This window comes from Lycium barbarum, chromosome 9 (genome assembly GCF_019175385.1).
Source record: "Lycium barbarum isolate Lr01 chromosome 9, ASM1917538v2, whole genome shotgun sequence".
Classification (NCBI taxonomy): domain Eukaryota; kingdom Viridiplantae; phylum Streptophyta; class Magnoliopsida; order Solanales; family Solanaceae; genus Lycium; species Lycium barbarum.
Window position 1 is genome coordinate 117,449,248 of NC_083345.1, and position 144,179 is coordinate 117,593,426.

At 37.5% G+C, this 144,179-nt stretch overlaps 2 protein-coding genes and 2 pseudogenes across 2 annotated transcripts; 2 read left to right on the plus strand and 2 right to left on the minus strand.

Annotated features, from left to right (window-relative positions):
* Window positions 1-12,995: 12,995 nt before the first annotated feature.
* On the minus strand, window positions 12,996-47,380 carry LOC132612239 (methanol O-anthraniloyltransferase-like; annotated as a pseudogene).
* On the plus strand, window positions 17,598-19,702 carry LOC132610276 (methanol O-anthraniloyltransferase-like; annotated as a pseudogene).
* Window positions 47,381-69,298: 21,918 nt separating the features above from the next.
* On the plus strand, window positions 69,299-69,775 carry LOC132612240 (uncharacterized). The gene has a single exon (XM_060326547.1). The coding sequence runs from the start codon at window positions 69,299-69,301 to the stop codon at window positions 69,773-69,775; it is 477 nt and encodes a 158-aa protein (XP_060182530.1).
* A 30,048-nt stretch (window positions 69,776-99,823) lies between these two features.
* On the minus strand, window positions 99,824-104,159 carry LOC132609605 (methanol O-anthraniloyltransferase-like). The gene is given in 3 exon segments (XM_060323668.1): window positions 99,824-99,997; window positions 100,000-100,881; window positions 103,553-104,159. Coding segments are annotated over 3 exon segments (1,512 nt in total). The 5' UTR covers window position 104,159; the 3' UTR covers window positions 99,824-99,973.
* Window positions 104,160-144,179: the final 40,020 nt, after the last annotated feature.

The window sequence follows — 144,179 nt, forward strand, 5'->3', positions numbered from 1 at the left end:
AGAGTTATCTCTAGAGAGAGAAACTTGTGAGAGAGGTCATGGATGGCTCTTGTTGATTTGATTGTTGAGAGGTTGGTTGCTTGGGAATTCAATTCCCTTGAGGTCAACTTAAGAGTTAGGTGCTAATTAGTTGTGTAATTAGGAGGTCAAGACTTTAATATAGTTTTGGTTGCTTAATTCTCTCTAATCTTGTGTCTATCTTTCTATCTTTTCTTTCCCTTTTGTTTATCTTCTTAATTTCTCGTTTTCGCGTATCCGTTATTGTATCATATAGCCTCATTACTTGAGAATGTTATATTGCTACAGTGATAGCCATATGGGCTCACGTGGCAACATCATCATAACTTTGTGACCAAGTATTCTCCTCTCCAAGTTCCAAATGGACAAACATATTACTATTTACAACACTCACCCTTGGATGTCCATTAATAGATGATGTGCCTCGTTAAAACCTTATTAGAAAAAAACCCTGTGGGAAAAAGTCCTAATTAAGGAAAAAGAGTACACATATCTAGTAATACGCTTTGAGAGCTGATCCATTAAAAACCTTACCATGAAAACCCAATGGGACAAAACCTTGGTTAAGGAAAAAAGAGTACAACACGTATTTCACTCCCCCCTGACGAAGACCACAATTCAGATGTCGGAGTCTTCACATTCCAATCTTGAATATCATCTTCTCAAGAGTTGAAGTTGGTAAAGATTTGGTGAACAAATCTGCAGGATTATCACTTGAATGGATTTGTTGCACATCAATATCACCATTTTTCTGGAGATCATGTGTGAAGAATAACTTTGGTGAAATGTGCTTTGTTCTATCTCCTTTTATGAAGCCTTCATTTAATTGAGCTATGCATGCAACATTATCTTCATATAATACTGTGGGTATTTTTGTATCACACTTCAAGCCACATCTTTCTCTGATTAAATGTATCACTGATCTCAACCACACACATTCTCGACTTGCTTCATGAATAGCTATTATCTCAGCATGATTCGAAGAAGTAGCAACAATGGACTGCTTTGTGGATCGCCATGATATAGCAGTACCTTCGCATGTAAACAGATAGCCTGTTTGAGATCGAACTTTATGTGGATCAGATAAATAACCTGCATCTGCATAACCAACAAGATCTGTACTACCTTTGTTAGTATAAAATAGACCCATATCGCTAGTTCCCTTTAGATATCGCAATATATGCTTAACTCCGTTCCAATGTCTTCGTGTAGGAGAAGAGCTATATCTTGCTAGTAAATTAACAGAAAACGCTATGTCAGGTCTTGTAGCATTAGCAAGATACATAAGTGCACCTATTGCATTAAGATACGGTACTTCAGGACCAAGTAGCTCTTCGTTTTCTTCCTGAGGTCGGAACGGATCTTTGCTCACTTCAAGTGAGCGAACAACCATAGGAGTACTTAAAGGATGCGCATTGTCCATGAAAAACCGTTTTAAAACTTTCTTAGTATAGGCAGATTGATGGATAAAGATCCCTTTTGCGAAATGTTCAATTTGCAGACCAAGACAGAGTTTTGTCTTTCCAAGATCTTTCATCTCAAATTCTTCCTTCAAATATTCAATCACCTTTTGGAGCTCTTCTGGAGTTCCAATGAGATTTATGTCATCAACATAAACATCAAGTATAACAAACTCTGAGTTTGTTTTCTTAATAAAAACACATGGACAGATGGCATCATTTATATAACCTTTATTTATCAATACTCACTGAGGCGATTGTACCATATACGCCCTGATTGTTTTAGACCATATAATGATCTTTGTAATCTGATTGAATACATTTCCCGAGACTTTGAACCAAATGCTTCAGGCCTTTTATATCCTTCAGGAATTTTCATATAAATTTCATTATCAAGTGAGCCATAAAGATAAGTTGTAACCACATCCATCAGATGTATTTCAAGGGTTTCATATACAGCTAAACCGATGAGATATCGAAATGTTATAGCATCCATAACTCGTGAATACGTTTCTTCATAGTCGACGTCAGATCTTTGAGAGAATCCTTATGCAACAAGGCGTGCTTTGTATCGCACAATTTCATTTCTCTCATTTCTTTTCCGTACAAAGACCCATTTGTGGCCAATTGGTTTTACACCATTAGGCGTTTGGACTACAGGTCCAAAAACCTCACGTTTAGCAAGTGAATTCAATTTTGATTGAACTGCTTCTTGCTATTTTGTCCAATCATATCTTCGTTGACATTCTTCGACAGATTGAGGTTCCTGATCTTCACTGCCTTTCATAATATTTAGTGTAACATTATATGCAAAAACACTATTCACCATAATTTTTGAACGATTCAAATTGACCTCATCACCAGTAGAACTTACTGATAGTTCTTTACTTACTGGAGTCTCGAGTGTACTGATTTCTTCAGGAATATCAGGATTAATCAGATCTTGAATCTCTTTATGAGATCCTTTCATAGTGTCATTCTGATCATTGTTTGTATTTCTTTTTCTATGATTTTTATCCTTGGAGCCTAATGGCCTACCACGCTTCAGGCGTGGATGAGATTCAGAGGCTATGACACTAGTAGATTGTCCCTTCGGAACATCAATTCGAATAGGCACATTCTCTGCAGCGATATGCTGTTACACCTCGGAATTTTCCCCGTGAACGTACAATGAATAGACTAACGAAGAATACGAGTATATGGTGTTTTAATCAGAAGGGAATGACGTTTGACGACCCTAAGTAAGATTTCAAAGGCAATGGGAATAAGGGATAAGGTTATGCTCCACAATGACTAATTATAGATTCTGAAGACGTGAAAGTTGCAGATTTGGACTTTGGCCCAGTTGATCGTAAAGTGAAATACGGACCGTAAAGTAGTATACGGCCCGTAAACCACCATGTCGTATTTCAACTCACAAAACCTTAACTTTCTGCCAAATGATTAAATGGTTAAATACGACCTGGAATACGAACCGTAAACTGAAATACGGTCCGTAAATTGCGATCGCAAATCACCATGATCCCCAACATACCTTTCTGGTTTTGATATGCTTAAATCCGACCACGAAATACGGCCCGTAAACTGGAATACGGACCGTAAACTGGGTTTACGACCACTGTGCACTTCAGCCACTGTTCATTCCGGATTAGATTTTAAGTCATTAAAAGGAGACCCAAGCTCATTCAATTCATTTCATTTCCATGATATTTCTCTCTAGAAACCTCTAGAATGCTCTCTACTCTTCATCACAAGAAAATCAAAGGAAATCCATGATCAATAACACCAAATCCATGAAATAAAGTGTATGAAACCTAACTAAAGTTCATCTCTATCAAGAAAACCCAAAGGAAGTGAAGTAGGGTTTTGATGCTAGAGGAGTGATTCCATTCAAAGCTTGTTCAACCATCATCTAAGGTAAGTTTCATGACTAAAACATGTTGTTTAAGGTATTGGAAGGTTAAGATACTTGAATTGTAGAAAGACATAGGAAATGGGTCATTAATGAGTGAATAGTGTCATGGTTGGATGGTAATTAGGTTGAATCATGAATGTTGGTGTGTTGTGATTATGAATGCGTTATAAATGACATTTAGACCATGAAATAAGTATTATATACGAGGAAACGCGATAGTAAGCTATAACCATAAAGGTGGAGAAATGGAAGAGAAATGGTGGATTGTGGTCAATGTATACAAATGACGATTGTTGATTTCAATATTGTGAATGTTGTTGTGAGCGTGTGGGAGTTGATATAGAATATGGGAAAGTAGTATAAACGAAGGAAGTGTTGTCCAGTTTTCCCTAGAATTAGTAACGCGTTCTTATAGTCGAATTAACTAACGATAGTGCGAATTCTCTCTTGAAGGTAGAAAGTGGTATCGAAGGAGAACAAGCAAGCGATAGCTTAGTTAAACGTCAAAGGTATGTGAGGCTAGTCCTTTCTTTCTAATGGCATGAATCTTCTAGCATGATTTTCTTTCCTCCTCACGAGTTCCTATATTCCAGAAAGCTAAAAGCCTATGTCTATGAATAGCTATGTAAGATAAAAGATATGACATGATGTTATTTATTGCTTACACTCACCTTATGTGTTAATTACTTCAAGGTGAGGCAGAATGTCAATGTTTACTCCATAATGAAATCGGGGGAATCACGACCTTACGTCACCCCGATAAAGTAAAGTTGTTCATAAGCATTATGTATGTATTATGATAAGTATATTATGATGAGCATGTATGATGATGATATAACACCGCGCCTATTTGGCCGGGTTGTCACCGCTAAGGCGGGCAGCTATACGATACACCATGGCCAAATGGCATGGGCAGACACCACTAGTGGGCGACATGAGAAGATACCCGGGACGCGGGAGGCCTGGACGCAGGCTAATGTTATGATTATCACACCGATCCGATATGGACGGGCAGCTTGTATATTACTACACCGTACCTACATGGGCGGGCAGCTTATACATTATGTATATATGACATGATGATGATTATGAGTAAGCCAACATGCATTATTTCTTTTACCCTTGACAGTCAAATACAGTTATTCCATATTGATACTTTTTTTATATCATTTCCTTATTTCCTTGTTTATGCCTCTCATACTCAGTACAATGTTCGTACTGACGTCCGTTTTCTTTGAACGCTGTGTTCATGCCCACAGGTAGACAGGGAGAAGAGCTTGACCCAGATCCGTAGTAGCTGTCAGCTGATTGAAAGCACTCCTCTGTCCCGGAGGTGCTTGATTATTCTTTTGTGTATAGTCATATATATGTATTTTTGGGCATGACGGGGTCTTGTCCCGTCCTTATAAGTAGCACTCCAGTAGAGGCTCGTAGATGCGCAGTGTGGGTTAGATGGTCTCACGAGATGCTATTATATGTATATATACTTTGATAGCCGAGAGGCATATGTATACAAAAGTATTTTTATGTTCTCAAATGAAAGATGATTTTTCCTACGTTTTGAGTATAAAAGTTGATAAAAGAGCATTAAATGAGTAAGATGAGTAGTAGAACGAGTGGTGCTCGGTGGCTAGCCCTGGGTACCCGTCGCGGCCCCTAGCTGAGTCGTGACATATGCAACTTAGTTATTCTTTTCAAATCAGTAAATGCGTCTGACATTTGATTTGCTATTTTCTACAAGTGGATGATCTTCTAGATCTCCTGCTCACATATAGGGGCACGTAGATCAAAATGAGATAGTGATGAAACTTTCCATGCAATTTCTCTTTTGGTTTCTTCTTTTCTCTCTCCCCCTAATTGTGGGAAATTTGTTTAATCAAATCGACAATCTACAAATCGTGAGTGAATAAATCTCCCATTAATGGTTCAAGGTAGCAAATAATAGAGGGTGATTCAAACCCAACATATATTCCTAACCTTCTTTGGGGGCCCATCTTAGTGCGTTGTGGTGGTGCTACTGGCACATACACAGCACCACCAAAGATTCGGAGATGAGCAATATTTGGTTCATGACTAAATACTAATTGTGAAGGGGAGTATTTATTATAATGAGTCGGTCTGAGACGAATAAGGGATGCTGCATGTAAGATAGCATGACCCGAAACGGTAGTAGGCAACCATGTTTTCATAAGTAATGGTCTTTCTATCAATTGCAAATGCTTAATAAATGACTCAGCAAGGCCATTTTGGGTGTGAACATGAGCTACAGGATGTTCAACTTTTATCCCAACTGATAAACAATAATCATCAAAAGCTTGGGATGTAAATTCTCCAGCATTATCAAGACGTATAGCCTTAATATGATAATTTGGGAACTGTGCCCTTAAACATAATATTTGTGCTAATAATTTCGCAAACTCCAGGTTGCGAGACGATATGAGGCACACATGAGACCATCTCGAAGACGCATCTATTAGAACCATAAAATATCTGAATGACCCACAAGATGGGTGAATAGGTCCACATATATCCCCATGTATGCGCTCTAGAAAAGCAGGAGATTCAACGTCAACTTTCATTGGTGATGGCCTGATATCAATTTGCCCTGATGACAAACGGCACATGAAAATTCACTACTTTCAAGAATCTTCAGGTTCTTAAGTGGATGCCCATTTGAATTTTCAATAATTCATCTCATCATTATTGATCCAGGATGACCCATTCGGTCATGCCAAAGCACAAAAGTTCTTGAATCGTTAAACTTCTGGATTACGATTGAGTGTGCTTCAATTGTACTAATTTCTGCATAGTACAGGCCAGAAGACGAAGTTGGTAATTTCTCCAAAACATATTTCTGGCCAGAGACATTCTTTGTAACAATAAGATATTCATCATTTGTTTCATTTAATGCCTCGACGTGATTCCCATTACGGCGGATATCTTTGAAACTCAACAAGTTTCTTGGGGATCTAGAAGAGAATAATGCATCTCCTATAATAAGTTTCGTCCCCTTAGGTAGAAATATAGTAGCTCTTCCAGAGCCTTCAATTAATTTCGAATTTCCAGAAATTGTACTAACATTTCCCTTTTTCTTAAGCAAGTGAGAAAAGTATTTCTCATCTTTGAATATGGCATGCGTTGTTCCACTACCAATCACACAAATATCTTCATGATTGGTCATTGATCCAAATAATATTTGAGGATTTTTCATATATTCTTCAAAACGAAAGAATAGACAAAGTAAACATCGAAGTAGATATTATGATTAGACAAAGCATTACACACGCTTTATTACATATATTACTATTAAACAAAGCATTACACACACTTCATTTACATAACTATGGAAACATAACTACATTAGCTAATACAAACGACATGTATGAAATATCTAAGTTATTACAGATCCATCACCGATCAGATGATCTATTTTCCCTTTAGGGTGTTCAAAGAAATCTGCCACATCTAGATGCATGAGTTCAACATTATCTTCAGAAATGAAATTTGCTTCGGCATTCTTTTTGGCCTTTTGAGGGAGGCTTGATACAACTCAACTAGGTGCTTTGGCGTACGACAGGTACGTGAGCAATGCCCCTTCCGTCTACATCGGAAGCATTTATTTTCTGAATTTTTCTTATGCACAGCTTCATGCTTTTCCTCCTTCTTTTTACACTGCTAGTGATGAAGGGTACTATTTGGTGCAATACGAGAATCATGATTAAAATTCCTTCCTCGACCACAGCCATGACCACGACTAGGGCCACGACCTCTTTCACGCCTAAAATTGTGAAAGTTTGCCTCATTCACTTCAGGGAATGGAGCAGTACCAGACTTTCATGATTTTTCATTAATAATTTGTTATGTTGTTCAGCAACTAAAAGATATGCAATGAGTTCACAATATTTCTTGAACCTCATTTCTCAGTACTGCTGCTGCAGGAGCATACTCGAGGCAGGAAAAATGGAGAATGTTTTCTCCAGCATATCATGCTTAGTAACATTTTGACCACATAATTTTAACTGAGAAATAATTTTAAACATTGCAGAATTATATGCCTTAATAGATTTAAAATCTTGTAGCCTTAAATGGAGCCAATCATAATTTGCTTGTGGTAGTATGTCCATCTTCAGGTGATCATATCTATCTCTCAGATCATTCCACAGTGTAAGAGGATCTTTAACCGTGAGATATTCCATTTTCAAATTCTCATCAAGATGATGGCGGAGGAATATCATTGCCTTGGCACTGTCTTGGTCTGATGCCTCATTTTAATCTTTGATGGTGTCTGCTAGACCCATCGTATTAAGGTGAATCTCGGCATCAAGAATCCAAGACATATAGCTATTGCCGGATATATCTAAGGCTACAAATTCACGTTTAGTAAGATTTGCCATTAGTTAAGAAAAAAAGTAAGTCAATACCTTCGAGACTTTTAAAGTATTTGCTCGAGATGGCAGAGTCTTGTGCTGATAATGTGTTATAAAATGGAACTAAGTACTAAAATAAGTAAGTAGTAAAAGTCACACAGAGAGAGAGAAACGAGCAATATTATACTTTGTTTTACTAATTTTCCGTTATCCTCTCCATCAACAGAATGAATGGCTATATATAGCCTCATTACTTGAGAATGTTATATTGCTACAGTGATAGCCATATGGGCTCACGTGGCAACATCATCATAACTTTGTGACCAAGTATTCTCCTCTCCAAGTCCCAAATGGACAAACATATTACTATTTACAACATATGTGTGATTAAATTGTAATGGCACCCACACATATAACACCACGTGAAAGTTTCGATTTTGACAACGTACATACGAATAATAAACCAATAACACAAAAGTGATAAAAAAGATTTCGGAGATAAAAAGAACAATAACTGAATACGAGATTCACTAAGATAATAGTGCTATATAGTACTCCCTCCGGATCAAGAAAAGAGTTCACTTAGCCTTTTGTTCTTGGATCAAAAAAAGAATCCACTTAGCAAATTAAGAAAGAATTAACCTTGTTTATCTATACTTGCCCTTATTAAGTGTTATATGATCAAATCTCAATGCCTATTTAATTAGGGGTAGTTTAGTCAAATTACCTATTTTTGTCTAGGAGTTAGTATTTTTTTAAAGGGTGTGCAAATGGCTAAGTGGACTCTTTTTTTGAGCCAGAGGGAATATTATTTAAAAAAATTGGCACTATAAATTATCGGCATCCCGAATAATTATGCGTAGAGACTAACCAGCATAGGTGAACGGATCAAAACTTGCGGCAACAAAAAAGAGATACTATACCCTAGAGGTGGCAAATGGATGGCTTGGGCTGAAATTGGGCGGGTCAGAATTGGCTGAGCAATTAATGGGTCAATGCCCAACCCAGTCCAAAATTTACTTGGGCTAAGATTGGCGGATCAAGATGGGCTAAATAATAGGTGATAACCCAACCCGTCCAACTTGACCCAACTTTTCATCTTTCTTTTAGAAGATCTTCTCATTACAATTTCTCAAACTATTTATTATTCTCAGGAAATTGCAGCAGCAAAACTATGCATTGCAGCTTTTTCAGAAACTTTTTTTGTTCTTTTCTGAAAAATTAAACTTGCAATTAGCCATAAACATACAGATCATCAAGTAATTTTTTCAACCAAATTGCAGAGTCAGTTGCATTGTCATTTCAAATAGGAGAGCACTAAATTAATTTTTAACTAAGTGTTTTAATTATCAAGATCTGAATGCATTGAATGAATGTTTTCTTTTCTTCTTGCAATTGAAAGAAGACTAAGTATTTTATCCAGAACATTTACAGCCTTTAGAAATTTTTGTGCTCTCATTCTCTTGCGTTGGAAAATTTTACCTTGAATTTCAATTTTAGGAAAAGAAAAATAAGTATTTCTGGGTTTAATTTATTTTAAAATATTTAAGTTAAAAGGATGTAATAAAATATCTGCAAAATTGTACAGTTCTTATACAAATATAAAGGATACAAGGTTGACACGTGAACAAACTCTAAATCTCTATTTCTACAAATAATATATTAATTTATTAAAAAGATTCATTCAGATAAAATACACAACAATGACTCCCTTTTCGGTGGCTTGTTCTCATTCTAATCAAGCAATATTGTTGATGGCACAGTAACTGTTAAAATTCTCAACGGGTTACATTTGGGCTCCTTCACGGGTTGTACTTGGGCGATCGCGAGTTCAATTCACGGGTCAATATGGGCTATGGCCCAAATCAGCCCATCAGAAAATTAAGTCATGCCCAACCCATGAAATGTTGGGCGGGTTAAATGGGCTTGGGTCATTTTTGCCACCTCTAGTACTATACCCGTTAAACATAGTTACCTAATTGTTGATAAAGGAATATGGAGTATTGGCTTTTAGTGTTGTTCCTAGATTGGTAATTTCCCCGCAGACAAACGTTCTTTCAAAAAAAAAAAAAAAAAAAAAGTGCATATGATGCGTTGTTTTGTTTCTTTCTTCGGAAAAGGCTCAAATATGTCATCGAACTATCAGAAATGGCTCATTTATGCCACTCATTGAAAGTTTGGCTCAAATATGCCACTGCCGTTACCTTTTTGGCTCATCCATGCCATTATTCACTAACGGTGGTTTTAAAATACCAGATATGCCACGTGGCAAAAATTTATTGGTCCACGTCACTTAAATGAAAACCAGCCAAAATAAATCCTAATTAAACCAACGGAAAAGGCTCAAATATGCCATTGAACTATCAGAAATGACTCATTTATGCCACTCGTTGAAAGTTTGGCTCAAATATGCCACTGCCACTGCCGTTACCTGCTCAAATAATGATGGATTCATTGTCAAATGCGTATCAATCCATTAGTGGGAGCAAATGAAATTATTATACAGCAACATACTTAAAATACTTATATATTAAAATAAGGTAGAATTTAATTACTTTTTTATTTTTCCCTTACTCTAATAAATGTGAAAAGAGATTAATGTCATAAAAGAAAAATATTATTAAATGGAGATCAAATAATTAAAAGGTAAATTAGTGAAATTATAATTCTAATTGACGTTTCCTTAAAAAATCGTGCAAAAGACAACGTGACAAGTAAAATGAGTTAAACCAAAAATATTTACCAAAAATTAAAAAATATTAGTTCTTCATTTAAATAGAAAATCAAATTTCTACTTTGTTTCATTTTAAACATGTAAAATTAATATAATAATTTGAATTAGAATTATCCAAATCAAAATTTGATAAAAAATAATAGGTATTGTTTAGGCTCAATCTACATACATTAACAATAGAATATTTTACACCTTTAAATTAATCGAATTAAAATTCAAAGTATCAACTGATGCTTAAATATTGCTATTGTTTTATCTCAAAGAGAGGAAAATAGTTTCCTTTTAAATAAGTCTTCGCTTTTAAAAAGCATTAATAAATTTTTGCCAACTTTGTATTCGTAGCAAACACTAATATAATAAAGAATGAGGCCACCAACTGGTGGTAAAAGGATTCAATTCACTGGAGATCCAAGCGGAGTGTCAAAAAGGTAACGGCAGTGGCATATTTGAGCCAAACTTTCAACGAGTGGCATAAATGAGTCATTTCTGATAGTTCGATGGCATATTTGAGCCTTTTCCGTTGGTTTAATTAGGATTTATTTTGGCTGGTTTTCATTTAAGTGACGTGGACCAATAAATTTTTGCCATGTGACATATCTGGTATTTTAAAACCACCGTTAGTGAATAATGGCATGGATGAGCCAAAAAGGTAACGGCAGTGGCATATTTGAGCCAAACTTTCAACGAGTGGCATAAATGAGCCATTTCTAATAGTTCCGTTCTTTCTTTGATTCGTTGCCCTTTTTTTCCCCTTCCCTTTGAAGCGTTGCCTTTCTTGTCTTTCTCTAAAGCGTTGGCTTCTCTAGGTTAGTTATGGCTATTAATTTTAGAAGTTTATTTAAGTAATACTAATTAGGTTTTTAAGAAGGGTAAATATGTAATTTAACTTTTAAGTTTTGGAGTTCCTTCTTTTAATATAATATAGATAGATATAGATAGATTAGACACTATGGTAAGTACAATTTTACTCATCCCTCACTAAGGCCTCATTTGTTTTCGTTAAGATTAAGACGTCTGAATCTGAATGCACATTTGAATGATTAAGATGTTGTCTCTAGATCTGAACACTGAATGATTAAGACCGTTTGTTTTTTAACATCAGAATGTGCATAACATATTTATTTAAACATAATAGTTATACAATTCAAATAAAAAAGTAACTAACTATTTGAAAATAATATCAAATTTAATGAAATAAAAATAATATTTGACAAAAAAATAAAACATTTATGTTCTCTAGTAACGTTGGAGATGCTTTGTAGTGGTGGTGAGTGGTTTGGGGGGGGGGGGGGGGGGGGGGCAGGATTGGTGTTGGTGGTGTGGTGGGTCTAGGGGTAGGGTGGGGGTGGTGCTGTGGGTGGGTTGTTAGGGTGGTGTTGGTGGTGAGTGGGAGGGAGGGGGTAGGGGCTAGGGTGGGGGTTGGGTGGTGGCGGTGGGTGGGTTTTTGGGGTGGGGGTGGGTATTGGTGGTGGTGGGTACGTAGTGGTGATAGGTGGTGGTGGGTAGGGGGAGGGTGGGGTTAGGGTGGTGGTGGGTAGGTAGAGTGTGGGTTTAGGGTGGTGTTGGTGGTGAGGACGGGTAGGGTGGCGGCGGTGGGTGGGTTGTTGGGGGTGGGTAGTGGTGGGGGGTTGGGGTGGTGTTGGTGGTGAGTGCAGGGTAGTGTAGGGGTTGGGTGGTGGTGATGGGGTGAGGGGTGAGTAGTGGTGGTGGGTAGGTGGGGGTGGGTAGCGGTGGCGGGTGGCGGGGTGTTGGTATTGGGGGTGGAGGGTTGGGTTGGTGGTGGGGGTGGGGTGGAGCTAGTGATAAAAATTATTTATACAAAATACCTCTTAATGATATTCAGACTTTGTTCAAGATTTTAATGATTAAGACCTATTCAGACCAAATAAGTGGTTAGATCTTAATGTAAACAAATGAACTTAATGGCTTAAGGTCTGAACCATTCAGATTCAGACCTCCATTAAGTGCAAACAAATGAGGCCTAAGTGACCACTTCTACAATAGTTGTCTGCAAGTTTAAGAGAAACAAGCAGTTCTTTTTTTAGTTTTTTCAAAATCAAGCATCATCATTGCGTTGATCAATGCAAGTAGACATTGTGGTTCAATGCAATCTCCTAAGATCTCAACATAGTGATGTACCTTTATATTACATTATTTTTTTTTGTATGTTCCAAAAAGAAAAAAAGATGAGATCTCTCTATATTTTAAAATAATTTAACTTTGAATTTTCAATTAAACCCTTAAAGACATTCTTTTTATAGCCATGGTAATTTTTAAGATCACAAGTTTTAAAAGTAGTTCTTACTTTCTTAAATTTTGTACTCAGTTAAACACTACGACATAAATTTATACATATACTTGATTTATAAATATCATACACGATGGACAAATACTTTCTAATAGGAAAAGGATGGAACATACATATATTACAAGCTCCATAATTCTAATTTAATCACTCCCAAAGATGCATTGATGAGATTGAAATGACAAGTGATGGTTGCTCAGTTGGTAAAACACCTCCACTCATGACCAGTAGGTTCAGGATTCGAGTCACGTCGGAGGGAAGTGTGGAAACACCATAGACCCTCCAAAATAGGGGGTAAAAAAAATGAGGTTGAAATGGAGAAAACACCTTGCATCTTTGAAATTATGTTGACTCCTTCCACATTTTTAAAAGTCGTCTGGTAGACGACCTCTTGAAATTTTTTCATGGCCCGTGGAGGCAAACTTATCGCTACTAAAATACCCTTTTTTCCCTTGTTGTTTTTAACTGGTACACAAATTAAAACTAATGATAGAGCTTTTTGGAACCCCTCCAAAAATGGGCTTTCCCCATGCAAAATCAAATTCATCAAATCCAGCAGATCTATTATCTGAAACAATAAAATTCCAAGAGTTTGTTTACTCTAGTCTTCGTTTAATCACCATTAAATCTGACTGATCTAATTTACTCTTCATTCATATGATCTTTAACTTTTTTGACCAATTCAACTATATATATTAGTGGATTTGAACATAATAATCCCGCTTTGATACTACGGCTGGAATAACGAATGCATTCCTGTAATATTTAGGTGGCAATTCAAATTTTAGTGACTTTCCATGTACGTTAACAAGGTATTTCAAACAAACAGTTTCTTTGGGATGCAAATCAAGAGAAATTGTACGACATTTCCATAAAAACGCCGCTAACAACTCGAATTTTATGCTTTCACAATTTGGAGAAACTTGATTCTTAATAGCTTCCATCTCCTCCATCTCCTTATTTCCAAAGAAAAATAATTACTATGTCACATTGTCTTCTATAGATTCCCATGCAATTCTTGATTCAATTTGCTCATCAAACTCAGGGTGAATACATGTAGTAAATACATGGTGATGATCTAGCACTTATGAGGCCACTTTGCCATTCAGGTAATATAGAAGGTGCAGAAGCTCCTTGAATTAATTCGCTTAATGCATTTAAAATCATTTTCAAGCCATATGCATTCATCACAGTGTGATCAAGTCTGAATCCAACAACAAATTCACCACTGCTAAAATGGGTCACCTATACATAGAGGTATACTAGTTTAAGAATTTAACTTTCATGAAATGGCAGTGTAAAACAATATTTTAATACATAAAAATAAAAATAAAAATAAAAAGTTGCCTACTTTGGAAAATTCTTATGCAAACTGTCAGTGTATAAGTTAATTAAATAATACATAAATATCCCCTAAACTTGTTTTGAATTTTCAACTACTTAGACTTCGTGAGTACTTATTACCCCTAAGACACTTGTTCGGAGTGGAATATAAGACTTTATATTCGAGGCACATGTCGTGCATTTATTTGTCTTTCAAGTGCAGGTAAATATTTTCCTTTCGTATTGGCTAGAGCAGTGGTAGATATAAATTCAATCAAGGGGTTCAATAGAATTTCCGTCGTCCCATAATTTCATTATATAAATAGGATAAAAACATTTTCTTGTATATATGTTTCTTAATACTCTCGACACAAGGAAAGCTTAAAATGTAGTGGTACGAGAGCTTCCAAAATTGCTTTAGGTCATATGTCGGAATCTTAAGTGTAACCTTCTTGCATTTATTTGTTTGATCCTTTATTAGGATTCCTGACTCTTCTAGTATTGCTTTAGGTCATAAGTCGGAATCGTCACTAATTGTTTATATTATTGGTGACGAAAATTAAGGTTACAAATAAATAAAAAAAATTTGGCTAAAACTTATAACATTACTACAAACTCTAATTTGTCGCTATTGCAACAACATATTTTTTGTGACGAAATTTTTTTCGTGTCCAACAACGTAACTAAATTTTAAGACAAATAATAGTTTTTTATAAATCGGGTACATTATTAGAGACAAAATAATGTGTCACCGATAACTTAAAATTCGTCGCTAATGCTACTTAATGAATGGCGCCAAATCATTTTTTGGTGGGAAACTTTAGTGGCAAAAAATTATTAGGTATGACATAAAATTCGTCACTAATTGTTCACTTTCTGTGACAAAAGTTAGTGTTTAAATACACGAGCCACATACTTTTAGTGACGAAACATATATTTCGTAGCAAAAGTTTTGCCACTAAATTTTCCCACCAAAAAATGATTTCGCACCATTCATTAAGTAGCATTAGCGACGAATTTTAAGTTATCGGTGACACATTATTTTTTCACTAATAATGTACCCGAATTATGATAAACTATTATTTGGCATAAGATTTAGTTGCATTTTGGACACGAATTTTTTTTTGTCACAAAAATATTTTAGTTTGTAGTAATGTTATAAGTTTTAGCCACGAAACTTTTATTTATTTGTGACCTCAATTTTCGTCACCAATAATATAAACAATTAGTGACCATTCCGACTTATGACCTAAAGAAATACTAGAAGAGTCAGGAATCCTAATAAAGGATCAAACAAATAAATGCAAGAAGGTTACACTTAGGGGTCGTTTGGTTGGAAACAAGTTATCCCAGGATTACTTATCCTGGGACTAGTTATCCGGAGATTAGTGTTAGGAAATATTCTGCAAATATTCTGCAATCATTTAGCAGATTCATAGGATATTTAGTATTTACTATGATTGATTGTATTACCATATATGTAGCCTTGTATTTATTACATTTCCATTCTGTGTATTGTAATTGTACTATAAATACAAGATACCCACTTTGTTGGGTCATTACACCAAAATATATTCAACTTGGTAGCCTGTTAATAATATAAGTAGCATAAAGTAGAGCGTCAGGCCAAAACGACGCAGGGACATTAGCTTGAAAAAGTAGGCAACGAATGACATCATTGAGGTGGCGGTGTTTGCGCTCGGCATGACCATTTTGTTGGGGAGTATATGGACAAGAAAATTGGTGAATAATACCCTTATCACGGAAAAAGGATTTAAATTGAGTATTATCGTATTCTTTACCCCCATCATATTGGAAATATGAAATTGATGAATCAAAGACATTAGATATCATATTATAAAATTCAAGAAATTTACTATAAGTTTCAGATTTTTGCCGCATGAGATAGGTCCAAGAGAATTTGGTATAATCATCCATAAAAAGCACATAATAACGATAACCAGAGTTGGACACAGTAGGGGAAGTCCAAACATCATAGTGAACTAGAAAGAATGCTTTATTGGTTGTACTTGTAGAACTTGAAAATGGGAGCCTAGATTGTTTGCCCAAATGACAAACATTACACATAGAAGGATTAAAACATGAAGAACTAGAAATAACTTTATTTCGCGATAATACATCAAGCACAAGTTTTCCAGGATGCCCAAGGCGCTTGTGCCACAATGAACATTGCGAAGCGGATCCAAAGAAAGCAGTGGGACTTGTTGACGGAATGAATCTTGAAGAAGATGAAAACGGATAGAGAGATCCTAAGTTCCTACATTGGAGCAGTGTGTGGTTGGTCCTCGGATCCTTAACGGAAAAATAAGAGTCAGTGAATTTAGCATAACAATTATTGTCGACACAAAGGCGATGAATAGATAATAAATCTTTCTTGAGTTGAGGAACAAGAAGAATATTTTTAAGAAGCAAAGGCTGTTTAGAAGTAGGAAGAAAAGAATGACCAACATGAGAGATAGGAAGTAGATTACCGTTACCAACCATCACTTGCGCATTACCCTGATATGGAATGGGATCAGAAAGAACATTCGGATTTCCAGTCATGTGTGAGGAAGCCCCTGTATCAGGATACCAGATTGTTGAAGGTACTTCTTTGAGGCTCATCGCTGCCAAACCTTTGGGAAAATTTTGTGGAACAAAAGAATGGTTAAAGCGATTGTGACATTCCAAAGCTGTATGATTGTAGTGAAAACAAATCTGACATTGTGTCATCGATTTAGTCGCATTTGGAGTCAGCGGAGGGCCAAGTATGCTTGGAGCAACACGAGTAGAATTATTAAAATTTGTATGATAATTGTTCTGGCCAGATCTACGACCACGATTCTTATTATGAAATCTCCCACGACCACGATTTTGATTAGAGCCACGACCTTGATTTTGTTGAATAAAGCGGCAGTAAAGAACGCCACTGATTATTGAGAATCATCAGATGAAATGGCTTTGATGTGTTCCTCTTCAGTAATAAGACGAGGACGTAGAGCAAAAAATGAGGGAAATGGCCTATTTGCATTTAGTCCAGAAACAAATGTTCTGTATGACGGGGGTAAGCCTTGCAAAGTTTGAGCAACAAGGTCCTCGTCTGATATTGGTTTACCGATGGCAGATAGTGCACTTGATAAAGAATGCAACTGTTGTAAATATTCTTCCATTGAAAGAGATCCTTTCTTGAAATTCTGAAATTTATTTTTAAGATGGATCATAGAGGAAGAAACATGGTCAAGAAAAAGTTTCTCTAGCATGCTCCAAGCTTGATGAGAAGTCTCACAATTGTAATTTAGAAGTGTGTCGAGGACAGATGGCGAGAACGTCGCATTGATCCAACTATGAGCAGTTGTGTCCAAAATGCAACTAAATCTTATGACAAATAATAGTTTATCATAATTCGGGTACATTATTAGTGAAAAAATAATGTGTCACCGATAACTTAAAATTCGTCGCTAATGCTACTTAATGAATGGTGCGAAATCATTTTTTGGTGGGAAAATTTAGTGGCAAAACTTTTGCTACGAAATATATGTTTCGTCACTAAAAGTATGTGGCTCGTGTATTTAAACACTAACTTTTGTCACAGAAAGTGAACAATTAGTGATGAATTTTATGTCATACCTAATAACTTTTTGCCACTAAAGTTTCCCACCAAAAAATGATTTGGCGCCATTCATTAAGTAGCATTAGCGACGAATTTTAAGTTATCGGTGACACATTATTTTGTCTCTAATAATGTACCCGATTTATAACAAACTATTATTTGTCTTAAAATTTAGTTACGTTGTTGGACACGAAAAAAATTTCGTCACAAAAAATATGTTGTTGCAATAGCGACAAATTACAGTTTGTAGTAATGTTATAAGTTTTAGCCACAAAATTTTTATTTATTTGTAACCTTAATTTTCGTCACCAATAATATAAACAATTAGTGACGATTCCGACTTATGACCTAAAGCAATACTAGAAGAGTCAGGAATCCTAATAAAGGATCAAACAAATAAATGCAAGAAGGTTACACTTAAGATTCCGACTTATGACCTAAAGCAATTTTGGAAGCTCTCGTACCACTACATTTTAAGCTTTCCTTGTGTCGAGAGTATTAAGAAACATATATACAAGAAAATGTTTTTATCCTATTTATATAATGAAATTATGGGATGACGGAAATTCCATTGAACCCCCTTGATTGAATTTATATCTACCACTGCTCTAGCCGATACGAAAGGAAAATATTTACCTGCACTTGAAAGACAAATAAATGCACGACATGTGCCTCGAATATAAAGTCTTATATTCCACTCCGAACAAGTGTCTTAGGGGTAATAAGTACTCACGAAGTCTAAGTAGTTGAAAATTCAAAACAAGTTTAGGGGATATTTATGTATTATTTAATTAACTTATACACTGACAGTTTGCATAAGAATTTTCCAAAGTAGGCAACTTTTTATTTTTATTTTTATAGTATTAAAATACTGTTTTACACTGCCATTTCATGAAAGTTAAATTCTTAAACTAGTATACCTCTATGTATAGGTGACCCATTTTAGCAGTGGTGAATTTGTTGTTGGATTCAGATTTGATCACACTGTGATGAATGCATATGGCTTGAAAATGATTTTAAATGCATTAAGCGAATTAATTCAAGGAGCTTCTGCACCTTCTATATTACCTGAATGACAAAGTGGCCTCATAAGTGCTAGATCATCACCATGTATTTATTACATGTATTCACCCTGAGTTTGATGAGCAAGTTGAATCAAGAATTGCATGGGAATCTATGGAAGACAATTTGATAGAATAATCACTATTCTTTGGAAATAAGGAGATGGAAGATATTAAAATCAAGTTTCTCCAAATTGTGAAAGCGTAAAATTCGAGTTGTTAGCGGCGTTTTTATGAAATGTCATACGATTTCTCTTGATTTGCATCCCAAAGAAACTGTTTGTTTGACATACCCTGCTAACGTAGGTGGAAAGTTACTAAAATTTGAATTGCCACCTGGATATTACAGGAATGCATTCGTTACTCCAGCCGTAGTATCAAAAGTAGGATTGTTATGCTCAAATCCACTAACATATAAAGTTGAATTGGTCAAAAAAGTTAAAGATCATACAAATGAAGAGTACATTAGATCAGTCAGATTTAATGGCGATTAAAGGAAGACCAGAGTTAACAAAATCTTGCAATTTTATTGTTTCAGATAATAGATTTGGTCGATTTGATGAATTTGATTTTGGATGGGGAAAGCCCATTTTTGGAGGGGTCTAAAAAGCTCCATCTTTCATTAGTTTTTGTGTACTAGTTAAAAACAACAAGGGAGAAAAGGGTATTTTAGTCACGATAAGTTTGCCTCCACGGGCCATGGACAAATTTTAAGAGGTTGTCTACTAGACGACTTTCAAAAATGTGGAAGGAGTCAACATAATTTCAAAGATGCAAGGTGTTTTCTCCATTTCAACCTCATTTTTTTTACCCCCTATTTTGAAGGATCTATGGCGTTTCCACACTTCCCTCCGGCGTGACTCGAATCCCGAACCTTCTAATCATGGGTGGAGGCGTTTTACCAATTGAGCAACCATCACTTGTCATTTCAATCTCATCAATGTATCTTTGGGAGTGATTAAATTAGAACTATGGAGGTTGTATGTGTATGTGTGTGTGTATATATATATATATATATATATATATACACACACACACACACATTCCATCCTTTTCCTATTAGAAAGTACTCGTCCATCGTGTATGATATTTATAAATCAAGTATATGTATAAATTTATGTCGTAGTGTTTAATTGAGTTCAAAATTTATGAAAGAAAGAACTACTCAAAATTTATGAAAGAAAGAACTACTTTTAAAACTTGTGATCTTAAAAATTACTAAAAAAAATTCGTGGCTATAAAAATATTGTCTTTTAAGTGTTTAATTGAAAATTCAAAGTTAAATTGTTTTAGAATATAGAGAGATCTCATCTTTTTTTCTTTTTGGAACAAACTAAAAAATGATGTAATATAAGGTATGTAGCTATGTTGAGATCAGACAAGAGGGGGTTTTTCAGATGGTAAGCACCCTCCACTTTCAACCCGAAGGTTGCGAGTTCGAGTCACTAAGGGAGCAAAGGGGAGCTCCTGGGAGGAGGGGTTTAAAAATAAAAAAAAAAAAAAAAAACTATGTTGAGATCTTAGGAGATTGCATTAAACCACAATGTCTAATTGCATTGATCCACGCAATGATAATGTCTGATCACTGACACCAAGCATGATTTTGAAAAAACTAAAAAAGAACTGTTTGTATTTTTTTTTTTTTTTTTTGGGTTAGTAATATGTTTATATTAATCACCAAGTGCATCATTTACAGCTCCATAGCATAGCCAAAACACAACTAGCTATCTGGTAAGTAATCTCTACAGATGAAACTCAAGCCTATTGCTAAGTACTGCTACTCAATCAAAATTTATAGTTTTGGATAAGGTCTCGAATGTCGGGGTAGCTCGAACAGTACAAGTGTAGGCTATTTCACGAGCAACGGTTTCAACTTCGCGACTTCTCTGTTCAAAGATCCTCGCATTCCTTTCAGCCCATATCTAGTTTGTAACCTCAACACACACCATGGGAAAGACTCTAGCTTGCTGTGATTTCCCTTTCCCGCGATTGATCATCCATTCCAGTTGGTGTATCCATGATTGTGAGTTGTGTAGAGGCTGTTGCACGCAAGCCAATATTCGTCTCCAGAGTTGCTGCGCATAAGAACAGCGGACAAACAAATGCTCCCTATCTTCATTATAATTTTTGCACATCACACAAACTGGATCAAAGCTCATTCCCCAGCTGATAAGCCTTCAGTTGTCAATAATCTCCCATGGAGACAGAGCCATAGGATAAAAATAGATTTGGGTCGAGCAACAATATGAAACATTAAGCATTTCCAATTTACTCTCTCAAGGTTACTTAGTAGTTGTAGATAAATGCTTCTGATCATGCTCTTGCCAGTTTGTGTCATAATATTCACTTGTTCAAGAGTATTCCATGCTCCAATAAGTTGCCTCACCATCCAACATACTTGGCCATGTCCTGATTTTTGATGTAAAACACATGAATCCACTTGATCCAGAGTCTGTCTTGTTTACTCGCCAGGTCCCAACACAATTTAGCTATAGCAGCTTGATTCCACACCTGAAGGTTTATGAGATTGAGTCCCCCAGAAGCTTTAGGACAACAAACTCTATCCCATGCAACCAGAGCTTTTTTAGTAATTGTATTGACCCCAGACCATACATAGCTCCTACAATAAGCTTCAATGGCTTTGATCACTTTAACAGGCAAGACAAAGAGTTGAGCCCAGTAGGATTGTATGCCAAATAACACACTTTGTACTAATTGAACCCTCCCTGCGTAGGACAGCTTCTTAGCAGTCCATGAGGACACTCTTTTAACAATCTTCTCAATTAGTGGTTGCCTTTGAATTGGTAAGCTTCTTTGTAGATAAAGGGATACCAAGATATTTGAAAGGAATATCCCCCTATGAATATCCCAGATGGTGTAAAATTCTGTCCCTCTCACTTTGTACAACCCCGCCAAAATAAACAGAACTCTTGCTCAAAATTCTGTCCATGTGAACTGCTTGTTTCTCTTAAACTTGCAGACAACTATTGTAGAAGTGGTGACTTAGTGAGGGGTGAGTAAAATTGTACTTACCATAGTGTCTAATTTAGATCTAAATCAGCTGAATTCCATTTACATTTACATAAATTAACACATATATTTGGATAGTACAGAGGACAAAAGTTTTGAAATCAATAAATATCCTTCTGCATATCATAAGAAAACTTCTTCGCGAAATAAATATAACAATCAAATTTGAATAAATTTAGTGATGAAGAGTATGTATATGTCCAATTAAAACATTGTGTGTCTAAACGATTTGAGCCGACGGAAATTTTGCAAAATATTTTACTTGAAATAATTTTACATTTCTATATTATGGGTTAACCCATTTCCTACACGCTCATTTAACACTCAACCTGTTTTTTGACCCGCATGAAATATGGGCAGGTGAAATCCGACCCGTTTTGCTGAATCCACTTCCAACCCGCTCAAAATTGGAATTAGTTATGAGTTTCGTCGCTAATCGATCGCTAAAATGCTCATAGCTAACCAAAATTTTTGACAATTCATCGCTGAATGGGATTAGCGATGGATTTTGCTATTTAACTACAAAATTTGAGTTAATGAATATGGTTAAGTATAGTTCAAGCCTGCAAGGGTATTTCTGTCTTTTCAGCTTAGTTCCAGTAATTAGTTATTAGCAGTTAGGCTACAATTAGTTAGTTGATTAGTCTTAACTAATTCTTCTATATATCGATGTATCTGTATGTCTCGTTAGCCTTATTCAAGCGTATGAGATTACACTTCAATGATATATGAAAGTACTCTCTCTTCCTTCTCTCTCTCAAGATCTGAACATCTTGAATTTGTCCGTCGTTAATTCCATTTTTTTAGTAATGGACACAACCCGCCAATTTTCCATCAGTGATCAGTACTTGATCTTGTGCATCATTATGATGCTCATTGGACTTTACCATGTTATGCATTCGAAATCCCAATTATTTAATTTGTTAAAGTTTCAAACCAGTTGATTATGGTGATGGTTGTGCAATTATGGAGAAAAGGGAGGTCGCTAATAGAAGTGGTGATGGTGAGATTCAAAGCGGTGATAGTAATTTATATTGTGGTTGGGTGAGATGGCATGTCAAATGACATTCACCTTGACCAATAGTCCGGCCACGTCGGATGGTGTTGTGCCATGGTGGAGGACCTAACGATGGAGGAGTATGTTCGCACCAGCTCTATAATGTCTAGGGGCGGAGCTAGAGTTTTCAATTGCGGGATTCAGCCAAACCTTATAACATTGATTCACACCATGTATTTAACTTTAAAGGTGCATTGAATATGTGCAAATTATAAATTTAGAATGCAGCAACTTAAAAAAGATTAGAATTCAAAACTCATAAAATTTAAATTCCGAGCTCTGCCTCCGATAACATCGGGATAGTAATGGACGGATAGTATAACGGAGGGTATAAATAATCATTGTCGCATGATATAGAGATATTTTTTAACTTTATGTTTATTAAAACAGGAGCAATGTTTATAAAAAAAATCACTTGTACTTTCTTATATTTTGATTTGACAACACCAGCCCACATAGCTTTAACAAACATTTGACGTTGAAGGGTCAAGAACAGAACAAATTAAGGTGCCGTTTGGCCATAAATATCAAAAACAAATTTATTTTTTTTTTGGAATTTTTAAAGTTAGAGTTGGAGTTGGAGTTGTGTTTGATCATAATTTTTGAAATTGTAATTTTTGGTGAAATGTAGTTGTAAAAAAGTGAAAAAGGTGTTTTTGTTTTTTTTTAAAAACAAGTTTTTTGAGTTTTTGGTATTCCGGAATACCACTTCAAGTTGTATTCGGAATATTTATGGCCAAACGTCCAAAAGTGAAAAAAGTGAAAAAAAAAATCAGAAAAAAGTGAATAATTTTTATGGCCAAACGGCACCTAAACCGCCAAATCATTGATTTTCATTTAATGTTGTTGACGAAGAAAGAAAGAAAGAAAAACGTCTTACGTTAGAATCTGTTGAAAACAACATAATGAAAATTAAAAATGTGGAGTTCAGACTTGTACCGACAATTCTTGTACCGACCATTCTTGGATATTTGGAGCCACGATAATGAAAATTAAAAATGTGGTGTTCAGAGCCATACGTATCTACTTCCTCCTTCAATTCCGTTATGTGACGTATTTGACTAAGCACCAAGTTTAAAAAAAAATGAATTGCTTTAAAATTTATAATTATAAATAAATCATAAACATTTTTGTGAGTTATAAATCATTTTTACTAAATATAAAATTAGAAGTTTAAACTTAAACTATTTTTTAAATAAGGATGTATAACTTTTCTCTTAGATTAATTAAAAAGAAAAGTACGACACATAGTTTGGGACACAAAAAATAATAATATAGGCTAAACTCAAGTTGAACCGAACCAAATTTTGCTACAATTAATAGAACCGAGTCTTGATCAACCTTAAACTCTCTTTAATGTTGTTTTCGCTTGTCAAGCTACATCTTTAGGATAACTATCAATGATATATATATATATATATAAGCAAGACAAAGACCTGCTGACGTGACACTCTCCTAATTAAACCAGAAATTCTATTTATCTTTATTCTCAAATTTTACTTTTCCCCCCTATTATTCTGCCTCTTTCCCCTTAGTATGTGCTTTTTTGGTTATAGAATCAAAAGATACGTCCCTTCAGTGCTTCCGTTAAAATTTCAAAAATTACACCGATTCATTAATCCTCTTACCGGCAAGACCCCATTCTTTCTATTAATTATCTTATTCATTACTCTTTTACTCTTCTTCTTCTTCTTCTTCTTTGCTTTCTTTTTAAAACAAAACTTAACCATGAACGATCCTATGCAAAACCGGGATTTATTTCTTTCACTTACAAAGTATCCTCTATGAAGAATCTGCTTAGGCATCAAGATAAGCATGTTTAAATCTCAAAATTATGTTTACATATTTTAGTTTCTTTCTTTACTGCACTTAGAAGATAAGGGGAATTTCTTGATTTATTTATTTATTCCTTTTGATTAAAAATAAGATTCTCTCTTCGAAGTTCTAATACGTGTTTAATTCTATTTTTATCTGCTGCACATGGACCAAATGAATGACACTCATGCGAGACTCACCCATACCCGAGTATGGAGTAATGACAGCGTCTTGGGCTACATTGTGCAGAGAGAAAAAAAGTGGAACTCGCTTGGACTCGCCTATGACTGACTTTTTTCTTTTATGTAGCATTCGTGTTATATCCCGTACATTTATACGACGAATTATCCGCAAGCAAATCGACTCAAGTTAAAGGCGGAATTATTTTCAAATACGAAATAGAAATCGTTAATTTTCAATTTTAATTAAAACATAAATTGTGTATAAATTTTATTGGTATAAAGATATTATTGGAGATTAGGGGTAAATTAACTATGATTAGATTATTAAGTGGGATTAAAATTTAAATCACTTCATTAATTAATTAAGCTTAAAGGGGCCATGTGGGCCCCACCCGAATTAGTAAAAAAAAAAGGGGGTTCATGCAGGCTGTGTCATATAGTTAGATCACAAAACCCACACAGATAAAGACACAAAACCGTTTTGGATTCCTTCAGATGATGGGCTTTTCAAAGATCATGGCTTGGTATATACTATATATCATTAATTAATTCCTTAACATGTCTTTACTTGCTGTGCACCACCTTTGGTTATTTAATTGTGAGTCATGACATATTAACTTACTTTTAGGTGGTCCTGGTTGATTAAATTTAGGGACACAACTTTTGTAAAGTATTATCTTTAGGGCAATTTAATATTTCAATTTAACAATGTTGGTGCAAAGCTTTTCCAGGAACTCAAGCTAGGTGACAAACTTTATGCGCATGAGGTTAAGAAAATGAATAAAATGAAATCATCCAATACAATCCACCTTAGAAGGGCACGTGTAGGATGATTGGAGCTCATACATATGTGACTAAGTAAACAGTGGAATGAACATTTTCATTTCATATTTATCAAAGTGAGCTTAAAAGCAAGAAAAACATGGTCATGGCTGTTTCGGCCAGCATGGTTGTTTGAGGGAGAAAAATTATTTTTGTAACTTGATCAAAGTCCTAAGGTGAAAGAAAGAAGTAAGTTGGAGAAGGAAGGAGGTCCTCGGCCAGAACTGCTTAGCCGAACAGTGGAGGAAAATTTTGTTGAAGTTCCAAGTGTGATTAATGTCTCAATGTGTTGTGGATATTCAAGTGAATAGCAAGGTTAAGGGACCAACTTGTTAAGGTAAGAATTGATCATCTTCTATATGTTTTGGGATGAAGTTGAATGTGTTGTGAATGTACAAATATGAATTTGATGCATGAAATTGTGTATGTTGGTGTTGAAATGTTATTGTTGAAATTTAAAGTTAGCCGTGTGAAAGGCTTATATGAAGTAATGTTCAATCTTATTTTGCATATATTGTGGATGGTTTGAACGTGTGGTAATGTGTGGAAATGAATAAAAATCATGGAATTTTGTATGTTGATATTGAAGCCGTGTAGGGGCTGGTGTAAGGGAAATTAATGGACTGATTTATTTGATGCTATAGTTGTTGTTGTCCCGAACTATATGGCGAAAAGATTGGAAAGTTAAAGTTGGAATTGTGTTGATACGATCATATTGTTGTTTTTTTTTATTGGATTGAAGGGATTGAAAGTATAAGTGTGCCCATGTATTGTTGCTGGTATTTCTGTGTCTACAGGAACACAATTGGAAATTTGGATAGGTGAACCTATAAGGGGAAGTGCTGCCGAATTTTCGCCAAAATGCTAGATAATAGAATACTTAAGTGAGAACATATATATAGACTGGAATGTAGGTCCTATAGAAGAATGAACTATAGAGTGGCGAACTAGAAAATATAGTTACTAACGATAACGTCACTTTTATATAAATAGGCGAAAAGAGCAACGAGGCAAAAGGGATTCACGGATAGTCGTCGACAGGTATGTAAAGCTATCCTTTTCTTTCTCTTGGCATGTCCTAGATGTACTAGGTTTGAAATTGAACCTCGGGGGATATTCTGTTTATAGCAAACTAAATCTGAAAATGTCCCTTTTTCATTCAATAGAATTGAATCCTATAAGTACGTTTTGTTGAAAGAATTTGGTAAGTTTACACAAATTGCTTGGAAAGTTAGGAGATTGTTCGAAGATCTCCAGGGATGACTCTATAGACTTAATGTACGTAAATTGAGCCTATCACTTTAGTTGACCTGAGGTGGGCCCACTATGCTCGATTTCACTCTTATTGCATTTTAACCTATTTTGAGAAGTTTTAAAGGAAACGTCTTAACTACTCTTCTGACTACTAAATGACACTTGTTAAGTTATTCTATTGAGTCTTATAAATTATTTTGGAATATGGAAATGAACCCAAGAAGACTATTATCACATAATCTATTTTTGTTATCCGAAATATACGCACCGTGACTATCGTGCGGTTTCAATAATACGGTTGTTGTTCGGAATACTCCATCGAGTCCTTGTAAAATGTATTATGTCTCATGTTGCATTAGTTTCTCACTACTCCACTCGTGGATGTCTCAATGTTTCCTTCACTGAGCCCGGGCCAGGATATGTTGTCAAGCGTATTCCTCTGCATTGTTCGCCGTGCCTCGATGGTGAGGGGGCAGGTATACGTGTACATGGGTTGTGGAGTATGCTGGCAATGTACACTATTTTGATATGATATGATATGATCCGATATGGCCATTTGACATGACATGCTATGTTATGGGGTTATCCCCTATTCTGATCCTTATGTGTTGTGGCACCAGCGTCGGGAGGGTGACCACGTTCTGTCTACCGAGTCCCTTGGCGGGGGCCGGACATGATATGGCATATGTTTCTGTACACATTCCTTATGTTTTGAAATATGCATTTGGTATTCTGGATTTTTGCATTCCTTTCTGTTCGTTCTGTTTCCGGTTATGATTTTGGTTTCTCTACTTCAGGCTTTACATATTCAGTACATATTTCGTACTGACCCCCTTTCTTCGGGGGCTGCGTTTTCATGCCGCGCAGGTACATACAACAGGTTCGCTGATCCGCCCGCTTAGGATCTTATTCTGCTATTCTGAGGCGCTCTCTTATCCGGAGCCTATATTTTTGGTACAGTCTCCTGCTATTGTATAAATGTACGTCACTCAGGGGTACGACGGGGCCCTGTCCCGTCATATGATTCTGTCGGTCTGTTTAGAGGTCTGAGGACATGTTTGTGGGTTGGGGGTCTTTCTGTATGAAGGCGTGTATATGTTGTGTTTGGGCGATCCCATTCGCCGCGGCGGCCGGTCCGCATATGTTTAAATGTTGCTTTGTTGGTCCTGTGTGGCCTTTGTTGGTATTTTCTGTGCGCAGGGTATATTGGATAGTCCGTAAAACAAAGGAAACTCTGCCGAAATTTTTCTGGAAATTATCTAAATTTAAAATATAGTCTTGTCGGCTTATGCTATATACTGGAATGCGGTTAATAAAATCTGAGATAGCATTTGATAGATGTGTCTGGGTGCCCAGATCGGGCACTAGTCACGGCCTACGGGGTTGGGTCGTGACAATTCGTTCGGTTTGTCTTTCTTTTCTCATTTTTGTGAAGGATTTCCGGACGGGGATGACTCTCATGAGGTGTAATAGTAGGGGTGCTCTCTATCCATTGCCCACCTTCAAATATTCCACCAATTCACCGTCGACTTTTGCTGCCTTGTCTTCAACCCGTTGGCATGATCGTTTGGGCCACTCGGGAGCTTCTATTTTGGATTTTATTAGGCGTAATAAAAGCATTGAATGTAATAGTTCTAGTTCATCTAGTATGTGTCATTCTTGCGTTCTTGGTAAACATGTCAAGTTGCCATTTGCTAGTTCTATGTCCGAAACTTTGTTTTCGTTTGACATTATTCATAGTGATTTGTGGACTTCTACGATTTTGAGTTCTATGGGCCATCGTTATTATGTTCTGTTTTGGATGATTTTACCAACTATTTGTGGACTTTCCCTTTGGCTAGAAAATCTGATGTTTACTCAAAATTCTTGGATTTTAGGACCCATATTCTTACTCAATTTGAACGTCCTATCAAGAATGTCCAATGTGATAATGGGAGGGAATATACTAATAGCCAATTCGGAAAGTTTTGTGCGTCCAATGGGATGTCTTTCCGTCTTTCGTGTCCTTATACATCCTCTCAAAATGGGAAAGCAGAAAGAAAAATTCGTTCACTAAATAATGTCATCCGGACTCTTCTTGCTCATGCTTCCATTCCTCCGTCTTTTTGGCATCATGCATTGCAAATGACGACGTATCTCCTTAATATTTTACCAAGTAAGCTATTGGGTCACAAATCACCTTTAGAGGTCCTTTACCAACGGAAACCATCTTATTCTCATCTCCGAGTCTTTGGGTGTTTATGTTATCCCCTTTTTCCGTCTACTACTATTCACAAGTTGCACCCTCGGTCAACTCCATGTGTCTTTTTGGGATATCCACCAAACCATCGTGGCTACAAATGTTTTGATTTATCTTCAAATAAAATCATTATCTGTCGTCACGTTTTATTTGATGAGACTCAATTTCCGTTTTCCAAAATTCATACTCCGGCTCCCATCGCTTATAACTTCTTTGATGATGGCCTCTCTCCTTACTTGATCCATCATATAGCCGCCAGCCCTCCATCGCTGCCCGCGACACAGCACCACGGCGACACCTCCCAAACTGGGCAGCAGCCTCCGTCATCCTCTATGCCGGACCAGTCTGCCTCTCTCCCCCACCAGCTTGCCACCAGCCCGCCAGCTTCGTCCATTCCTACTCCTGTCCATCCCAATACCCGCAATCACATGGTCACTCGTAGTCAACGCAGGATTTTCAAACCCAAGCACCCATTTAATCTACATGCGACGGTTACCAAGTCCCCCATACCTCGTAACCCGTTGGATGCGCTACGTGACCCGAATTGGAAATTGGCCATGGATGATGAATATGATGCTCTTATTAAAAATAAGACGTGGGATTTGGTACCCCATCCACCTAATGTGAATGTTATTCTGTCTATGTGGATTTTTACTCATAAAGAAAAGTCTAATGGTGATTTTGAGAGGCATAAAGCCCGTCTTGTAGGTGATGGCAAAACACAACAGGTTGGTATTGATTGTGGTGAGACGTTCAGTCCGGTCGTAAAGCCAGCAACGATCCGCACTGTCTTAAGCCTAGCTCTATCTAAGCATTGGCCCATTCATCAGTTGGATGTCAAAAATGCATTTCTTCATGGCGAGCTCAAGGAGACGGTTTATATGTATCAGCCTATGGGTTTTAGAGACCATCTCGTCCCGATTATGTGTGTTTGTTGCGCAAGTCCTTATATGGGCTTAAACAGGCACCGAGAGCTTGGTATAAAAGATTTGCTGACTTTGTTTCTTCCATTGGTTTTGCTAATAGCAGGTCTGACCACTCATTGTTCATCTATCGCAAAGTCCACCACTTGGCTTACATTTTACTATATGTGGATGATATTATTCTTACTGCTTCGTCAGATGCTCTCCGCTGTTCTATTATGGACCTTCTTGGCTCAGAATTTGCTATGAAGGACTTAGGTCCTTTGAACTATTTTCTTGGCATTGCGGTGACCCGTCACAAGGGTGGTATGTTTCTATCACAATGTAGTTATGCGGCGGACATTATTGAACGTGCAGGAATGTCCTCGTGCAATCCTTCTTCCACTCCCGTTGACACTAAACCTAAGGTCAGTGCCTCTTCTAGCGATCTGTGTGACGATCCCACTCATATCCGGAGCCTTGCAGGTGCTCTTCAGTATCTTACCTTCACCAGACCGGATATTTCTTATGCTGTACAGCAGATTTGTCTTCATATGCATGCTCCACGAGATACGCATATGCTTGCTCTTAAGCGGATTATTCGGTATATTCAGGGTACACTTGATCATGGTTTGCATCTCTACTCATCGTCAGTTACTGATTTGGTTTCATACACTGATGCTGATTGGGGGGGATGTCCAGACACCAGACACTCCACGTCGGGTTATTGCGTGTTTTGGGAGATAATTTGATATCTTGGTCATCTAAGCGCCAACCTACTCTTTCCCGCTCTAGTGCGGAAGCAGAATATAGGGGGGTCGCTAATGTTGTTTCTGAATCATGCTGGATACGTAATCTTCTCTTGGAACTACATTGTCCGATCCCTAAGGCTACTTTAGTTTATTGTGATAATGTCAGTGCCATTTACCTGTCTGGAAATACAGTCCAACATCAGCGCACCAAGCACATAGAGATGAATATACATTTTGTTCGTGAAAAGGTGGCGCGCGGCCACGTCCGTGTCCTTCATGTTCCATCCCGTTATCAGCTCACTGATATTTTCACTAAAGGACTGCCACAGGTCTTATTTGAGTATTTTCGGGACAGTCTCAGCGTTCGTAAACCTCCCGTTTCGACTGCGGGGGTGTGATAAATAATGTAAATATGTAGTCATAGAATATTTTGTAAATCTTCTAATTTAGGTTAGTATATTTTGTATCCTAATAGGACATTGTAACTATGATATATTTACCAATTCCATCAATGAGAATAAGGACGAAATTAATCTCTTTCAGTTCTTACTTTTGTGACTTTGGTTTTCATCTCGATCGGTTTGGACCTATGTTTAAACATTAGATTGTTAACTAGGTCTTAACTTAATCACTTAGAATGACTACTCTAATTTTGTCAGTAAAAACATTTTGTCACGTAGTTATGTGTTGATTAAGGACTTTAAAAATAATAGATCCAACTTTTTAACGGACGATATTTGTTCGAGAATCAAAGAAGAATTGTTATTCTCTTATAATATCATAGTAAGTGCACAATTTGGATTTCTTTTGTTAAAATGCGACTCTTGAATAGCAACTTGGCAGATTCTATGTTACTATAAAAAATAAAAAATAAAAACTGAGATGCGACTCTCTTCCTTAGTGTATATATATATATATATATATGTCAAATATAAGACTTCTTCTGGGATTAATGAGTGTGTTTATGTATTCTTCATAGCTATATTTCTTCGTAAGATACTATAGTATGTTATTATTGTTTAATCATTTCTTTTCTTTTCTTGATTTGTTGCCGTTTGTGAATGAAAATATTGAGATTAGAGTATTTTTCTTTCACTCTTTCCTCTTGAGTCATTTTTATTGCATTTCTGTGTCCTTATTATATCAACTAATTAATAAAAGAAATTAATTAAATTGTGTCATTCATAACCGCGCTTCGTATGCTATTATTGTTTAATCATTTCTTTCTTTTCTTGATTTGTTGCCGTTAGTAAATTGAAATATTGAGATTAGAATATTTTTCTTTCACTCTTTCCTCTTGAGTCATTTTTATTGCATTTCTGTGTCCTTATTATAGCAGCTAATTATTAAAGAAATTAACTTAATTGTGTCATTTATAACCGTGTGAAGTGCGGGTGAATTTACTAGTTCCGTGATAAATATGCATATATATGTTTTTTTCCTTCAAAATTGATCATTAACTCTACCCTACCCAACGTTTTTCGTAGGTTTATCTTTCAAATCGCTGATGTGTGACATTATGTAAAGACGGAAAGCGATAAAATCTATCCAAATGTTGTATTCATTAAAATAATATAGTATGATATAATTCAACACAATAGTGCTATACATTATGAAACAACCATCCAAACAATAAACAACCATAGCTAACAACTAGGAGTGTATGTGGACCGGGTTAGTGCTGGGTTTTTTTAAAAATCAAACCAAATCAATGGTGTCGGATTTTTAAATCTATAAACCAAACCAAACCAAACCAATAAAAGTCAGGTTTGTCAACCTCGGCTTTTTTCGATTTTTTATTTTTCTCGGGTTTTTCGGGTTTTTTTTCTGGAAAGGTCTTCATACAAAACATATAACTTTTAATTCAAATATTTCTCAAGTCCTGGTAAAACACAACTAGATAATTAAGGTGTTTCTTAAGAAAATAACAAAAAAATTGAGATGGGTGATAACATTGTATTAAAATATTCAATAAAAAAGATAATAAAATCGGTTAAAATAAGTATTGCTAATTAATAAACCATAAAGAAAATGATCATTATGTAAAAATACTAAGTCATGCTAAAATAAGTACGGCTAATAAGTATTTATTACATGATCACAAAGGAAAAAATAAAATTAAGAGCAAAAAATAAAAATTAAATTATGTATTTTCACTCTCTAAACCAATTATATAAAACTAAAGAATAGATATCCAACATTATTGTCATTCCTAGTGTTAGAATTGAATTTATTTTGTTAAAATTAGTGTTGAGTTGATTTTGGTTTGGACTTTATTTGAGTTACTAACATCTATGAACTATAAAACTTATTGACATTCAAATTTTAAGTTCAAGCTTCAAATAATATGTTAAAAGACAAAAACTATGAAGACATTTAAGAAATTTTTATAAATTACACTACAAATTAATATTCTTAAGTATAAAATGTTTTTAAACATTGATAACGGGTTGGGGGTTTGACTTTTTTAACCAAACCAAATCAATTATGATCGAATTTGTTTTAATTTCAATATCAAACCAAGTCAAACCAAACAACTAATCGAATTTTTTCTCGGTTTGACTCGAAGTATCGACTTGGCGTAGTTTGTCGGTTTTCTTTATACACCCCTATTGACAATCATCCAAACAATGAGTCTCATCTACAGAATAATAAGGAGTTATCTCGACAAGATAGGGTTGCTCGGATGGTAAGCACCCTCCACCCCAAATTCGACTATGGATTCGAGTCACCAAAAGAGCAAAAAGGAGGACCTTCCGGGATTAGGGTAAAACGGAGTTCTAAAATGGGAGCCACCTAATAATGGTCTCAAAATGCATATTGATTGATCCTTCAATCACAATACTAAAAAGGGAGGCACCGGGCCGGGGGGGGGGGGGGGGGCTGTAATTCGTGATGTTAACAAAACTAGATAGCAACTTAAGGTTGATTAAGGGTGTGTTCGGTACGGAGGAAAATGTTTTCCTGGAAAATGTATTTTTGAAAAATAAGTGAATTTCTACTTATTTTCTCAAGTTCGGTTGGGTAGTGGAAAATAAGTGAATTTCTTACTTATTTTCTCATGTTCGGTTGGTTTAAAAACATTTTTCGAAATACCCACCCAAGCCTTACCAACCACACCTCCCCACACCCACCAAAAGCACCCACTCTCCACCACCCACCCCACTCCCACCCCCACCCAACCACACCCTCGGACGCACTTTATCTTTACCCACTCTACCCTACACTACCACCCACCCCAACCCCACACCACCGCTCCACCCAACTCCCTCCCCCCTCCTCAAATTTTCTATTTCATATATTTTATTTTACCTTTTATAATTTTTTTATAAAAAATAATTTTTTTTCTTACCCACCCCACCCCCACCAACCACAACCCACTATCTCCCACCCACAATCTACCCCCAACCAACCACCGCCCACTAACCCCCACCCACTAACCCCCACCCACTAACCCCTCACCACCACCCACCCCTACACCAAATTTAACCACAAAAACTTTTCATTTTTTAGATTTTTTTTGTAAAAGTAAAAGTAAAATATATGAATTCGAATGTTACTTGTGGGACTTGTTGGGTGGTTAGGGGTTGTGGTGGTGGGGTTGGGGAGTGGGGTTGGGTGGTTTGTTGATGTCACTTGTAGGACTTGTTTTCCCTACTTTCATTAGGGAAGTCATTTTCCTCATTTTAAGGAACTTGTTTTCCTAAAGAAAATATTTTTCAATTTTATTTACCAAATGAACATGCAAAATTTGAAAAATAAGTGATTTCCGTAACATCCTGGTGGCAGTTCAAATTTTAGTGATACGCTCAAATTACACCTAAATTATGGCGTAAGGAGGTCCGTGTCAAATATAGTAATCCAACGAGGTTGGGGTCGAATCCCACAAGGAATAAAATGTGAAATAAATACTAATCATATATTTTACTAATCTCTAAAGACTTTAGTTCTATTCCGACTAGTGTAGAAAAAGGGTTTTGATTTGTATTCGCTACTTTGAGGTATTTGGAATATGTTTGGATTAAAAGAACCAAAGTTGTATCCCCGCTGTGATTAGATGTTATGCTATGGGTATCAATATGATATATTTCTAATGGGTCGAGGTATCGTATGCACTTAATCTCTAATGCACTTCCTAATATTTTCCAATAGTTAGAAAGTATTTCTTTTCATGATTTTCCAAATATAGAAAAGTTGCAAGTGAAACCGATTAAATATGCCAAGTAGAACTCATCTTATCCCTAAGTGAGTTCATTAAACGAGGGTTAGCGCACCGAGTCCTTGTTATATTATTTCAACTCAAACCCTAGTTCATCTTTCCAAACAAAACTAGGGTTTGTGCATAAGTAAGTGTTTGCAACCACTAACTAACAATGAATATGAGAAATAATAAAACACGTCACAACCCATTATATATATATATACAATATTAGACACTCATTACATAACACCCATCATTTGGGTCCACAACTTTGATTGAAGAAACTACTCATACATATTGGTCACAAAAGTAATAAGCAATAATAGAGACATAAAACTTACAAAGTGTAATAAAGATGGTGGGAATGAAATCTTTTTTGTCTTCACTAAACTCCAAAGGTGGTGTATTCAATGCTCACCCACCAATGGAAAAAGTGTTAAATGTTAGAGAAAAATATGATGTGTACAAAAACCTAAAATATTCTTTAAATAGGCTCAAAAAACGTACATCAGCAATTGGCAAAACTGCCCCTGGTAGCATGATCGACAGACCGTCGATCAGTTCGACGGTCCGTTGATGCCTTCGTCTTTTGTTTCTTTAGTTCTATGGTCCATTCGACGTCCCGTTGATTCTTCCGTCTTTCTCTCTTCTGGTAGACAAATCTGTTTGACGATACAAACGACGAAACGTCAATCAGGTCGACGCTTCGTCGATGGCTCCGTCCTTTGTCCGCTTCAACTTAGGACATCACTGGAACTTATCGACGCTTCAAAGGACGGCCCGTCGATTGATCAACGGACCGTTGAATCTTCATTTCTGGAAATTTTTCTTTTTTTCTTTGTTTTTGCTTTTGGGCCATCGACTTCCTAAAACACAACAAAAACACATTAAAATGACCCAGACTTACTTGAAAACAACCAAAATTAATAGTAAAAAGGCATCGAATGTGCCACAAATCCGTGACACATCAACACCCGCAACTTAGGATCTTTGCTTGTCCTCAAGCAAGTCAGACAAAACAGCTACAAAATAAAAACTACAACTATACTAAAAATAAAGTAAAAGTAACTACGATGGCGTTTGTTCATCGCTACCGGCATGTACATTTTCACATCAACTCCCTCTTTCCTCATTTCAAAACAAAGTTCTTTCATAATAACTTATTAGAATTGACTATGACGCTTCAATCAATGACATCACATTATCAGAAGCATTTATGTGTGCGAGTATTCACCATTATGCCCTCACTTAGATCAGAGAATGTCCCACCCACAATTTTAAGATAAGAATCGGGACAAAGATAAATGAGAATAGAAAGCACTCACGCTCACAAAGAAGTTCATGATATACAAGTGCAGATACCATATGCTTGCCCTTAATTTCAATGCCTAACACTTTTTAATGGTTCAGTTGTGATCACTGTAGGACTTGTTCTTGGGTTGTAATGTAGGATCGAGGACGGGTGGGATACTTATTTGGGAATCAGTGACTCACCCTCCTCGACACTACACATTCTCAATTTTTGCACGCCCATTAGATTCATGATTGATTTTTCAACTTATGACTATGATGTGATTTGATTCCTACTAGAATTTACAATCTTTCTATGAGACAATTATTAGTTTTTTTTTGCTATCACATCTAGCTCTCGACTGTGTAACTCACACACCTCCACCTTTAGGCTCTTAGTCTCTACTTCACACATATGCCATTCCCAACTTAGGCGATTTGCCTCTTTTCTCTTGTAGCATCAAGGAGGGAGCGGGTGCAAAGATGGAATTAATTCATGAAGAGGGGAAAAAGTTTGGTACGCCTAATCAAGAAAAATGGGTCAAAGGCTTTGGGATTTTTAAGGCTAAAGTGACTATTTACAAGGAAAGCCTATGATCACTTCACAACCAACTATCCTAAGCAATATAGCACGACTTACCAGACAAGTTCTAGATCCACATATGCCAACAATGGACACAAGAAGTTCTCACACGCACACTGGCATAAGGATTTGAAAACTCAACCCATACACAATCTAATATCTATGATGTCACAAAAAGAACCATACATGTCAGTTCATTACAACTTCTGATAATAAAATTTTGGAGGGGTCAATTTCAAATCAATTCATTTCCAAGTTAAAAAAAAAAAAATCCTTTTCATTCCAATTTATTCTTCAAAATTCATGCCATAAGTTCAAAATGCAACAACCACTAAAGTCACAATTACTCTAAGAAAGATTTAACACATATATACACTACAAGATACATCAGGTTACCCCAACCCCAGCAAAAAGAGGATGCATGGTCCCCAATGCTTCAAAATCATACCATCATCCCTTGGTGGAGGGGCTGGGCTGAGATGCTCTAATCCCGCTGTTGCTGCTGAGGTGTCTCCTCCGTATCAGTGCGGATGGAAACTCTTTCTACTGCTGGCTTAGTGGACCCAGGAGGTGGAGCTGACTGGCCCTGCGGCTGCAGGTCCTGAGGAGCTATCGTAATCGGCTTGACTGGTGCTGGGATAGCACTGGTGCTGGAAGATGCTTCGGTGAACCTCGTGTCTAGGCCCGACCGACGAATACTCTCCTGAAACTCGGAGTCCTCATCCTCATTATCATCCTCCTCCTCCTCATCATCAGCCAATGTCTCAGTCCTCTTTCTCTTGAGACTTTCCCTAGTCTCTTCATCAGTCACCAAGTTAACTACTTTGATTAAATCTAAAATGCTAGCGACTGGCACAGGGGGTGTCGGGTCATCTACAATAACTTGATCTCGCGCATGAAGGGCCTTGACCTCAGCTCTGAGCTGTGCAAGCTCGATTTTCCCATCTCCAGAAGTACCATTCTCACTCTTCTTCTCAATAGTGAGTATCCGCATCTCTAAACAGTCAAGTCTCGCATTCACCCTAGCGTGATGCCTCTCCATAGCCTTATGAAGAGGCTCTAACTCTGGTGCAATTTCTTTGCGAACAAACCTATCCAACTGCTGTAATATTCGGGTCACATGCTGATCAGCTCGCTCTACCTTGATGGCAAACTCTCTGAAGTTTGCCTTGTTGAGGACAAAGATATCCTCGGAGGCTGATGCTGCAGCTGAAGGAGGAATAGGAGCTGAAGATGGGACAGCAGGTCGAGGTAGTGCCTCTGAAGAAGTGGTAGCATCAGCTACAGATGGTGTGGAGGTAGCTGCTGTGGAAGGGCCCTCAGTGCCAGATCAACTGTGCCCTGTGGCACTGAATCTATAACATGCTCAGTCTGCTTATCTGGAAAGTCTAGCAGTGAAGTACTGGTAGTCTTAGATGTCCGGAGTGTCTCATCCCTACTCCCTGTGATGTCACACACCTTCGTTGCTGGGAGAGTGGCTGCGAATGTATCAATGTGTCTCACCTGGGCCATCTTACACAACTGTGTGATAAGGCACGAGAATATCAAAGCTGTCGCTTCCTGTGGTACGCGTTCCCGAATGGCTCTACTGATCAACTCACCCAAGTTCATCGGGTACCTGGATAGCATTGCAGCCACAACCACTGCTCTATCTGGTGTGACTATGTTATCCGCCGTCGTAGGTAGAATGCGATATATGACAAAATTCCACAAGAATTTAACTTCCAAGCTGATATCAGCCTTATGTATCTTGGCAGACAAGTTACTCACCCATGGTGCCTTGTCCGCCGGACCTCGAGCCATCATTGTCGCAAACCATTCTTTCACAGATTGCTCCGCTCTTCTTTCAAACTTATCATCATATTCCACTGTGGCTGGCTCAACGAAGTCATCCCTAAAATAAAACCTGTTGATTGTGCGGGCTGAGATATCTACCTGTACACCCCGAACATACACTGTATCTAATGGAGGGGCGGCTTTTAAAGCTCTCTTATTCCTGTGCCACTGCTCTAGCAGAACTGTGTAGGTAGCATAGAATTCTCGAACCATGGTCGGGCAATAATCCCATGGAGGCTGTGTGAATGCCTCTAGATGATAGTGCTGGATGAGATCAATAATCCCAGGCTAACTCTCTAATCCGCTTATACTTATTTGTTCCTCTTCTTGAACATTCCTCCTCGGGTTACCCCCGACGACTGTAGGTGCCCCCTTATGTATTACTTTCTGCACCACTCATAAGGAAATCGGATTGCAGCTATCTCTCTTTTCTGCAGCAGTATCCGCTCTTGTTCCTCATCTGAATTCAGTTCAAGAGCGGCTTGTTGCTCTGTTGCTGCCTCGCTAGCATTAGCGGATGTGGAGGATGACTCCCCCTCTTCAGACTGGGAAGAGTTTGGGGCAGGTGATGTTGCACGAGGAGTGGTGGTCCGTTCTCTCTTTCTAGTCGTTGGCACCACCTCTTGACGTTCAGAGTTGGAGGGTTCATCTCTAAGAGTAAGGGGTCGATTGTCCCTGAGCTCGGCCTTTTTTAGGACCACCACCCCATTTGACTGGATTCTTTGGAGGCATATCAGCAAAAAGAACACCCTTCATCGTTAAGACAACCATAAAAATATAGCAAAACCAGAAAAAAATGCAAAATATGTGAAAATGTTAAAGTTGCCAGTGGATCCGTCGAACGGCTCGAAGAAAGGTTGAACAGATCGACGGAGCATCGAAGTGTTTGTCGAACAGATCGACAAGTCGTTGATCTCATCGCCGATCCCTCTTTGGTCACTGGAAATTTCAACTTAAAGACGGTGGAAAGGACGCCCCGTCGATTCCACCGTCAAGCTTTATTTGCTTCAACCTCTGTGAGGAATCATTCAACATTAAGGAGGACAGTTCGTCAAATGAATCGACGGACCGTCGAACTTAGCATCGAATGATCTGCAGGTCTTTTTCTTACATATTCAATACGATCCTCGGGTCGTGGTGCAAACCCTCTCGTAATTGGGGTTACTCAGACTTCACCCCATGTTGGCTTGGGTTAGAATATGGAAAACAATTGGCGGGCAAAACAACTCCTTGGTCGTAATGCCCTCCAAGCTAAAGTTTCAAACAACACCACACTTGGGCATTTTATCAAGTAGGTGGTGGGCAAAACAACAACAATCTCATGAAAGAGGTAACGATTGTTGTAATGCCCTCCAACTCGGTGGAATACGATGCACTCTCTCCACGAGTCTCAATTTTCAGCAATCAGTTATACCCAATGAAGCACACATCCAAACAAACAACTAGCAAAAATAAACTAATAACAACAACACAGGGAAGACGAGCAAACAACTAGTATGAACGCTTGAACAAGCAATACATGGTCTAACATACCTTGAAATTGAAAGAAGACTTGATTTTCGCACTTAAGGAATGATGAACATACAAAGAGCCACTATTAGGGTTGCAAAACTACAGAATGAAAGAGCAAACTAGGAAGAGAGTAATGGTTAATGAGAGGAATGTTGGTTAATGGGTGAATTTAAGAGAAGGGGAGGTGGGTAACTGTTGGGTGATAGTTACAGAAGTGGGAAAGGTAGAGGAGGAGGGAGAATTTGAAAAGAGGAAGTGGGAAGAGAAAGGGAGGCGTCGGGTTATATAACTGATAACCCTACCCGACGCGTAAAAAGGACGGAACGTCGAATGGTTCGACATTCCATCGAATGCAACATTTTTTTAAATATATTTATATGCAAGGGAGAAAAACGCCTGTCGAATTGACCGTCGTTCAATTCGATGGAGCGTCAAACCTGTCGTCGAAAGGCCATCATTTCTAATGATAAATCTTTCAGACAGTCCATTTCGATGGAGCATTCTACGACTCGTCGAACTAATCAACGGTCTGTCGAATGCGCACCGTTCATCTGCTTCCTTGGTAATTTCTGCATTCAACACTTAGGTTCCTAGACACATCAACAAACATCAAAACAACACAAAAACAAAAACCAACGAAACAAAAAACATAATGCGAAAATGAACATGCGTTGCCTCCCAGGAAGCGCACAATTTAACGTCATGGCACGACATAATACCACTCTTGGTGTCAAGGTCCGATGCCATGTTTCAACCGGTGAGCATCGACAATCTTATCCCCATCAACCATCCAATGGTAGTGCTTTACCAGATAACCATTTACCCTGAAAGCACGAGTCCTATCTTCGGACTTCAATTCCATCGAACCATTGGGTGAAACACTCACCAAAGTAAAAAGACTGGACCACTTGGATTTCAATTTGTTCGGAAAGAGCTTCAACCTTGAATTGAATAGCAACACCGAATCACCCGGTTGAAAATCTCTCTTCAAACGTTTGACATCATGATAATGCTTCATCTTTTCTTTATACAAGGCCACACTCTCATAGGCATGATACCGAAACTCATCCATTTCATTCATTTGAAACAACTGCAACTTGCTTGCTTTGTCCCAATCCATGTTCAATTTTTTTAATGCCTACAAAGCTGTGTGTTCAAGTTCAACCGGTAGATGACAAGCTTTGCCAAAAACCAACCGATAAGGAGAAGTACCAATGGACGTCTTGAATGCCGTTCTATAAGCCCAAGGAGCATCATCAAGCTTTAATGACCAATCGGTTTTATTTACATTAACCGTTTTGGCTAAGATACTTTTTATCTCCCGATTGAAGACTTCAACTTGCCCACTAGTTTGGGGATGGTAAGGAGTTTCCACCCTATGCTTCACTCCATATTTCTCCATGAGATTAGTCAATTGTTTGTTGCTAAAGTGAGTGCCAACATAAATAATGATTGACCTAGGAGTGCCAAACCTTGTGAATATGTTCTTTTTGAGAAAATTTGTGACACTCTTGCCATCATTGTTGGGCAATGCTACAACTTCGGCCCACTTGGACACATAGTCTACCGCAACAAGGATGTACCGCATACCACGAGAACTCACAAATGGGCCTATAAAGTTGATGCCCCACACATCAACGAGTTCAACCTCCATGACAAAATTTATCGACATTTCATTCTTCCTCCCAATTGACCCTTGGCGTTGACATTGATCACAAGATTTCACCAAAACATTTGCATCATGATAAAGGGCGGGCCAATATTATCCACATTCAAGAACTTTTGCCGCGGTGCGGTTCCCACTATGATGACCCCCCACAGGAGAGTCATGGCAAGCTTTCAAGATTTCCATAGCCTTGAATTCGGCCACACATCGCCGAATGATGTTGTCGGCACAAGTGCGGAACAAATAAGACTCATCTCAATAGTATTGATGACTATCTCTAAAAAATTTCTTCTTTTGATAAGCTTTGATGTCGTCGGGAATAAGACCCGTCACCAAGAATTTGGTGATATCCGCATACCAAGGAGCAACTTCACAAGATATGGCTAAAAGTCGTTCATCGGGAAAAGCATCATTTAATTCAAGATCTCCACTTGGTCTTCCGGCTTCCTGAAGCCTAGATAGATGATCCGCAACTTGGTTTTCACAACCTTTTCGATCTTTGACTTCAAAGTCAAACTCTTGCAACAATAAAACCCAACGAATCAACCGCAGTTTTGCATCTTTCGTTGGCATCAAATATCTCAATGCCGCATGATCCGTGTGAACAACCACTTTGGATCCCAAAAGATAGGCCTGAAACTTCTCAAAAGCATAAACAATGGCTAGAAGTTCTTGCTCAGTGACGGTATAATTCATTTGAGCACCATTGAGGGTTTTTCTCGCATAATAAATTAGGTGTATGATTTTGTTCTGCCTTTGCCCAAGCACTGCACCAATAGCAAATTCCCTCGCGTCACACATGAGCTCAAATGGAAATCACCAATCCGAACAGACAATAATTGGAATAGAAGTGAACATTTCCTTCAATTTATTAAATGCCTTAAGGCACTTTTCATCAAACGCAAACTTAGCCTCCTTTTCAAGAAGCTTACACATGGGATTGGCGATTTTTGAGAAATCTTTGATAAATCGCCGATAGAAGCCGGCATGTCCCAAGAAGCTACGTACTCCTTTGACAGAGATAGGTGGAGGAAGCTTGGCAATAACATCAATCTTTGTTTGGTCTACCTCAATACCCTTCTCGGAAATCTTATAGCCAAGGACAATCCCTTCCTTCACCATGAAATGACATTTCTCCCAATTAAGTACAAGGTTAGTTTCATCACACAGCTTCAATACCTTACCGAGATTGGTAAGGCATTCATCAAATGAGTCACCAACAACCGAAAAGTCATCCATAAAGACTTTCAAGAAATCTTCCACCATATTCGAGAAAATAGACATCATACACCACTGGAATGTAGCCGGGGCATTGCATAAGCCAAAAGGCATTCGGCTAAAAGCAAAAGTGCCATAAGGACAAGTGAAAGTGGTTTTCTCTTGGTCCTCTAAGGCAATATTAATTTGGTTGTACCCCGAATAGCCATCCAAAAAGCAATAATAAGATCTTTCGGCTAGCCGATTAAGCATTTGATCAATACAAGGCATAGGGAAGTGGTCTTTACAAGTAGCGGTGTTGAGCTTTCGATAGTCCGTACACACTCACCATTCGGTGACTGTCCTTGTAGGAATCAACTAATTCTTAGAATTAGGGAAAACGGTGATGCCCCCCTTCTTTGGCACACATTGCACCGGACGCACCCATAGACTATTTGCAATTGGGAATACAACACCCGCATCCAACCATTTGATTATTTCCTTCTTGACCACTTCTTGCATAGGAGGGTTTAGCCTTCTTTGGTGCTCTAAACTTGGTGAACTATCTTCCTCAAGCTCGATTCTATGTTCACAAATACCGGAGGGAGTCCCCCTAATATCCGCAATAGTCCACCCAATAGATCTTCGATAAGCCCGCAACACTTCAAGCACCCTTTGAGTTTGTTCCTCATTTAACAAAGATGAAAGAATAACCGATAGATTATTATCCGAGCCAAGAAAGGCATACTTCAAATGAGATGAAAGTAGCTTGAGCTCAAGTTTTGGTGGCTCAATAATCGAAGGCTTAGCCGGAGGAGTGGTTCTTTTGTCAAGGTCAAGAGATAATTTCTTTGGCTCATAAGAATACAAACCCCGGCCAATAAGAGAATTTACCGTTTCAACATACCCCTCCATGTCATCCGCCTTAAAATTCACCAAAATAGCCGAAAGTGCTTCGTCAAAGTGCTCCTCCTCTAACTTATGCTTCACCACTTCATTATCACATCAAAAGAATCAATGACCGAAATTCTCTCATAAGCACTTGGCAATTTTAACCTCTTGCTAGCTTGGAAGGTGACCTCTTCATCATTTACCCGGAATTTTATTTCATTCTTTTCCGAGTCCATTAAAGCTCTCCCGGTGGCAAGAAATGGCCTTCCCAAGATAATTGGGACTTCTTTGTTAACCGCACAACCAAGGATGACAAAATTCGCCGGTAATAAGAATTCCCCCACTTTAACAATGACGTCATCAATAGCCCTACTGGTCTCTTGATGGTTTTATCGGCCATTTGGAGACGCATGCTCGTTGGTCTAGGTGTCCCCAAACCGGATTATTTATAGATGGCTAGTGACATCAAATTAATACTAGCCCCATTATCACACACGACATGAGAAATATCATAGTGACCAATGGTGCAAGTAATAGTGAAAGCCCCGGGATCTCCCTTCTTCTCAACCGTTGAGGACGAAATAATAGAGCTCACACTGTGGGTGACTCCCACCGTATCATGCTTGATTGGTCTTTTCTTCGTCAACAAGTCCTTCAAGTATTTAGCAAATCCCGACATTTCTTGGAATGCATCAAGAAATGGGATATATTGGTAATAGAAGCATTGGCACTTGGCATCCTCCGTTCTTTTCATCAATCTTTATGGGAACGGGAGAGGAGATTTATATGTTTGAGTCAAGGGTTTAATTGCCCCTGTGACCTTGCTCTTTTGAGTGCTACCCTCAGTAGCTTTTTCAACACTTGGCACCTCATCACCCTCAAGAACAATAGGGTGTGCCACCTCCCCCTTCTCAATAATAATAGGCACTTCAATTGGTGCCTCAAGATCTTCTTCAATTTCTTCTTCAATAACCTCATCAACAACCGGCTCAACAAAAATAGGTTCAACCACCCTCTCATCCACCGCATTAAGGATCTTCCCATTTCTAGTGGAAATAGCTTGGCATGAGGCAATGTGATCACCTCCACTACCCCTTGGGTTCGAAATTGTGTCGCTAGGAAGTCCTCCTCTTTGTGGAGGATGTTGCTCACGAGAAAGATCTCGCATTTGAGACTCAAGTTTTTGAATCGAAGCAGTGTGAAAGCCTACCACTTCGGTCAAATTTTCCATCTTTTTGTCACTCTTGTTTTGGTTGTCCAAGATCTTCTCAAGCATAGATTCCATTCGAGAGGTCCCTTGATCATTGGAAGGAGCCTCTCGCCAATTTTGAGAGTTGGAAGAACGGCCTTTCGGTGGAACATAGGCATTAGAATTCTAATTAACGAACGCATTCCCGTAAAAAAATCCTGGTGGCAGTTCAAATTTTAGTGATTTCCCCTTATATTAACGTTATACATCAAACGAACAATTTCTTCGGGCCGCAAATCAAGAGCAATTGTACGACATTTCCATAAAAATGCCAATAATAACTCGAATTTTGTAATTCCGCAGTTGGGAGAAACTTGATTTTTGATGGCTTCCATCTCTTTATTTCCAAAGAAAAATGTTTGTTGTATCAACTTGTCTTCCATAGATTCCCATGCAATTGCTGATTCAATTTGCTCATCAAACTCATCGTGAGTAAATGTAATGCGGGGTGATGATCTAGCACTTAAGAGATCCCTTTGCCATACAGGTAATATGGAAGGTGCATAAGCTCCTTGAATTAGTTTATTTAATTGCATTTAGAAACAATTTCATGCCATAGCCATCCATCATAGTGTGATTAAATCTGATTCCAACAACAAATCCCCCACAACTAAAACGGGTCACCTACACACAAAGGTGTACTAGATTAAGAATTTAACTTTTATGAAAGATAAGTATTGATAATCGTTTATAAAAAGTTGGATAATTAACATGAAAAATAAGAAAGATACATGCATGCTCCGTAAAATTTACACTATCAGTATATATAAATTAAATGGAATGCTACATAAAATACCCCTCAACTTATTTTGAATTTCAACCACACTTCTATTAACCTATTACCCCCTTTTACCTATGCAACGTGGAATAAAACTGTATATACATGACACATATTTTGCATCCATTTGTCTTGTTTATAGATCAAGTTCAAGTAAAAGCATTTCCATTGTAATTAGTGGAAGTAGTGGAAAGCCAAGTCCAATTAGGGTTTTCAATTGAATCTCGTTCTTCTGAAAATCTCATCGTGCAAATAGGGTGAATTGTTTTTAGTTTTGTATGCGTGTATAGTTTTCACTACTAATAGTCCACTATTTTCCCATTGAAATTTCCACTGAAAAATGTTCCGTGATTATTACCACAGATATTTTGATCGCATGAGTGAGAAAAAGAAAATATAGTAGTGTTTTCACACGAAAATATTAGGAAGTATTTTACCGGCGTTTCAATGGGAACCTGTTTCCCGGTATACGGTTTTCCAGTGAGTTGGTAAGGTGGGAATGAGGTGGAAAAATTATGTTTTATAACACAAATTTTCCACCGATTTGCAGCGCGACAAACCTTTGTTTTATAAAAGGCTTAAAGTTGTGGTAAAGGGGATTCAAAAATTGCTTTTTCAGATCACAAGTTGGGATCCTAGGTGAACCGTTCTTGCTTTATTTTTTTAATCCTTTTAGTAGGATTCCCGGATCCGCCATTAGAAGAAGTATCCTATACGATACATAAGTGTGGATTTGACTCCAACAGTCTTATTTCCTCTTCGTTTTCCTTATCCCCTATCTAATGGATTTTTTTAAGAAAGAAAACATAAAGGAGATTTATATAAAATATTATTTACCTGAACTAACAAAAGAGGGCAGCCAATGATCCCATCAGAACCAGGAACATTGTGCAGTAGTAAATCCAAGTATGGACATGGTGGTTTACTTGACTCTCCTAATTTCTCAAGCTCCACATTGGCATCAGCTTAAAAAACAAGATTTCTTCACCATTGCAATTCACCATAAGCTTCTTATTAGGCCCTTAAATGAGCCTACCAGCTAATGGATAGTAAAACACTAGTGCTTTGGACAATCCATCATTGATAAATTTTGCTGGATCTTTACCTTTCATTGAAGAATTATATTTGTAAAACATTAATGCAGGAGCTTGGAAACGTACACTCCCTTGATCATCTATGTCAGAAAGACGTTTTGTCACACGAGGTGTTACTTTTGCTGGTACTACTAATTTTTGCTTGTGATGTGTTATTGAAATTGGCATAGTGTGTGCCAAGCGCCGTGCAATTTGTGAAAAGAAAGAGTAGCGCATGATGAGAGTGGTTTCTGAAATATTTAAATGTATATATATATCGTAATAAAAGTATGTATTTTTGGCAAACATTTGGAATTAGATTTATAGAGTTCGAACTGCAGCAAGAAGGAAACGAGGGCATGATGATTATTCATCACAAAAATGTGGTGGTCGGCAAGTTAGACCCGGCAACGAGGGCATGAAAGTTAGACCCTACAGTAATTAATATGTAACTTGTTCCATTCTTCAAATGTACAAATATCGAAACCCTGCAAAGTTCCAGTGGTTATGTGGCCAAAAATTTGGTATTAATTACTCTTTAAGAACGTCTTTTCTGCTCGAGTGTTCGAGAGATTCTAACAGAAAACGTTGTTCATGTTTTCTTTGTGAACAACACTAAATGAAAATCAATAGCTGTTGTTTTTTAATTTTGGTCCGCTGAACATTTTGTTTCCATGTTATTGTTTTGGCTTTTACTTATTATTAACAAAATATCCCTCCACTAAGTATTACTCCCTCCGTCTCAATTTAAGTGACACTATTTGACTTAGCACGGAGTTTAAGAAAGAAAGAAAGACTTTTGAAATTTCTGGTCCAAAACAATCCTTAGATATTTGTGTGGTTATAAATCATCTAATAAAGTTTAATTGTTTCTAAATGTAGAAAGGTGACACTCTTTTAAGGACAGACTAAAAAGAAAAATGTGTTACATAAATTAAGACAGGAGGAGTACTTAATGGTTTCTCAAAACGTGTCCTTAACCCTTTAGCGCTCTAACCGTTGGTTAAAGCTATGTGAGCTGGTTTTTAAACTAAAAAGATCAGAAAGTAGAAGTGATTTTAGTAAATATTACTCCCTCTATTTCAATTTATATGTCATAGTTCTGATTTTGAGGATCAAACTCTTAATTTGGATAATTAACTTAGAATAGAATCTTTAAGTTTTTTAAATAAAATTAATATATTTGGAAACTACGTAAAAAGTATGTAAGTCACAACAATTAACAATTTAAAATATCTAAAAGACATAAGAAAAAATCATAATAAGAAAAAACTCGTTTCGCTCACGAAATTCGTACATCAGCACATAAATTGGTACGAAGGAAGTAACTTTTAGGTTATTTGAAATATTAATTAGTGTTTGCAGAGAAATTTAAAAATAATCACAACTTAATAGAGTAATTAAGGGCCCCTCTTTTTCTTGTTTGCACGGACAAAAAACAACAGGAGAACCAAAAAAAGGTTTTGAAACTTTAAAGACTATGCAAATCCATGATTTATATATCATCACTAGTTAATTTTCCCGTGCTTCACGCGATCATAAAAGACATCTTTAAATCTACAAAATGTATCAATTTGCCAAGTAGTCAAGATATAAGAGCTAAAAGTTTTTGCAGATTCTTACTTTTATAATTTAACTAAGTTACTATGGTACCAAGATCAAATAGAGGAAGTAGACACATAAACATCCTGTGTAGGCATAGATGATATTTAGTGTTGTAGCCGGTCTGTTGGAAGGTATGATCCCTGAACTTCTTTTAAATAAATGTGTGACCAATTAGAGCTACTTCATTGCAGTGAATATACGAACAACAAAAACAATTTCCCTTGGCCCAATGAGTTCAATGTTTACTGTAAATAGAAATTATGAAAATTGCATACTCTTTTGAAAGTTTTAACTAAAGAATCATAGATACATTAACTGATCAAACAATATTTAATGATACACATTTGTTTGGATTATGTGATGCGTATAAGCTTTTCCCACTACGCCTTCCTCACTTTAGTACCAAATGAGTTTGTTTCAATGATAATAAATGAGATTTTATTTCAACAACCCTTTCTGCAAGACTGTTACCCATTTCAATGGTGTCTCACATTGGCAACATTTTGTAGTTGTTGGAGGGTTAATTATTACTTCAATGTACAATTGTAGACCTGCACCAGAACCATACTTGGATTATTACTAAGCTGCAGTAACATATATGTAAGACTGCTATATAACAAGCAAAAAGATTCGACATCATGATTAATAAGGCGTAGATAAGATAAGAAGAAAGATTCTCGATCACCAATACCATATCCAATACGGGAAAAACCTTATCAAAGTATAAAAAGTGCGTTGAACCAAACACAATTTACAGATGCAATAAAAGTATATGCAACATACTGTTCAAAAAATTAGTCTTCAATTCCAAAGAATAAAATCAATTAGAGAGTATTGCACAATCATTGAACTACTTAAGAAAATGCAAATACCGGCCTGGTGTATATTGTACCTGAAAGTAAAAGAGGGAAAATGGGCCCACAAGGGTAAAACGGGTATTTTAAAGATGGAATAGGTAACCAACATTCTAGAAGTTCAGTTCTACTCTCCAATAGCCAATTTAGCCCAAGTATTGTTCAATTTCATCATTCAAAGCAAAACCCCAAATTTGGGTATAAACCATAACTTTTAATCTTTCAATTTCTCAACTAGAAAAGAAGATTCAAGCCTATTGGGTACTAATTCATGATATTCCATGCTTAGATTAGTCAAATCTATCAATCAATCTAGTATTGGAAGAATTTTTTTTTAATAATAAAGTAAAGGTCAAAACCCATCTTCTTCCTTCGGTTCTCTAGATTTTCTACCATCGATTCAAGCTTAGGAAAGGTAAATAAAGGAAATTAAGGTTAGAAAGACTTACCCCAAGAGGAATCCACCTAAAACCTCTTCAAATCGCCTTAGAGAAAGTTAGGAGAAATAATATTTGGAATGGGAAATGAAAAGGTTTCACTAAGCATTGAATAGAATCTGTTTTCAAGTTTTTTGTCATAGTGGTAAGGGGTCTGCTACAGCAGGACCGCTCCCATGACACGCTCATCGCTACAGCGAGTCCGCTCCAGCGGAGCTCTGTTCGCTGAATCGGATTCCCAAGAATCCCTCTGACCCACACCAACGAACCAGGCCTCACCGAGGCAGGACCGTTGTGGCGCAAAACGTCTCGCCACAGTGATAAGTCAAACACTAGCAATTTTGCTAGTTTTTCACTAACTTCTTTCTATAACCCGACAATCATCGAGACCTTCCAGATGCAAGACAGACCTGCAAACATACATAAAAACACGCTACGGACTAACTCGTGGTCTCGAAATTCCCAACAGAGGTCTATTTGACTGGGCAACACCCAATGACCAATGATCAACTTTCCAACCAATAACCCAAAATGCTTCCGAGGGCCTTGGGAATCAAACTTAACATCCACCAAGTCATAGTCGATCCTCCGGACCTCTCAAAATCAATGAATTTCCGAAAAAGGTTTGTTTACCCCAAAGTCAACTATCGGTCAACCGTTTTTCACTTTAAGGCTCTATTTCTCATAAGTCATCATAAATATCATCCGATTACTCGAGAACTGTGTCACCCATCTTCGCAGGTCAAAATACTACTAATAGGGCTCGGGAAAGGGTCAACGGGGGTAAATGGGTCAAAAGCACTATAACGACCAAATGGATTGTTGCACCCGACCTAATCTCCCTATATCTACAACATATACACCAAACGACCTCTTTATTCTTTGTTTGATTTGAAGATGAGGGTTTTCTATTTAAAACCCTAAGCGAGCTGCTTCAGTCGTCTTGATCGATGGCCAGAAATGACAAAATTTCAGGCGAAGACCACCTTTTCTCAGTCAATGTTTGGCTATTTAGGGAAAGAGCATTAATTGCTCTCACCCTCTCTCCTCCATGGCACCGTATCTCAACCTAGAAGAGGTAAACCCCCTTTCTCTGGTTGTATTTCTGTCCAAAACAAGGATAGACATTAATGAATTCCTTTTGGTTGCTAATTTAAATACCCGATTCTCATTGCTGGTTGGAGTTTAGGCTGGATTCAAGATGAATCCCTTTCAAATTCCACTTATCCCACAACGCAAATTAGGGCAAATATTTTTAGATTTGGAGTTCTATAGAAAGAGCCCTATATCTCACATTGGCACATCCATTCATAAACACATTTACACACGTCTCATTAAGAGCAAAAAGACTTGATTTACTTAGGGATTTAGCCTTAAATTGCTGAAGCATTTACTTAATCAAGTTGTTTTAGTCTAAAATTTTCTTTCTGTTTTGTGGCTAAATTTCGGAGTGGAGAAATTGAAGTTTCCAAGTCAATTCTTGACCAAAGGCTGCACAAAAACGAGGTGAATTGTAATGACCTGTTTGGTCGTTACAGTGCTTTCGACCATTTACCCCTGTTAACCCTTCCCGGAGCCCTATTAGTATGATTTTGACTTGCAGGTAAGGGTGGCATAGTTCCCAAGGTAGTTGAGCGAGATTTATGATGACTTTTGTGAAATAGAGCCTTAAAGTGAAAAATAGTTGACCGATTGTTGACTTTTGGGTAAACGGGCCTTTTCAGAAATTCATCGATTCTGAGAGGTCTGGATGGTCGATTATGATTTGGTGGGATGTTCAGTTTGGTTCTCGGGGCACTCGAGAGATTTTTGGGTTATTGGTGGGAAAGTTGGTCTTTGGCCATTGGGTGGTGACCCAGTCAAATAGACCTCCGTTAGGAATTTTGAGACCATGAATAAGTCTATAGCGCGTTTTTATGTATGGTCGCATGTCTGGTTTGTATCTGTAGGTCTCGGGTGATTGTTAGGTTTTGGGTTTGAGTTGGTGAAAAACCAGTAAAATTTCTGGTGTCTGGTGCCCCCTGTAGCGGCGCCCTCTTTGCTGTAGTAGACCCACCTCGGCAAGGCCTAGTCCGCTATAGAGAGGTTGTGTGAATCGTAGTGAGGCACTGTAGTGGAAAGGGATTAGCTATAGCGGACTCGCGATAGCAGGAGCAGAGTCGCTGGCGAGGTTCCACTGTAGCGGTCACTCGACCGCTGTAGTGAACGACATGGATCAGAATCCTATTTAATGCCTAGTTAAAACCCTTCATTTCCTATCCTATATTTATTGTTCCTAAGAATCTTTGAGGCCACTTGAGGAGGTTTCAACCAGATTTCTTTTGAGGGTAAGTTCTCCAACCTAGATTTCATTCATTTACCTTCCTTAAGCATGAATCCATGATAGGAAATCTATAGAACTTAAGAAAGAAGATGGGCTTTGATGTATACTTCATTAATTGAGTTTTAATCTTTCAAAATGAGATTTGTTGATAGATTTGACTAATCTATGCATGGAATTTGACGAATTAGTAACCCATAAGCTTGAATATTCCATTATAGTTGAAGAATTGAATGATTGAAATTTAGGGTTTATACCCAAATTTGGGGTTTTTGACTTGATGATTAAATTGACCTATCCTTGGGTTAGTGCAGCAATTGGGAAGTATAGCAATTGGGGAGTAGAATTGAACTTCTAGAACATTGAGCTACCCATTCCATCTTTAAAATACCTGTTTTATCCACAACTAAAAAACTGCCAAAAATCGACGGACAAAATACCGACGCACTGCGTCGATTCAAAAAACCGACGGACAACCGACTCCCTGCGTCGGGTTTTTACATTTTGATTTTTTTTAATTATTTTAATTAGAAAACCGACGGACGACGTCGGTTTTTTTGGCAGAATTTTGAAAATATATATCCGCGCAAAAAAACCGACGTCCCACGTCGGTTTTATTAAAAAAAAAAAAATTAATATAAAACCGACGGACAATGTCGGTTTTATTTTTAAAAATATTTTAAATAATATGCAATTCAATTTGTTTTTTTAAAAAATAATAAACAATTTTTTTTAGGAAACCGACGGACAGGGTCGGTTTCCAATATTTTTTTTAAAATATTTGAGTCAAATATGGTCAAACGTGCGGGAAAAACCGACGGACAGGGTCGGTTTTGTCCGTCGGTTTTTCTTTAAAAACATGGTAGACGGGTTTTATACCCATTTCTTCTCCTCTTCCAAATTAAAACTCTCATTCCCCTCAAACCCTACCCGCCGCCCCCCTCCCCTCCGCCCAGCCCCGCCGTACAGCGCCGCTGCCTGCGCAGCCCATCCCCACCAACCCAGACCCGTTTTGAAGTTAATTAATTGAGGTTAGTTTCTCTTAAAGTAGGGCTTTTAAAATTCTTTCAATTTTAGTTTTATTTGTAGATTTTAGGCCTAATTCTAATCTATTTATCTTTGTTAAACATCATTTGCAATGTTATCAATGTTGAATTTGTGAAAAGAAAATGTAAACTTTATTTGACTAGTTTAGTTGTCATTTTCTTTGGCTTGAGATTGTGCTATATTTCATGTTCTTTGTCAATGTATTTGTGTTAGCTTAGTTATCATTCGTTGTAATATTTTTAATGTTGAATATGTGCAAAAATGTATACTTTAATTATTTGACTAGTTTTATTTTTGTTGGATTGTGCTTTTTTTTTAGAATTCCATAAGTTATTAGAATTGTTATTGATCATTCCATATTAGAATTGGTTGAGATTGTGTTTTTAAAAGTTAGAATTGTTAAGTTATAGTATTTCTATAACCTCAATACTAAAATGTAAATTTTATTTCTCTAGATTTACTTTTCAATTTTTAGAATTGGTTGGAATTGTGCTTTTCAAAGTTAGAATTATTAAGTTATAATATTTCTATAACCTCAAAACTAAAATGTAGACTTTATTTGACTATATTTGCTTTTCAATTTTTAGAATTAAAGTTAGAATCCATAAGTTATTAAAGTTAGAATTGTTATTGAGAATTCAAAGTTAGAGGTGGTTGGGATTGTGTTTTCTTAAATTATATTTTAAGTTAGAATTTAAGTTATAATATATTTCTATAACCTCAATAATTTGTGCGTATATTTTTGTAGATGGATCGTATGTGGATGTATAATATGAATAATAGTAATCGTGTGGGTGTACATGATGAATTTGTTGAAGGTGTTGATGGGTTTATCACGCATGCAATGACACTTCACCCTTTTTAAAATGAAGGGGTAATTAGGTATCCTTATTCTCATTGTCGATGTATGAAGTATTTGAAACCGGAAGCTGTTAGGGTTCATTTATATAGTCGTGGGTTTAAGCAGAAATATTATGTTTGGACTAATCATGGAGAGACTGATGGGGTCAATGGTATATTTTACAATTTGGTTGTCGGTGAAAGTAGTGTGTCGCAGGAATATAGTCATGTCCAATATGATAGAGTTAATGATATGGTTAATGATGCTTTTGGCGTACAGTCTGGGTTTGAACCTGAGCAAAATTTTGAGGAACCTCCTAATGAAGAAGCAATGTGCTTCTATCAAGAATTAGAAGAGGCTAGTCGTCCACTTTGGGTAGGGAGTCAGCATTCTAAGTTGTCTGTTGCAGTTAGAATGATTAACATCAAATCAGATTTAATGTAACTATCCTCAACACATATTAGAAGAAGTTGATGAAGATGATGTAACTATCATAGAAAATGTCGAGGAAGAATCGACCGATGGACCTGAAATAAGCGATGAGGAAGAATCATCTGATGAAAATGAAACAAGTGAGGATGAGTGGGAGGATAACTAGTTGCATGTTAGTTATTCTATACTTGATAATAACACAATTCTATACTTGTTAAATTTTTACCTACGATCAATATATCATTATTGAGTTATTAATTTTATGTATGCAGATGTCATCAGGTGATTACGTAAGAGAAAAGATAAGAGATGATGACGGTGATGATGATGACGGTGATTACGTAGCCCGGACACCGGATGATCAGTTGTAGTAGTTTGGATTTAATAATGGACTTATATATGTTAAAACTAGTTAATGGTACTTTTGGTTGGACATTTAAATATTTCTGAACTTTGAAGGTCTATTTAGATCATATTTGATATGTTTAGATAGTGTTTGATGTGTTTTATTATTACTTAGGGTAATTTTATGTGTTGTAGCTCTTTTAGAATTGATTGAGAGCATTTTAATGCTAGTTTTGAGCAGCTTTTGGTACTGGTTTCTGTGCAGGTGTGGCTGCAGAAAATGCATGAATTGTATGCAAGAAATTTTTTCAGAAAACCGACGCAATCCGTCGGTTTTCTGGAAATTAATTTTGGAATTTTCCAGAAAACCGACGGAAAACCGACTCAGTCCGTTGGTTTTCTGGAAATTAATTCTTAAATTTTATGAAAAAACCGACGCACTGTGTCGGTTTTTTATTTAAAATAAAAAAAATTAAATAAAAAACCGACGCACTGCGTCGGTTTTTTCATAAAATATATGTATTTTTTTAAATAAGATAAAAAATCAGAAATTAAAAAAACCGACTCAGTCCGTCAGTTTTTTTAATTTTTTAAAATTATTGAATAAAACCCGACGAACCGCGTAACCGACGCAGTCTGTCGGAAAAAACTGACGTGGTCCGTCGGTTTCCAAAAAGCGAGGCTATGTAAACCGACGGACCGTAATGGGTCGATTTCCCATCGGTTTCGTTATGTTATATCCCGTATTTTTGGACTAGAAAAATTTAATCGTCCAATACGAGCAAAATTTACACGAGCACGGAGGATTTGATCACATTCAAGTATGCAAATTAAGAACTCGGTGTATAAGAGGATGAAGTCCCGAAATGATTTAAGACGGTAAAACGTGACATCGATGGTTGGAAATAATATTTTATGTGTGGCAAAAAGAGGTCATGAACTAGTGACATATCATAGGAGCATAAAATGTGTATATAAGGTGTGCTAAAAAAATGATTACTATTTAAGTGAACTGAGAGCAAGAACTAGTTATGTGGATAAATTAAAAGTGGCTGAAGGTAGCGTGAAACAAAAATAATTAGTCAAAATATTTGGATGATGCTAAGAGAACAACATTTATATGCGGGTCCCACAAAGGGATAATCATCATTATAGGTAATATTGGACAAGGACATATGTTAAGTGATAGTAGTGAGTGTCATGTGTCCTTGTCATGTGAATTAGACAAAAGTGGCATTAAGTGTTATGAGTGAGTCATAAAGCACATAAAGTGCATGGGGATACATTCAAGGCCAAGGAAGTGAATGCCTTTTTGCATTTACAATTGCTGCACATTACTTTCTACTTGGAGAATTCCCATTTTTACATTACTTCCATTTTTGCTTCTTAAGAAACGTACCAGCACCCTAAATTAAACCATTCTCTCTTAGCTAATCATTTGTTTCTTAAGAAAATTAGCACTAACCATGGCTGCCAAGCTCACGGCCATGGCAGTCCACAATAAGGCTCAAGATTTTGATAGCAAAAAAATAAAATATAATAAATAATAAATAAATAAATAATCTTCGAGGTGTTCTAAGTGTTTGAGGGAGCAGCAAGATCAGAAGTTAAAGTTGAAGAAGATGATATGGGCAAATTGTGCAAGTTATTGGAAGAACTGTCCTAATTATATTTGAGGTAAGGCTTCTTCTTTTGTCATGAAATTGGAGTTAATGATGTTTTAGTGGAAAGATTAAATTGTATTAAGTGGAATTGGAAGTAAGAAAATTGCATGATTAAGTGTTGGTGTTGAAATGGACAGAATTGAAGTTGTTTAAATTAGAAATGGGTTTGATTGTGGTTGTTGTTATTATTGTTATGAATTATGTATTAAAAGTAAAGGAATTATGTATGTTGATGTTGAGGTGTTGTTTGAGCCGTGTAGAGGGCTGCTCTAATTAGAAATGGTGAATTAATTTTAGTTAGTATTGTGGTTGTTGTTGACGTGGATTATATGATGAGAATGAAGGAATTAAATGGTTAAAGTCGAAGTTGTATTTGTTTTATGGGCTGTTGCAAGGACTTATTGTGATATCAATGTAATTTTCTTGCATATGAATGAACGATGTTGTTGTCGTGTATTTGCTGGTATAATGCACTAATTTAGATGAAAGAAGTGTATACAAGCATTGGCATCCGAACGTACATTGGGCTGTTTTGGGAGTAATTTAAGAATGGATTTAATTCTAGTTTGATATGAAATTGTTGGTATTGTTGTTGTTGGTATTTTTTATTGATGTTTGGCTAAGTTGGAATTCGAGGATTGTTAAGTTTACAGGGGAAATGCTGCCCAAATTTTGTTAAGTTTCATTCGTACTTGGATTGGTTAGTAAGTGATGTGGATAATCTAACTGTGGCCTATGTTATCTTAATTTTAGACCTGCGAGCTCGGGAAGTAGACGTTGGACATTAGATAGAGTTCAAGGTATGTGAGGCTAGTCCTTTCTTTCTATGGCATGAATCTTATAGCTTGACTCTCTTTTTATCCATGAGTTTCCTTAAGTTCTGGAAAATATGAGTCTATGTCCATAATTAGCCACACAAGGTAATGAGTAAAGTATAGAAATTCCAATACTCATGTTGTGATGATCCTATGATGTTAATGATGCTATTTATTGCTTACACTCACCTTATATGCTAATTCCTTCAAGGTGAGGCAGGATATCAATGAATGTTCCATAATGACGTCGGAAGCCACCGACCTTACGTCGCTCCGATATAGTTATGATTTTTGATTGGGATCTTATGCATGCTTTATATATATACGTATGTATTTTCTCACACCGCGCCGCGCTATAGTCGGCCGGGCAGGCACGTAGATGTGCACACCACTATAGTGGGCAGCTTATACCCCGGACGCGGGAGGCCTGGACGCAGGCTATGATTATCACACCGCTCCTACATGGACGGGCAGCTTATACATTATCACACCGTACCTATATGGACGGGCAGCTTATATATGTATACATACATGACATGATAATGATTATGAGTAAGTCAACATGCATTATTTCATTTATATTTGACAGCCAGTACAAATTTCTCTTTCTTGATGCTTCCTTATTTCATTGATGCCTTCCTATTTCATTGATATATTGTTATTGTTTATGCCTCTCATACTCAGTACAATATTCGTACTGACGTCCGTTTTCTTCGGACGCTGTGTTCATGCCCACAGGTAGACAGGGAGGTGAGCTTGATCCATATTCTTAGTAGTTGTCAGCTGATTGAGAGCACTCCATTGTTCGGAGGTGCTTATGTTTATTCTTTTGGTTCATATATGTATTTCGCGCACAACGGAGTCTGGTTCCGTTTATATGTATAATATGTCAGTAGAGGCTCGTAGACGTGCAGTGTGGGTTAGATGGTCTCACAAGATTACTATGTTATATTTGTATATGATATTTTGATAGCCTAAGGGGCACATGTATATAAAATCATTGGTGTTTTTTTAAATGAAAAATGGTTGTCTTATGATTATGATATTATGAATGATAAAGAAATGTAAAATGGGTATGACGAGTGAGGAAAGGAGCGGTGCTCGGTGGTTAGCCCCGGGTACCCGTCGCGGCCCTATTCGGGTCGTGACACGTTAAAACCCGTCAGTTTTCGTCATCGGTTTTTCCCTTTTTTTAGTAGTGATCCTTGTAGGCATGTTTCCCCTCTTTTACTTAGTTGATTTTTATTCGAACAAATGTATAGCAATATGGGTATCGTTATTTCTCGTTTCTAACTTAAAATTCGATAATGGATAGACTTTGAGTATTTGGAGGCTCTCCGGAAAGATAAGGCAAGGGTTTGATTGTTTATGGCTCTAGCTTCACAGCCAGGTAGGTTACGACTTACCTTTTGGTTAGATTCTAGTTAGCAAAGGATATGTAGAATTTAGTTATTAACGGAGAAAGAATGTTAAGCCTTCGTATATGAAGTTGGGATGGATATTCTTAGGATTGGTATTGTTGACGAATTTGTGGGCTTGTTGCCTCTTTGTGGTTTATTGACTTGTTGCCATGTGTGTGATATTGGACTTGTACTTAGTTGCCATATTGTGATTATGATACGATTGTCACTCACTTATCGTGACATTAACATACATAGAGGAAATGACTTGACTTGATATTGATATTGTGATGTGTGTCCATGTATGGCACGATTGAGATTTGATTATGATTTACACTTGAGATTCATACATGCATATCATTCATACACATTCTACATGATTCATTGACATGAGCCCTGATTTGATATTAATAATGATAAGAGGGAAAGTGAAACATCTGAGGCTTCTTAATATGTTGTTTGCAATGGGCATATTTTGTATGGCCTCTCTTGCATATATATATATATATATATTTGGTGTTACCTATGTGGTCCGAAGGGAAATTGTTCCGGAAGTGGGATTGTACAGATTTGGGAATAAGTTCACATTGGTAATTGATTTACGGATGTTGTTATGCTTATTCATCCTCATGATTATTTTGAAATTAGCATTCATACATGAATTTCATCTTGCATTAGTTTAGCATTACTACATTCATTCGCTTATACATGATGGAAATGGTTCATAAATGATTGATGAAAGATTTATGGCAACTATGAAAGATTTTGTCTGTAGCACGTGTGTACGCTATCACATTGCACAGGCATTCATATTGCATCCATTCACATCTCTGATTCTGGTTTATGTATCGATTGTATTGCATGGTGCGTTTTAACCTTGATTCCTTGGTTGTTGATTTATTAGAGATGTTGTGTGCCAGTTAATCACTTACCTAGACACTTGATGGATTCGAGGGCTAGAGGTTCCGCCTAGGCTATGACTGTAGACTACTGAGATCTAGTGTGGTTCACATTATTGCAAGACTTACGTGGATGTGCTCAGTGACTGCATTTGGACGGCTTATCTACCTATCTTTCAGTATCTTTCTTTTATGTATGTTAGCTAATTGTTATCGGCCTATGATGCCTACTAATACGTGTTGTTTGTACTGATACTGCTCTTACTACATCTTTTCGGGATGTGGAGCTGTTCCAGGTACTTGAGCGATATTTAGTTAGCCTTTGAGGATCTCATGGAGTTCATCTAAACTTTTCTATTAAATTCTCATTCTAAACCAAAGTTGTATTCAGGTTGGGGTTATAACTTTTATTCAAGTTGTATACTTAGAAGCCCTTGTGCTGTTCAGACCAGATTCCTTGGGTAATTTAAGTATTTCGCAATTATTCATTTTGTATGATATTTGAGACTTATTAGCATTAATATTATTCTTCCGCATTGATAAATTGTATGTTGGGTAAGGGAATGGTTTACCCACCAGGGCGGAGTGTGTAGGTGCCCGCTCGACTCTCGTTTTGGGTCGTGAAAAGTTGGTATTAGAGCCCTAGGTTACACAGTCTATAAGTACAAGAGCATGTCCAGTAGAATCTTGCGGATCGGTACGTATGAGCTTCGTACATATCTGCGAGAGGCTATAGGACTTCAATCAATTGTGCTACTTCATTCGAATTGGTATCTAGTCAATTCTAATTGGTATCTGAATATCCTTATCTTATTCTACCGTGAATGGGGAAAACTCATCTTTAAATTTTTATGTGAACAATTTTTGTTATGTCATGTTGTGGTATGGTACCAGATGTGTCATCCTGATTTGGACGCGTGACCAAGTTTAGTTTCTAGCTTTGGCTTGAGAATTTATCTGTGTGGGATTGTGGTTAAGACTCATTTATTGTGGGGGTTTTCTTGAGAAATGGGAGAGATGGTTTAGAGGGTCAACAATTCATCAGCGGCAGTGTATTAGAGTTCGATATGCGGGGACGAGTGTAAGTTCGGTAAGGATCATCGGATTTGGAAAAAGTATAGTGACCGCGTGTAATAAAGAAGAGAAGTTGAGAATAAGGACATGAAAGGCAACTTTTGTGGCAGACATATAGTGAAGTAAGATTTCTTAGGGTATTTTGGTATGAGCACTTTTCGTGATAATGGGACGGAGGCGTAAGGAAGAGGATATGGATAGATTAATCTCCGTTATTAGGAAGGAAAAAATTTGGTATCTGACGTGTTCGTCAGGATAAGGTTGCAATTGGTACAAGAGTGAATTTCGTATTCGGTCGTGAAAAGTTAAATTGAACTTCGATGTGACTACATGGTAGTGGTTTGTGGGTTCTTCAAGGAAGTGGTTATTAGTTCTAGGTTAGAAAGAAATGTTACTTGTGATGATTAGAGACTTAAAATATTGAGCAACTGTGATCCTGGTCCTTCAGTAAAAGGGTACGTTCGTCGGGTTATTGATGTGTCACGAAATTCCAACATATTTGATGCTTTTTTTACGGCGAATTTTACTTGTTTTTCAAGCATGTCTGGGTCTTTTGATGTGTTTTTGTTGCGTTACAGGTATTTATCATGTTTGTGGAGAAAGTTTTGAAAATCGCTTAAAAAGATGTTCAAGAAAGATAAGTAACTGAAGCTGGGATTTTACAGAGCAAAAAGATGGACAATATTTACGGGCCGTCAATTCCACTGTAGATTAGTCACGAAGAAGTCTCACCTGGAGAGGAAATTCATGGCAGAAAGTACGGACCGTATATTATTTATGGTTCGTAAATCCTACCATAGATCATTTACAGGAAGTCTCAATTGAAGGAATAATCTACGAACTAGTTCTACGGACCCTAAAATATTTACGGTCCGTCAAAAGGGAGCGTAGATATGGGTAGCAGAATGAGATTTTATGGACAAGAGCTGAAGGTTTTACGGACCATATAATATTTACGGTTCGTATGTTGATCCGACGAGGGCAATTTTGTCAACTTGTTTTTCCCGGCTTAGACAATTATAAATACCTAATGTAGGTTTCTTGTAGGCTACAATTCACTAGATTTCAGTCTTAATTTTTTAGCATTGAATACTCATAGTTTTTGAAGTCTGTTTGTAATTATAAGCAATAGCCATTATTTTCTCTTCAATTCCAATCAATCATTCGTAAGCATTATGATCTCAATTATCTATTATTGTTGTTGTTGTTCTTCTTCTTCTATGAGTAGCTAAATTTCTTTACTAAGGTTGTAAACCCAAGGATGGGTGTTTTGTGATTGGGAATTGGGATTGATAGATGCATAATGGATTGTTAGGGTTTATTTATTTTCGTTCTTCATTCATAATTAATGGTTGCAAACATTGATTAAATCCATAAACTTTATCTAACTTGGGAAAGTATTTAGGGTTTGGTAAGAATAAATAACAAGAACTCAAGGCTTTAAACCTTGTTTAATAAGTTCACTTAGGAATAAGAGGAATTTACTTGGCATAATTAACCGCTCTTCATACATACTTTCTTATCTTTGGGAAAAGCATAGAAAGAAATAATCTTTTCTTATTGGAAATTAGTCTAGATTCACATAGAGGTTAAGTGTATTCATACAACAATCCATTAGAAGTATATCAAGAGCAAGACCCATGACCATACACTTTATCTGACAGGGACACAACCTTGGTTATTTTTACCCATATATTTACAACTCAATTACTAGTCACTCTAAATTAGTCCACAAACCAAAACTCTTATAATACCCTTTTTCTAGAAAATACAACAAGACCGCAAGATTAGTATAATACTCGTTTAGTAAACTTTTCACACCATATTCCCTGTGGGGCTCGACCCCAACCTAGTTGGGTTACTCTATTTAACATCGTCCGCTTTACGCTAATAAAAGGTGTAATTTGAGCGTATCAAATTTTGGCACCGTTGTCGGGGAATACAATTTTGAAATTACTAAATAGTGCTTACTCTTCTTAAAGTCTTTGTCCTATTCTAACACACCTTGTTTGCTGCAGACGATACACTTCCAGTCGAGAACATGTTTGGTGATGAGTCAAATATGGAGGAAGACTTTGCATATGCAATAGTTCATCCTAGGGCAGCTGCTACTACTATCAAGTTTGAAACGTCCCTTTATCATATGCTCAAACAAGAGGGATACTTTCGGAATGCAGTCGATGATGATCCTCTCCAGCATATAACAAACTTCCTGGAGGTATGTTCTCATCATATCCAAAGGGGTATGCCTCAAGAAGCTGTTTGGCTAAAACTCTTCAAATATTCATTAGCCGGAGGTGTGAGAAAATGTTTCACAAAGCTGCATCGAAACTCTATTGCTACATGGGAAGCGATAGTCAAGGTGTTTCTTAGAAAGTGGTATTCCCCTGAGTAAAAGAGCTGAGATTCATGATCATATTTACGAGTTCAAACAACGTCATAGGGAGCAACTTTTTAAAGCTTGGGAGAGGTACAAAGAATATTTGGATAGGAGTCTGAACCATGGTTTCCCAGATAATATTCTGAAGGAGAAGTTCTAAAGAGGGTTGGATCCTATGACCCAAGCAATAGCCACTAATGCTGCTGGCGGGTGTTTCATGAATAAGTCCTATTCTAATATTACTGATATACTAGATCGATTGACTACACACAATCAAGCATGGCATTCTAGTAATTCTGATGGTTTATCACTTAGGACACCATTGATCCAAAATATTATGAAGGATCGCTAGGAGACGTAGCAGACGTTGTGTCACGCCCCAAAACCCACCCTAGACGTGACCGTCATCCGACGTCATGAACAACATCGGAAGAACCTAAACGACACAATAATAACACTTAAACCCGCCAGGTTCAATATTCACCTCCAACAGTTTATATAATAAATGTAACAAACCATGAATATATGAATTAAATCAGCGGAAGTCTTTATAATTTAAATAATTCAACCAAAACATGATAGTGTGCCCGAAAGAGTTAAACAATAACTCTTCTTCTATCCACATTCGAATGTATACTAAGGAGCTTCTAAGAATAAGGAATAAATGTCTAACTCATCGGGACGCAACCTGGAAACTAATATAAATAAATGGAATTAAATAAATAGGGTGTCCCACGAATGAAAGTGTGGGCTCACAAAATCAGCAGCAACCGCAAGTCCTTCCTAAACGCCCGGAGTATCAAGAACCTGCTCTTCACCGTTACCTAACATACCATCAAAAACAACAATGGTATGTCTGAGTACTTCGTACTCAGTGAGTGCCTCGGGGACAACAAGTAATATGAAAATAAGGTACAATAATACATAAAGAAGTCAGTTCTGAAAATAGTATGAAATCAGTGTAAAAATAGTTATTCAACTGGTGTATCTCAATAAGCATTATTAAAGCCGATTTTGAAGCCTCTTGTCAATTACAACTTTCAAATATGCTTTTTACAATTGGTCGATATTGTCAACAACAGTGCCATGAAAGAATAAGAATATCACACATACCAATACAGGCCCAAGAATCAAGCACATTGAAGGGGTGACTTTAGAGGTTTCCTTGTCACAACGCACCACACCGGAATATGGAATTCTCGGTGGCTATCCGTCCTTTCGAATAGCTAGGTATTAACTGCACTTTGGGTAGCGAGACCGGAAGTGGCCACTCTTCCTCCCAAATGGCTAGGCAATTACCACACTAGGATCCATAGTGGCTACCCTTCCTCCCGAGTAGTTAAGCCAAACACAACAACAAAGTTCATAGCATAAAAGCCGATTCACAATTTGTCTCAAAGTATGTCACACCATCAATTAGCATTAAAGTTCATTATGTTATATCGTAAAGATAAATCATTTTAATGAAGGTCTTGAAAACGTTTATACTTCTTTAACCAAGATCTCAATGTCATAATTCATCATGAAAACATTAATACCAATTCTTAGCCATCATTATTGATTATATCTTATCGAGGAAAAACAATTATGATTTCATATACGTATATAGAGGATAATACTGTCACGACCCGCCTAGTGGGCCATGACGGGCACCCGGAGTTGACTACCGAGCACCACGCATCATACTACTATCGTCTTAACCTGTACACATATAAGTTCCATAAAACATGCATGCACATACATATATATATACATAAGCCCTCGCAGCGGCAAAAGAACAATATACACAAGGTACAATGAGGGTTACACAACATCCACTACCCACACATGAGTATCTACGAGCCTCTAGCTAAGACACTGAAGTCATGAGGACGGGATAGGACCCCGCCATATCCAAGTATGTACACAAAAGAATATATTAGAACTGCACTTCCGGAATATGTAAGTGCTCCTGTGTAAGCTGATATGGCTCCTAGGAAGCTGGGTCCTCTCCCTATCTACCTGTGGGCATGAACACAGCGTCCAAGAAGAAAAGGGACATCAGTACGAGAAATGTACTGAGTATGTAAGGCATGCATCATAAAATAACAAAGAAACAGAAAGATAAAATAAAGGTAAGAAGACAACTGGTGACTGCTTGCCTCTCAAGGCGAAGTCATGCATGCATGCTCATAAAAATATCATCATATCATATATTGCTGCGGAACGTGCAGCCCGATCCATATATCATCATATATCAATATATTGCCGCGGAACGTACGACCCGATCCATTACCCATATATCCCGCGTCCGGGATGATATCATAGATACCAGCTGATTAGGTGGCTATGCATTTATAGTGCCTCACCTTTTCCCATGTCCCCTATATACATATACATATCATATACACATATCATATACGTAGCATGCATGAGAGCCCAAACAAAAGTGCACCTTATCGGAGTGACGTAAGGTCGTGAACCTCCGATTACATTATGGCATCATCCTCATCGCTACGTCTCACCTTGAAGGAACTAATATTATGAGGTGAGGCAACAAAGATAAATAGTATCAATGAAATCATAAGCATAGAAATATCTACATCATGAAGTCATCATTGTCGTCTTTATCGTTATGGAACGTAACTCGTAAGAAATTCTCAAAGTTCTTCAAACTTCATCTTTAGGGATGTAAGAAGGTCATGGAAGTATAGGGAAGAAATTATGAAACAAAAGTCATGCCTTTGAAGGAAAGCGAATAGCCTTACATACCTTTTTCGTTTAACTAATCTATCGCGTGCTTGTTCTCCTTTAATGCCCACGTTCTACCTTCAAGAGAATTCGTATCGACATTAGCTAACAATTATAAGAACGGACTTACTAACGCTAGAGAAAATTGGGCAGCATTTCCTTTGTTTATACTACTTTTCCCATGTTTTATATCAGCTCCCAAACGTTCATATCAACATTCACAATATTGCAACCAACAATCATCATTTATCTACAATTGCCACAATTCACCATTTCCTTTCAATTTCTCCACAATTATGGATATAGCTCATTATCGCGTTTTCTCATATACAATACTCATTCCATGTTCTATAGGTCATTCATAACATGCTTACAATCTCAACATACCAATATTCGTAATTCAATCCAACTATTGTTCAACAATAACACTATTCACTCCTTTATGACCCATTTTCTATATTCTTCTACAATCCAGGTGTTTCAACTTATCAATACTTCAAACATCATGAAAATACCATGAAACTTACCTTAGATTGCATAGAAACAAGCCTTTAATGGAAATACTCTTCTAGCACCAAAACCTTACTTCACTTCCTTTGGGTTTTCTTGAGATATATGAACTTTTACTAAGTTTCACACACATATTTTCATGGATTTGAAGTGGTTGATCTTGGCTTTCCTTGATTTTTCTTGTGGATGAATGTTAGAGAGAATATTATAGAGGTTCTTGACAAAAAATGGTGAAAATATGAGTTGTGGGTCGAGTTTGGTCTATTTAACGTGGTCCAGAAAATTCTGGACCGACACAACATGCGGCACACTTTGCTAAACGCATGTTGTGTCGCAAAGCTTGCAGAATCACAAAATTTCACTGGCACACTTTTCTGCGTAACTGCGTGGCCGCATGTCATGTTTTCTGGACGCATGTTGCTCCGCAAAGTGCGCCAGAATGTGATATTTTTGCCAAACTCTCTCCGAAACTTAACTCCGATGATCCGACGAGTCTTAAACCTTCCCCGAAGCTTACTAAACATGGTTTTCCTCCATTATATACTCAAGATGAACATGTCTACCCCCATGACCTTGAAAAATTTATCCTACTTCCCAAGGCTAGGACAATTAGCATTCGGCGAAACTCAACATATGAAAATGAGAGGTGTAAATAAATACAATCAAGGTCTAGTGTGGGTTTGCCCCCTCACGCACACCAACCATAATCAAGGCAAGGAATAGAGTTCAAAAGCCTGAAAAGTTCACCTTTTTATTTAATAAAAAACCTTAAAAAAATATATATACATCCAAAACAAGTTTCCAAAAAGAGACATACAATCATAACCAAAGAATTCATAAAAACCGATCGAAAGAGTATGTTCAAAAGAGACATACCTTAATTCCCACTCAAGCGTACTTCCCACAATCCAAAAATTATTATACAATATGTTTATAGAGGAGAGGTTAGAACTCTAACCTATTTCCACCCATAAACCATTCTTACCAACGAAAGCTAGGGTTTTCATGACAAGAACGTGTTCTTGAACACTTCATGAATCAATCATGGATTCTAATCTCATAGGACAACCTACACTAGTCTAAACCCTCTAAATAATATCACAAAAGTCAAGGATCATACCTTATTGAAGGAATATTAACTTCTCCCAAACGTCCATTTCTTCTTCTCTTTCTTGGATTTCAAGAATCTAGGGTTTGTGGAAGATGAACTAGTGTTAATTTGATGTTAGATTGATGAATTAATGATGGGAATTGATCAAGCACTTACCTTATATGTTTTGGGGAAACCCTAGGGTTGTTTCCTCTCAAAAAGTCGGCCAAAACAAAGTGGGAATGAATATAACGAAGTTAGCCCTTTATAAAATTCGGGAAAAATCGCTTTAGGCGTAAAATGGCCTGGTACGCCGCCTGGGGCGTCGCCCAGGGCCGCAAACACAGTGTATGCATTTTGACGGCATCAAAATTTTAAGTTTACTAAAAATTTGGCCTGAGGCACCGCCCGGGGCGCCGCCTAGTGTGCCTCGCACGCTTAATTTTCGCACTGCACAGATGATGCTCAGTAAAATGGGCATAACTCTTAATACAGAGCTCTATTGGAGCTAGGCAGCCCTGTTGGAAAGGTATTTTAAATATCTACAACTTTCATTAAGGAAGTTTTCCCAAATTCTCAACCTATTTTCACGAAACCAGCTTAGAAGTCTGACCTAGTGAAATTTAGACGAGCTTGAGAACTCTTACGAACTTCACTATTTGGTATTGATCTTAAATCAACTATTTCCAGACAAAATCATATTTATAGGACATCATATGCCTAAAATGTCACATTACTTCTCATTTAATACATTCACACCTGACTCAAATTTACGGAGTGTTACACGTTGGCACAACTGGCTAGTGGTATCTCTTTACTAACGAATAGGCTTGATGAAAAGGGAAACAAATAAGGTAAACGTGTGTGAAGATATCTCAGGCATGCCGCCTAGAATGTACCAAAGAGGTCTATATCAAGAGGTTCCCCCTCCGCCAGTTGAAAACATTCACTATGCAGACTACATAGCAAAAGGGGATATTCCTAGACCAATTCATAGATACTGGAGACCTCAGCAGGGGCAGGGTGCATACAACAACAACCAATGGAACTACAATAACAACTATAGTGGACCGAACCAAGGTAGATACAATAACAATAATGGTCACTTCGAAAACAAAAGTTTCAACCCCTACATTCCACTAAAAAAACAGTCTAATGATCAATGTAGTTCGAGATTGAAGTCAATGCTTGAAAAAGGTTTGGCAGGTCAGACAAATATTGAAAAAACATTATTTGGGCTATCAGAGATTGGTTTCTCACTCAGCGTTATTCAAAACCTTGAACAGGAGATGCGTGATCTTTCTAGAGAGCAGCATCCTGCTAGAAAGGGACGAGTTCCTAGTGATACTATTCCAAACCCTAAGAATGGAGGTGGTGGTATGGAGTGTACTTTTTCCATTAGCACGAGAAGCGGTAAAATACTTCAAAGTTCTGACTAGAAGGTGGTTGATCTAGATCCAGTTAGTGAGGAAGAAGAGGTGCAGTCTGATGTGCCCATTGTGGATGATAAGGTCCGTGGTGAAGAAAAAGTTGTTAATACTCCAGATGTTGCTCCTGATACTCGAAAACAGACGATAAAAGGAGCTCTTCGCCCTTTGACTTAGATGTACAAAGCAAAACCTTCCTTTCCTCAGAGGTTGGCAAAGAAGAATGATGAAGCTAAGTTTCAAAAGTTCTATGATCAGTTGAAGCAGTTAACAGTGATTTTTCCATTCTTAGATGTTGTGAAAGAGATGCCCGAATTTTCTAAGTTCGTGAAAGACCTACTTACGAAGCAGAGGTCTGTTCAACATGAGACAGTGAAACTAATTCATCACGTGAGTTCGATTATTGCTTCCACCATATTTCAGAAAATGGGAGATCCAGGGGTGTTTACCATTCCGTGTAATACTAGGCATCATGCTTTCGCTCGTGCTTTGTGTGATAATGGGGAAAGTATCAATCTAATGCCTCATTCTATTTACAAGCAATCCATATTGGGAATGCCTAGACCGACTCCTATGTGGTTACAAATGGCGGACAGATCCATCAAGAGGCTAGTTAGGGTTGTAGATGATGTGTTGGTACAAGTGGGTGAGTTCATGTTACCTACAGATTTTGTTATTCTGGATTGTGCGGTTGATAAAGATATTCCCATCATCTTAGGAAGACCCTTCGTTGCTACGGGCAGAGCACTTATGGACTCTGAAAAGAACGAAATCAAATTTTGAGTGAATAATGAAGAGATGAGTTTTCAAGCAAGTGAAGGGATGAAGTTGCCAATTAATTTTGAGAATATCTCGGTTATAGTTTCATTTGATGGGATTGATGATACCGTCGAACATAAAATAGAGGAAGAAAGTTTGGGAGAAGCTCTTGCTGCTATTCTGGTGAAATTTGATGCTGATAATATGTAAGGCTACGTGGAAACTGTAAATGCGTTCGAGGGTCTGGGTTCTTACACTTACCACCCAAGAAATCTTGAACTTGACCTTGAAAATAGAACCACTCCACCAGCTAAGCCTTCTATTGTTTAGCCACCAAAGCTTGAGCTTAAGCAGCTCCCATCACACTTGAGGTATGAGTTCCTTGATTCGATCACTAATTGTTTCAACATTACTGATTGCGGAACAGATTGAGCGATTATCAGAGATTTTGAGCGAGTATAAGCGTGTTGTTGGTTGGACCATAGAAGACATTCAGGGTATTCCTTCTGGTATTTGTGAGCATAAAATTCAGCTAGAGGAGGACAGCAAGCCGAGTGTTGAACATCAGCAGAGATTGAACCAAAACATACAAGGGGTCATGAAAAAGGAGATCATAAAGTGGTTAGATGCTGGGGTAGTGTATCCGATTGTAGATAGCAAGTGGGTGAGTCCAGTTCAACGTGCTCCAAAGAATGGATGTATCACTGTGGTGCCTAATGCAAAGAATGAGTTGATTCCCATTCGTATAGTTACTGGATGGCGTATTTGCATGGACTATAGGAAGCTAAACTCAGCCACTTATAAAGACTATTTTCCTATGCCTTTCATTGATCAGATGCTTGATACGCCGGCTGAGAGGTCTTACTATTGCTTCTTAGATAGGTACTCTGGCTATAATCATATCAACATTGCCTTAGAAGATCAAGAGAAGATGACTTTCACTTGTCCTTATGGAACGTTTGCATTTAGCCGATTTCCCTTTGGGTTGTGTAATGCACCAGTAACTTTTCAGAGGTGCATGATGTCGATCTTTTCAGACATGGTAGAAGACTTCTTGGAGGTGTTTATGGATGATATTTCTGTTATGGGCGATTCGTTCAATGATTGTCTTAACCATCTGGGCCATGTGTTGAAAAGATATGAAGAGACAAACCTTGTGCTAAATTGGTAGATGTGCCATTTTATGGTGAAGGAAGGGATTTTCCTCAGTCACAAAATCTCTGAAAAGGGGATTGAGGTCGATTAAGCAAAGATAGATGTGATTGCAAAGCTTCCTCCACCCATCTCAGTCAAAGGTGTTCGGAGTTTCTTGGGACATGTTGGGTTCTACATGCGCTTTATAAAAGACTTTTCCAAGATTGCTATCCTAATATGCAAGATTCTTGAAATAGAGGCTAAGTTTGTGTTTGATGACAAGTACTGAGAGCGTTTAATGAATTGAAGGAGTATCTCACTTCTGCTCCTATTATGGTTACTCCTGATTGGTCCCTGCCTTTTGAGTTGATGTGTGATGCGAGTGGTTTTGCGATAGGTGCTATGCTTGGCCAGAGGCATAATAAAGTTATGCACCCAATCTACCATGCTAGTAGGACTCTTAATGCGGTGCAGATGAACTACACGGTGACTGAGCAAGAGCTGCTTGTTATAGTGTATGCTTTTGAGAAGTTTAGATCCTATTTGTTGGGGTCCAAGGTTGTTGCGTTGAGGTATATTATGGAAAAGAAGGATGCTAAGCCGCGACTAATTCGTTAGGTCCTTTTGGTGCAAGAGTTCGATTTTGCGGTGAAAGAGTGAAAGGGCTCCGAAAATCAGGTCGCTGACCATCTCACTAGGCTTGAAGAAACTGGGGTGCCAGCATAGGAACTTGATATTGATGATGCTTTTACGGATGATCAAGTTTTAGTGATGACTATGCAAGTGGCACCTTGGTATGGGATTTGGCTAATTACTTAGTGATTGGTATCATTCCTGATGAGATCAATTCTTATCACAAAAAGAAGTTTTTGTGCGATTCTCGTCAGTACTTTTGGGATGAGCTATAATTATTCAGAACATGCGCTGGTAACATTATTCGGCATTGTGTTCCAAAGAGAGTGAGGTGTTGGAGATTCTGAAGGCTTGCCACGTCTCTCCAATTGGGGGCCATCATAGTGGTACGAGAACTGCTGCAAAGGTTCTCGAATATGGTTCTATTGACCTACTCTCTTTCATAATGCTAATTTGATGGTGCGGTCTTGTGATCAGTGCCAATGGAAATGGAGTATTGGTAGGAGGCAAGAGATGCCTGTGAACTTTGTGATGGAAGTTGAGGTGTTCGATGTCTGGGGTATTGATTTTATAGGACCCTTTATGAGCTTTTACAGCATGAAGTGTACCTTGGTCGCTGTGGACTATGTGTCGAAATGGGTAGAAGTGGTGGCTTTATCTAATAATGAAGCCAAGGGTGTCATAGGGTTCCTAAAGAAAAATATATTTACTCGATTTGGTATCCCGAGGGCTATAATAAGTAATAGTGGTTCTCACTTCCGTAATAGAGCCTTCGTAGGATTGATGGAGAAGTATGTCATCAAATATAGGGTGGCAACGCCTTATCATCCTCAGACAAGTGGATAAGTTGAAGTCTCCAATCGAGAGATCAAGAGTATTTTAGCAAAAACAGTGAATGCAAACAGAACTAATTGGGCCCGCAAGCTCGATGATGCTCTATGGGCTTACTGGATTGCATTCAAGACTCCGATTGGGACTTCAGTTTTCAAGCTTGTTTTTAGTAAAGCATGTCACCTGCCAGTTGAACTTGAACATAAGGCCATGTGGGCCTCGAAGAAATTGAACATGAATTGGGAATAAGAAACCAAACTCAGGTTGTTTCAACTCAATGAGATGGATGAATTCCGATACCAGGTATACGAAAGTGTAGCACTGTATAAGGAGAGGATGAAATATTATCATGATAAAATGATCCTCAAGAGAGACTTTCAAAAAGGGGATCCAGTACTGCTATATAATTCGAGACTGAAGTTGTTACCTAGAAAGTTGAAATCAAAGTGGTCCGGTCAATTCGAAGTGGTGAGTGCTTCACCCCATAGTGCGATAAGTTGAAGTCCAAAGATGGAACTCGGGCATTTAAAGTGAACAGGCAGAGGGTGAAGCATTACCATAGTTGCATTGATGGTGAAGCATTACCATGGTTGCATTGATGGTGATAGAATTGTGGATCGACAGAGGTTGAAACATGGCTATGCTCCTGACCCAGAGTAAAAATGGGTACTACCGTCGTGCCGCGACGTTAAATCAAGCGCTTCTTGGGAGGCAACCCATGTTTAATTCTTGTTGTTTTTGAATTTTTTGTAACTTAGATAGTGAGTGTATAGGGTAAGGTTTTTTTTTGGTGCAGGATGAAAAGTGCAGAAAAGCTGAAGTGGAGAAACTGGAGTCAATCTACGCCAGAATCTACGGACCGTAGATGGAAGCGTAAATTATGGGCAAGGTAATTGATCTTTCTGTTCTTGATTTACGCCAACACTTACGGACCCTACAAGTTTTACGGTTCATGAATGGAAGCATAAACCAAGGATCGTTAGGTGAAATCACCGTTGCAAGATTTACGCCATAATTTACGGTCCGTACAAAATTCACGGACCGTAAATAGAAGCATGGATCGAGAAGTCATATTTTGAGCCACGTCATTCAAAGTGTCAAGGTAAGTGCTGTAGATATGGCCGTAACAATTTTACGAGCATAAATCGATGGCGTAAAACCCCCTCAAGCACGCTTGTAACATAAGGCGGCTAGGGTATATATTTTGCAGTTAACGGTTTTTTTTTTTTTTGCTTCAACTCAAAATTTAGAAAACAAAAAATCCCTCTCCTCCTACCTAATGTAGTGATGAATCTGGACATGACAAAAGCCTATGATAGGTTGTCATGGATATTTCTCACAAATGTGATGAGGAAAATGGGATTTTGTGAGGTGTTCATCAGTTTCATATATGAACTAGTTGGGAATAACTGGTATTCAGTGCTTATCAATGGCCAACCACATGGTTTCTTTCATTCAACTAGGGGTGTGAAGCAGGGTGATCCATTGTCTCCTACACTATTCATCATAGCTGCTGAAGTACTGTCAAGGGCCTTAAATTCATTGCATGATAACTTGTGGTTTACTGGTTTTGGCCTGCCTAAGTGGAGTCTAAAAATCAACCATCTAGCCTATGCAGATGATACCATCATTTTCTCATCATCATGTGAGATTTCACTTGGCTTGATCATGAAGATGTTATCTGAATATGAAGTAGCTTCTGGACAGTTGATTAACAAAGCAAAGAGTTCTGTGTACTTACATGATAAGGTGGATGAGGAGGTATTTCAAAAAGTGGAAAGGGTGACTGGTATTTCAAGGAAAGAGTTCCCTCTGATGTATCTTGGCTGCCCTATATACTACAGAAAGAGTAGGATGGCATTCTACTCAGAACTGCTTGCAAAGGTAAGAAACAGGCTGCAGAGTTAGAAAGAAAAACTGTTATCCTTTGGAAGAAGGGCAGTCCTTTTACAGCATGTACTGCAGGCAATGCCTATGCATTTGTTAGCAGCTGTTGATCCTCCGTCTTTTGTTATTGACAAGTTGCACAAGATCTTTCCTCAGTTTTACTGGAGTAATAACATAGGAGAAAGTGGTAGGCACTGGGCTAAATGGAAAAAGGTTTGCCTGCCTGTGCAGGAGGGAAGTTTGGGATTTAGATCTCTTGCAGACATGTCAATGGCTTTATTTGCTAAGTTATGGTGGAATTTCAGGACTAAACCATCATTATGGAGTGCCTTCATGAGCAACAAATATCTAAAGAAGAATAATCCAATTCTAGTCCCTTGGAAAGAAGGATCTCATATATGGAGGAAAATGTTGCAGGCTAGGGACTTGATGGATCATCAAATTTGGTGGCAGCTGAGAATGGGTTCTTCATTATTCTGGTTTGATAACTTGTCTGGTCTAGGCCCATTATATTTCATTGTCCCTCCTGAATTTCAGTGTAATGAAGCCATAGAGAATGTTTCTGATGTAGTTACTGATGGTAGGTAGCATGTGCCTGCCATTAGAAACAATTTGCCTGAGGATTTGGCTGAATACATCTTGACTGAGGTGAAGCCACCTGCAAAACCTGGAGTGATTGACAAGTCTTGGTGGATGTTGGAGAAAAATAGAGAATTTAGTGTCAAATCTGCATGGGAATATATAAGGAGTAGAGGGGAAAAGAAGGAGGTGTACAAGAAAATTTGGGTCAAGGGACTGCCATTCAAGATAGCTTTTCTGATGTGGAGAGTATGGCATTTCAAAGTCCCTCTAGATGATGTAGTAAAGAGTTGGGGATATCATATGCCTTCCAGGTGCTCTTGTTGTGTAGAACCAAAGGAAGAGACTGTCCCTCACATATTCTTGAGATGTGCCACTGCACAAGCAACATGGACATATTTTTGTGCAGCAGCTGGAATAAATGTTGATGGTATGCATTTGCATCAGGTGATCATGCAATGGTGGATAGCTGATGTTCCAACCAGACATCCGAATATTTTCGATGCTATCCCATCTATCATAGTTTAGCAGCTTTGGAAGAAAAGAAATGGAGATAAGCATAGGGACAAGGTGTCAATTAGCAGAGTTATTTATCAGGCTTCTACTGATGTTCAGCAGTTGGTGAGAAGTACGAAGCCTGGAATCAAAACAGTTCCACACAGATGGCATGACATCTTGAAGATTTTGGAACAGTTTGTGCCAAAATTACAAGTCACAAAGGTCATGTGGAAATTTCCACCTGGGGGTATTTAGAAGTGCAACACAGATGGAGAAACTAGAGGCAACCCTGGGAGCAGCTCCTTTGCCTTTTGTGTGAGAAGTTCATCTGCTGATTTGATACATGCAGAGGCTAGGACAATGGGAGAATGTACAAATACTGAATCTGAGGCACAAGTACTTCTGCAGGCTGCAAGATATTGCTTGTCCAAACATGTCTACTCCTTCATTCTGGAAACTGATTCTTTATTATTGAAGAATATCCTGGACAGACAGTGGAAACCTCCATGGAACATTGCATTTATGGTAGAGGAGCTACTAGATATCATGGATCATGCAGAGGTACATGTTTTGCATATTATGAGAAAGGGTAACCAGTTGGATGAACATCTTGCTAACTATGCCCTTGATCATGGAGAGGTAGATATCAACTCTTTTGCCAAACTAGATTCAAAGGGAAGGAAGATTCTTAATAGTGACAAACTTCAGTGTCCCTATTTAAGAATCAGAACAAAAAGGAGATATTGAGGATGGATTCTGGTGTGGAGTCCATTTTGTCTCATCTTACTCAATCCTCTTGGAGGACAGTAAGATGAGAATCTTTATTCCTAATCACGTGTTCTTTTTTGCAGGTTTCAAAATTTGCAGAGGGAACAAGGTACAAGGCATCAGGAAGATTCATACTTTGAATCATATCTGTCATGATATGGAACAGATGTGGTTCAATGGAGAGGAGATCAATGCTACTTTGATTCTTGCACAGAACATGATAAGTATGCAGTTTTATCAGTGTATCAAGGGCCAATATTGCTGGTTTTTCATGGATTCATATATGGAAATCCTGGAGAACCTCATATCTTTGATAGATGTAGTATGGAAACTGCAGAAGAATTGCACACACATGAACTCTTTGGTATCAAGGCTGCAGTGTGTGGTATTAGCACTTGGTGCTCATTTCACTGCAGTTTTGGCATCAAGGAAGAAGTGTTGTGACAATTCAAGCACAGGCAGCTAGTGTGAAACTGATTCTTCTAGGCCTGTGCAACAGTGTGACAATGGCAAAATATTAAGCTGTTGTTGGTGCTGTGCTGATACTCTTCACTCGACATGTTCAAGTCCATTTGAAGGAGAATATGTTGAGTCCTTATACACTAACAGTAATGACTATTTTGCAGGCACACAGGTTGCATGGAAATTGGAAATTTTCAGTTTTCTTGGAAATTCTGCTGAGTTTGTATTATGGATCCTGTTAAACCTGAAGATGGTATAATACATACTGAGGGGAATTTCAATCAAATGTTGTACACTATTGATCTAGTCACATAGGATATGACTTGGTCTTTCTTATGTGACCTAGTCAATATGTGCTTCATTTTGCAGGAATTTGTAATTTGCACAGAGGACAAATAAGGAAGGCATGTTTACTTGATTCAGATCTGTTGTCATGGGATTTAAGACAACCTTCTGCAATGTCAACCAGTCTCTATATTTTGGCAAATCTTTATGTAGTGGTATCAGCACTTTGTGCTCAATCTGCAGAAGAGATGACAACTTGTGGAGACTGTCTTGGCAACATTGGTTTTCTGCTTTTGAAGATGGTTTTGTGTGCATGTATTGCAAGGTCCAAGTTCTTACAAGGATTCTTGAAGGAATTTCAGCAACACTAAGATCAGTGGGACATGCATTGTTTCCTGTTGCAGTATATTATATGTATACCTACTGATATACACATGTATACTGCTGATATACATGGATTGATGGCCAATTTGAGCATCAAGGTATCAAACTTGGGACACAAGTTGGTTGACAAGCACAAGATCAACATACAGACATGCTTACTACATTGGATTAGCAGATCATTCTCCAAGTTTTAGTTTTATCACAATTTACTTTAGCTATTTGTAGTACCAACTTAAGCCATCATATAAGACTTAAGTTGGTCATTAGTTTAATCATGTTTCTTTTATTGGCATATATGGCCACCTTTGTAAAGACATTTAGTTTGTTTTGATTTGGAAAAATATATAAAATCAGCCCTAGGACAAAAGCCTAGTGGACTTTATTTTTTTTTAAAAAAAAAAACACCACTTAATCACATCCCTAAAATCCCTCCACTTCTCACTCCCCACAATCCACCATTACATACTCTCCTCCCACATATAATCACCACTACTCACCTTCAAAACAACCACACCACAACAACAACACTTAGCCATTTGAGTTGAAGTAAAGAAGCAAATATTTTGGAGTTGCACTCTTCTTGTTTATCTGATCACCAGCGTCTCTACAAGGTAAGGCTCTGAAGAATATAGTTAGAAGGGGTCATGCCCAGGCCCCAGGATAGGGCAGGGGACGAGGTCAGAAACAAATCAGAACAAGGCTCCGTCATCAGTCTCCTGACCCATCGAATGAAGAGGATCATGCTCCTATAGCACGACTCATGAGGCCGCGTAGAGCAACCCAAACTCTGGCAAACCCCCAATCTAAAGAGGGGTCCTCATCAAGGAACACTGGCTCCAACAGTGATGGAGAAAAATCATCTAGCTTTCTTGAACTGCCCATTCAGGAGGAGGCGAGTAACATTTCGGAGGAGTTTGATGTTGTTACACCTTGGAAAATTTCGCACTACCAAGGTCGTAGCCAGCTTAGTATGGGCCTGAGTAATAGCAAAGTTATGCGAGGATTAAGGAGAAAGTTTATATTATAAGAGTGTAATAATGGTATACATATGACATTTGGAGACCATATGGGTTGAATTGGTTCATATGTCACTTGCCGAAAAGCCCTCGTTGCTGTAAGCTAAGTGGAGCCCACATGCCGGATTTTTATAAAGGACATATGAAGATATATATGAGTAGTACATGGAAAGTTGAGCAAATCCTAATAAGGACCCATAAGCCAAATATGGGCATAAGCCATCCAAAAGGACGATTTAAGGAAACATTTTCAGATGATCTGACTTGGAGGGGCCAAAACGCCATTATAAGTTTGGAATTTGGAAAAACACTAAGAATGAAAGTTGTAGATAATTGAAAGATATTTCTAACCATAGGTCGTGGGCCCTCACACGATATCGGTATCAAGAGTTATGACCTTTTTACTGAACGAAATGACGCGGACAACTTCGGAAAAAGCTGTGAGTTCCACGACCCCTTTCACGGACCGTGAAACCTTCCACGGACCGTATACTGGTCCATGGAATGCCCAGTAGAGATTATGATTTCCTTGTGGTGATCCACGACCAGATCCATGAACTGTACAATGTTCCACGGACCGTGAAAGTGTCCGTGGAAGTCCCGACGAGTTGAATAAGTTCTGAGTCTATAAATGTGATCCCACTTCATTTAATTCATTTCCCACACACTTCTTCATCTCTCAAGACCTCTAGAAGGTTCCACAAACATCATATACAAGAAATCAAAGTAAATCCATGATCAATTACATCAAACCAAGTGAATCAAATGTAAGAAACTCATTAAAATTCATCCAAGACAAGGAATCCAAGTGAAGGTGAAACTAGGGTTTTGCTCAAGTGAAGTGTTTGCACTCAAGGTTAATTCCTACATCATCTAAGGTAAGTTTTATGGTATTTACATGTTGTTTAAGGTATTTGAAAGTTGAAACACTTGGATTGTAAAAGGACATAGAAAATGGGTCATGAAAGGGTAAATAGTGTCATTTTGAGTGATAACTTGAATTGAGTTATGATTATTGATATGTTGTGATATAGTTATGTTATAAATGATATTAAGGACATGGGATAAGCATTATATGTGGGAAAACGTACTAGTATACTATGACCATGATTATGGGTGAATTGAGGTGGAATTGTGAAACGAGGGTAATGTAGATGAATGAAGATTGTTGGTTACGATATTGTGAATGTTATTATAAATGTTTGGGAGTTGATATACAATATGGGAAAAGTTTTATAAACAAAGGAAATGCTGCCCAATTTTCTCTAGCTTTAGTAAGAACGTTCATGTAATCGATTAGCTAATGTGAATGCGAATTCTCTTAAAGGTAGAAACGTAAGCATTGAAGGAGGACAACCAAGCGATGGAAATTGTTAAAGGAAAGAGGTATGTAAGGCTAGTCCTTTCTTTCTAAGCAATGAATCTTATGGTATGAATCCTCCTATCTCTCCATGATTTTCCTACGTATTGGGAACTATGAATCTATGAGTATAAAGAACTTCATACGAGATAAAGAAAAGAGATACGTTATGAACATGACAATACCAATGATGAATCTAAGTCTAGAAGTCATAGAGTTCAGGATATGATATTCCTACAAAGCTAATGATCCCTATATGATTCCTATAATATTATTTCCTTACCTCTCCATGACTTTCTTACCATCCGGAAAACTAAGAGCCTATGTTCATGAATAGACATATGGGATAAGATAAGAGGCATGTTACGAACACGATAATGATGATGATGAGTCTAAGTCTAAAGATCCTAAGGCCTATAATGTTATGATTCTACAAGGCAAATGATCCATATTACGATCCATTGATGTTGTTCATTGACTACCCTCACCTTATATGCTAATTCCTTAAAGGTGAGGCATAATGCTTATGAGTGCTCCATAATGGAAGCGGGGGCTCTCGATCTTATGTCACCCCAATATTGCTATAGATTGTCTACAAGCTCTAATACATGTCCTATGACCAATGTTCCGAAAAGTTACGAGTCTATGTTCATAGAGGATTTCACATGAGATAAAGGTAAGAGATACGCTATAGATACGGCGATGGTAACGATGAGCCTAAGTTAGAGATTATAAAGGCTATTATGCGATATTATTACGAAGTTTGTGTTACGAATATGATGCGATTCTCATAGATTGTCTTAAAATCCAAATGTATGCTCCATGAAAGGTTATGATAAGTTTATAAGGCATATGCGATGATAATGATAACGATGCTGATAGCGATGACGCTAAAGATATTTATGGGCTTTTATGTGTGTGTGTATATATATATATATATATATATATATATATATATATATATATATATATATATATATATATATATATATATATATGTATGTATGTATGTATGTATGTATGTATGCTTATGTATGACTATTATGAAACCCCGAGCTTATAAGGCCGGGTAGAATATGCATATATTTATGTAATGCGCGCACACCTTTGCAGTTAGGTACGAATAACCCTGAAGCCTTGGTAGGGCCAGGTAGATATAACCCTGAAGCCTTGGTAGGGCTAGGTAGATATAACCCTGAAGCCTTGGTAGGGCCAGGTAGATATAACCCTGGAGCCTTGGTAGGGCCAGGTAGCTATAACCCTGAAGCCTTGGTTGGCCAGGTATGTATATGATATAAATATGTATATGCTATGATTATATATACGATGTATGTATGAAAAGCCTAGAAAATATATAGGTGATATTGCCGAGTCACTACGTGGCCGAATGCGGATAACGTTAATGTGTATGAGCAGATACGGTATTATGATACATGTACGATACGATGATGTATGCGTTATGATGATATATTACTGTGATTATATATGATATAGGCATGAAAGGTATCCTCCCTTGAAAGTTACGCAGGCTATGTTTACATCTTATGTCCTATGATTTCTCTAATATGTTTATTTCATTCATGCCTTACATACTCAGTACAATATTCGTACTGACGTCCGTTTTCTTTGGACGCTGTGTTCATGCCCACAGGAAAGCAGGGAGGAGTCCCAGATTTGTAGAAGTCGATAAGCAGAGTGTTGAAAGCACTCCATTATTCTGGAGGTGCTATTGAGTTACTATTTTATGTACATATATGTTTTGGGCACGACGGGGTCTTGTCCCGTCCATATGTCTAGTACTCTAGTAGAGGCTCGTAGATAAGTATGTGTGGGTAGTATGGTCACACGATGCTACTATGGTGTATATGTTATTATTTTGATAGCCGGGCGTATGTATATAAAATCAATTATGTTTTCAAATGAAAAATGATTGTCTTATGATTATGAGTTTATGAATGGTAAAGAAGTGTATAAGGACTATGACGAGTAAGGAAATAAGTGGTGCTCGATGGTTAGCCCCGGGTACCCGTCACGGCCCCTAGTTGGGTCGTGACAGATGCTAAGGAAGCGGCATGACAAAATGAGAACAGAATGAAAGAGAGGTCTGATAATGCTATTCGGCTTTCGGTGCAAGGTTCAAAGGAGATATATAATAAAGGACTGGAGCCCAAGGAAGGAGGACATGGTTTCCGCCGGAGGATCTATGAAGAGAGGCGGATCAGTTTCGATGGGGCGGAACATTTCCCCAACATTCAGGCTCTCATTGATCACTATGGATGGGGCTTCCTTAGCCAGCCTCCGGGCATATATATGTCCGCAATTGTGCGAGAGTTTTATGCCAATTATGCAGCAGAGTTGAACAACCGGTACAAGCTAGTCCAATAAACTCGGACAGTCATACATCTTTCGAAGGTAAATGTGAGGGGATTGGGGATTGATTTCTCTCGCAAAGCCATCAACTGATTTTACTTCGGGGACGACTAAGAGCTGCTAACAAACATTGATGAATTGGAATACAGAATGGGGGAAAACAAACCTGATATGTTGAATGAGTTGCCATGGGTAGCTTCAGTGATTGCAATCAACTCTAGTGTGCAGATTAAAAAGAAAGATCTTTCAGTTGAAGCCAAGTTTTGGTGAAGCGTCCTGATAAACAGAATCTTCCCTACTCAAGCAGATAATCAGCTTACTATTTACCGAGCAATGCTAGTAGTTTTCATCATGTACCGGTATGCAGTTGATATAGGGAAGTTGATAGCAGGTGAGATTCGTACACGGGTGAACTAGCCTGGGCTTTCTTTGGCTTTCCCGTGCTTGATTACTGGTTTTTGTTTAAAGGCAAGGGTTCATAATTTCTCCTACTGGGACCACACACTTGAGGCGAAGCATTTCTATAGATTAACTAAGAGCAAGGATAAGGATGTTAAGGCTGCGTTGTTGGCAGCCCGATGTGGTGTGGCGACAGCAACACATGTGCATTATGAATTCGACCAGAGTGATGAGGAGAGCACTACAATCGAGGAGACCCATGATGGTCTTGAGACTACCACCATGGGGGAAGCAGGTCTCACAGATATTCCCGAATCCACTTCGGGTTCCACCTTGTCAGCAGCCCTTGAAACCACCACTGAGCCTGCTACCACGAATACCCCTCCTGCTCCAAGTGTCACCCCCACATCTACAACACTTCCTGGGGGTGCCATTATTTTATTTAACTGGAAAAACTTTCACGACTCCTATGTAAAGGTGGAAAGAGCTGATAGACAGATTGCTAGCTTGTTGGAGAAATTGGAAAGGGTCATAGCGCGGGTAGTCCGGAAAGATATGGAGCCACTACAGGAGTCCCTCACCCAATCACACCGTCAAATTCACTCCAGAATTGATGGTATTGAAATGAGAGTCCTTGAGTTAGAGAAGGTGTCATCAGCAGTTGAGATGAAAACGGTGAAGAAGGACATTGTGCAACTGAAGGGCGAGGTCCTTGTACTTCAGGTGAAGTAGGGGGAGTGTTTGCAGATCCTCCTTAACCAGCAATACCTATAGATTTGGCATCTTTGGTGCCTGTGGTGCGACTGTCGAGAGAGGATCCCTCAGCCCAAGATAGATGCAAGAGGCCGAGATCTAGGGATGATAGTGAGGGGTTGGATCCAAGTGAATTAGAGGAGCCCCAGCTGAAGAGAGCCACACGACAGTCCCTTGTTGACTACTATTTCACGGGGCATCAAGTAGCATAGTTCCCCCCATCGAGCAGATGGTGCCCAGCATTGTGGTACCTGAGGAGGCCGCAACTACTGTCCTCCCAGAGTACCACTCCCACAGAGTCAGTCCAAGCCTCCTAGCAACACTAGTGATCCAGCACCCGCCGGTACTGATGCGGTGGGTGCACAACAAGATGAGCACCGCGCCTAGAGCGCCTCAAGTAGTCCTAACCATTTGTTTTTATGCTTACATTGATGCACTTGGGGCAGTGCATAATTTTTTAGTTGGGGGTGAGACTACTTGATTTCATTGTAATGTATATATGTGTTTAGGAACCCCCTCGACTTTTATTTGGTAGAGTTCTTTTCCTAGGGGGTTTTATTTCTGTTGAAACTGGCATGTTTAGGTTGTATAGATAAGATAGAATAACTATGACTTAGATGGTAGTGGTTAATGAACTTAATTGGCCCCTCTCCGAAAAGAAAATACATTGATTATGTAGATACTCAGGATATGTTGTGTATTGACATGCATGCTTCTGTTTGTGATAGTTGGAATATGGGGGTATTATACAAGTGACGAATGTTAGTTATGTGGTAACTAAAGTGATCCTTTGGATAGTGTGCGTGTGTGTGCATTAGTTGTGTTCATACTCTGGGCAAAATATATAAATTGACACCTAAAGTATCAACAAAAAGTCACTTTCACACCTTAACTATACTAGTGACCTATTTCCCCCATCAACTACTTAAAAGTGAATTTATTTAGCCTCTGAGAGCTGATGTGGCATAAAAAAGATTATACAGTCAAACCTCTCTATAATTGTCATTCGTTATAACAACATTTCACTATAACGACCTAATATTCTTCGGAACCGATTTTTCATGTTATATTTTACTTCTCTATAACATCATTCTGCCTATAACAGCAATGACATCCATTATAGCTGTACACTCTTTGTAAAATTATCTCTCTATAACATCCATATTCAAATAGCATGTAGTAATATTTTGTAAGAAATATATTATGTGACAACAAAAGTGTCGATGAAGAGCTTCAACCTACTACTACTTGGAGATAGAAGAGTCAACTGTTAAGCACTTAGACAACCTTCAAGGGAAAGCTATTGAATTTCCTTTTGTTGAAAGTTTGGACAAAATTCTTCATCAGTTCAAGCGTTATATTATCACTAAGAGACTAGAATTTACGAAACAGCCTACAACTGTAGAGTTCTTACGTCAAACTTGAAATATTTAAATTCTCAATTAATTTAAAATTCATATGTTCCATAGATTTTAATACTTTGTCTGTGTGGTACAACTAATTATGAATTTAGTAGTAATTATTAGTCTTTTCAATTTTTAGTTTATGAGATATGAAAATCAATTGAGATTTTAAAATTTACAAGTATATTATTTTCGTCTATAACATAAAAAGGAGAAAATACTCAAAATACCCCCCAACGTTTGACCAAAATCCCAACTACACACCTAAACCTTTGCGGGGTGTCCTATTACCCCTCCGGACAAATTTTTTCAGTATCAAAATGCCCCTTTTTTTTGCTGATGTGGACAAAAGCGTGAATGCACTGCTCAGTGCCGCGTTATAGCCTTCAAAAAACTGCATCTGACGTGTTTTGGAGCGCCAACTAAGCTGCCACATAGATGCCACATAGATAAATTTAAATTCCCTCCATTTTTAGGCTACTTCATCTTCTTTTTCACCCTATTTAATACCCGTCTCCATTTTTTTTTTGTCAAAATAATACCCATTATAAATTCATAAATTAAACTCTGTTGCTACTTGTTGCTTGGTTGGAGATTCTTTGAGTTGATTTGGAGAGAAAATTAAACTCCATTGTGGAGAAAGCTATGAAGAACACCAAGTGAGTTTCTTAAATTCTTGATTGTTTGATCAAATTAATGGATGAACATTGTTTACTTGGTGTTAGGAAGCTTCCTTTCACATTTGGGTTTGATTGGATTATAATCACTGTTTTCCCAAATCAAATTTTTAAAAAAAATCTGAAGAAAAAAAAAACGAAAAATCTGGAAAAAAAAACAAGCTTGAAAAATCTAATCTTATTATAGAAAATCTGATTGGAAGTTGCTTGTTTGGAGTTGCTACTTGTTTCTTGGTTGGAGATTCTTTGAGTTGATTTGGGGAGAAAATTAAACTCCATTGTGGAGAAAGTTATGAAGAACACCAAGTGGGTTTCTTTAAATTCTTGATTGTTTGATCAAATTAATGGATGAACTTTGTTCTACTTGGTGTTAGGAAGCTTCCTTTCACATTTGGGTTTGTTTGGATTATAATCACTGTTTTCCCAAATCAAATTAAAAAAAAAATCTAAAGAAAAAAAATGAAAAATCTGGAAAAAAAAAATCAAGGTTGAAAAATCTAATCTTGTTAAAGAAAATCAGGGATGATGATGTTGATGAAGATGAAGGAGAATTAGGTATGGGTTTTCGGATCCTCATATTGAAAATGGAGTATGGAAAATTGAGAGTTTTTTTTTTTTTTTGAAGAAGAGTAGATGGATGGAGGAAGGGGGGAAATTAATAAAAAAAATGGAGGGAAATTAAAGATGGCACGTGGGCCAGGCGCGTGTGGACAAGCACCTGCTAATAATTGGGAGTTGTCATATTGGACTGCCACATCAGCAAAAAAAGGGCATTTTGATACTGGAAAAATTTGTCCACGGGGGTAATAGGATCCCCGCAAAGGTTAGGTGTGTAGTTGGGATTTTGGTCAAACGTTTGGTGGTATTTTGAGTATTTACAAACATAAAAAGTACAAAAAGTTAATTGTTTGCGTACTTTTGTTTATAACAGCTAAATGATATCTAAATATCGAATTCCAGTATACATGCATAACAACACCTCACTATAGCAACCATGAAATTTCCGGACAAACGCAGCCACTATAGAGAGGTTTGACTGTATTTAAATAATAGGAGGGTGAGGTCAAAGTTAAAGTAATTTTTTTTAAAAAATTTTAATTAAAAAAAAATTTCAACCCCTCCCCCTTCTTCTTCTTTACTCAACCACCACCCCCAACACCTCCCCCTTCTCCTCTACCTTCCCACCACCCCTCCGCCGGAGCTCCGACGAGCTCATCTCCGGCAACGAGCTTGTTCTTCATCAACCCAATACTGAAATGAAATTATAATTAAAAAAAATAGATTTTAATTAAAAAAAATCACTCCTTCTCCATTTTCTTCTTCATCTTCATCTTCATTACCACCACTCTCACTCCCTCCCCTTCCTCCATCTCCACGCCACCCCCACCCCGACGCCCCAAACCCTTATTCTTCATCATTTCAAAGTCACAAACAAAAATTCAAAAATCTGAAATTGAAAAAAAAAATGATTCTCTTCAATTCCACCATTTTTTATCTATCAATTAATAGATCAAACCCATTAGACATTAGCTATGCAAGAAAGTCAACATTAGTCACGATAAGTTTGCCTCCACAGGTCATGGACAAATTTTAAGAGGTTGTCTACCAGAAGACTTTCAAAAATGTGGAAGGAGTCAACATAATTTCAAAGATGCAAGGTGTTTTCTCCATTTCAACCTCATTTATTTTACCCCCTATTTTGAAGGATCTATGGCGTTTCCACACTTCCCTCCGGCGTGACTCGAATCCCCAACCTACAAATCATGGGTGGAGGCGTTTTGCCAATTGAGCAACAATCACTTGTCATTTCAATCTCATCAATGCATCTTTAGGAGTGATTAAATTAGAACTATGCAGCTTGTATTTTATATATATATATATATATTAGAAATACTCGTCCATCGTGTATTATATTTATAAATCAAGTATATGTATAAATTTATGTCGTAGTGTTTAATTGAGTACAAAATTTAAGAAAGAAAGAACTACTTTTAAAACTTGTGATCTTAAAAATTACCAAAAAGTTTCGTGGCTATAAAAATATTGTCTTTTAAGTGTTAATTGAAAATTCAAAGTTAAAATTGTTTTAAAATACAGAGAAATCTCATCCTTTTTTCTTTTTGGAACAGACTAAAAAAATGCTGTAATATAAGGTACGTCACTATCTTGAGATCTTAGGAGATTGCATTAAACCACAGTGTCTAAGTGCATTGATCAACGCAATGATAATGCCTGATCACTGAGACCAAGCATGATATTAATCACCAAGTGCTGCATTTACAGCTCCATAGCATAGCCAAAACACAACTAGCTATCTGGTAAGTAATCTCTATAGATGAAACTCAAGCCTATTGCTAAGTACTGCTACTCAATCAAAATTTATAGTTCTGGATAAGATCTCGAATGCCAAGGTAGCTCGAACAGTACAAGTGTAGGCTATTTCACGAGCAACGCTTTCAACTTTGCGACTTCTCTGTTTAAAGATCCTTGCATTCCTTTCAACCCATATAGAGTTTGTAACCTCAGCACACACCATGCGAAAGACTCTAGCTTGCTGTGATTTCCCTTTCCCGTGATTGATCATCCATTCCAGTTGGTGTATCCATGATTGTGAGTTGTTTAGAGGCTGTTGCACCCAAGCCAATATTCGTCTCCAGAGTTGCTGCACATAAGAACAGCGGACAAATAAATGCTCCCTATCTACATTATAATTTTTGCACATCACACAAACTAGATCAAAGCTCATTCCCCAGTTGATAAGCCTATCAATTGTCAATAATCTCCCATGGAGACAAAGCCATAGGATAAAAACAAATTTGGGTCGAGCAGCATTATGAAACATTAAGCATTTCCAATTTACTCTCTCAAGGTTACCCAGTAGTCATAGATAAATGCTTCTGATCATGCTCTTGCCAGGCTGTGTCATAATATTCACTTGTTCAAGAGTATTCCATGCTCCAACAAGTTGCCTCACCATCAACATGCTTGGCCAGGGACACGTACATTGGCCATGTCCTGATCTTTGATGTAAAATGCATGAATCCACTTGATCCAGAGTCTGTCTTGTTTACTCGCCAGGTCCCAACACAGTTTAGCTATAGCAGCTTGATTCCACAACTGAAGGTTTATGAGATTTAGTCCCCTAGAAGCTTTAGGACAACAAACTCTATCCCATGCAACAAGAGCTTTTTTAGTAATTTTATTGACCCCAGACCATACATAGCTCCTATAATAAGCTTCAATGGCTTTGATCACCTTAACAGGCAAGACAAAAAGTTGAGCCCAGTAGGATTGTATGCCAAATAACACACTTTGTACTAATTGAACCCTCCCTGCATAGTACAGCTTCTCAGCAGTCCATGAGGAGACTTTTTTAACAATCTTCTCAATTAGTGGTTGCCATTGAATTAGAGTAAGCTTCTTTGTAGATAAAGTAATACCAAGATATTTGAAAGGAATATCTCCCTGTGAATATCCTAGATGTGTCAAATTCTGTCCCTCTCACTTTGTGCAACCCCACCAAAATAAACTGACTCTTGCTCAAAATTTTGTCCATGTGAACTGATTGTTTCTCTTAAACTTGTAGACAACTATTGTAGAAGTGGTGACTTAGTGAGGGGTGAGTAAAAATTGTACTTACCATAGTGTCTAATTTAGATATAAATCAGCTGAATTCCATTTACATTTACATAAATTAACACATATATTTGGATAGTACAGAGGACAAAAGTTTTGAAATCGATGAATATCCTTCTGCATATCATAAGAAAACTTCTTCGCGAAATAAATATAATAGTCAAATTTGAATAAATTTAGTGGTGAAGAGTATATATCCGTCCAATTAAAACATTGTGTCCCTAAACAATTTGAGAAGACGGAAATTTTACAAAATATTTTACTTGAAATAATTTTACACTTATATCATGGGTTAACCCATTTCCTACACGCTCATTTACAACTCAACCTATTTTTTGACTCGCATGAAATATGGGCAGGTGAAATTCAACTCGTTTTGCTGAACCCACTTTCAACCCGCTCAAAACTCGAATTAGTTATGAATTTCGTCGCTAATCGGTCGCTAAACTGCTCATAGCTAACCAATTTTTTTGATAATCCATCGCTGAATGGGATTAGCGATGGATTTTGCTATTTAACTACAAAATTTGTGCTAAAGAATATGGTTAAGTGTAGTTCAACCCTGCAAGGGTATTTCTGTCTTTTCAGTTTAGTTCCAGTAATTATTTATTAGCATTTGGGCTACAATTAGTTAGTTGATTAGTCTTAGCCAATTGCTCTATATAGTGATGTATGTATGTATCATTAGCCTTATTCAAGCGAATGAGATTACACTTCAATGATCTATGAAAGTACTCTCTCTTCCTTCTCTCTTTCTCTCCCAAGATCTGAACATCTTGAATTTGTCCGTCGTTAATTCCATTTTTTTAGTAATGGACACAACCCACCAATTTTCCATCAATGATCAGTACTTGATCTTGTGCATCATTATGATGCTCATTGGACTTTTCCATGTTGTGTATTTGAAATCCCAATTATTTTATTTAACTTGTTAAAGTTTCAAGCCAGTTGATTATGGTGATGGTCGTGCAATTATGGAGAAAAGGGAGGTTGCTAATAGAAGTTGTGATGGTGAGATTCAAAGTGGTGGTAGTAATTTATATTGTGGTTTGGTGAGATGGCATGTCAAAAGTTAATGTTCCACTACCACATCCCACTACGATATTCCCCTACCCTAATTCTTTTTGTTCCCCTCCCCTACATCTTTTTCCACTACCACATCCCCCTACCACAACGACTACCACCACTGTGAATCTCACCATCACAACCTCCATTAGCAACCCCTTTTCTCTGTAATTGCACAAGCATCATCATAATCAATTGGGTTGAGATTTTGACAAATTAAATAGTTGGGATTTTGAATACATAAACATGATTAAGTCCAATCAGTATCACAATAATGTACTACATCAGTTTCAAGCTACCATTCTATCACCAATGTTTTGTTAGAATGTAGAGAAAATTATTAGATAGGATCGTATTTTGATAAATTTCATGAAATGTATTTCTTTCTCTGTCCAACTATTACAAGACTACTGTATATATACACAATGTAAGGAGATAAAATTCTATAACTAACTACAACTGTCCAATAACCTAAGAATACCACTTGTACTTATTTTAGAAGAAGAATCTTATTCCCTACTATGTAAACTACATGTATTCTATATGTATTTACAATGTGAATGAAAGGTTGTTTTATAATCGCAGTGAAGATCAATTAGAAGGGAGACTAAGTTGGAAAGATTAGAAAGTAGCCACACAATCCATGAAATTTCTGCTGCTAAATGGTGCATGAGCGGTACTCATTCTCTGTTGAGGATAAGGAAACGACCGTAAGCTTTTTCGACTACCAAGAGATTAGAGAACCACTGAGATTGAGATTTGGAGAACCACCGAGATTGAGATTGAAGCCACTAACAGAACGACCTGTATCTAAACATGTAGCCCAATCCGCACAGGAAAATGCGAGAATTTGGAATGAGGGATTACCATTTATATAAAAATCCCTAAACTTGGGTCATTTTTTAGGTACCTTAAGGTGTGATAAGCTTCTGTAAGGTGCCATGTTCGAGGAGCTTACATAAATTAGCTCGGCGACTGAACTGCATATGATATATTTGGGCGATTATGGGTTAAGAAATTCAATTGCCTTAGTAATCGTCGGTAAAAGGTTGGGTCTTGAAGAAGGTCACTAGAAGTTGAGCTCAATTTTACTGAGGGGTCAAGAGGAGTGGAAGCAATTCGAGTTCAAATATTAGGGTATTCAGATAGCATATCAAAAGTTAAATGTTCTCTGTGTCACGAAAATCACATCAGATTCAGGTAAAATCTCTATCCCCAAGAAATAGCTTGCCTTTCCCAATTCCTTAATTTTAAATTCTTTATTTAAGAAAAGCTTGAGGTCCTGAATTTCTTCTGCATTATTTCCTATGATGAGGATATTGTCGACATACGCGGAAACAATAGTGATAAGAGTGCCGGAGGTTTTACAGAACAATGAATAATCATTCATTGAGTGTGTATAACCTCTTATGCCCAAAGCTGAAGATAGACGAGAGTACCACTAACGTGACGCCTGCTTCAATCCGTAAAGTGATTTGCGAAAGCGATATACATGAGAAGAAGGAGGAGTAACACCGAGAGAGAACCTCATATAAACATCGTAGTCCACGTCTCCATGGAGAAAAACGCTATTAACATCAAGCAGATGTCAAATCTAGTGCTTTTTCACTATAATACTCAAAATACATCACGTAGTGGTCATCTTAATGACACGTGAATATGTCTCATTAGAATCTATTCCTTCTTTTTGAATATCCCCCCTACTACTAATCGTTCTTTCAATCTTTCCAAAGATCCATCTTATCTCAATTTAACCTTGCAAACCCATTTTCTGGGTAAATGTTTCTTTTCATGAGTTAGGAAAACAACTTCCCAAATGGAATTAGAAGTAAGAGCCGCAAGTTATTTGTCCATAGCTCACTTCCAACCTGGATTTAAAGCTGCCTGTTGGTAAGAATCGGATTCTTTGATTTGAGAAATGGAATCAAAATCGTGTTGGTTAGTAGCATGTAAAACAAAAGAATGTAAAGGGAAGATAGGTAGATCAGGAGAGATGACTGTAGAAGCAATATTACATATGTAAAATCTGAGATAATGAGGACTGACCAAGTTCTAGTAGTCCTGCGATGCTCCTGTACTGTGTGTAACACATCCCTGCTAGGAGAAGACTGATTAGTAGGAGAAACTCCTTCACGAGGAATGTTAGATATGGGAGAATGAATATGAGGACATGTAGAGGAGGGGGGGGGGGGGGGGGGGGGGGGACAGTGATCACGTATAGAAGTAGGAGGTGGAGAATGATCATGTATAGAAGTAAGAGGTGGAGAATGATCATATATAGAAGTAAGATTGGTGGATTGTATAGAGATGGGAGGTATTTTTGTAGAAGGAAATGAAGCAGGAAAAAGTTTGTGAATAAGTTCTGAGTATGCGTTGCATAAGGGAAAATTAATTCATGAAACTTCACATTTTTAGTAGTAACAATCTGATTTGACTGAAGATTAAGCATCTTGTAGCCTTTCTTCCCAAAAGGATAACCTAGAAATACACCAAGAATGGCCCTAGGTGCAAGTTTATCTTTGTTAGCTAATGATGTAGATGCAAGACATAGGCATCCAAAAGGTTTAAGTGTAGAATAGTTAAGGAGGATTTTGAAAAAAAACTTCATGTAGAGTTTTGAAACCTAGATGCGTAGCTATCAGTAAAATGTCTCTCCAATACGTGCTAGGAAGATGTGATTGGAACAGAAAAGCCCTACAAATCTCAAGCAAGAACTTGTTGTAACACTCCGTAAATTCGGATTAGGTGTGAATATGTTAAATGAGTATTAATGTGACATTTTAGACATGTGAAGTCCTAACGGGATGAGTATTGGTGGACATAGTTGTTTTGGAATCAAGATGGATAGTGAGGTGCATAAGATTCGATAGAATCAACTAAGTTTTAAGGAAGGCCTGCTTCCAGGCTGTTTACATGAGAATCTATAGGGAATTTGAGAAAACATAAAACATGAAATTTGTAGCCTTTTGAAATACCTTTCCACCGATATATGCTGGAGCCCAAACGGGGCACTGTGTTGGGTTTTTGCCCATTTTACCGAACACTAAGCAAAAGCCGACACAGGCCACGCGCCTAGCGTACGATGGCTATGCATTGCAAGCCCAGCATGAGAAATTATACTCTCCAAACTTTTGACCTGCAGAGGGTCCCGTGATGGCCTGGCGTCACCGGCCCAACGTGAATGGGCCGAGTTTCGGGTCAAAACTCTATATTTCACGTTTTTCTTGTATTTAAGCTTGGATTTTATTTTCCTAACACCCCTAATTACAAAAAAATAATCCTAAGGCAAGAGAGAACAGGTCCCAAGCCTCAAGAACCCTTCAAGGTAAGTTCTATGATGATTCTAGGTTGAATTCAAGTCTCTAATACCCTTCTAATGTTATTAAAACCCTTCTAATCCATAGAACCTTGATTAAGACGTTATCGTTGGATGTGGAAACCCTAGAATTCGATTTCAAGGAAATTGAACATCAATAGGGTAATCCTTTCTCCTTCTAATCATTTGTAGTTATGAATTGATGAGTTCTTGGGAGATAAGTTAATGAGTTTGATAAAGAGAATCATATAAGCTATGGTAGGTTTCAGATTTTTGCCTTATAATTATATAATCATATGGGTGATGAAGAATGGTGTTAATTACATCCAATTAAGATTGTAGAATCGCCTAGAAATAATAGAATGGGAATTGAGTGAAGAAAATACCATTAATGAAGGTTGTGGAGCTTTATACCCACAAAGTGTTTGATAAAATGCCTAGATGGCAAAACTTGAGTATTGTTACTAATGTTGATTCCATTGACTTGTAATGCTATAGATTAAAGGCGAAAGGGAGCGACGCACGTTGTATTATGCTCAAGAGCAGGAAGTCAAGGTATGTGAGGCTAACTCTCTACGTTTGAGAATGTTAATGATTCTCCCTACGCAGTGTTCTTTTACAATGTTACGAATTGCCTCAGAAATATAGTTAAGATTAGTTCCTTGAATAGTTGCAGAACTTCTACTCTTTAATTTCGTAATTTGTTCATGACTTTCATTCCGAACGCTGTGAGCTCAGTACGCAATCAATATAGACTTGTGTTTGATACCCATGAGTCTCAGTCTGGAATAATCAGCATGTTGATAAATAGTTAAAGCGTCAGGTCTCATAATCAGTTCATGAATACATGTCTCAGTGAGTCATTGCTCAATATGTTAGGTTTGTACTTTTCAGCATGATTCTCAGTTCTTTTGTATAAATTATTTAATGTTGAACACCTGTTTTTTGGGCCTAAGGCCACAGTTATATATATGGGCCCGAGGCCACAAATTTGTGCACATATATTAGGCCTGAGGCCATAGATTATGATTTCAGCTAAACAAGTGATTCTTCATTCAGAGCAAGAAGTATTCATTTTTTTTACTTCTTTTATTTACTTCATTTATCAGTTATCAGTTCAATTTTTGTTTTGGTACTTACAGTTCTTTCTTTCAATTGCTTTACATTCCAGTGCAATTCAAATGTACTGATGTCCCTTTTGCATAGGGCCTGCATCTCGTGATGCACGTAATGATTTATATGATGATGGATCTGCTCGCTAGGATTTCTAGTATCAGTTGATTGGTGAGCCCTAGTCTTTCGGGGCATTATCATTATTTTACAGTCTTTTAGTATTTGCAGACTGTAAGGTATACCGGGGACCTTGTACCGGCAACAGTCAGTGTTTTTAGAACTTCATTAGAGGCTTCATAGACTTAAGTGACAGTTAGATAGAGTCGCAGGCTTTTCATGTTAAGTCATGTTGGCTACAGTTTATGCTTCAGACTTATATTAGCACTTTCACATTTTGATTTTATATCATTCAGATTTTCAGTATATCAGCATATGTTAGTTTATTTTTCGCATTCAGTATGTTATGATATCACATGTTAATTTAGCCAGCAAGTTGGTTCGCTCGGTCACTTATAGTCAGGAATCGGGTGTTGTGTTACGTCCAAGCCCAGGTTTAGGGTGTGACACTTGTGTTTCCTTTCAGCTGTCCCATTTTGTTATGGTATAGCAACACAGCGTGTTTGATGAATGAACTCTTAAGAGTTAAAAAGTTCTGAAGTTAAATTTCCTGAACCTAGTTTATAAGCATATTCGGACCGTATAATCTTTACCTTTTGTGAAAATTGTCTTTCTGTGTAAGCCAAGAATTACATAAGAATGGGAAAAGCATTGGATTTGGTAGAAAGAAGGTAGGTTCAAGTAACTATTGAGAAATCATCCACAATAGTTAAAAAAATACATTTTCCTTTATAGGTAGAAGATTTATAAGGACCCCATGTGTTAATATGCAATAATTCAAAACAATGTTTTAAGGAAATATAACTATTAGGAAAAGGGAGTCTATATTGTCTTTCCGTAGGATAAATATCACAAGGGAGTTTCTATTGTCTTTCCATAGGATAAATATCACAAGGAAAATGTTGTTTGTTGTTGATTAGAAAAGAAATGCCGCACACATTCTTCATAGCATTATAAGGAATATGCCTTAATCTAAGATGCCATAATTTAAGAGAATCAGAAATTCCTGAACCAAAATGTTTTTCATTCAATTGATCAAGAGTGGATAAAGGTGGAGTCAAAACAAACTCAGGTACAAGACAGAGATTGGACTACATTCTCAGATTTCAGGGTACATTTAAGAGAAAACTTAGAAGACAAAACAATAGAAAAATTGAAAGCATTTGATATGTTATCCTTTAGCACATAAAGCCTAGAAGCAGAGACACCAAACATCTGATCAGTTCTCAGGTTGGAAAGGTCATGTAAGAAACAACCATATTTAGTAATAAGAAGGCCAAGATCTGTTTGTCCATAGAATTGTGTAACAGACAAAAAATTGTGTTTAAAAGAGGGACATATTAAAAAATTTCTAGCTTGATTTGAGATGATAAACAACATTTCCTTTGTAAAACACCTTAACCTTATAGAAATTTGGCAAACTAACTAAAATAAGTCTTGTTAGTTCTTTTATATCAGTAAAAAGAGATTTATTGTAAGTCATATGTTGAGAGGCTCCACTATCAATGACCCACTGATTTTCAAAGAAAGTATTATAACAATTGTAGATAAGGTTCAATGCTATAGCAATACCAGCCAAAACTATATTCATATCTACACTAGAACCTATAGGATCAGAACCACCTGCCTGCACTGATTGTATTATTTAAATCAAATTATCACATTATTGTTTTGTGAAACCATGAGAATTGACAAGAGTAGACATTGTGTTTCCTGATATGGATGGTGAAAAATGACTAAGAACAACTATCTCTGCTGCACTAGCTCTTGGGTTACTGAAAATCCTACTTTTCCTTATTGAATTTGTAATCATCAGCATAACCAACAAGCCAGTAGCATTTTTCCCTTGTATGATTTTTCCTCTTGCAATAAGTACAGAACAACTTGTTTCTTCCAGCAGTCATTTGTGTGCTTCCCCTGTATCTAATAGTTGTTTCTCATTTCCTCCATTCTTGTAGGCGTTGGATTATGCACTGCAAATTTGTATCCACCTGAAGAGTTAAAAGCAAGGGAATCAGTTGAAACATGGTTACCTCACCTTACTTCTCTGTAAGATTCACCATGTAGAATAATTGAGTAGACTTGATTAGTGGAAGGCAGAGGCTTCATCATCAAGTTGTTTCCTCTTACACCTAAGTAAGCTTCATTGAGGCCTATTTGAAACTGGATGAGTTTCATATCCTCATTCATCTTTTGGTTGTGAGTTTTTGCTCCATATTTGCATTCACAGCTGCAAATCATCAAAGTATTTAATACCTTCAATTGATCGCATATCCTTTTGAGTTTAGTGTAATATGTTGCTACATCACTATTGCCTTGATTTATGTTCTTCAAGTCCTTTGAAGTTGAAACAACTTGGATCTATATGGTTGTCCATACCTCTCTTCCAAATCTGTCCAAAGTTCTGCAGCAGTATGAGAGTAAATTACACTCTTTGAAATGTCCTTGCTCAAAGAGTTTAGGAGTCAACCAATGAGCATGTTATTGCATCTCTGCCATTGACTAAACAAAGATGACTCTTCCTTTGGTTTCATTTATGAAAGAAAGTTTATTTTTAGCAGAAAGGGAGATCAGTACTCCTCTTTTCTAGTTTGCATAACTTATTCCATCAAAAATAACATTTATAAGATTCAATCCAGGTGAATGTGATGCTGTTATGTGGTAAGGATGGGTTGAATCAACTGCCTCTTGGCTGGTAGATCCAGATTTAGAAGTAGTAATAGCAGGAGGGTTGATAGTTCCCATCTTTAAAGTTTAATGAAGATTGGTGAAATTTTCTGAGAAAAGAGAAAGATCTGATTGAAGAAGACAAATCCTTACAGTAAAGCTTTGATACCATGATAGAATGTAGAGAAAATTACTAGATAGGATCGTATTTTGAGAAATTTCCTGAAATGTATTTCTTTCCCTGTCCAACTATTACAAGGCTACTGTATATATACACAATGTAAAGAGATAAAATTCTATAACTAACTACAGTTGTCCAATAGCCTAAGAATACCACCTGTCCTTATTCTAGAAGAAGAATCTTATTCCCTACTATGTAAACTACACATATTTTGTATGTATTTACAATGTGAATGAGCAAACCAGAAATTAGGCCAAGAAGTAATTCAGCTGAGGAGGCCCAATAATAAGTTAAAGGGAAAAGTACGTATATATATACATATTAAGGAGAAATATTTAAGAACGTGAAGATATTTTTTTATTTACAAAACATAACATTACAAACCCTATACAAAACATGCTTTAAAAAAAAAAAATTAAAATGATTTTTTATTTTTTATTTTTTTAATATTTTTTTCGCTCAAAAATTTATGTATGAAATGTGTAGATCTCGCTCAAGAATTAAAAAGTTCGCTCAAAATTTAGTGTATGAAAACGGTATGAAAAATGTATGAAATGTGTATATCTCATTCAAGGCTTAAAAAATCTGCTCAAAATTGTGTGTATGAAAACGGTATGAAATTTGTTTCTCGCTCAAGGCTTAAAATTTCGCTCACATTTTTGTGTATAAAGTTCATGTTAGATTTCTGTAAAATTAATACAACTACAACAACATTGTATACAACATTCAAGACTTAAAATAATCGCTTAAATTTTTGTGTATGAAATTTGTATATCTTGCTCAAGGCTTAAAAAGTTTGCTCAAATTTTGTGTATGAAAAACATATGAAATGTGTATATCTCGATCAAGGCTTAAACATTACGCTCAAAATTTTATGTATGAGAATGGTATGAAATGTGTATATCTCGCTCAAGACTTAGATTTTCATTCGCATTTTTCCTATATAAAGTTCATATTAGGTTTCTGGAAAATTAATACAACTACAAAAACATTGTAACAACTTTCATACAATATTCAAAGCTTAAAGTTTCCGCTCACAATTTTGTGTACGAAAATTATATTAAAATTTTGCTCACACATACATATTTCATACACAAAAATTTGAGGTAATTTTTTAAGCCTTTGAGTTAAAAAATGAATTTTCAAAAAAATATAAAAATTATTTTTCTTAAAAAAAAAGTTATTTTTTTAAAAATAATTTTAATTTTTTTTAAAAAAATATTTTTTAAAATATTTTCTGAAAAAAAAAACGAAAAATATATGAAAATCCGTCATGTTTCATAAAATTTCGTTTTGTTTTTTAAATAAGAAAAACTATCTATATATTTTGTAATGAAGATTACCCTATGTCATTTTCCCTAAGTTAAAAGGTTCCTGAGCCCAATTATGTGAAATGTGAAATAGGCTTGATAGGAAAGAATCAAATCATTTTTCTCTTGTGCCTTTCTTCTTCCGGTCTTCGGCCTTTACTCTAAAATGAATTAGGTCACCAGAAATATGTTTACCGCCCAACTCAAAACTGCATCAACAATTCCATTTTAACATATCATTCATTGAGTAATATAAATATCATAGCATAATCCCTAATATAAATATCATAGCATAATCCCTAATTCTAAATGAAAAATATTTCATGAATGTCTGAAATCACTTGATTCCACCACCCTTAAATATATGTTAATTAACGCAAAAATAGGAAGAAAGTCGAATGCCTACAAGGATTAAAGATTCACTCCCTTAATAGAGAAAGCTCGTACACTCAAGATGATGAACAATCACACAATTCTCGAAAACATCTGATGGAATCGCGTCATTTTTTATCTAGGCCACATTAATGTTGCTCGGCCTCTCCAAAAATGTTGTTGCACCCGTGTCAGATCCTTAAGAAATACACTACATTTGGAGGATCCGACACACACCTACCAATATTTTAGAAGAGCCCGTGCAATGTAGATCAAATCATGTTTGATTTGTGACCTAAAATAAGTAATATATGTTCACTATCATTTCTTAACCAAACTATTTCATTCAGTGATCAGGAAAGCAGTTAAAACTCTTGTGTGTTAGATGCCTCAGTGTGGTAGCCTAAATGCTTTTTATTTGTGTATAGTCATAAATCTTACCAAATACATTCATATACATAATGTTTGAGTTTCTGTGCTGAAGTAAATTACTTTTACTCTCACTAATTTTAGGCATTCTTGTTTCTGTTTTCCGGAGAAATCAACAATGTAGAATATTAAGCCTATCATAGAATCTTTGCTTGAAATGAAGAGGATCTTTATTTACTTTAAGACCTTTGTTCTCTGTACTATCCAAATATAGGTGTCAATTTATGTAAATGTAAATGCAATCCAGCAGATTTATATCTATTACACATTATGGTAAGTACAATTCTACTCACCCCTCAATAAGTCACCGTTTCTTATGGCGTTTGATCAATGCACGTAGATGACATTGTGATTTCATGTAGTCTCTTAAGATCTCAAATTGAACCCTCAATGACAAGCTTTTTATATCCACGAATAGCTCATGAAATTTTGTAAGATCACAGATCCTTGATTTATACGTATTATATATGATGGGCAAGTACATTCTAATAGGAAGAGGATAGAGTATTATTACAAGCTCCATAATTCTGATTTAATCATTTCCAAAATAGCATTGATGAGAAAGGCAGAAAAAACCTTACATCTTCGAAATTATGTTGACACTCCTTCCACATTTTTGAAAGTCATCTTGTATACAACTTCTTGAAATTTTTTCATGGCCAGTGGAGGCAAACTTATAGCTATCAAAATACCTTTTCCCCCCTCGTCATTTTTAACAGGCACACCAAAACTAATTAAAGATATAGCTTTTGGAACCCCTCCAAAAATGGGCTTTCCCCATCCAAAATTAATTTCGTCAACTCCAACAGATCTATTATCTGAGACAATGAAATTCCAAGATTTCGTCAACTCTGGTCTCTCTTTAATTACCATTAAATCTGCCACTGATCTAATGTACTCTTCATTTATATGGTCTTTAACTTTCTTGACTAATTCAACTGCATATGTCAGTGGATTAGAACACAACAATCCTGCTTTAGATACCGCCACTGGAGTAACGAACGCATTCCCGTAATATCCTGGTGGCAGTTCAAATTTTAGTGATTTTCCCCTTATATTAACGTTATACGTCAAACGAACAATTTCTTCGGGGTGCAAATCAAGAGCAGTTGTACGACATTTCCATAAAAATGCCAATAATAACTCGAATTTTGTACTTCCACAATTTGGAGAAACTTGATTTTTGATGGCTTCCATCTCTTTATTTCCAAAGAAAAATGATTGTTGTATCAACTTGTCTTCCATAGATTCCCATGCAATTCTTGATTCAATTTGCTCATCAAACTCATGGTGAGTACATGTAATGCGGGGTGATGATCTAGCACTTAAGAGATCCCTTTGCCATACAGGTAATATGGAAGGTGCATAAGCTCCTTGAATTAGTTCACTTAATGCATTTAGAAACAATTTCATGCCATAGCCATCCATCATAGTGTGATTAAGTCTGATTCCAACAACAAATCCCCCACAACTAAAACGGGTCACCTATACACAAAGGTATACTAGATTAAGAATTTAACTTTTATGAAAGACAAGTATTGATAATTGTTTATAAAAAGTTGGATAACTAACATGAAAAGTAAGAAAGATACATGCATGCTTCGTAAAATTTACACTATGAGTATATATAAATTAAATAGAATGCTACATAAAATACCCCTCAACTTATTTTGAATTTCAACCACACTTCTATTGACCTATTACCCCCTTATTAAGCCTGTCAATTGGGCCTGGTCGGCCCACCTAACCCGGCCCATAACCGGCCCGCCCCCAACCCGGTAAGAGGGTGGTGGGCTGGGCTAGTGGAAAAAATTAGGGGGCTGGGCCGGACATGCCATTTAGCCCTGTAGCCCGGCCCACCAACAACCCGAGTTCTGGCCCACAGGGGGCCCGACCCACTTCGAATTATTTTTTTAAAAAAAAAAATCATAATTAGGTATTTTTACATATATATGACAGATTTCATAACTTCCACCATTTCTTATTTTTTCTCCTATTTTCTGTAAAAAATAAGTTGGTAACACCAAAAATTATGGCAGCAGAGAAAATATATTTTCGTGAACATGATTCGAGCAAATTAATATAATAACACTATTGAGCATCATGGATATTATTATAAGAATAATCAATTAGCATAATTCAAAGGAAGATAGTTATGTCAAAATGTTGTGTCATCAGTCATACCTACTGATAGTTGAGTTTATAGGATCGTTAAAATGAAATAAAAGGATCAACTCACAGAGAAATTAGAAGATAGATTGTGATGAAGTACGAAAATATAGAATAACCAATGTCTAAGATCTTATTAGGTTCAAATATTTTATATATAATAATAATTAAATATTTTTAGCGTATTTGAAATGTCTCCGCCGATGATGGAGAGGTGACAATCTGCACATGACATTAGGACTTAGGATCATATGAGATAATTAAATTAAGAACTTTGGTTTAGTATCACAACTCATGTGCATTATTCCCATTTAGTTACTGTGTGATTTCATTTCAATTTTTTTTTAGGTTAAAAAGATTAGCTTATTTATAGAAAAAAAAGTTACTAATTTATGTATATCTTGTATATGTTAATGGTATATTTGTGTATATCTTGAATATGTTGTCGGAATGAAGACTCCCAACGGCTATTGAAGTGCTAAAAATTATAAAAAGTTGAGAATGTGATACGAGACTACATAAGTAATTTAAAATAAAACTTCAAACTTAAATTGATAACATTGCAAGTTCAAAACATACAAACTTAGGGGGTTAACTTATTACAAACTTAAAGTTCAAAATGCTAGCATCGATGGAGAAATTTAAAGAAGAGATAAACTTCAAAGTTCACTTTTGTGCCTTTTGTCCAAGTGCCTACGTAACGGACCGGTACCCCCAAAAACCGGTTCGGACTTATGGAAATATATTTGACCACAATGTTGATATTTAACATGTTCCTCGTCTACTTGCTCAAAATGCAACCACACCGGACTTGAAATTGATCTTCAGACTGGAGGAGAAGGTGGAGGATTATCATTATCCATTAAATTTAAATTTTGAAATTTGAACTTGGAAGTTGGAAGAGAGAGAGAGAGAGAGAGAGAGATTTAGATGAGTAGGAAATTTAGGTAAAGAGGAGAGTAGGGAATTGTGAGATAATATGAAGAAGAATGAATGGTATTTATAGATTGAAAATAGGGCCAAAGTATAATTTAAGGAATTTGATGGTTAAAATAAAGTTGACAACAACTAGATTTTAAAGTATCAAACTTAATAAATTTTAGTATTAGAATTTTTTAAAAAATAATTAAAATCCGGGCCGGCCCACTTAGCCCACTATGTACCCTTACCTGGGTAGGGGGCTAGGTCGGACACCCCTTTCCCTCCTCCAACCCGGCCCACTAACTATGACCCGGCCCGATCCCATGTGACCCACATTTACATGGCCCAGCCCGGCCCATTTGACAGGCTTACCCCTTATACTTGTGCAACGTGGAATAAAACTGTATATACACAACACATATTTTGCATCTATTTGTCTTGTTTGTAGATCAAGTTCAAAGTAAAAAGCATTTCCATTGTAACTAGTGGAAGCAGTGGAAAGCTAAGTTCAATCAGGAGTTTCAATTGAATCTCGTTCACTATTTTCCCATTGAAATTTTCCACTGAAAAATGTTCCGTGATTATTATCACAGATATTTTGATTGCATCCGTGAGAAAAAAGAAAATATAGTAGCATTTTCACACGGAAAAATTAAGAAGTATTTTACCAGCGTTTAATGGGAACCTGTTTCCCACAATGCGTTTTTCCAGTGAGGTGGTACGGTAGGAATGAAGTGGAAAAATCATGTTTTATAACATAAATTTCCCACCTATTTGTAGTGGGACAAACCTTTGCTTTATAAAAGGCTTAAAGTTGTGATAAAGGGGATTCAAAAATTGCTTTATTAGATTATAAGTTGGGATCCTAGGTGAACCATTCTTGCCTTATTTTTTAATCCTTTTATTAGGATTCCTGGATCCGCCATTAGCAGAAGTATCCTATACCTTGCATAAGTGTGGATTTGACTCCAACAGTCTTATTTCCTCTTCGTTTCCCTTATCCCCTATCTAATGGATTTTTTTAAGAAAGAAAACATAAAGGAGATTTATATAAAATATTATTTACCTGAACTAACAAAAGAGGGCAGCCAATGATCCCATCAGAACCAGGAACATTGTGCAGTAGTAAATCCAAGTATGGACATGGTGGTTTAATTGACTCTCCTAATTTCTCAAGCTCCACATTGGCATCAGCTTCAACAAACAAGATTCCTTCACCATTGCAATTCACCATAAGTTTCTTATTAGGCCCTTCAATGAGCCTACCAGCTAATGGATAGTAAAACACTAGTGCTTTAGACAATCCATCATTGATAACTTTTGCTGGATCTTTACCTTTCATGGAAGAATTATATTTGTAAAACATTAATACCTGAACTTGGAAACGTGCACTCCCTTGATCATCTATGTCAGAAAGATGTTTTGTCACACGAGGTGTTACTTTTGCTGGTACTACTAATTTTGGCTTGTGATGTGTTATTGAAATTGGCACAGTGTGTGCCAAGCGCCGTACAATTTGTGAAAAGAAAGAGTAGCGCATGATGAAAGTGGTTTCTGAGATATTAAATAGATATATCGTAATAAAAGTATGTATTTTTGGCAAATATTTGGAATTAGATTTATAGAGTTCGAATTGCATCAAGAAGGAAACGAGGGCATGATGATCATCCATCACAAAAATGTGGTGGTGGGAAAGTTAGACCCTACAGTAATTAAAATTAGGTGGTGGGTAGGTTAGACCCTACACTAATTAATATGTAACCATCTTAAAATGTACAAATATCGAAACCCTGCAAAGTTCCAGTGGTTGTGGCCAAAAAGTTGGTATTAGTAACCACTTTAAGAACGTCTTTTTCTGCTAAGAGTGTTCGAGAGATTCTAACAGAAAACGTTGTTCATGTTTTCTTCGTGAACAACACTAAATGAAAATCAATAGCTATTGTTTTTTAATTTTGATCCGCTGAACCTTTTGTTTCTATGTTATTGTTTTGGCTTTTACTTATTATTAATAAAATATCCCCCCATTAAGTATTACTCCCTCTGTCTCAATTTATGTGACACTATTTGACTCGACATGAAGTTTAAGAAAGAAAGAATGACTTTTGAAATTTGTAGTCCAAAACAATCCTTAGATATTTGTGTAGTTGTAAATCATCTAATAAAGCCAAATTGTTTCTAAATATAGAAAGGTGACACTCTTTTAAGTCAAACTAAAAAAAAATGTGTCACATAAATTAGAACCGAAAAAGAGCCAAAATTACCTTTAAACTTTCGGAAATAGTTTATTTATACCCTTCGTTATACTATTGGGTCAATTGTGCCCTTATCGTTATACTATGGGACAAATATACCCCTGAACTTTCTGAAATAGTTTATTTATACCCTTCGTTATACTATTGGGTCAATTGTGCCCTTACTGTTATACTATGGGCCAAATATACCCTTAAGTTACACGGTCTGCCACGTGTCACAATCACAATGGCCCAATCCACTTCCCCCTATAATTACACCCAGATTAAATTAATCACCGGATCCGACCGCCACTTTATTTTTTCACCCAACCCGTTTTGTTTATTTCAAATCCAAATAAAGTACCCGTACCCGTTTTGTTTATTTCATTACAGGTTTCATTTCTGCAAACATGGTAGTATACAAAATGAAAACCCAAAATGAAGGATCATAAAATCATGGATAACACGATGATTTTTTGGTTTTAACTGTCACATAAATGGTGATTCTTGAAACTGCAATTAAGTGATGGCTAGTATGTGTTGGTATTTTCAATAAGCAGGCTACTTGGTTGGTGGTCCATTGATGAATTAAGTCGAGAGCAACAAGCTCGACTATTCCATGATGGATTTCCTGGGATAGAATGGTTTATTCTGTTTATTTTCTTTTCTCCTCTGCCCGAGTTCTTTGCATTGTTTGCATTTCTATGAAGAAAGGATAAATTTGTTTTTGTTACTGTAACGATCCTATTAACGTGGTGAATTTTTTTATTTGGGTTTTCATTTTGTATACTACCATGCTTTAAAGAAACAAAACCTGTAATGAAATAAACAAAACGGGTACGGGTAATTAATTTGGGTTTGAACTAGACAAAAAGGGTTGGGTGAAATAAAGAGACGGGTCGGATCCGGTGATTAATTTAATCTGGGTGTAATTATTGGGGGAAGTGGGTTGGGCCATTATGATTGTGACATGTGGCAGATCGTATAACTTAAGGGTACATTTGGCTCATATTATAACAGTAAGGGCACAATTGACCAAATAATATAACAAAGGGTATAAATAAACTATTTTTAAAAGTTCAGGGGTATATTTGTCCCATAGTATAATGGTAAGGGCACAATTGACCCAATAGTATAACGAAAAGGTATAAATAAATTATTTCCGAAAATTTAGGGGTAATTTTGGCCCTTTTTCGAATTAGAACAGAAGGAGTACTTAGTGGTTTCTCAAAACGTGTTCTTAACTCTTTAACGCTCAAACCGTTGGTTAAAGCTTTGTGGGCTGGTTCTTAAACTAAAAAGATCAGAAAGTAGAGGTGATTTTAGTAAATATTACTCCCTCTATTTCAATTTATATGTCATAGTTCTGATTTCGAGAATCAAATTCTTAATTTGGATCATTAATTCAGACATAGAATCTTTAAGTTTTTTCAATAAAATTAATATATTTGGAAACTACGTAAAAAATATGTGAGTCACAACAAATAACAATTTAAAATATCTAAAAGACATATGAAAAAATCATAATAAGAAAAAACCCCTTTCACTCTCGAAATTCGTACACCAGCACATAAATTGGTTCCAAGGAAGTAACTTTTAGGTCATTTGAAATATTAATTACAGAGAAATTTAAAATTAATCATAGCTTAATAGAGTAATAAATGCCCCCTCTTTTTCTTGTTCATGCCGACAAAAAACGACAGGAGAACCAAAAGAAGGTTTTGAAACTTAAAAGACTATGCAAATCCATGATTTATACAGTATATAATCACTAGTTAATTTGCCCGTGCTTCACACGATCATAAAAGACATCTTTAAATCTACAAAATATATCAATTTGCGAACTAGTCGAGATATAATAGCTAAAAGTTTCTGCAGATTCTTACTGTTATAATTTAACTAAGTTATTGTGGTACCAAGATAAAAAAGAGGAAGTAGACACATAAACATCATGTGTAGGCATAGATTATATATATTTAGTGTTGTAGCAGGTCTGTTGGAAGGTATGATCCCTGAACTTCTTTTAAATAAAAGTGTGACCAATTGGAGCTACTTCATTGCAGCAAATATAAGAGCAACAAAAATAATTTCCCCCTTGCCTAATGAGTTCAATGTTTACTGTAAATAGAAATTATGAAAATTGCATACTCTTTTGAAAGTTTTAACTAAAGAATCATTGATACATTAACTGATAAACAATATTTAATGATACACATTTGTTTGGATTATGTGATGCGTATAAGCTTTTCCCACTACACCTTGCTCACTTTAGTACCAAATGAGTTTGTTTCAATTATAATAAATGAAATTTTATTTCAACAACCCTTTTAGCAGGACCGTTACCCATTTTAATGGTGTCTCACATTGGCAACATTTTGTAGTTGTTGGAGGTTAATTATTACTTCAATATACAATTGTAGACCTGCACCAGAACCATACTTGTGTTATTACTAAGCTGCAGTAACATATATGTACGACTGCTATATAAATATGCTATATATCGATACACAAAATAACAAGCAAAAAATCAAAAGATGTTCGATACTTAAATATTGAGTGCTAAACATTCGACATAATGATTAATAAGGCATAGATAAGATAAGAAGAAAGATTCTCGATCACCAATCACCATATCCAACACGGGAAAAACCTTATCAAAATATAAAAACTGCGTTGAACCAAACACAATTTACAAATGCAATAAAAGTAAATGCAACATACTAGTATCTCTTGAAATTAGTCTTCAATTCCAAAGAATAAAATCAATTAGAGATATTGCACAATCATTGAACTAAGAAAAATGTTAAGGGGCAAGAAAATGCAAATACTGACCTGGTGTATATTGCACCTGAAAGTAAAAGAGGGAAAATGGGCCCACAAGGGTAAACCGGGTATTTTAAAGATGGAATAGGTAACCAACGTTCTAGAAGTTCAGTTCTACTCTCCAATAGCCAATTTCTCTCAAGTATTGATCAATTTCATCATTCAAAGGAAAACCCCCAATTTGGGTATAAACCCTGACTTTCAATCTTTCAATTTCTCAATTAGAAAATAAGATTCAAGCCTATTGGTTACTAAGTCATGATATTTCATGCTTAGATTAGTCAAATCCATCAATCAATCTCGTATTGGAAGACTAAATTTCAAATAATAAAGTAAAGGTCAAAACCCATCTTCTTCCTTTGATTCTCTAGATTTTCTACCATCGATTCAAGCTTAGGAAAGGTAAATAAAGGAAATCAAGATTAAAAAGACTTACCCCAGGAGGAATCCACCTAAAACCTCTTCAAATCACCTTAGAGAAACTTAGGAGTAATAATATTTGGAATGAGAAATGAAAGGGTTTCACTAAGCATTAAATAGAATATGTTTTCGCGTTTTTCGTCGCAGTGGTAAGGGGTCCGCTATAGCAGGACCGCTCCCGCGACACGCATATCGCTGCAGCGAGTCCACTCTAGCAGAGCTCCATTCGCTGAGCAGATTCCCAAGAATCCCTTTGATCCACGCTAGCGGACCAGGCATCGCTGAGGCGGGACTACTGTGGCGCAAAACAACAATTTTGCTAGTTTTTCACTAACTTCTTCCCAAAACCCAAAAATCATCCGAGACCTTCTAGATGCAAAATAAACCTGTATTTATACACTAAAACACGGTACGGACTCACTCGTGGTTTTGGACAACGAAGGTTTATTTGATCGGGTCAACATCCAATGACCAAAGATCAACTTTCCAACCAATAACCCAAAATGCTTCCAAGTGCCTCGGGAACCAAACTTAACATCCACCAGTTCATAGTCGACCCTCCGGACCTCTCAGAATCAACGGATTCCTGAAAAAGGTATGTTTAGCCCAAAGTCAACTATCGGTCAACCGTTTTTCACTTTAAGCCTCTATTTCTCATAAGTCACCATAAATCTCACCCAATTACCTCGACAACCATGCCACTCATCCCCGCAGGTTAAAATTGTATTAATAGGGCTCGAGGAAGGGTCAACGGGGGTAAATAGGTCAAAAGCACTATAACGACCAAACGGATCGTTGCACCTGGCCCAATCTCCCTATATCTACAACATATACACCAAACAACCCCTTTATTCTTTGTTTTATTTGAAGACGAGGGTTTTCAATTTGAAACCCTAAGTGAGCCGCCTCAGTGGTCCTAATCGATGGCCAGAAACGATAAAATTTCAGGCTAAGACCACTTTTTCTTAGTCAATGCTTGACTATTTGGGGTAAGAGCATTAATTGCTCTCACCCTCTCTCCTCCACGCCACCATATCTCAACCTTAGAAGAGGTAAACCCCCTTTATTTCGTTGTATTTCTGTCCAAAACAAGGATAAACATTAATGAATTTTGTCTGGTTGCTAATTTGAATACCCGATTCTCGTTGGTTGTTGGAGTTAAGCAGGATTCAAGAAGAATCCCTTGCAAATTCCACTTATCCCACAATGAAAATTAAGGAAAAGGTTTTTAGATTTGGGGTTCTAGATAAAGAACCCTGTATCTCAAATTGACATATCCATTCATGAACACATTTACACATAAGTCTTATTAAGAGTCAAAAGACTTGATTTACATAGGGAATCAGAATTAAATTGCTGAAGCATTTACTTAATCAAGTTGTTTTAGTCTAAGATTTTCTTTCATGTTTGTGGATAAATATCGGAGTGGAAAATTGAGGTGTCCAAGTCAATTCTCGACCAAAGGCTGCAAAAAGAAGAGGTAAACTGCAACGACCCGTTTGGTCGTTATAGTGCTTCCGACCTATTTAATAGGCAAACCCTTTCCCGAGCCCTATTAGTACTCCCTCCGTTTCAATTTATATGAACCCATTTGACTAGGCACGACATTTGAGAAAGAGGGAAGACTTTTGAAACTTGTGGTTCAAAATAAGCCTTGAAAATTTGTGTGGTTGTAAATCATTCATAAAGTGAATTTGTTTCCAAATTAGGAAAGAGGTCATTCATTTTGGCATGGACTAAAAAGGAAACAGGTTCAAACAAATTGAAACAGAGGGAGTATGATTTTGACCTAGATGGAAGGGTGGCATATTCTCGAGGTAGTTGAGCGAGATTTATAATGACTTTTGTGAAATAGAGCCTTAAAGTGAAATGGTTGACCGATCGTTGAATTTTGGGTAAACAGACCTTTTCAGAAATTTGTCATTTCTGAGAGGTCCGGATGGCCGATCATGATTTGGTGGGATGTTTAGTTTGGTTCTCGGGGCACTCGGGAGTTTTTTTGGGTTACTGATTGGGAAGTTGGTCTTCGGCCATTGGGTGTTGACCCGGTCAAATATACCTCCATTGGGAATTTTGAGACCGTGAATGAGTCTGTAGCATGTTTTTATGTTTGGTTGCATGTCTAGTTTGTATATGGAGGTCTCGAGTGATTGTCAAATTTTGGTTTGAGTTGGTGAAAAATCAATAACATTTCTGGTGTTTGGCAGCAAGGCCTAGTCCACTATGGCGAGTTTGTGTGAATTATAGCGAGGCACTGCAGCGGACAGGGATTCGCTGTAACGAACTCACAGTAGCGGGAGTTGAGCCGCTGGCGCGCTTCCGCTGTAGCGGACACTCGACCGCTGCAGTGAATGACGTGGATCGAAATCCTATTTAATGCCTAGTTAAAACCCTTCATTTCCTATCCCTACATTTATTGTTCCTAAGCATCTTTGAGGCCACTTGAGGAGGTTTCAACCAGATTTCTCTTGAGGGTAAGTTCTCCAACCTAGATTTCATTAATTTACTTTCCTTAAGCATGAATCCATGGTATGAAATCTATAGAACTTAGGAAAGAAGATGGGTTTTGATGTCTACTTCATTAATTAAGTTTTAGTCTTTCAAAATGAGATTTGTTTATAGATTTGACTAATCTATGCATGGAATTTGATGAATTAGTGACCCATAAGCTTGAATCTTCCATTATAGTTGAAGAGTTGAATGATTGAAAGTTAGTGTTATACCCTAATTGGGGTTTTTTGACGTGATGATTAAATTGACCTATTCTTGGGTTAGCGTAGCAATTGGGGAGTAGAATTGAACTTCTAGAACGTTGAGTTACCTATTCCATCTTTGAAATACTTATTTTATCCTTGTGGGCCTATTTTCCCTCTTTTACTTAGTTGATTTTGATTCGAATGAATGTATAGCAACATGGGTATCGTTGTTTCTCGTTTCTAACTTACAATTCGATAATGGATAGAATTTGAGTACTTGGAGGCTCTCCAGAAAGATAAGGCAAAGGTTTGATTATTTATGGCTCCAGCTCAGCATCCAGGTAGGCTACGACTTTCCTTTTGGTTAGACTCCAGTTAGCAAAGCATATGTATAATTTAGTTATTGATGGATAAAGCATATTAAGCCTTTGTGTATGAAGTTGGGATGAATATTCTTAGGATTGTTATTATTAACGGATTTGTGAGCTTGTTGCCTCTTTGTGGTTTATTGGCTTATTGCCATGTGTGTGATATTGTACTTGTACTTAGTTACCATATTGTGATTATGATACGATTGTCACTCACTTATCTTAACATTAACATAGATAGAGGAAATGACTTGACTTGATATTGATATTGTGATGTATGTCCATATGTGGCATGATTGAGATTTGATTATGATTTACACTTGAGATTCTTCCATGCATATCATTCATACATATTCTACATGATTCATTGATATGAGCTGTGATTTGATATTAATAATGATAATAGGCTTCTTACTATGTCGTTTTCATTGGGCATATTTCGTATGGCCTCTCTTGCATATATATTTGGTGTTACCTATGTGGTCCGAAGGGAAATTGTTCTGGACGTGGCATTGTACAGATTAGGGAATAAGTTCATCTTGGTAATTAATTTACGGATGTTGTTATGCTTATTCATCCTCATGATTATTGTTGAAATTGGCATTCATACATGCATTTTATCTTGCATTGATTTAGCATTATTGCATTCATTCACTTATACATGATGGAAATAGTTCAGAAACGATTGACGAAATATTTATGGCAACTATGAAAGAAAATGTGACACTTTTGATGAAAGTATGATATGAATCCATGATCCGAGGTGTATTCGGAGCAGAAGGTATGTGAATCCGTGATCCGAGGTCTATTCCGAAGCGAAAGGTACGTGTGCTTGTGATCTGAGGTCTGTTTTGAAGTTAGTGGTACATGGACACCATGGGTCTTTCGCGGGTCATGACTATTGAGACGTGGAGGTATTCTGTCTGTAGCATGTGTGTACGATATGAGACAGTTGGCCAGTGCATTGCATCACATCGCACACTTATTCATATTGCATCCATTCATATCTCTGATTCTGGTTGATGTATCCGTTGTATTGTGTGTTGCGTTTTAGCCTTCATTCCTTGGTTGTTGATTTATTTGAGATGTTGTGTGCCTGTTAATCACTTACCTAGACACTTGATGGATTCGAGGGCTAGAGGTTCCGCCTAGGCTATGATTGTAGACTACTAAGATCTAGTGTGGTTCACATTATTGCAAGACTTACATGGATGTGCTCAGTGACTGCATTTGGATTGCTTATCTGCCTATCTTACAGTTTCTTTCTTTTATATATGTTAGCTAATTATTGTCGGCTTATGATGCCTACCAGTACGTGTTGTTTGTACTGATTCTACTCTTGCTACATCTTTTCGGGTATAGAGTTATTCCAGGTACTTGAGCGAGATTCAGTTAGCCTTCAAGGATCTCATGGAGTTCATCTAAACTTTTTTGTTAAAATCTCATTCTAAACCGAAGTTGTATTCAGGGTGTGGTTGCAACTTTTATTCAAGTCGTATACTTACAAGCCCTTGTACTATTCAGACCAGATTCCTTGGGTAGTTTAAGTATTTTTGCAATTATTCATTTTATATGATATTTGAGACTTATTAGCATTAATATTATTCTTCCGCATTGATAAATTGTATGTTAGGTAAGGGAAGGGTTCGCCCACCAGGGGAAGTGTGCGGGTGCCCGCTCGACCCTTATTTTGGCTCGTGACAAGTTGATATCAGAGCCCTAGGTTACACGGTCTATAAGTACAAGTGCATGTCCATTAGAGTCTTGCAAATCGGTACAATGAGCTCCGTACCTATCTGCGAGAGGCTATAGGATATTTTGGAAACTTTCTATTCTTTCATTCCTTCGTGATACTTCATTCAAATTGGTATCTAGTCGATTCTAATTAGTATCTAAATATCCCTGTCTTATTCTCCCACATGTGATGGAAACTCATCTTTAAATTTTTATGCAAACGATTTTTGTTATGTCGTGTTATGGTATAGTATGATAGGTGTCATCCTGATTCAGACGCATGACCAAGTTCAGTTTCTAGTTTTGGCTTGAGGATTCATTTATGTGGGATCGTGGTTAAGACTCATTTATTGTGGGGGTTTTCTTGAGAAATGGGAGAGATAGCTTAGAGGGTCACTTGATGTCCATATTTCAGCATTGGTTTGCTCGGAAGTCGCAGAAGTGCATTTATAGCTTAACAAGAGTGATTTGTTCGATGATATGATTGGTTTTGGGAAAGGTTTCAACCTCATCAAGGCTTTATGATGTTGTGAGTGGCAGGGGTGTACCAATGGCAAGTTAACAATTCATCAGCGGTAGTGTATTAGAGGTCGATATGCGGGGACGAGTGTAAGTTCGATAAGGATCATCGTATTTGGCAAAAGTATAGTGACCGGTGTAATAAAGAAGAGAAGTTGAGAATAAGAACATGAAGGGAAACTTTTGTGGGAGACGTGTAGTGAAATAAGATTTCTTAGGGCATTTTGGTATGAGCACTTTTCGTGTTAATGGGACGAAGGCGTAAGGAAGAGGATATGGATAGATTAATCTCCATTATTAGGAAAGGAAAAATTGGCATCGGATGTGTTCGTCAGGATAAGGTTGCAATTTGTACAAGAGTGGATTTCATATTCGGCCATGAAAAGTTAAGTTGAACTTCGATGTAACTACATGGTAGTGGTTTGTGGGTTCTTCAGGGAAGTGGTTATCGGTTCTAGGTCGGAAAGCAATGTTACTTGTGATGATTGGAGACTTAGTATATTGAGCAACTGTGATCATGGTCCTTCAGTAAAAGGGTACATTCGCCGGGTTATCATGTTTAGAGGAATGGTAAGGGGATCGTGGAATCAAGAGCTAGTTGATTTGAGATTTACATTGCGGTCATACCTGGTAGAATTGACATGAGGGTTCAGTGTTAAGTTGGTAAGTTTGGTCATGCAATGGGCCGAGGGGAGCCAGTGGTTGACTACTGAGAATGACTCTAGTGTTGGACAAGTGCGAAGTTTTAGTACGCAAGGAACTATCGGGTGCTGCATATAATATTGGATTAGAGTTGAGAGCCTAGTACCTATTGTGTATGTTCGGCTAGTTCCTACTATTACTGGTGTTACTATTCAGTTGAGTTGATCGAATGAAAGTGATAATTGAGCGAATGGTTAGGGGTGTTCTGGTTCAACAATTGGGACATTCGAAGTGGTAAATCAATGATGAGGTTCAAATTAATTCGAGTTGTAGAGAACATTTTAGAATTTGAGTTGAGGAAATTTGAGTTGTAGAAAAGGCACCTTGGTGGAGATACGTAGGGATAATAGTAGGATTATGTATGTGATACGCTGGATTTAGAGAGTAATCAGTTTTAGAGTTAAGTGAGTTAAGAAAACTCTAGTGTGTAGAGTGTGGTGCCTACTACTATCTCCAGGATTGACCTGGCTATTTTACAAGACTTATGATTATGTGGTATTCTATTGAGTGGGCTCGAGAAATGGTTAAACATTGATGATGATTGTTATTTGATTGGAATTGGGGATTGAAGAGTCAGGAAAAAGTGTAGTTGATCGAGAATCGGTAAAAATAAGGTACATCTTCGGAATTACTTGGGTCGGTATAGGTTGTGGAGATGTATCTTACATATTTTAGACAAGGTATGATCGTGAGTACGTGTAAAGAATGGAGTCTATAGAAAAGGACTAAGTGATATAATGGATTAAGTTATATGATGAAGTTTCGTGAGGTTTCGTGATCAGCGACTAGTGAGAAGTAAATTTCGGTAACCGACATGTTAAGGATACGGAAGTAGCTTGTGTGGTACATAGTTGGAAAATTTCGTAACACTCTTCAATGGATGAGTTAGCACGGTTTAAGGGAAATGACACTATATGTGAAGGCTAGAGTTATATTTTCGAGATGACACTATATTTGTGGTAATGTACTATGTTGTAAGTACTATTGACTGAATAGCTTGGGTGAGCACTTTTGGATATTAAGGACTTGGGAGTTATTGTGTTAGGTTTAGAACAATAGTTGTAAGATTTGATACTTTCGGATTTGTCATGGGCATATCAAGGTGTTACAATGGGAGATTCAATGTTTAAAGGGGTATTATATGAGGCTATAGGTTTTGCGTCGAAAATTTTGGGGTTGTAGCGGAATTGTATATCGGGTAAAGGTTGAGACACATAAAGATTACAATCATAAGGTATAGTTCTTCGGTACTAAGTTTACAACTTAGATAGAACTTAGCTTTTGGAGTCGAGGGTCACATACATGATTGATTATGCTTGAGGAAAAGATTAGAATTGACCGCCACAGATATGTAATTGGTTTCAACAAGTTTGGAGTCAATTCAGGTAACTATTGGTGGTATTCAGGGGTTATGCATTCTTTCCGGGTCAGAATTGTTCGATTAGAGCTTGATGGACTATGTTTATATTTCTAGAAGGACTTATGCGTTTCCTAGCAAATCACTATCACGGATTTGATGAGTTTCAGTACGGATTTGAGGTATGACAGGTTTATCGAGCTTTATCAGGGTTTGCGAGTGGACTTGATGATATTTTACCGAGAGACAGATAGATGTGATGGTTTACGTTAGTACTTGGTAATGATTTGAGGAGGTACTATGGTTGCGAGAGTTCCTTAGAGTGATCAGATGGTTTTTTACGGACTTGGCTCGACGAGGTATTCAGTAGTAAGTTTCCTGTATTGTGATTTGAAGGTTTAAGAAGACTTGGAACTAGCGAAGTTGGCTATGATTAAGATCAGTTTGATGGAATTGCTTAGAGTTGCTCCGATAGAGCAAGAATTCTTTTCTGGCAAGAGTAAGTCATAGTTTCAGGCTTGTGTTTATGTGTTTCTTTGAAATTGTGGTGCGAAGAACGACTTTAGAAGGGTTAAAGAAAGATTAGCAGAATCAGAATATCTTCCTGATTCAGAGTGCGCTATGGTTATGTTTAGATCTAAAGGTTTGTGGGGCCTATCGATTAGGTTCAGAGGTATGGTTTTATCGAATCAGAGAATTCCAGCAAAAGAAGTTCTTTATTTCGGGGAATAGTTGTGAGAGAAACTCGAGTATGGAAATATGGAAATATGGAGATTGGGTCTTTTGGCTAAGTTAGAAGAATTTTTGACTGATAAGATGAACGGGCAGTGTTTTTGGAGTACTTCGTGCCATGGGGGCTTTCGTGTTGTTATATTGAAGATTCTTATGTTACCGTCAACTTTCGTACTCTCTTCCTTCATTAAAGGACGAACGAGGTATCTGATGTAATGACCCGTTTGATCTTTATAGTGCTTTAGATCCATTTAACCTCGTTAACCCTTCCCCGAGCCCTATTAGTATGATTTTGACCCGCAGAGATGGATGGCACGGTTCCTCAGGTAGTCGGGTGAGATTTATGATGACTTTTATGAAATAGAGCCTTAAAGTGAAAAATAGTTGACCGATAGTTGACTTTTGGATAAACGCACCTTTTTTAAAAATTCATCGATTTCGAGAGGTTTGGATGGTCGATTATGACTTGGTGAGATGTTCAGTTCGATTTTCGGGGCTCTCGGGAACATTTGGGTTACTAGTTGAAACCTCCTCAAATAGACCTCCGTTGGGAATTCTGAGACCATGAATTAGTCTGTAACGTGTTTTTATGTATGGTTGCATGTCAGGTTTATATATGGGAGGTATCCAGTGATTTTTGGGTTTTGGGTTTGAGTTGGTGAAAAACCAGTAAAATTTCTGGTGTTACCTATGTGGTCTGAAGGGACATTGTTCCGGACGTGGCATTGTACAGACTAGGGAATAAGTTCATATTGGTAATTGATTTACAGTTATTATTATACTTATTCAACCTCATGATTATTGTTGAAATTAGCATTCATACATGCATTTCATCCTGCATTGATTTAACATTATTGCATTCATTCACTCATACATGATGGAAATGGTTCGGAAACGATTGATGAAAGATTTATGGCAACTATGAAAGAAAATGTGACACTTTTGATGAAAGTATGATTTGAATCCATGATCTGAGGTCCGCAGCGGAAGTAATGTGAATCTGTGATCTGAGGTCTGTTCTAAAGCAGAAGGTATGTGTGCTCGTGATCTTAGGTCTATTTTGGAGCGAGTGGTACATGGACACCATGGGTCTCCCGCGGGTTATAACTATTAAGACGTAGAGGTATTCCGTCCGTAGCATGGATGTACGATATGAGACAGTTGTCCAGTGCATTTCATCACATCGCACACTCATTCATATTGCATCCATTCACATCTCTGATTGTGGTTATACTTATTGTATTGCATGGTGAATTTTAGCCTTGATTCCTTGGTTGTTGATTTATTTAAGATGGTGTGTGCTTGTTAATCACTAACCTAGACACTTGATGGATTTGAGGGCTAGAGGTTCCCCCTAGGCTATGGCTATAGATTACTGAGATCTAGTGTGGTTCACATTATGGCAAGACTTACGTGGATATGCTCAGTGACTTCATTTGGACTGCTTATCTCCTATCTTCAGTTTCTTTCATTTATATATGTTAGTAATTGTTGTCGGCTTATGATTCCTAGTAGTACATGTTGTTTGTACTGATACTACTTTTGCTACATCCTTTCGGGGTGTAGTGTTGTTCCAAGCACTCGAGCGAGATTCATTTAGCCTTCAAGGATCTCACAGAGTTCATCTAGACTTTTCTGTTAAACTCTCATTCTAAACAGAAGTTGTATTCAGGTTGTGGTTGTAACTTTTATTCAAGTTGTATACTTAGAAGCTCTTGTACTATTCAGGCCAGATTCCTTGGGTAGTTTATGTAATTCTGCAATTATTTTTTTATACGATATTTGAGACTTATTAGCATTTATATTATTCTTCCGCATTGGTAGATTGTATGTTGTGTAAGGGAAGGGTTTGCCCACCGGGGGGAGTGTGTGGGTGCCTGCTCAACCCTAATTTTGGGTCGTGACATAAGCCTTCTTCCTTTTATTTAGTTTAGTATTTTGTGAATTATAGTTTAATTTGTGTTTGTGTGTTAGTTAATATCTGTGATAGTGTTCATATTAGTTTTCTTTAAGTTTAGTTTAGCTTAGTGAATCTAGCATAGTATCAATCAGTCTTGTAATCATGTAGTTTAACTTAAGAGTTATATCATAATATGTTCATTAACCTGTTATATGTATTGGTACAACCTTAAGTTAGTTATTGTCAAATGTGTTGAGTAAGCTTTATCCATGCTTATAAGTCTTGACTGGTCTGAATCTTTGTTTCTTATACACCTATTGATTCATTGATAAGATTAGGGGGCTGCCATATATATGTACTCACATGGAAATGAGTCCGTTTAACTTATTTTATAAATAGCATGTGTTCACTAATGGATTTAGGATTAATATAGGCTTAATTTGAACTAAAGCATTTGTTTGGCTATGTGTTTATGATGTTATAAATCTGCCTAGGTTGTTCATGCCTATCAAGTGCTTACTTTAGATGATTTTAGCCTAATGTAGCTTCAACATAGTCTTTAATGCTTGCTCAGCCTTTGTACCCAACCATATGATGACCTATATAACTCTCTTGTGTTTCATATTATGTATATGTGTTGGTATGGATTGTCAGTAATAGTATGTGTGTCTGAATAAGTATGGATACCTATTTTGAGGTCCTTTGTTGATTGTTTAGACCAAACGGCTAACCTATATGTTGTTGTTGCCTTTGCCCTGCCCTTATTCATTTTCTTCTCGTTTGATAGCTTGGGTATTCTGAGTGCACCTGTAGGATCCTATAATAGCATTATTCTCTTGATTTTGGTTATTTTAAAATGGAATATTAGTATCTTGGTCTAATAATGAGTACTGGGCTTGAGGAATTGAAAATGATACCTAAACCTTTGCTAGTTCTTCATATGGAAGTCATAGTTGCCTTGTTCGTTATGTTCATGTTGAAATAGTTGTTAAGGCTAAATCACCTAGCTTAAGTACTCACTTGTGTAAAACAAGGCCTAAAAAAATCTGAAAGGAGTTATAGTGTAGGATAATGCATACAAAACTTGCTTTTCCCTTTTTGAGATTATTAATGGCTAGAAAGATATGCTAATAATGTATTTGTTCATGTTATGATGTCTGTCTAAGTAAGATTAACAGGAAATTAGTTGGAAAACAACAATGGTCTAAGAAAACAATCAGTCTGTCATAAGCCAAACCAATGTAGTTTCATTTAGACAAAAGATGAAATGGTATTTGATCATGTAAGTAAAAAGGGTTCAAGATAGTTGTCACTTAGTTTGTGGTAACATGAGAAGTGATTTACCTAGGGCTAAGGAGGGTCTAGGAAATACTTTGACTCCCGACTCAGTCTAGTACTACTTGCCCTAGGCTGCTGGGGTTTTTTCATATGTAACTACTATATCATGGGACCCTTTTTTATCTCTGAAAGTATAAAAGGAAGCATTGCATAAGGAAAACATGCATAAATGAAGTGGGCATTGATTTCCTCTCCTTCTTTTCCATTCCTTGACTGCATTTTAAAAATACTGAATCAGTGGGACAATAATCAAGTTTTGCCTTAAAGAGATGACCCTTATTTGTGCATGTTCACTGTTGATATGAATGATCTTGTCCTTTCCCATTTTAGCCAATTGCCATGTGTTGTTTATTTATGAGTTAATGTTATGACAACATTCAAGCATGGATATACTGAGTATATATGTGTGCATACATATGTGTTTGAAGTTGGGTTTGAAAAAGGATGTTATGTCCTGCTCACATTAATGGATAGTTTTCCTTAGGGCCTTTCCTCTTTATGTGTGATTGAAATGTCAAATAACATGGTTAATGATTTGGTTTTTGAAGATTCTTTCCTTTCTGCCTATGTTTATCCTACGTTAGCATGTATGTCAGTCCGGTCTACTTAAGACTCCAGTCTGTTTGGGACCATTGCCTTTCTATGTGGAACATTTAACTAGAAATTGGACTCTAGATGTGCATAGTGATGAACCTCCCATCTTTTCCCCTACCCCTTAGCTCTCTTTTGTTGTGTCTTACTTCTGAAGATCCAAATGACATGCACAGTGGGCCAATTTTCCTTAGAATAAATGAATCACTGCTTATGCACATCTCCTAGCAACTTAGAATGTTTGCCTGGTTTTTTTGAATTTTAAATTGAAATCTATTACTTGTCCTGCCGCTGTATGTTGTGTTTGAAATGCCAAAACTGAATGAATGCCAATGAGTTGAGTCTCACAAAGCCTCTTATGTCTTTCCCCTTAGTGAAGTTAAAAAAAATAAGCTTGAAATGCCTGTGTGTGTTTTGCTTGTTCATCTCATAAGAATTATGATAAGTGAAGAGTTTGAGTATGTTGGTGCTTATTTTTGAACATGGATGCATATACCTTGTGTTGGAATGGATTTGAAATGAATGCACTCTCTGTTTGCTCAAGTTTTATTATTTTTCTTCTTAAAAAAAAAACTGCTGCAGTGAGAGATATACAATGGGTATATCAGATATACACACCCCTTATATACCCTGGTATTTATTGATTTGTATATCATGATATTAATTAGCAATTGAATTTGTTTTCCACTAAACCGAACGTATGTCCTTAATGACATTGCTACAATAACTGATTTGGGCCTTGTGTTGCCTATCCATATATATTGTCTTTATCTGGGCCTTTTAAATGTTCCTTTGCTATTTGTTGAGCTTGTTTTTCCTACCAGTTCATTTTGGACCTTCACTATGCTACTCTAGTTTAACAAGGTTTAGTTAGTTATGCTTGATGTGCATAGAGTCATATACGTATACTATATGTTTGGATTATATTTGAGGGTTAACTTTTGTTTAATTAGTTAATTAAGTTTAGATGCTCTCTAATCACATTTTTCTTTCTCCCCTCCCTTCTTTGCATGGAACTATCGTCACTGGGCCACTTGGGCAAATTTGGCCCAACACCCTTTCTTCTATCGAGTCTGTGTTAGATGAAGGCCCAACCATGGGTGAAAATGGCAACTGATGGGCTTCTGTAGGCCCACCAGCCTAACTCTCTCATTTCATTTCATATTTGTGTGTGTGCGCGCGCGCGCGTAAAGAATGATTGTAAATATTAAAACCCAAATGCTTTGAACTTAGACATATATATCGCGTAGAATAGATAGGAAACTTTCCAATGATTTTCAAACTCGGATTTAACAAAGGATAAAGACACTACTTTAAAGAGTAGAAAAAACAAAATGATTTTGCAAGACCGTGTTCCATTTTTACAAGTAATAACCAGTACGTATATGTGCATATACATTACATATTGAGAAAAGTAAATGCGTCAAAACAGTCTTTTTCTCAAAAGTAGCCACGGTTTGGACCTTTTTTTAAACAAAGGGTTTGAAATGATTTTGGGACTTAAAGGATACAATAAAAGGGAAATTGATTTCATAAAGGTAGTAAACTATTGTAGAAGGAAATGAATTTCAAACTATGAAGGACTTAGGGATTTTTAAACCTTATTGGGCTCAAGCCCAACCTTAAGTCAAATAAACAAGAGGAAATACACTTAAACTCTAGTTTGGAGAAAGGGTTTAGAAATGGGATATGGTTGACCTTAAAATTGAAAAAATGGAAAACTATCTTGTAATTCAAGAGAAAAATTTCATATACTTGTATAAACCCCTGGCATATTTACAAAGGAAATACACCCAAACAATTTTTTTAAAATTTATAAGGACTAAAAGGCATGACATTGGACCAAAACAAAGGATCTTTTTGCCAAAACGTTTTATGATATACCATGACAAGTTATACAAGAAAAATAAACTCTTTTAAGAAAATAATTATAATTAATCACACATTGAAGCTCGAAGGTCAATCGTATTCTACGGATCCTTAATACTAGGGTGCTTAAAACCTTCCCTAGGGGATTACTAGAACCCTTGCCTCGAACTCTGGTTTAAAAAGGATTTACCTCCAGTTTGACCAAACCCTTTTAACTTGGTGTTCCTAATTTCCCTTATAAATTAGGTGGCGACTCTAAAAATACAAAAATCCAATAGAGTTCACAACCTCGAAGTAGCTTTTATGCCTCACGTAAATTAAACCGTAACAAGCGGTACTAAGATCCAACTGAGTCCCTATTTCCTTCTACAAAGTCCTCCAGAAATGGGACATGACCTGAGTGCCTCTTTCTGAAATGATAGAAATGGGCACCCCATGCAATCTGACAATTGCTTTAATATAGATCCTGGCCAATTTCTCCGAGTTGTAGGTAGTATGAACTGGAATGAAGTGTACGGACTTAGTCAACTTATCCACAATAACCCAAATGGCATCAAATTTGCCCAAAGTCTTCGGTAGACCAACCACGAAATCCATAGCTATCCTCTTCCACTTCCCTTCGGAAATGGGCATCCTCTGAGTCATACCAACCGATCTCTGGTCCTCATACTTAACCTGCTGGAAATTTAAACACTGAGATACTATGACTCTCTTCATCCTACCCCATCAATAATGCTTTCTCAAGTCGCGATACATCTTTGTAGCACCAGGATGAATGGAGTATCTGGAACTGTGAGCCTCCCCCAAAATCAACCTAATCAAACCACCAACCCTAGGAACACAAACACACCCTTTAATCCTCAAAACACCCTTATCTTCTAGAATCGCCTTCTTGGCTCTCCACTCAATACTTTATCTCGAATCTTGCACAATTTAACATCCTCAAACTGCTGGGCCTTAATTTTCTCCAAAAGAGACGATCTCGACTCAGTACAAGCTAGAACATTGCCAGGTTCTGAAATATCGAGTATCACCATACCGTTAGCCAAGGAATGAACCTCCATAGCTAACGGACGCTTCTAAACAATCAAGCGCGCCAAGATACTCATACTTACTGCCTTTCGACTCAACGCATCAGCTACTACATTAGCCTTTCTCGGATGATAAAGTTAAGAAACTCCATCCACCTACAATGCCTCGAATTTAGATCTCGCTGATCGAAAACATATGTTGAAGACAACGATGATTCGCGAATACCTCACAATAGACTCTATCCAGGTAATGCCTCCAAATCATCAAAGCAAAGACTACCGCTGCCAATACTAGATCAGGAGTGGGGTAGCTCTTCTCATGAACCTTCAGTTGCCTCGAAACATACGCGATCACCTTACCCTCTTGCATCAACACGCAACCCAACCAATCCAAGAAACATCACAATAAACGGTAAAGTCTTTATCCTCCACATGTAAAGTCAAAATTGGAGCTGAAGTCAATAGAGCCTTGAGCTTTTAAAAGCTTTGCTCATACTCATTGGATCACTGAGAGGGCACATTCTTCTGAGTCAACCGGGTCAAATGAGAAGCAATAGTTGAGAACCTTTTCACGAACCGATGATAGTAACTCGCTAAGCCTATAAAACTCTGAATCCCAGTCACCGAAGTAGGCTTATCCTGATACCTAAATGCCTCAATCTTCTTGGGATCAACCATAATCACATCCTTAGACACCACATGTCCTAAAAATGCCACAGAACTGAGCCAGAACTTACACTTAGAAAATTTAGCGTACAACTTCTTCTCTTTCAACAACCTAAGAACTATCCTAAAGTGCTTCTTATGGTCTTCCTTACTACGAGAGTACACCAAAATGTCATTAATGAAGACATTAATGAACGAATCCAAGTATGGCTTGAAGATTCCATTCATCAAATCCATGAAAGTTGTAGGGGCATTTGTAAGCCCGAAAGACATCACCAAGAATGCATAGTGACCATAGTCGGTCCTAAAATCCATCTTTGGAATATCCTCGACTCTAATCTTCAACTAGTGGTAACCTAATTCAAGTGGATCTTAGAAAAGACCGAGGCACCCTGAAGTTGATTAAACATATCATCGATGCGGGGTATCAGATACTTGTTCCGAATAGTAATCTTGTTCAATTGCCTATAATCGATACACGTCTGCATAGAACCATCCTTTTTCTTCACAAACAACACAGGAGCACCCCAAAGGAAACACTGGCTCTGATGAGCCCCTTACTCAACAAGTCTTGCAATTGGTCCTTTAACTCCCTCAACTCTGCTGGAGCCATACGGTAAGGTGTGATAGAAATAGGCCAAGTGCCTGGCTCTAAGTCAACGCAAAAGTCAATATCACGATTAGACAGCTTACCAGCAAGTCTGTGGAAAAAACCTCCACAAACTTGCTAACTATAGGAATTGACTCTAGGGAAGGAGTATCCGCACTCGTATCCCGAATATATGCCAAATACGCCAAACACTCCTTATCCACTAACTTCTTCGCCGAAAGGAATGGTATAATATTCTTAGGAGCAAGGCCAGGTGTGTCTTTCCGCTCTAATATCAGAATGCTTAGTATGGCTAACGTGACTGTCTTGGCATGACAGTCCAGAATTGCATGATAGGGAGACAACTAACTCATGCCCAAGATAACATCAAAATCTATCATAGCAAGGATCACCAAGTCTACCCACGTACCATAACCTATGAATATAGCCGTACTAGACCGGTAAACTTGATCAACTATCACAGAGTCTCCGACAGGAATAGACACATTAATAGGCACGACAAGTAGATCACAAATCATATCCAAACCCATAGAGAAATATATGGACACGTAAGAGAAAGTAGAGCCCGAATCACATAATACTGAAGCTGCCCTATGGCAAACTGAAATAGTGCCTGTGATAACAGCATCAGAAGCCTCTGCCTCTGGTCTACCAAGGTTAGCATAGCAATGAACCATCCACCCTGGTCAGACTGAGCTTCACCTCTTGTAGACTGAGAACTACCTCTGTGTCACGACCTAAAATCACAAGTCGTGCGGGCACCTATTATTTTTTACCTTGGTAGGCGAACCCTTTCGCAAATTATTCATTCAACCATAATTAAAAAATTAAGGCAATAGAATTATCAGTCTCAAACGTAGATATAAACAAGGATAAGTAGATAAGTGCAGAAATAATACATACAATCCCAAGGAATCTGGTCTAAGGCGGTACAAGAGCCACTACTACATCACTACAAGTATGAATATGAACTACATAAGTTTGAAATAGTGGAATACTGTCTTGGAATAACAAATAAGACAATTAATAAATGAAGATTCATTCGGGCTGCAGATCTATCCACGTGCTTACCCTAGATACTCGTCAACAAAGGCCTCGAGAACCAGTCACGAGGGGAAGATGTGGAATCGATCACGTACTCTACACTCATAAAAGAATGAAGCAAGGTAGTCTCAGTACAAACATTATGTACTGGTAGGTATCATAGGCCAATGACAGTTAGCTAATATATATAAAGGAAAAGACCGTAAGATAGACATGCTCACAACGAAGTATAACACAACACAGTCCAAAAATAGAAACTCAATACATGAAGATCAGATAGCTGAGTCATAGCCTGTGGTGAAGCACCTAAGCATAAGTTTGCCAAGTTTTTCACAATTCCTCATAATAACCACCAGACAAGTACAACCAACAATTCCGATCAATCAATGTAAAATGAGATGATGATAATGAATGCATATGCAATGCAATGATATATGATGTGCCGCATATTTGTGGCACATTCGACGCCTTTTTACTATGAATTTTGGTTGTTTTCAAGTAAGTCTGGGTCATTTTAATGTGTTTTTGTTGTGTTTCAAAAATACGATGGCCCAAAAGCAAAAAATATAGGAAAAAGGAAAAAATGCCCAGAAATGAAGATTCGACGGTCCGTCGATCAATTCTTTGAAGCGTTGATAACTTCAACTTTCCAGTGACGGCCTTAGCTGAAGAGGACAAAAGAATGAGGCATTGACAAAGCGTCGAACTGATTGACGTTTCGTCGTTTGTATCGTCGAACAGATTTGTCAATAAGAAGAAAGAAAGACGGATGACTAGACAGAGTGTTGAACTGGTCGACGGCACCGTCGAATGGACCATATAACTGAAGAAACAAAGGACGGAAGCATCGATGGTCCGTCGATCTTGCTACCAGGGGCAGTTTTGTCAATTGTTGTTGTGCATTTTTAGAGCCTATTTAAAGAACATTTTAGATTTTTGTTTGGCAGCTGGACATTCTCCACATTTAATATTAATTCCATTAGTGGGTGAGCATTGAATACACCACTTTTAGAGCTTAGTGAAGATAAAACGATTCTATTTCCACCATCTTTGTTCCACTTTGTAAGCTTTATGTCTCTATTATTGCTTTCAACTTTTGGAAACAATATGTGTGAGTAGTTTCTTTAATCAAAGTTGTGGACCCAAATGATGAGTATTATGTAATAGGTGTCTAACATTGCATATATATATATATATATATATATATATATATATATATATATATAAAATAGGTTGTGATGTGTTTCGTTATTTCTCATATTAATTGCTAGTTAGTGGTTGCAAACACTTACTTATGCACAAACCGTAGTTTTGTTTGGAAAGATGAACTAGGGTTTGAGTTGAAATAATATAACAAGGACTCGGGGTGCTAACTCTCGTTTAATGAATTCACTTATGGATAAGAAGAATTCTACTTGGCATATTTAATCGGTTTTACTTGCAACTTTTCTATATTTGGGAAAATCATGAAAAGAAATACTTTCTAACTATTGAAAAATATTAGAAAGTGCATTAGAGATTAAGTGCATACAAAACCACGACCCATTAGAAATATATCATATTGATACCCATAGCATAACATCTAATCACAGCAGGGATACAACTTTGGTTCTTTTAATCCAAACAAATTCCAAATACTTCAAAATAGCGAATACAAACCAAAACCCTTTTTCTATACTAGTCGGAATAGAACTAAAGTCATTAGAGATTAGTAAAATATATGATTAGTATTTGTTTCACACTTTATTTTCTGTGGGATTCGACCCCAACCTAGTTGGGTTACTATATTTGACACCGACCACGTTATGCCATAATTTAGGTGTAATTTGAGTGTATCAATATACAATGACCAATGTAATCTCTATACATATGTGTTGAGGTCTGCAACCCGATCCAATATCTATTGCGGAATGTTCAACCTGGTCCAAATACATGAGTATGAATGCATGAATGATATAAATGACAGTGAGAATATATGAATACCAATCGCACCACACAAGGACACATACCCCATTATAAAGGATAAGTCAAATCTTGCCTCTATACCAGATAGTAACCAATAAATGAGAGATACAGGTTCACAGTCATGATAAGGCAACTAAGTATCAAATCTAGTATCACACACCTGACGACAAGCCAAAAGATCACAATAAGGCAACGAGCCACAATCAACAACAATACCAACCTAGGTAATCCATCCCACCTTCATACTCGAAGGTGTAACATGCTTTATCCAACAATCACTAATTCTTCATATGCTTCGCTAGCCGAAGTCTAACCATAAGGTAAGCCATAACCTACCCGGTAGCCGAGCGGGAGCTACAAACAATCACACGTTCGCCTTGCCTTTTTGGAGAGCCTTCAAGTACTCAAAGTCTATCCATAATCAAACTCTAAGTTAGAAATAAGAAAAAACAATACCCGTATTGCTACACTATCGTTTGAATCAAAATCAATTATGAAAAGGGGGAAAACGAGTTCACAAGGGCAAAACAGATATTTCAAGCGTGAAATTGTTAACCTAATGTTCTAAAAGTTCAATTCCACTATTCAATTGCTAGATTAACTCAAGAATAGGTCAATTTCATCATTCAAGTTAAAACCCCCAATTTGGGTATAAACCCTAACTTTTAAACTTTCAATTCATCAACGTAAATAGAAGATTCAAGCCTATTAGACACTAATTCATCAAATTACATGCTTAGATCAGTCAAATTCACCAACAAATCTCATCTAGAAAGGATAAAACTCAAGAAGTAAACATCAAAACCCATCTTCCTTTTTATGATCTACAGATTTTCTATCATGGATTCATGCTCAAGGAAGGTAAATGAGTGAAATCTAGATCAGATAACCTACCCTCAGGAGAAATCTGATTGAAACCTCTTTCAATTCACCTCAAAGATTATTAGGAACAATAAATGTAGAGATAAGAAATAAAGGGTTTTAACTAGGCATTAAATAGGATTATGGACCCGACATTTTCTACAGCGGTTGACCGTCCGCTATAGCGGGCCTGCCACCGCGGGCCCACATCTCTCTACCACAAGACCGCTATAGACCTATCCGCTGTAGCGCCTCACTACGAAATACTCATACGCGCTATAGAGGCCTGGTCCCCGCTACAGCGGGACCGCTACCACTCACATGGTGCCACTACAGCGGGACCGCTACCACTCACATGGTGCCGCTACAGCGGACACCAGACACCAGAATAATCCTGGTATTAGTGTTTCTACACTTTGATTTGTATTATTCAGACTTTCAGTATATCAATATGTGTTAGTTATTTTCCGCATTCAGTATGTTACTTTCCGCATTCAGTATGTTACGTCCAGACCCAGGTTCGGGGTATGACAAAGCTTGGTATCAAAGCACTAGGTTCAAGTGCCTTAGGGAGTCTATCCAGCCGTGTCCAGTGAAGTTTCCTTTATATGTGTGTGCCGGCCACATATATAAATGGTTAACTACCAAGATATTTAGAATTGTCTCATTTTTTTCTACTCTTGATTGTGCCATGAAGCTTAGAGCAATAAGTAACCTTCTCTTCCTATCGAATTAGGTATGTTTCGAATGTGCAAGCGATGAGCAAGAAATTCAAGGTCCAACTGAGGATGATTACGCATAAGGGTAGAATTGTGAAGTATTTGCTGGTAGCGAATGAGACTTGAGGTTATATTGAAAGTGGAATAAAGTGTACATCGACTGAGAAGGGGTGTATTGATGTACTCGAGAAAGGAGAACGAGAAACTGCAGGAAGAGAATAATAGTGAAATTAGCAAAGGAGCTAAGTCTGCAGCAAACGTAAATCATGGAGGATCTCAGGGAGGTCGAGGCAGATAATTTTCTATAGGAGGTCATCAGGACCCACTCTATGTGCAGCCAATGCACCAGTCTCGAGGTCTAACTATGATCAGAAAGGTCGGTTCAGCCAGAAACAGTGTTTCAGAGCACCAGGCTCTCAGTCACAGTATGGGCCACAGAGAATCCTATACGCAACAAGTGTGATAAGAGGCACCATGGGTGTATCGTTCAGGCATGGATGTTTGTTTTGGGTACAAAATAAAGGTCACTAGCTAAAGGACTACCTATCAATGAAACAAGTACCGGAGGTAATTTGATCTATTAAAATTTATCGCTCAACCTCATTTCCTTCACCTGGATAGGATTGAACAACCTGTTCCAAAACTACAATGACATCCTTGGAGGCCTGATATTACCAGACTTTAACCGCCACTTGAAAATTCTCAAGTATGTCTGACAGCTAGTACCCATATACTAGTGCCCGCTCTTTGTCTCCTTGTTAAGCAATTATTTCCATGTGTTGAAGCATAAGGCTTGGTAGATTTATCGGAGCACCATTATCTATTAGTTTCACTAAGGCCATCTTTAGAAAGCTAGCTTCACCCTTGCCTTGACTCCTTGGAAGAATCATCCTGTGAACTTCCTCAAAGTACAACTAATGTAGTTCAATCATTTCCTTTTTCTCCACTCTTTTGGACCTTGCAGCCGTAGGGTTGTTGGATAGCTTTCGGGTGATTTCCAGGGCTATAGCCGTGTCATCTAATGGTGTCCATTCACCCTTCACATAATGTGCCCAACCTTCTGAAGGCTCATCGAGGATTTCTCATAACATATGAACATTAAATGTAAACTACGTTGCAAGGACAATGCTGGTCAATGTAATGTCTATGCAAGTGGCATTGACATAGAACTTGGTAACCTGCATCCTTGGCAGTTTCCTTCCCTTTTCTCTAGGAAGAAACAAGTTGCTCCAACGCTGGAGCGAAATCTTCTCCAGTATTGTAGTCATCTCTGGAGACAACTTTTAGGTTATTACGCCTCTTGAGACCACAATAAATAAGGGGAAGTCCACTGTTGCCTCTAAAAGGGCCCGGATACACTTCCCCTCAACACAATTAGTGATTGAAATTGAATAATTTAGCCGCAGGGGTTGTGACTTTAGTTATGTCTCCATGAGCTTCAAACTCATCACTGTCATCATGCTCAGAAGCAGATTATACTTCTTCCTCTCTCTCAAAATGCTCATCTCACAACTTACATTAGACTTTCCTCTTTGATGAACACCTCTAAACCATAGATGGCTGAGATTTTGTGGTGGCTTTGGCTTTTCCTTTTCTTTTAGAGCTTTCATCTCGTATCTTAATCCTTTCTACATAAGTTTTTAACTTAGTGCTTGTACGTTTAGACTTTCTGCTAGCCAGCAAGGCTTTCTCCAGTTCAGTATCAACTTTTCTCTTCTTGCTCCTTGTATAAGGAGTTCTAGGTGGAATTTGAGCATACCCCTTTCCGTTTACTTCCTCTACAGATTTTAGAATCCTCTTTCTAGATGCTTTTCTGAGTCTGGATCTGAACTGGGCTATAAGAAGCTCATCATCATCATCAACTGTGGTAGCACATGTTCCTAGAGAAACATTTTTCACAACTGGAACATGTTGCTCCACCGGTTCTATAATTGCTCCACGAATTCTATAATTGCTCCACCGGTTCTATCATCACAGGAATATCCAATGCTTGTTGCACCACTGTCACTTATTCTGTTCTTTTTCTCCCTTGATTTCCTAGATGCATGAAGGCATCATCTATCTTTTCTTCAGCAAATTTCACATCATCCTTGTCTTCCACTTTTTTTTGTACTTTATCAACACACTCAATTTCTTTTTCAGTTGCCACAACCTCTCAGATGAATCTAGTTTCTCTTCAAGATTCTGCATTTGTTCCCCCTCACTTTGACCTAATCAATTCCTTGATTTCATTATACAAATCCAATTTCCTCCAGACACCTTAGGTGTTTCACGATTTTCATCAGTGACAATTTTCGAATCTCCTAGCATGAGTGGTTCATTTGCACCATCCATTCTAATTTCACCTATTTGTAATGGAGCAAATAGTATTAGGGTTTCGTTTGGATTTTGGGTTGAAGGAGTGTCGATGGATTGGATGGCTTATGGTAAAGTTGTGTTGATAAGATTGAAAATGGTAAGGATTGGTTGAGGTGATGTCAGTTGAGGGAATGGAGATTGATGGGTTCAGACTAATTTGAGCAGTGGTCTGTGGTTCTTTAGGAGTAGTGGGGCTAACACTTTTTGATCCATTTTAAGCTTAGAGTAAGAGTCTAGTAGGTTTGCAAGGGAAAGTTGAGAGCAATCTGTGATATCCGAGGGAAGATGAAGAGAAGGGTGAACAATTTTGAATTAAGTAGAGGAGGGATAGAGAGAACCGGTTGAGTGGATAAGGATGGGATGCTTGTTTCAAGGAGTTTTAGTCCATGTATGTGTGACGAACCAATTTCATAAGTCGTGAGGGAACTAACTCCCACCAAGCTAGTAAGCCATCCACAACCCGATAGAAAATTTACTAAAGGAATTAAAGTGGAAAAAAAATCAATCAAGTATTAATAATTGTTAATATCATAAATTATGGAAATAAAGGTACATCCATCCCCAAATCTGGTGTCACTAGTATAAGAACGACTAAATTAAGTATAAGTCTAGGCATACATCTAGAAAATACATAAGTTGTCCAAAATAAAAGACAACATTAAAGGTAACCGAAGAAAATCCGGTGCCATAGAATCACTGATGGCTCACCCCGAATTGTCCAGATAACCATCACAACGATCAACAACATCTCGAAATCTGCTCACACCGGGAATAGAATCTACACACCAAAAGATTGCAGCAAGTGTAGCGTGAGTACTGGGAACAACCTGTACTCGGCAACATCGTCGGCCGACTCTAATGAAAACAGAGACGAGGGCTGGCCTACGATTACTACTTCCACACTTAACCACTATTAGTACACAAAATTTATCAAGCTGTAATAATCTCAGTTTAAGCCTGTGTGAAGCTCCTAATCCATAAGCACATCAAGTAACCAAATAAGCATCTAAGTCCCTGGACAATCAAGAGATCAAATAAGCACCTCAGTCCTTAATCGGTTAGTCATCCCAAGCCAAAAAGGCAATCCAAACCACAATCAAGGCATAATAGACCATCAACTTGCTGAAACCATAATAACAACAACAAGATACAATGAATGATATAATATAAAGTGAAAATGCATGTAATGCCGTGCAATGAAACTTTCCGTCACCCGGTATACACATGTTCGAATATTAACGAATCGTGACCCATGGGGGATTCGCGAGGCCCATATACCACAGCTTCGAAAAATCATCGAATCACGGACCGCTCCGATAGCACCCTCGGATCACGATTTTCCACATATCATATCTTATCCCCTTAGGCTCATATACCTATCAACTAGCCTATTGGCTCATAATCATCATCGTTTCGTCGGAATCATTTCCCTTCGGACCTTTCATTAGGGCCATCAATGCATATGAAATGCCATGACAAATATGAATATGATATGCCCAACCACAAGAAACCAATGCATACAGTAAAGACCTTACTTTTAGTCATGATAAGTATGCAAGAGATATATAATAAGCATGGATATGTCATGAATCATAATAAGAAGTCGAAATACACACAAGATTCCTTTTTTCAAGTTCTCATAATCAGAAAGGTCCTACCTTTAGCCTCTTATACACAATAAGGTTCGATCTCAAGATAAAGTCATCACTCCGTTTGGAAACATTTTCCCTCGGAACCACATATGTATCCTCAAATATATATATAATGCATGAGATACAAAATAAGGCATGATTATAATATGCACAATGACAAGAAGCCAATAGATACAATAAAAAATCTCATTTATATTCATTATAAGCTGTAAAGGGCCTATCTTTAACCAATTACGCAAGGAGGTCATTATCTTAGCTTCTTTTCCATTTTGGACAAACATTTAGGAGTGATGAGTACCACACATATCAGACAAGACAGACTCACAATCAAAGAGACAGAAAATACGGGCTTCATTGCCCACTCACAGATCCATAGGATCATCCTATCTACCAGCTACTGCCCAAAACATGACATTCAGACCAACTATACAATTTAAATTGCACAAGTTCTCATAAAATGTCACTGGTACCCAATACAAGTGCTCATCACCTTACGAGTATCGGGACCCCCTTATTAAACTTGTTATACCCTCTTATTTAGTTCAGTTTTATCAACCACGACACTTAAGTTAGAGTTTACAGTCTTAACATGCCTGATAAGAAGTCTTGCCAAACTACAACAGAGCCTTGCCCTTCCGTACAACTTCCGAACGATCCAATCTGCTCAAATACAGATTAAGCATAAGAATACGAGACAAACGACGCCTATATTACTTTATAGAAGATTTGGGTCCAAAAAGTCAACCCATAGACCTTGTTCCAAACCCCAAACGTCAATTTTGTAATTTTATTGGAAAACGGTTTCAATATGGTCTAATTAGTATTCTCGAAAGTCATACGAATCCATTGATACCCATAATGACATTCTTTAATCCAACCCAAATTAAGCCCTAAAATTAGGATTCCAAACCCATAAGGGCAAAACAGTAAATGAACCTAGAATCATGTTCCTCATACTTAATATAACTCATAACCCAAAACCCATTCATTAATAACCACTAATTCATGCTCAAATACCAAAACCCTAATTCTTAGGTTAGAGTCCAAAACCCTTCAATTTCCTCTTTAATCTAAACATTATAAGCATGGATTATAGGTCTAAATAATAGGAATATAATCAAAATACCAAGTTAAGAGGACTTACTCAATGGTTTCTCCTTGAAATATCTTCAATCCCCTCCAAAATTGTTCTCGAGCTTTAGGGTATTGAAATGAAAGTCTAAAGAAAGAAGATATTTAAAACCACATTCTATTCAGTGATTCGCACACCTACACACTCGTATAGATGGACAAAACCTCACAGAGGCGCAACCCTTATAAAATATCTCATGTTCGCTGCTGCGGGACTTCCTTTGCAGCGGCGACCTCACTTCTATGGGAGAATCTTCGTTGAAGCGAATGAAGGCTAAGTCAACAGATCCTCGCTAATGCGGGCCTCCTCTCGCTAGAGCGTATCCGCAGGGCCGGATACGCTCAAATTACACCTATTAATGGCGTAAAGCGGACGTTATCAAATATAGTAACCCAAACAAGGTTGGGGTCGAATCCCACAGGGAATATGGAGATAAAAGGATACTAATTGTATGTGATGCTGGTCTTTAAAGGCTTTAATCCTATTCCTAATGTTTTAAAAAGAGACTTGGTTTGGAACAACTATTTTGAAGTGTTTAGAATTTGTTTAGATTTTGAGAACCAAAGTTGTGTCCCCGCGATGATTAGATATTATGCTATGGGTGTCAATATGATATATTTCTAATGGGTCGAGGTTATGTATGCACTTAATCTCTAATACACTTTCTAATATTTTCCAATAGTTAGAAAGTATTTCTTTTCATGATTTTCCCAAATGCAGAAAAGTTATAAATAAGGTTGATTAAATATGCCAAGTAGAACTCATCTTATCCCTAAGTGAGTTCATTAAACGAGGGTTAGCGCCCCGAGTCCCTGTTAAATTATTTCAAATCACACCCTAGTTCATGTTTCCAAATAAACTAGGGTTTGCGCATGAACAAGTGTTTACAACCACTTATAGAACTATGAATACGAGAAATAATAAAACACATCACAACCCATTATATATATATCCAATGTTAGATACCCATTACATAGCACCCATCATTTGGGTCCACAACTTTGATTAAAGAAACTACTCACATATTATGGTCTCAAAAGTAGGAAGCAATAAATGAGACATAAAGCTTATAAAGTGTAATAAAGATGATGGAAAATGGAAGCTTGTTGTCTTCACTAAGCTCCAAAAGGGGAGTATTCAATGCTCACCCACCAAAGAAACTTTTTAAGTGGTTACAATAAAAACTGGATACAAAGAAAAACCTAAAATGTTCTTTAAATAGGCTCCAAAAAAGCACAGCAGAAACTGACAAAAGTGCCCCCGATAGCAAGATCGACGGACCGTCGATCGTTCGACGATCCATCGGTTTCTCCGTCCTTTGTATCCTCAGCAATGTGTTCCATTCGACGCTCCGTTGAGTATTCCGTCTTTTTCTCCTCTTGTTGAGAGATCCTGCTTGACGACACAAACGACGAAACGTTGATCAGTTCGACTCTTCGTCGATGCCTCCGTCCTTTGTCGTCTTCAACTTTGTCATCACTGGAAAATCGAGCTTATCAACGCTTCAAAGGACGATTCATCGGCTGATCGACGGAACGTCGATTCTTCATTTCTGGCCAATTTTTCCTTTGTTCTTTGCTTTTTGCTTTTGAGCCATTGTTTTCCTAAAAACACAACAAAACATATTAACGAGCACCAGACTTACTTGAAAACAATCAAATTTCATAGTAAAAAGGCGTCGAATGTGCCAAAAATCCGCGGCACATCAACACCCCCAACTTAGGATATTTGCTTGTCCTCAAGCAAGTCAGACAAAATAACCACAAAATAAAATTGCAACTATGATAAAAATAAAGTAAAAGTGACTACAATGGTGTTTTCTCATCGCTACCGGCATGTGCATTTTTCAAATCAACTCCCTCTTTCATCATTCCCAAACAGGGTTCTTTCAAAACAAAATTTTTACAATTGACCTTGACGCTTCAATTGATGACATCACATTATTAGATGCATTTATGCGTGCCAGTATTCACCATTATGCCCTCACTTAGCTTGAAGAATGTCCCACACACAATTTTTCAATAAGAATCAGGACAAGGATGAATGAGAATAGAAAGCACTCGCGCTCACAAAGAAGTTCATGATTTACAAGTGTAGATACCATATGCTTGCCTTTAACTTCAATGCCTGACACTTTCGGATGGTTCAGTTGTGATCACTATAGGACTTGTTCTTGGGTTGTAATGTAGGCTCGGGGACGGGTAGGATACTCATTTGGGAATTAGTGACTCATCCTCCTCGACACTACAGATTTCGACCTTTCTTCTCATGCCCAATCTCATCATTCTTCAACTCATGACTAAGATGTGATTTTTCTCTTACTATAATTTATAATCTTTTTATGAGACAATATTATTTTTGTTATAAAACTATATATATACATGTATATACATATACATATGTACATGATTTTTTTTCTTTAATCCGCTATCACATCCAGTTCTCGACTATGCAACTCACACACCCCCAGCTTTAGGCTCTTGGACTTTACTTCACACATATACCACCCCCAGCTTAGGCGATTTGCCTCTTTTCTCTAGTAGTGTCAAGTAGGGAATGGGTGCAAAGATGGAATGAAATCTTGAAATGGGGAAAAGGTTTGTTACAGCTAATCAAGAAAAAAAATCAAAGGCTCAACGTGGGAACTAGTGATATTCATATAGAACAGGTTTTGGGCTCTTTAAGGTTGACGTGACTATTCAGAAGGAAAGCCTATAATCACTTCACAACCGACTATCCTAAGAAATATATCACGACCTACCAGGCAAGTTCTGGATCCACATATGCTAATAATGAACACAAGAAGTTCTCACACTCACAATGGCATAGGGATTTGAACACTCAATTCATACACACTCTAATATCTATGATGTCACAAAAAGAACCATACATGTCAATTCATTATAACCTGTGATACACAATAAACTTTTGGAGGGGTCAATTTTAAATCAATCCATAAAACACATCATAAATATCCTTTTTCATCCAAAATTCATGCCATAAGTTCAAAATGCAACAACCATGAAAGTCACAATTACTTTAATCCATAAAACAAATATAAATACTAAAAACTATATCAGGTTACCCCACCCCCAGCAAAAAGAGGATGCATTGTCCCCAATGCATCAAAAATCATACCATCACTCCATGGTGGTGGTGCCGACCTAAAATAAGCTAATCCCGCTTTTGCTGCTGAGGTGTCTCCCCCGCAGCAGTCTGAATGGGGGCCTTCTCTGCTGCTGGCTAGGTGGACTGAAGCAGTGGAGCTGACTAGCTCTGCGGCTGCAGGTCCTGAGGAGCTATCGTGATCGGCCTGACTGGCGCTGGGATAGCACTAGTGTTGGAAGATGCGCCGGTGAACCTCATGTCTAGGCGTGACCGCCGAATACCCTCCTGAAGCTCGAGGTCTTCATCCTCATTATCCTTCTCCTCATCATCATCATCAGCCAATATGACAGGCCTCTTTCTCTTGCGACTTACCCTAGGCTCATCCTCAGTCACCAAATCAACTACTCTGATCAAATCGAAAATGCTGGCGACTGGTGCAGATGGTGTCGGGTTATCCATAATAACCTGCTCTCTCATTCGAAGGGTCGCAGTCTCATCTCGGAGCTGGTCAAGCTCGGTCTTCAAATCTCCCGAAGAACCAGACTCACTCTTCTTCTCAATAGTGAGTATCTGCATCTCTAAACTGTCAAGTCGTGCATTGAATCTAGCATGATGCCTCTCCATAGACTCCTGAAGGGGCTCCAACTCCGGTGCAATCTCTTTCCGAACGAACCGATCCAACTGCTGTAGTATTCGGGTCACCTGCTGATCAGCACGCTCTTCCTTGATTGCAAACTCTCTGAAGCTGGCTCTGTTGAGGACAAAGAGATCCTCGAAAGCTGATGCTACAGTTGACGGAGGAATAAGATATGCAAATGGAACAGCAGGCCGAGGTGGTGCCTCAGAAGAAGGGGTAGCATCAGCTACAGATGGTGTAGAGGCGTCTGTGGTTCACAATCCTTCTGTGTCTATATCCACTGTTCCCTGTGGTACTGAATCTGTAACATGCTCAGCCTGCTCACCCATGAGCTCTAGCAATGAAGTACTGGTGGGCTGAGATGTACGGAGGGTCTCATCCCTACTCCGTGTGATGTCACACACCTTTGTTGCCTGAAGAGTGGCTGCAAATGTATTAATGTGCATCACCTGGGCCAACCTACACAACTGCGTGATGAGGCACGGGAATATCAAGGCTGTTGCCTCCTGTGGTACGCGTGCCCGAATGGCCCTACTGATCAAATCACCCAAGTTCATTGGGTACCTCGATAGCATAGCAGCCATAACCACTGCTCTGTCCGGTGTGACTATGTTATCTGCTCCCGTGGGCAGAACCCGATATATGACGAAATTCCACCAAAATTTAGCTTCCAAGCTGAAATCTTCCTTATGGATTTTGGCACCTAAGTTTCTCATCCATGGGGCCTGGTCCTCTAGCCATCACTGTCACAAACCATTCCTGTACAGATTGCTCAGTCCTTCTTTCAAATTTATCTTCATATTCCACTATGGTCGGTGCCACGAAGTCATCACTAAAATAAAACCTGTTGATTATGCGGGCTGAGATGTCAATATGGACACCCCGAACATACACTGTGTCCAATGGATGGGCGGCTTTCAAAGCTCTCTTGTTCTTGTGGTGCTGCTCAAGGATTACCCTGTAAGTAGTATAGAATTCCCGAACTATGGTCAGGCAATAATCCCCCGGAGGCTCTGTGAATGCCTCAAAATGATAGTGCTGGATGAGATCGGTAATCTAAGGGTAGCTCTCTAAGCCGCTCATACTAATTTGTTCTTCTTCTTGAATATTTCTCCTCAGATTACCCCCGTTGACTATAGTGGCCCCTTTTACATAGTACTTTCGGCACCCTTCATAGGGGAAACGGATTTCCGCTATCTCCATCTTTTGCAGCCGCAGCCACTCATGCTCCTCATCTGAATTTCGCTCAGGAGCGGCTGGTTGTTTTGTTGCTGCACCGCTAGAATCAGCGGATGTGGAGAATGAAGTCCCCTCTGTAGGCTGAGGGGAGAGTAAAGTGGGTGATTCTGCTTGGGGCGTGGTGGTCTGTGCCCTCAATCTAGTCGTTGGGACTACCGCTTGACGGTCAGAGTCAGAGGGTTCATCCCTAAGGGTAAAGGCTGTTTGACCCCGACCTCGGCCTTTTCTGGGACCACCACCCCACTTGACTGGATTCTTTGGAGGCATACCTGAGAAAATAACACACTTCATTGTTAAGACAATCATAGAAACATAACAGAATCAGTCAAAAGTATAAGACATGCGATAATTGTTAAAGCTGCCAGTGGTCCATCGATGTGCTAAAGAGTTATCGAACATATCGACGAAGCGTCGAAGTTACCGTCGAATTGATCGACGCGTCGTCAATCTCATCATCGATCTAACGTGAGGCACTAGAAATGTCGACCAAAAGACAGTGAGAAAGACGCCCCGTCGATCGATTCGACAGGCCGTCGATCTTATCGTCGATCTCTTTACAGGACCAAGTTAGCCACTGGAAATTTCAACTGAAAGACGATGGAAAAGACGCCCCGTCGATCGATTCGACGGGTCGTCGAATCCACCGTCAATGGTGTTTTTGCTAAGAACTTTTGATAAGGCTCATTCGACGTTAAGTAGGACGGGCCGTCGATTGAGCGTCGAATGTTTTTACATGCTAAAACTACAGATCCCATACACTTCTTTGGCCGATGTGCCAATCGTCACGTATTTTGGGGTTACTCAGACTTCACCCCATGTTGGCTTGGGTTAGACTAGGGAAAATATTTGGCTGGCAAAACAACGCGAAGGTCGTAATGCCCTCCAAGCCATCGTAACCCACAATGCCCTACTTTGGCATTTCATCGAAAGTTGGTGGGCAAAACAACAACAACCTCATGAATGAGGTGTGTTTGTCGTAATGCCCTCCGACTTGGCTAAAGATCAATGACCCAACAACCACAAACAAACCAACAAACCACCCCCAGCAAAAAATATAAGCATACCATGCGAAAATAAACCAATAAAATGATGATAAAATAAGGAAAACAATAAAAAATAAGCAAAAGAAGCCATGGAATGCAAAAACAAACAACACAAGGGAGCACACAATCCAGTAAGGCACATACCTTGAAGTAGAATGAATATGGTTTCAACTTATTAGAATGGAAAAATACCCAAAGAAGCACACACAAAGAGGGACAGAGTAGTAGGGCAGGGGGGGAAGTGGCGGTTGTGGGGTGGTGAAGGAAGGGGAGAAGTGGGTGGGGAACGATTTTGAAAAGGAGGAGAGGTGGAGAGAGAGAGAGAGAGAGAGAGAGAGACGTTTGTTTTTAAAAAAAAATTATGAGGGTAGTGGAACGGACGTGGGTTATAAACCCACGTTTCTGAATTGCTGCGGTTAAAAGACGGAGCGTCGATTAATTCGATGTTCCGTCGAGTGAACACCCCCTCCGTCATTGGTTTTTTTTTTATTTAAATGAAAAAGAGAGAAGAACGCACGTCGAACTGACCGTCGATCAGTTCGACGGAGCGTCAAACCTGTCGTCGAATTGTCATTATTTCCAGTGACCAATATTTCAGGCGATCCACTCGACGGTGCATTCGACGTTTCGTTGATCAGATCGACGGTCTGTTGAATGTGTCGTGGAACTGCTGTCCTGGCAATTTTTGGGTTCAACACTTAGGTACTGCAACACATCAACACACACTAAAGCATAACAGAAAACAAAGGAAATACAAAATTTAAACTACTTATAAAGCATTAAATGTGGGTTGCCTCCCACACAGCGCCTGGTTTAACGTCACGGCTCGACGTGATACCTCCATTTCCAGCTCAGGAACCGTATTTCAAACGATACCTATCAACCACCGTACCATTATCAATACACCAATGGTAATGCTTTACTCTTTGTGCATTCACTTTAAAAGTTCGAGTGCCATCTTCGATTTTCACCTCAATGACACTTCCATTTGGGGAAACACTTGCGATTTCAAACGGACATGACCATCGGGATTTTAACTTGCCCGGAAAGAACTTTAGGCGCGAATTGTACAACAAGACCAAGTCCTTCGGCTGAAAATCCCTTTTGAGGATCTTCGAGTCCCACAGGTAATATGGAGAGAAAAGGATACTAATTGTATGCGATACTAGTCTTTAAAGGCTTTAATCTTATTCCAAATGTTTTAAAAAGAGATTTGGTTTGGAACAGCTATTTTGAAGTGTTTAGAATTTGTTTTAGATTTTGAGAACCAAAGTTGTGTCCCCGCGATGATTAGATGTTATGCTATGGGTGTCAATATGATATATTTCTAATGGGTCGAGGTTATGTATGCACTTAATCTCTAATACACTTTCTAATATTTTCCAATAGTTAGAAAGTATTTCTTTTCATGATTTTCCCAAATGTAGAAAAGTTATAAATAAGGTTGATTAAACATGCCAAGTAGAACTCATCTTATCCCTAAGCGAGTTCATTAAACGAGGGTTAGCCCTCCGAGTCCTTGTTATATTATTTCAAATCATACCCTAGTTCATCTTTCCAAATAAACTAGGGTTTGTGCATGAACAAGTGTTTGCAACCACTTATAGAACTATGAATACGAGAAATAATAAAACACATCACATTAATCAAAGTTGTGGACCCAAATGATGGGTGCTATGTAATGGGTATCTAAAGTAGGAAGCAATAAATGAGACATAAAACTTACAAAGTGTAATAAAGATGATGGAAAATGAAATCTTGTTGTCTTCACTAAGCTCCAAAAGGGTAGTATTCAATGCTCACCCACCAAAGGAACTTTTTAAGTGGTTACAATAAAATCTGGATACAAAGAAAAACCTAAAATGTTCTTTAAATAGGCTCCAAAAACGCATAGCAGAAACTGACAAAAGTGCCCCCGATAGCAAGATCGACGGACCATCGATCGTTTGACGGTCCGTTGATTTCTTCGTCCTTTGTACCCTCAGCAATGTGTTCCATTCGACGATGCCGTCGACTAGTTCGACGCTCCATCGAGTATTCCGTCTTTTTCTCCTTTTGTTGAGAGATCCTGCTTGACGACACAAACGATGAAACGTCGATCAGTTCGACGCTTCGTCGATGCCTCCGTCCTTTGTCGTCTTCAACTTTGTCATCACTGAAAAATCGAGCTTATCGACGCTTCAAAGGACGGTTCGTCGGCTGACCGACGGAACGTCGATTCTTCATTTCTGGCCAATTTTTCCTTTGTTCTTTGCTTTTTGCTTTTGAGCCATTGTTTTCCTAAAAACACAACAAAACATATTAACGAGCACCAGACTTACTTGAAAACAACCAAATTTGATAGTAAAAAGGCGTCGAATGTGCCAAAAATCCGCAGCACATCACGCCTACACATACACCAGAACCAGCAAAATCTGGTTTTTGACTCTCACACCCCGAAATCCCGAGACTCTCCCGGAACCTCCCCGATACAAACTAAATATGAAGACACATAAAAATATGCTACGAACTCACTCCCGCAGTTGGAATTCACAAAAGAGGTCTCGTTGACCAAGTCCACCCCGAACGACCAAAAATTATCTTTCTAACCAAATGACCAAAATGGCCCCAAGACCCTCGGGAACTGAACCAAATACACAACCAGCCTATATTCAACGTTTCAGAGCTAATGAAACCGATGAAATTCCCAAAATGACACAATTTCCCCCAATGTCGACTTTAGTCAACCCAACACTTATTGAAATGCAAAAACTCTCATTTTCTCACTCAAATCACATACGATTGCCTCGGGAATTGTGTCACCCTTCCCCACAAGTTAAATACACTCTAACAAAGCTATGGGAAAGGTCAAAAGGGGGGTAAAAAGGTCAAAAGTGCTAAAATGACCTAACGGGTCGTTACAATGTGAGTCTTGGGATTGACATGATGGTTGTATGTTTTAAGAGTCATTAAAAAAAGGCTCTTTTAATGGCTAATGACAGTTACACTTCCTAAACCCTTTTTCTTTTTGAACGGCATATGGAGTGAGGTTTTGTTTTTGAACAAGATGAATGTAGCAAGTATTTCAAGTTGTTTTATGAGTTGAATGTGCATTTAAATATATGGATGATATGCATACTTGTCATTTGATTAACCATGCACAATCTCATCAAGCTAGTCCTGTGATATAAAATATTCATTAAACATTATGAGATAATGATCAGTCATGGTATAAGATATGCAAATAAATGTACAATACTGAGTAGGATATATACTTGAACAATGCATTAACTATATTGAAATAATTATTCTAGCTTTTGAGAGATACATGTGCAGTCTTAGTTATCCCCAAGGTGAACCCTTTTAAAAGAGATTACTTTCTAAGCCCTGTTCATTTGCTTTTTCTAAATAGTATTTTCAGCACATGTCCTCCCTGTCAATATGTCTTCCTCCTCGCCTTCTCTCCTTCTAAGATCAAGAGTGAATATAATTATTGTTTAATTCTTGTTGTATTATTTTGAGCTAGCATTTTTATAAGTTAGATTTTCTTGCTTTCTCTCACTCGTCCCTGCAAAAATAATCAGAGCTTAGTATTAGGAGCCCTAGCTTGGGTCTTTTTTTTTAATATTGGAATGCAATAGTTCTTTCTTTGTCTCTCGAGGCACCGTACAGGAGAACCTGTTGTCTTTACCTGTTCCATCCCTCCTTCCAGAGAGTCGAACTGCGATTTTCAGTTTCCTTACCTTGTAACTAGAATTTGCTGGGCACTTGACTTTGCCGTGATTAACTTTATCATATATAGTATCCAAATCCTCTTCTACAGATTCTGGCTTTGTTCTTTTCAGAATCAGTCCAATTTTGGTAGTCAACTTTAGACCTTCAGCTTGGAAGGCCAAGATGAGTGAACCAAGTTGAGTTATCTGTTCCTTCAAAGAGTAATTTTCTTTTAAGTTCTTTTTTTTGCTAAACTCGACATCTGCGAGCCCACTCTTTAAGCTGGAAATGACACTAAGCAGCTCAACTCCTTCAAAACTTGTCCCGACATTCACTAGTCAAATTTACTATCAAGGTCATGAGGCTTTTCGTAGAGATACCATCTAGATTTTCAAGGTCAAGAATACCTTCCCAGGTTTCTTCATCAGTGTCAAAGTCAGAGTCTTCAATAGCCATGAAAGCAGTGTGATTAGCTTTCTCCACAGGATTTTTCTTGGAGCTTGAACTCCATACAACTATCATAGCCTTTTTCGATCTTGCTCCCCATGGTGGACAATTCTTAATTATGGAATTAGATTTTCCACGAACTAAACACCCTTTGTGCTGATCCTTATTTGTGATATTTCCTTCTTCAATCCTTTCCATCTTGTAATTT

What these genes read in the sequence shown, in the direction of transcription:
- LOC132612240 (XM_060326547.1), top strand. Translation starts at nt 69,299, where the DNA reads ATGCCCGAATTTTCTAAGTTCGTGAAAGACCTACTTACGAAGCAGAGG.